The 144179-nt window shown below is 37.8% G+C and overlaps 6 protein-coding genes across 26 annotated transcripts; 4 read left to right on the top strand and 2 right to left on the bottom strand.

Annotated features, from left to right (window-relative positions):
• Positions 1 to 23844: 23844 nt before the first annotated feature.
• On the top strand, positions 23845 to 37733 carry LOC140850773 (pentatricopeptide repeat-containing protein ELI1, chloroplastic). Its single transcript, XM_019846670.3, has 2 exons — positions 23845 to 26478; positions 37675 to 37733. The coding sequence occupies exon 1, from the start codon at positions 23983 to 23985 to the stop codon at positions 25900 to 25902; it is 1920 nt and encodes a 639-aa protein (XP_019702229.1). The 5' UTR covers positions 23845 to 23982; the 3' UTR covers positions 25903 to 26478; positions 37675 to 37733.
• Positions 37734 to 38187: 454 nt separating this feature from the next.
• Positions 38188 to 40814, top strand: LOC105033507 (uncharacterized). Its single transcript, XM_073251865.1, has 7 exons — positions 38188 to 38541; positions 38638 to 38719; positions 39366 to 39437; positions 39510 to 39605; positions 39684 to 39773; positions 40100 to 40202; positions 40363 to 40814. Exons 2-6 carry the CDS (start codon positions 38717 to 38719, stop codon positions 40154 to 40156), a joined length of 318 nt encoding a protein of 105 aa, XP_073107966.1. The 5' UTR covers positions 38188 to 38541; positions 38638 to 38716; the 3' UTR covers positions 40157 to 40202; positions 40363 to 40814.
• A 471-nt stretch (positions 40815 to 41285) lies between these two features.
• Positions 41286 to 83313, top strand: LOC105033506 (uncharacterized). 11 transcript variants are annotated; one of them, XM_073251864.1, is made up of 11 exons: positions 43940 to 44254; positions 46373 to 47833; positions 47925 to 48288; positions 54766 to 54850; positions 58704 to 58760; positions 61256 to 61315; positions 61404 to 61622; positions 61706 to 61790; positions 61917 to 61984; positions 63116 to 63307; positions 82620 to 83313. In XM_073251864.1, the coding sequence occupies exons 2-11, from the start codon at positions 46462 to 46464 to the stop codon at positions 82980 to 82982; spliced, it is 2865 nt and encodes a 954-aa protein (XP_073107965.1). In that variant the 5' UTR covers positions 43940 to 44254; positions 46373 to 46461; the 3' UTR covers positions 82983 to 83313. The 11 variants fall into 11 exon arrangements, with proteins under 11 accessions (XP_073107962.1, XP_010906651.1, XP_010906653.1 ...); XM_073251862.1 differs by having other exon boundaries at positions 43942 to 44254; positions 62057 to 63307; XM_073251861.1 differs by lacking the exon at positions 43940 to 44254 and adding exons at positions 41286 to 41625; positions 42000 to 42108 and having other exon boundaries at positions 61706 to 63307.
• Positions 83314 to 86117: 2804 nt separating this feature from the next.
• On the bottom strand, positions 86118 to 110063 carry LOC105033505 (TIP41-like protein). Of its 11 annotated transcripts, XR_012138591.1 has the most exons (10): positions 109741 to 110062; positions 102314 to 102499; positions 102069 to 102159; positions 96579 to 96683; positions 96433 to 96492; positions 96291 to 96332; positions 95858 to 95992; positions 94900 to 95000; positions 87381 to 90651; positions 86118 to 86446 (listed from the first exon to the last, which is right to left on the bottom strand). XR_012138591.1 is itself a non-coding variant. In XM_010908341.4 (9 exons), exons 1-9 carry the CDS (start codon positions 109884 to 109886, stop codon positions 86410 to 86412), a joined length of 825 nt encoding a protein of 274 aa, XP_010906643.2. In that variant the 5' UTR covers positions 109887 to 110062; the 3' UTR covers positions 86118 to 86409. The 11 variants fall into 11 exon arrangements, 10 of the variants coding, with proteins under 10 accessions (XP_010906643.2, XP_010906640.2, XP_010906646.2 ...); XM_010908341.4 differs by lacking the exon at positions 87381 to 90651 and having other exon boundaries at positions 95936 to 95992; XM_010908338.4 differs by lacking the exon at positions 87381 to 90651 and having other exon boundaries at positions 109741 to 110061.
• Positions 87115 to 87936, top strand: LOC105033503 (zinc finger protein 2). The gene is made up of 2 exons (XM_010908337.4): positions 87115 to 87131; positions 87308 to 87936. Exon 2 carries the CDS (start codon positions 87325 to 87327, stop codon positions 87835 to 87837), a length of 513 nt encoding a protein of 170 aa, XP_010906639.1. The 5' UTR covers positions 87115 to 87131; positions 87308 to 87324; the 3' UTR covers positions 87838 to 87936.
• A 22147-nt stretch (positions 110064 to 132210) lies between the features above and the next one.
• Positions 132211 to 134818, bottom strand: LOC105033502 (cyclin-A3-1). The gene is made up of 8 exons (XM_010908335.3): positions 134187 to 134818; positions 133858 to 134090; positions 133685 to 133760; positions 133511 to 133587; positions 133273 to 133306; positions 133015 to 133164; positions 132770 to 132904; positions 132211 to 132662 (listed from the first exon to the last, which is right to left on the bottom strand). The coding sequence occupies exons 1-8, from the start codon at positions 134526 to 134528 to the stop codon at positions 132591 to 132593; spliced, it is 1119 nt and encodes a 372-aa protein (XP_010906637.1). The 5' UTR covers positions 134529 to 134818; the 3' UTR covers positions 132211 to 132590.
• Positions 134819 to 144179: the final 9361 nt, after the last annotated feature.

Genomic DNA, 144179 nt, shown 5'->3' with positions numbered 1-144179 from the left:
CATTGCCAAAGAATGTGAGGTGAAATGACTTAGGGCTTTCATCGAGTCCCAACTAGTCACTGGTCATGTTCAGGGGGAGTACAAAGCTCGAGAGCAAACAATGATTAGGTATCTATAGAGAGCAAACAATATCTCAATCCATCAGCCCCTTTGTGGGTTCTTCATCTTCTCCCCTTTCTCTTCCTCTTTCTCTCCCCATCAAAGCTCTTCTCTTTCTTTCTTCTCATGAAGCCAACGTCTAAGTTTCTCTCCAAGTTGCTACCCCCATCTCTCTTTCTTTCTTCTCCATAAGTCTAGAGAGATCCTAACCCTAGCACGCCTTCCATCAAATCTAGAGAGGTCCTAATCTAATGCCGCTATCCTTTCTCTTCTATATACCCTCTTCATCTATTTTTTTTCTTGGAGTTTTTAGAACAAGCCTTCTAGCCATTTGTCGCTGTCTGCACGGAAGAAGACGAAGGATTCAAGGAGACACATCAATTATCAGACACAGCGAGAAGATCAACTTGGTTTAGTTATCTTGTATCATAATTTTATTTCTTTTTCTTTATATATGCTTCTTCATTTAATTAATGAAAATAATTTTATTACAATTTCTATGCTTCTTTCTTACTTTCTTGCAATCTATTATTTTTTTTTATATTTTCGAAACAATCGACTAAGATTCCTGCGAATACGATCTCGACTCATCCTATCTACACAGTATGAGTAGGGTTATTTTTGATATGCTATAATATGCATCAAATTTTGGCACTGTTACGGAGATCTTAGCGTGATTATTTTAAAAAAATCAAAAAAAATCTATAAAAAAAATATTTTACTATTTTTTAAATTTTTATTTCTTATTTTAGATTGCTTAACTACCTTATGTGCTTTGCTGCTTTATATTTTTAGTTGATTATTTCTTCTCTTGCACCTTACTTTTCATACTTTACTTTGCTGATTAATAATTTACCTTGTATTATTAGTTAATTTACTTTAATTATTTAATTATCTTCTATTTATTTTTTTTTAATTTTTATCTCATATTGCTTTTCATATATGATAGATTTACTGCTCTCTAGCTAGATTACTTTATTTGTATGCCTAGAAAATTTTTTGATTCTATAGTCTAATGATTTACTACATTCCATAGCTTAGAATAATTTACTGCTTTATATAATTAGTAATTTTTTTTTAAATAGATTAGACTCCTTATCTTTTATTTAGATTACATAGTTACCTTATATTCTTAATTGTGAGATTACCTTATTTACATAGTTAAGTAGTTACCTTATTTATTATTGTCTATTATTCCTAGTGATTTACTATTTTTTATAGTTTAGAATAATTTATTTTTCTAAAAATAGATTTGATTTGTTACTTTATTTATAGTTACCTACTTATCTTTTAATCTTAACATTATTTACTTTCTATTTAGTTAGATTCACTAGATCTTCTAATACCTAATTAATCTAATTTAAAATTACCTTTTATTTCTTCTTGCTTAAAGATAACATAATATATAAAGAATACAAAGATGCCACATAATACTTGACTAATATAAATAAACTAATAAATCTTAAAAACTACTTAACATATTTGGACATCTTTTTTTTTTGCATTGCATATTTTCATAAAATACTTTAAGGATACTTAACCTAATTAAATGAGATAAGGTGGAGATTTGATCACCCTTTCTTGCCCACAAATCACAATTCTACATTTGCACTGACCTAAGCCTCTAACTTAAAATTATTAGATGTTAGCCCTTAAGGACTCTCGAGCTCAATAAAATAAGAAACCCTATGAGTTGGACCGAAGTAAGGTTGGTCAGATTAATTGGTGTCTAGAAAAATAGTTCAGAGATTACATCTCGAAGGAAGGTGGTTCATTAATTGGTTCTGTTCGCTGATCTGGCTAGCTTAGTTAGTGTCTAAGAAAAGTAACAGGAGATCCCCACCAATTTACACTTATCTGGCCAATTGAGTGGCTAGCTTTTTACTTGGAGTGCTCGAAGGTGACCTGACAGTTAGGAGCCATCTAGATCTAGGTTAATTCTAGGATAGAGTTGATTATATCACTTGTTTGAAAAATAAAAAAATAAAAAAATTAAAAATAATCTTCGCATCTATCTTCTCTAGATCTAGACTCTCTTAGGATTCTCATCTTTAGAACTTCTCTCTTTCTTCCTCTTCTCTTCTTCTTCTCTCCTCTTCCTTAAAAAAAATCAGAAGGAGATTGTTCTGATCTAAACCTCTTAAAATCAATCAAAACAATCCGATAAATTAGATCTGTGTTAGGAATATGGATTTTACAGTAGAGAGGATGAGCTATCTCATAAAGTAGATCACCTACCGCTATTAAACACTCTCTCTATATCTTTTTTTTCTGCACAACAAGTTGAATGCCCAACTGTGCATCAATTTTTTAAGTTTAGGTATGAGCAAGTTTATCAAGATCAAACCCAAATAGCCAACGAATCAGAAAACCCATTCTTTAACGACCACAATCCAAGTTGGGGGTTCAACCAAATTTTTCTTGAAACTCACACCTGGTAGGTACCTCGACAACACAAGGATCTACGTTTGTAGAAGCACCCTATTACGACTTACCTATTCACAATATCAACCTTCTCTAACTATCTATAGCTATCATTTGAAAAGAAGATTCTGCAAGCACTAGATAGATTGAAAGCACCAATCAGCTCCTTCACTCCTCTATGCAATCCTTAGCCAAAATAAAAATTTAAGTCGATCAATCAGTACTTACAATCAGTAGGAAGGAGGAAAGAAAGCTGCTTAGTCAACCTGAGAGTAACCCAAAGGGATAATATCTGGCTAAAATTTTGATGTCCTATAATTTTTTCTGAACAATCGATTATGACTTTCAAAATAAAATAGTCTTAGAACAACCTTGCACAACCAAAACAATCAATACAAATAATTTGACTAAGATAGAAACATTTAGAGAAAAATTCAAATGGTGGGATGAATAGATTCCATCATCCTACTTATCTATGGTCCTATTCTCAAGTGTCCTAGAATTATCCATTCCTTATAATGGAAAAGAGACAAATTGATGAAATGAATTAATTGAGACTTCCAAGGACCACAAATGAATAACATAATAGAGGAAGTTACACCCATAATTCTCTCTCAGGATTCTTTAGATCCCTGTTTAGCTCACTTCGAGGTGGACAATTTTGATGTTGATGAATATATCACAAAAATAAATGATCTAGTCGATATGCCCTATCCTAAAATCATTATATTTTGGATCAAAAATATGAACCATCACCTAACCCCCAATAGCTCTCTTGTTAGAATAACCACCTGCTCTAGAACTGAAGCCACTTCCTGACGCACCACTGATACTCTTTTAGTGATCCCTAATCAGGAAGTCTAACTTGTAGGTATTCTAAAAGCATATAAAAAAGCTGTTGGATGAGATATCTCTGAAATGAGAGATAATGATATTGAAATTTTTATGACTGATTTCTCTATTTTTGATACTATTTTCGAAGACTGTCTTCAAAATCTTTCTACGATATTAAAATGATGTATAGAGATAGATTTAGTGTTAATTTGAAAAGAGTGCCATGCTATATATTGGGAGAGATGATACCAAAAAATATCATATCCGAGATAGAAATTAGAGTAGATCAGATTATAATTGAAGAAACTCTTAAACTATCAATCCTAATCTCGGTTCAACAAGTATAATCCCTTCTTAATCATCAAAAAAATTATGAGAATATTGTTAGTCCTAGAATTGCATGCTTGTCCAGTATATTCTATTGGTCCGAACTAATCATCGTAGAATACTTTATAGATATTTTTTGACTATGATGATAAGGCCTCTTGATTGATCTTGTCCTTTTGAAACCTTGAGAGATATACCCAAATTGGTTATAGATGGGACTCCCTTATAGCGTCTGCCTGAAGACGTTAAACTTAACACTTTTTGAAAGGCAACCCAGCTTATGTAATATTTTTAGTTTCTTTTCATTTTGTAGGAATCTCTAGAAAGATAATTAGCCAAGTTGAATCTCTATAGTGGAGTGGATGAGTGATGCTATTAGCTAAGTTGGGGAGAGAGTCATGTTCACACCAGCTAAAATCAAAAACACACCACACCCAACAATGAAGGATCTCTCAACAATAAATGTACATATTAAACTCAGGTGGTATCTTTCTTTGTTATATTTTATTATGATTCTCTTTTTCATTGGGGATAATGAAAATTAAGTTAGGGAGAGAATAACTAATTTAATTAAGTCCTTGAATATGATCAAAAATAATTAGCTTTGTGTACATAATTAGCTTTGTGTACCTGAATTTTGTCTCGATTTGAAGTTAATCAGGCACCCTAATGAATGAGTGATTGATGGTCTAGATAATTTTAGAGATATCGAGGAGAAAATTATTAAGAACACCCAATAAATGGTAGGATTAGACCAAAATAAATTTTAAAGTAATTCTAAAATCCTCTTCTTGCCTATCTCGATGAAGGATCTGCTTCATGGGGGTATGGGTGTAAATATCAAAGTATGCAAAAAGTCTATCTTAATAAAATAAGTTTTTAGTATTTCTCACTGAGTAACCAGACCTCTTCGCCTAGTAAGCATTATTGTTCACGTCAAAAGATGAGAATGTGAAGAAACCTCTTATATAGTCAGTTTTAACTTGTAGCCTTTTTGACTCAAGTCAATAAGTCTAAGGGATGTTTTATATCTAATGCCCTAAAACCAACTGGTTTGAGAGTCGTTGGCCTAAGGCTTGCTACAAGAGTCAATTAGAAAGCTTAAGGGGTTAGGATATTGCACCGACTGTATATGAAAATATTTTTCCAAAAATAAGAAGAAAGAAAAAAAAGGAGAGAGAATAAAGGAATAAACTGCAAAAAGACTCTACACCAAACCCACAATAAGTTAGAGGACTTAAAGAGTAGAGTGGGAAGTTGGTGAAGAAGATCTCTAAAAATTTCTATGACTAATACTCAACCACTAATTGGATCAAATTGATAATCCAATGAAGTACCTCTTTAATAGTCTAGCCAGATATCAACTACCGTTAGGAATGCCTAAGATAACTTTTGATTCAAAGATAATTTGATGCACAATGCTAATGTATCTATTTTACTCGAGGACGAGTAAAATTCAAGTTGGAGGGTGTAATGAACACTTAAATTAAGTCATTAGAGATACATAATTCTATTTAATTGTACTTTATTTATTAAGAATTTGATGCTCTCTAGTTTATTTTGAAGGTAATTAAAAGTTTGGATTCAATACGATTCAAATTGGACTAAAATCGGATCAGATTTTGAGTGAACCAGACAACCAGCTCTCATTCTAGTGTGAATGCGACTTTTTGATCAATGAAAGAGAAGTAATATGAAGATCCAACGGTTCTTATTCATGCTCTCACCTCTCCTTTCATGAAACCCTAGCATTCTCTCTATAAATACACCCCAACCCTCCTTTCTTAATCCATCAGCCCTCTTGTGGGGTTCTTCATCTTCTCCCCTTTCTCTTCCTCCTTCTCTCCTCCATCAAAGCTCTTCCCTTTCTCTCTTCCCATGAAACTAATGCCTAAGTTTCTCTCCAAGTTGCTGCCCCCATCTCTCCTTCTTTCTTCTTCATAAGTCTAGGGGAGGTCCTAATCCTAGCATACCTTCATCAAATCTAGGAGAGATCCTAATCCTAGTGCCTCTATTCTTTCTCTTTCATATATCCTCTTCCATTTACCTTTCTTTCTTGAAGTTTTTAGATCAAACCTTCCAGCCATCTTGCCACTGTCTGCACGGAAGAAGATGAAGGATTCAAGGAGACACATCCACTATCGAGCGCAGCGAGAAGATCAACTTGATTTAGTTGTCTTGTATCATAATTTTATTTTTTTTCTTTATGTATGCTTCTTTATTTGATTAATAAAAAGTAATTTTATTGTAATTTCTATGCTTCTTTCTTAGTTTCTTGCAATCTATTATTCTTTTCTTTTACATTTTTGAAATAATCGATTAAGATCCGACTCACCTTATTTACACAGTAGTAAGTAGGATTATTTTTGGTGTGCTACGACATGCATCACTCGGATCCAAATTGAGGGTGCATCCTGATGCCATACCAACTTCAAGTCACCAGCCATCTCAATGGTGGGGTTAGGTCATTAGAATCTTTCAATAATTTTCGAAATGTGGATAACTAACACCCACGACTAACAATTATAATTTGCAGGTTAGTGGATAGATTTTCTATCCTAACAGCGCACCTGATTAAGGCCTAACAGTCTATCAAATTTAGGCATAACAGTCTACAGCTCTATTTCTATAAAAAGAGATAATTAAGAAACCTTAAAGCAAAAAAGCACCCCGATAGAGAACATATCCACACTCTCCCTATTTTTCTTTCTTTTTTCTTCTCTATTCTCAAATTTTGACTGACTTAAACATCGAAGAGTCTCTCACTAGAGCATCTCCAGTGCGAATGGACTTCCATTGTAGGTTTCTACGAGAGGAAGCATACCATCAACCGATCCAAGTTCCACGTTGGTAGGCGACCGACATCAATTTGGAGACTTGTAGCTATAGTATCCATGTTATCCCCTTGAGAAGAAGATATCAAGTCACTGACTTGTAAGCCAGCAATTTGGGATTCCATATTGATGAGAGTAGGCCATGCTATAATAGGTACATTGGACATCTTGGGGTCTTTAAGAACATTGACTGCCTGCCCATTCCCAACCAGCCCAATGAACTGATACTGGACAATAGTTCCATAGTCACATATTTTCCTCGAACTGAGAAAGCACTGTCGAGGTTTGAGTGGCTAACTTACATAAGAAGGCTTTCCTCCCAGTTTGAAGAGAAGAGATTCCTATCCCTCATTGATTTCTTGGCATGCAAATATTTTCCATGCTACAAGATGTAGGCCCTTCTGATCTACAGCATGCCCCCATAGGAAGGCCTGATAGTTTTCTTCTAACTTGTTAAGGATGCTCGTAGGCACATGGATATATGATAAACAATAAAGAGGAATAGATGATAACATGAACTTAAGCAAGATTGCTTTATTACCCGCTAGTGATAGAGTCTTCCATTGCCCATTTGTAAGCATAGTAGTTATCCTTTCCTCAAAGAAAGAAAAGGTTGAACTTAAGGATCTTCCAAACAATGGAACTCTGAGATATTTCCATACCCCACTGTTCTCATTCATTACAATAAGTCTCTAGATTTGAGCTTTGGTAGACCTTGAAGCGGCGGACTTATCATAATATGAGATTTGGCAACAATAATTGCTTGGTTTGAGATGGAATAGTAACCATCAACAATTGCTTTTAAGCATCCTATGTCCCTCATTGTGGCTTTAGCTACCAACAGATAATCATCGGCAAAAAGGATGTGCGACACTATTGGATCCTCTTTGGAAGGCCTATATGCTCTAATAACGTTATTCTTGCTGCATAAGTAAGAAATCTTAATAGAACCTTTGAGCCTAGAATAAATAAGTATGATGATAGTAGACATCACTGATGAAGCCCCCAAAATGATTGAAATCATTGAGTTGGAGACCCATTCACAAGCAATGCAAATTGAGGATCCAGAATGCATGCCTGCACCCAAGACATGCATGAATTTGGAACGAAAACCAAATTGGGTCAAGATTTGGAATAAAAATGGCCAATGAACCTGATCATATGTTTTTTCTATATCCAGCTTCATCAACACTAAACCTCTAATGGTGGGTGCCTTTTCTAGGGTGTGCATAAATTTTTGGACCAATATAATATTCTCTACAATGCTGTGGCCTTGTACAAAGGCTCCTTGCTTAGTTGAAATCTGAAGCGAAAATTTAGTGCAGGGGCAAAATGGTAATTTTAAAACTTTTTCAAAATTACTATTTTACAGCAGAATTATTAATTAATCTCATTAATTAATACTAATTAATCCTACACTAGGATCTAAATATGATACAACAGCATAAATTTAAATTTGAAATTCAAATTTGAATCAGTAAACGTTTTACAGTACTGTGTTCAGAACACATCACCTTTTGCGGGTAGTCGATCACCGCAATCTGATCACCGTCGGAGGGCTCTGATCATCACGTCACAGCCACACAAATGTCTGGCCTCTGCGGATCGTCCACATGAAGCTCCCATCTGATCAGCTCCTCACGAATGCTAGTTCGTGATTTCACCCTTTTGATGGCAGATGTTGATCGAACTCCTTCGATCGATGTGTGCCGACTTTTTGAATGCTCTGGATCATCTGCACAGTTGCTTGAGAGGCTGATGGATCTCTTCCTGAAATTTGGTGGACTCACGATACTCGTGGCACACCAATCTCACTTCCCGAACCCTAGGTAGAAACCCTAGGGTACACACCAAAAACCCTGTGCCCAATTTTCTCTCTTTTCTTTCTTTTTCTCTCGGAAGGTTTTGGACCTTCACCTTGTGCAGAAGCCTTCCTCATACCCCAAAGTTTCTCTCCTAAAATTTTTATGCACGTCCCACCTTTCTCCTCTTTTTAAAACAACGTCGAACGTGTCTTATCCGCGTGAGAGGATAAAGACAAGAGGTTACACATTTGAATTCAAATCAAATTTGAATTCAAATGAAAACCAACTTATCCCTATCCTTTTGGGCGTGAGAAGAGAAGGGGCGTGGTTCTTTGTGCGTGGAAAATGTTTCACGAGAAACCTTTTCTCGTATAAGTAATGTGGCGCACAAAATGGATAAGGATGAAAGGGCTAGTGATAAGTTATCCATTCAAATTCAAACATGCTTTGAATTTGAATGGCTAACTAATTATTTTATCCATCCATATGGTGCACAAATGAGGGCGTGGGGAAGGGTTTTGTGTGAGAAAAATTTCACGAGAAGTTTCTTCTCGTGAATTCAAATGGGTGCAAGGAAGTTGGGTGTCGCAGGGAATTTAAAACAAGATGGTTTGATTCAAATTGAGCCAACCTAGTTTAAAATAGGTCAAGCACAATTAGACCAGATTAAACCCAACATAATTAGGCTTAATTAGGCTCAATAAAATCCTAATCAAATCAGAAATTAACTAAACCTAACCCCTGATCAAATCAGGGACTAAACCACCTTAGCGATTAGGTCAACATTAACCTAATCGGGTCAATCCAAACTGAATCCAATTCAATTGGACTTGATCCAAAAATAATTACTCAATAAAATTGAGTTAATTAGTGATTAAATCACTAATTAAACCTCTCATAAATATTGAGTCCAAATCCGATGGGCAATCAGGCATCAGAGACCATCGATATGAAACCCTGATCAAAGAGTTCAAATTTCAAATTCAAAATTTGAAATTCAAAATTTTGACCCCGGTACCCAAAATGTGTGAAACTCATGATTAGAGAATCCTAATTCTCAATCATAGAGTCCCAGATAGATAAGACTCATAATCAGCCATCAGATCAGAAAAGAACCTCTAATGTGTGTGACCCCGCAGGTTCGAACCTAAACCGGTAGCACAGGAACCAATTCCTGTACTAATCGAAGTGATCATCTAGCAATGGTACCCGATGACCGGATAGGTCGAATAATCGCAATCGCAACATTCAGAACCTACGTGAATATGGTTACCGTATAATTCATCCCTTTTGACCCCTGTGTTTAGGACGACTCAGGGTTAAACTGTCAACCCTGATGATATCATCCGAATCGTGCTCAACTCAATTAGTCCTGTGACTCCTCACTAGGACTACCCTGGCCAAGGTTTTGCTAAATTGAAACACGACTGTACACAGCTCCTAAACTAGAGTGATCAATCCCATCTTGACACATGCACCGACAAGTCAAGTACTTGACTACACCCAGCAACCTTCCATCACTGAATTAGAAATTCAGGTAGTCCAGTGCCTAAGTGCAGTGAGTTGCTTGCAAGTCACCGTGGCGGTCTCAGGTCGGAGGGACATTTATACCCATATCCCATCGGAGCAAATCTTGACAGCAGAAATAGCTCCGGAGTTGGTCCCGTTCAGTGCAGATGTACCATTACATCTCACCTATATGCTATAGGAGTGTCTCCACACTCTTTGGTTATGAGGACAACCAACCCATATGGCACACAACGACCTATGCTCGATAAACGTTGTCGTCCTTGGTAACAACGTATCATTTGATCGCGAATATGTTTAAGGACTAAGCGACAAATCCTTCTTTGTCGAGTCTAAATAATTCTAAGGACTTCACCACAACACAGGAGTTCATTAGAAGATGAAACGTTTGTGATGAAAAAATAACAAAATAATTTTTATTTATTTATAATTCATGTACTAATACAAAAGGAGCACAACCGTCAACAGACTGACGATTGGCTTTGGGACACTATTCCCAACAATCTTCCACTTGGCCTAAAGCCTATCGGTGCAGTATCTAATACCCATCTTCGACTTATAGTCGTTGAACTCCTTCACCGCAATGGCTTTAGTGAATGGGTCGGCCAGGTTCTCCTTCCTGTCGATCTTCTGAAGGTCGATGTCACCTCGATCCACGATCTTCCGGATGAGATGGTAGTGGCGCAGAATATGCTTCGTCTGCTGGTGTGCCTTTGGTTCCTTCGCCTGAGCAATGGCTCCAGAGCTGTCGTAGTAGAGCAGAATTGGACCAACTAGGGAGGGTGCTACTCCGAGCTCGATGATGAATTTCCTCAGCCACACCACTTCTTTGGCAGCATCTGATGCAGCAATATACTCCACCTCGCATACTGAATCAGCCACAGTGTGCTGCTTGGAACTCTTCCAGCAGACAGCCCCACCATTAAGGGTAAAAATAAATCCTGACACACTCTTGCTATCATCGCGATCAGACTGGAAACTAGAGTCTGTAAACCCTATAAGTCTCAAGTCCGATTCACCATATATAAGCCACTAGTCCTTAGTATTTCTTAAATACTTCAGGATGGTTTTAACAACCTTCCAGTGATTCTCTCCTGGATCAGATTGGTATCTACTCACTACCCCTAGTGAGTATGCCACATCTGGTCGTGTACATGTCATGGCGTACATGATAGATCCCACTGCCGAAGCATATGGAATCCTACCCATACGCTCTCTCTCTTGAGGTGTTGTCGGACAATCCCTCTTCGAGAGAGAAATTCTATGGCCTATCGGTAGATAGCCTTTCTTGGAATTTTCTATGCTGAACCTTTTCAGCATAGTATCAATGTACATGGACTGGGATAAGCCAAGCAACTTTTTGGATCTATCCCTATAGATCCTCATCCCTAGGATGTAGGAAGCTTCTCCCAGATCCTTCATGGAGAACTGTGACGATAGCCAAATCTTTATTCCCTGTAATGCAGGGACATCATTCTCGATTAAGAGAATGTCATCCACATACAATACAAGAAATACTACTACTGGACCATTAGCCCACTTATAAATACAGGACTCTTCTCCGTTCTTAATGAAGCCATACGTTTTGATCGTCCTATCAAAATGTATGTTCCAACTCCGAGATGCCTGCTTAAGTCCATAAATGGACCTCTGTAGCTTGCACACCTTAGACTCATCTGTGGATGTGAACCCTTCAGGTTGTATCATATATACCTCTTCGTCCAGCTCTCCGTTTAGGAAAGCTGTCTTCACATCCATCTGTCAGATTTCATAGTCCAGATGGGCAGCTATCGCAAGCATAATCCGAATGGATTTGAGCATTGCCACAGGAGAAAACGTCTCGTCATAGTCTATACCATAACGTTGACGATATCCCTTGGCAACCAGATGGGCTTTATAGGTCTCCACCTTTCTGTCTGCGCCCCTCTTCCTTTTGAAGACCCACTTAGACCCATGAGTTTTACTCCTTCGGGTGGATCAACCAATGTCCACACATCGTTGACCTTCATGGACTCCATTTCGGATTTCATGGCCTCTAGCCATTTCTCAGAGTCAGGTCTCTGCATTGCATCCATGTAGGTGATCGGATCCTCATCATTTTCATCAAGTTCGACAGGATCACCATCCCGGACCAAGAAACCATAGTATCTGTCCGGTTGATGTGGTACTCTACCAGATCTCCTTAAGGGTGCATAATCAATGGGCTCTGGATCTGATCTAATCAAATCCGGTTCAGGTTCAGTAATATGTGTCGGTTTTTTCACCTGTCGAACTTCATCAAGTTCGACTTTAGAGGCAACAGTTCCTTCACTAAGGAACTCCTTTTCTAAAAAGATTGTCTTAAGGCTGACAAACACCTTTTGCTCATCAACAAGATAGAAATAATACCCTTTGGTCTCTTTTGGGTACCCTATAAAATTACACTTGTCAGACCTAGGTCCAAGCTTGTCTGTAATTAAACGTTTAACATAAGCCGGACACCCCCAAACCCTAAGGTGCGAGAGTACTGGCTTACATCCTATCCATATCTCATATGGCGTTTTGGCTACAGACTTACTCAGAACTCTATTTAGAAGGTAACAAGCCGATTCGAGCACATATCCCCAGAGGGAGATTGGCAGACCAGCAAACCCCATCATGGATTGAACCATGTCTAACAGGGTCCGATTCTTCCTTTCAGACACACCATTATGCTGTGGTGTTCCAGGAGAAGTCCACTGAGAGAGAATCCCATTCTTCCCTAGATACGTCAGAAACTCATTGGAAAGGTATTCACCTCCTCGATCAGATCGAAGAGTTTTAATACACTTCCCAGTTTATTTTTCTACCTCATTTCGGAATAGTTTGAACATTTCAAATGATTCCGACTTATGCTTCATTAAATAGACATACCCATACCTAGATAGGTCGTCTGTGAAGGTTATGAAGTAGAAAAATCCACCTCTTGCACTTGAGCTCATGGATCCACATACATCAGAATGTACCAGACCTAAAAGTTCACTGGCTCGCTCACCTTTTCCAGTAAAAGGTGACTTGGTTATCTTCCCAAGAAGACAGGACTCACAGGTTGGAAGTGATTCACAATCACTAACTTCAAGAATTTCTTCTTGAGCCAACCTGTTTATCCTGTTCTTATTGATATGACCTAGCCTACAGTGCCAAAGGTAGACTTCTGACACATTATCTATTCTAGAACGTTTATCAAATTTTTGAACCACATTAACAGGCTGTGATAGTAAGTAAATTCCATTATTTAATTATCCAACAAATATTGTAACACCATTCAAAATGATATTGCAAATATTTCTTTTTATTAAAAAATCATAACCGTACATGGCCAAAAGGCCTATAGAAATAATATTTAATAAAAAACTTGGACAATAGTGACATTCACTCAGAATTACATTACGAGAATTGATTACAAGACTCATGATTCCTAAAGCTAGAACTGGAACTTTGCTTCCATCTCCAACATTCAGGAACCTCTCGCCTTCATCAAATCTCCTACTGACCTACAGACCCTGCATCGAATTACAAATATGATAAGGGCTTCCGGTATCCAATACCCAGGCAGTAGTATCACAAATCGAAAAGTTGCAAGGAGTTATCATATAATTATCTTGCTTCTTCTTTGGCCTGTTCGGGTCCAGGGAGGCAATGTATTGAGGACAGTTCCTCTTCCAATGCCCGTGCTTCTTGCAAAAGAAGCACTCCGCCTGGCTCTGGTCATGCTTGCGCTTCTTGGTCTGACCCCGTGCTACTGTCCCAGCATGAGATTGCACCTTCTTATTTTTCTTCTTCTTGTTCTTCTTCCCCTTCCCAAAGGGTTGACGATGAGAAGAAGACCCTCCCACTATATTCACCGACTCCTTATGGAGTTGGTGATCCTTCTCAAAGTTCTGCAGCAACCCCAACAATCCGTGGTAGTTTACTGCAGGCTTTGTCATTCGAAAATGAGTAAAAATCGGAGGAAGGACTTAGGCAAGGAATTAAGGATCGCATCCTTACCGAGCTGCTCGTGCAGAGGAAAGCCCAATTTGCTTAGGTGCTCAATCATCTCGATCATGTACAGTACATGATCAGTAACTGAGGCCCCATCCCTCATTCGAGCATTGAAAATGACACAACTAGTTTTGTGCCTTTCAACGTCGTCAGGCGTGCCAAAGGAGTCGTTCAACATTTGAAGCATCTCCTGTGGCTGGGCGTTCTCAAACCTTCGGCTGAACTCGTCATTTATTGCTGCCAGCATAATACATCGAACGGTGGTGCGGTCATTGAGCCACTTCAAGTAAGTATCTCGAATCGCCTTACTAGCGTTCAGAGCTGGCTCCTCAGGTGCTGGATCCGTTACTACATAAAGGATCCGCTCATGCTCAAGGACGATTTTCAATTTTCGATACCAGCTATCGAAATTGGGTCCCATGAGCTTGTCATTATCTAATAATGACCGGAGCGACAGGGTAGTGGCCATAGCTGCTTAAAGAAAAATGAGACCTCTATTAGTACATAAATTAATACTAAAGACTTGGATTTTAGTCTAAAGTTTTTCCCAATATTTTTACGAACTGGTAGCCTCATCCTCCAATTCGAGGAATTACTTTAATTCCTTCATGGGTACTAGAATCCACACAGACTACACACGAGCCCAACTTTGGTTGGTCAACCCATGTGCATCTATGGGTAGGTTCTTAACCAGTTGTTTCTCTAAACAACTTCTAGTAATTGATTTTGCCCCAGAACCTAATCAGTAGGCTTTGGCCTCCACTGAAAAGATCTGGTTAGGTCCAACCATTAACATGACTTAATTTAGTGAATCGGACCAATAAATGATCAGGCCCGACTTTGGCCGGCCAACCTAACCACCATCAGAAAGACTCAATCAAATTATCATATTATGAATAATAATTCCATTAGCCAATGAGCACCAGGCCTTTGGGCCTCCAATGATCATTGAACTAATGGACTCATTATCACTCACTTAATGGGAGGCTATGACTTAGTTATCATTATAACTTAATCATTTTAGGGACCTAATAATTTTGAGGATTTTATTAAAGAATAGTAGAGAAGAAATCATCCAGCCAATTTCAATCCTCCCACTGACTTCACTAAGTCAGATTAAAAAAAGATTTAATTAAAGCTGGCATTAGGAGCACCTAAATCAGTCACACTGATTTACCTAATGACATGGGTGAGCTCTAATCACCAAGTGATCTAATCAAAATCTAACTTACCAGATTGGTCAGGTAAGTGAGATCAGTGGTGGGGATTTGCCATTAACTCGTCAATGATCGAATCAATGCGAGTAGCTCCCGCTTAAGAACCACTGGTCAAAACTGCCGAACTTACCTGAGACACCAACCGGTTCATTAGTTTTAATTTTGATCAACTTAGTAAATAGGGCTCCACCGCGTAGCCATGAATTAAGTCCATCTTGGTCTAGTTAAAGACATGGACCCATTCAACTACAACTATTGAAGTTGAGTCTAGAGTATCCTTGACCTAATCTAATTCAACTTTTGATTAGATTTGACCAATTACTCCATTTAGTCCATTTTTTAAACTAACCTTAGGTCTAACCCAATTATGGACCTAATTCATCTAACCCATTGATCCACAAGTTTATGCAATTGTCTTAGGTCTTAATTCACAATTCTAGACCTACTAGACAACACTTAATTCTTTTAATTAAGTACTTGGGCTGATGGGTCAGGGTTTGGCATTTTGAAAATAATTTTCAAATTTGAAAGATTTTATTTTCTGTTCACCAAATGTGTTAACTTATTTCACAAACGGGTCAGCATATTTCATAAACAACAATTTTATTGCTCATTTCATAACAGAAAATAACTCAAAATAAATCATAAATTTTTTTTAGATCTAATCTAACACATTCATGATAAATTTCTTAATTAAGTCCTTTCGCTGCTTCATCGACATGGGATATAATTGCATCGGTACCCCTACCGTCATAGGAGACCCCATCGAATGGGAAGAGAGGGCCTTTAAACCCTACTTTTCTCCTATGATCGAACGGCCATGGCAACCAACCCAATTAGATTACTTGCTACTTGGATCAAGTATATCTAAATATATCAATTTTAAAATTTAAATTTTGAATTTTAAATTTCAAATTTCAAATTTTAAATTTCAAATTTGAGATTTCAACCAAATTTTAAATTTCGAATTTCCAATCTTTGAATTTTAAATTTTGAATTTTGAATTTCAAATTTTAAATTTCAAATTTCAAATTTCAAATTTGAGATTTCAATCAAATTTTAAATTTCAAATTTTGAATTTTGAATTTCAAATTTCGAATTTCAAATTTTAAATTTTAAATTTTGAATTTCAAATTTGAAACTTCTAACAAATTTCAAATTTCAAATTTTAAATCTTTTTGAATTTTGAATTTTGAATTTTGAATTTCAAATTTAAACTTATAGATTACACCTTAATCTACGCATGCATATGTATATCATATTCTAGAACCATGCTCTGATACCATTTGAAGCGAAAATTTAGTGCAGGGGTAAAATGGTAATTTTAAAACTTTTTCAAAGTTATTATTTTACAGCAGAATTATTAATTAATCTCATTAATTAATACTAATTAACCCTACACTAGGATCTAAATATGATACAACAGCATACATTTAAATTTGAAATTCAAATTTGAATCAGTAAACGTTTTACAGTACTGTGTTCAGAACACATCACCTTTTGCGGGTAGTCGATCACCGTAATCTGATCACCGTCGGAGGGCTCTGATCGTCACATCGCAGCCACACAAATGTCTGGCCTCTGCGGATCGTCCACACGAAGCTTCCGTCTGATCAGCTCCTCACGAACGCTAGTTCGTGATTTCATCTTTTTGATGGCAGATGTTGATCGAACTCCTTCGATCGATGTGTGTCGACTTCTCGGATGCTCTGGATCATCTGCACAGTTGCTTGAGAGGCTGATGGATCTCTTCCTGAAATTTGGTGGACTCACGATACTCGTGGCACACCAATCTCACTTCCCGAACCCTAGGTAGAAACCCTAGGGTACACACCAAAAACCCTGTGCCCAATTTTTTCTCTTTTCTTTCTTTTTCTCTCGGAAGGTTTTGGACCTTCACCTTGCACAGAAGCCTTTCTCACACCCCAAAGTTTCTCTCCTAAAATTTCTACGCACGTCCCACCTTTCTCCTCTTTTTAAAACAACGTCGAACGTGTCTTATCCGCGTGAGAGGATAAAGACAAGAGGTTACACATTTGAATTCAAATCAAATTTGAATTCAAATGAAAACCAACTTATCCCTATCCTTTTGGGCATGAGAAGAGAAGGGGCGTGGTTCTTTGTGCATGGAAAATGTTTGATGAGAAACCTTTTCTCGTGTAAGTAATGTGCCGCACAAAATGGATAAGGATGAAAGGGCTAGTGATAAGTTATCCATTCAAATTCAAACATGCTTTGAATTTGAATGGCTAACTAATTATTTTATCCATCCATATGGTGCACAAATGAGGGCGTGGGGAAGGGTTTTGCGTGAGAAAAATTTCACGAGAAGTTTCTTCTCGTGAATTCAAATGGGTGCAAGGAAGTTGGGTATCGCAGGAAATTTAAAACAAGGTGGTTTGATTCAAATTGAGCCAACCTAGTTTAAAATAAGTCAAGCACAATTAGATCAGATTAAACCCAACATAATTAGGCTTAATTAGGCTCAATAAAATCCTAATCAAATCAAGAATTAACTAAACCTAACCCCTGATCAAATCAGGGACTAAACCATCTTAGTGATTAGGTCAACATTTAACCTAATCGGGTCAATCCAAACTGAATCCAATTTAATTGAACTTGATTCAAAAATAATTACTCAATCAAATTGAGTTAATTAGTGATTAAATCACTAATTAAACCTTTCATAAATATTGAGTCCAAATCCGATGGGCAATCAGGCATCAGAGACCATCGATATGAAACCCTGATCAAAGAGTTCAAATTTCAAATTCAAAATTTGAAATTCAAAATTTTGACCCCGGTACCCAAAATGTGTGGAACTCATGATTAGAGAATCCTAATTCTCAATCATAGAGTCTCAGATAGATAAGACTCATAATCAGCCATCAGATCAGAAAAGAACCTCTAATGTGTGTGACCCCGCGGTTCGAACCTAAACCGATAGCACAGGAACCAATTCCTGTACTAATCGAAGTGATCATCTAGCAATGATACCCGACGACCGGATAGGTCGAATAATCGCAATCGCAACATTCAGAACCTACGTGAATATGGTTACCGTATAATTCATCCTTTTTGACCCCTGTGTTTAGGACGACTCAGGGTTAAACTGTCAACCCTGATGATATCATCCGAATCGTGCTCAACTCAATTAGTCCTGTGACTCCTCACTAGGACTACCCTGGCCAAGGTTTTGCTAAATTGAAACACGACTGTACACAGCTCCTAAACTGGAGTGGTCAATCCCATCTTGACACACGCACCGACAAGTCAAGTACTTGACTACACCCAGCAACCTTCCGTCACTGAATTAAAAATTCAGGTAGTCCAGTGCCTAAGTGCAGTGAGTTGCTTGCAAGTCACCGTGGCGGTCTCAGGTCGGAGGGACATTTATACCCATATCCCATCGGAGCAAATCTTGACAGCAGAAATAGCTCCGGAGTTGGTCACGTTCAGTGCAGATGTACCATTACATCTCACCTGTATGCTATAGGAGTGTCTCCACACTCTTTGGTTATGAGGACAACCAACCCATATGGCACACAACGACCTATGCTCGATAAACGTTGTCGTCCTTGGTAACAACGTATCATTTGGTCGCGAACATGTTTAAGGACTAAGCGACAAATCCTCCTTTGTCGAGTCTAAATAGTTCTAAGGACTTCACCACAACACAGGAGTTCATTAGAAGATGAAACGTTTGTGATGAAAAAATACCAAAATAACTTTTATTTATTTATAATTCATGTACTAATACAAAAGGAGCACAACCGTCAACAGGCTGACGATTGGCTTTGGGACACTATTCCCAACAAAATCATGGTGGGAAGTAAAAGTTTTAGCCTGTTAACCAAGACCTTAGCCACAATTTTGTAGACTACCTTACAAAGGCTAATTGGTCGATAATCGATGACTTGTGCAGGATTGCTCTTCTTAGGAATAAGAGTAATATAAGTTCTTTTCCATGACTTGGGCATCATTGCATGTTCAAAGAGGTATTGAATAGCTTGCATTACTTCTTTTTTGATTAAATATCAGAAGTGTCAAAGGAAGAATTTTGGATAACCGTCTAGCCCCGAAAATTTATTTAGGTTTATACTATTAATGACCTCTTCAATTTCCTCCACTGACACATAGGTTTCATCATATTAACATTTTGATCATTTGAGACTATTGATGAGATCACACAAACATCCATTTCCTCTACATCCAGTTGACTAGCTCATCTTTGTTGAAACTGGTGAAGTAAAAAATAATCAATTTCATTTGGACCTTCTACCTTCTCTCCATGAGCATTCTATAACATTGATATTCTATTCCACTGATAGTTTTATATCCTAGTAGGATGGGGGTCATGTTGGTCGTCCCATTATGTTCTTATGAGAAAATGAGACTAGAATAGGTTTAGAACTCCAAAATCTATTCATGTAGAGAGAGAAGAAGAAAGGAAACAACAAAAGAAATGAAAGGTGAAGAAAAAAAAAAGTGAAAGAAAAGGAAAAATGGAAAAAGTAACGAAGGGAGAAGAAAAAGAAAAAAAATGAAAAGAAAGAAAGAGAGATAGAAGAAGATAAAGAAAGAAGGAAAGAAAGAAAAAAGAAAGAAAAAAAGGGAGATAGAGATGGAGATATTTACCAGGATGCATGATCGAGACTGCTACCAGGATGGAATGGAATAGCGAAACTTCCCCTTCTATAGAGAAACTGTAACACCATCGTCCCATGGGATTTAAAACATTGATTCTGTCTTCTCCGAAAGATAGTAGATCTATGGAAAAATTTTGTAATCGCATCCCTTCAACTAAATGGCTCGAGATTTTTACCTCCACGACACCTTTTGCAGGTAAAGGTAATGTTTATATAATGGTGCTTATGAGTCCATCTTGCTGTGCTTCCAACATTTGAAGTTGATAATTTTGATCATATAATTATTACACATTTGTAAATATATTTCCAATCTGGCTCTTCCATATCATGGTTGCTCTTAAAGTGTTGCATAAGAGCAAAGAGAGCTTAACACTCGAAGAGCAATTATCTTCACAATGCCATGCTTGTCAGAATTATGAATACCTTTATAATACAACCATATTTTCTCAAAATGAAAGGGTATCTCTTCGAGAGATGCTCTCTAATACTCTCCAATAAAGATAATAGAATGAGGCAATGGTCAAAAGTAAACATGACAAGATGGGATACTCTAGATTCTGAGAAAAGACTTAACCAATTATCTCAAGGAAAGGCAAAGTCAATTTTTTTCAGACTCTAGCCATACCTAATCTATTATCACACCAAATATGTTTGGCCCTTGAAATCCTTGAGCCCCGACCACCGAAGAAATAACCTAACCTCATAGATGTCATGATCTACATGAAAAGGCTTCTCCCTCATTTTTATCTTCTGTATTCACACTAGTTAAACTTTTATTATGATTTATTTTTGAAAATTTTACCTTTTAAACTCAGACAGTTCTAAGAAGCATATTAAAATGCTGCTATGTAGCCATTAATTGTTTTTTTTTTTGTTCTTTTTTTAAGATGATGAGAGTGATGGGAGAAACATAGGCTATTAATAAGTTGATATCAAGATTTAAAAAAAAAAATATTGGCTGTCGGAATGGGATTGTATCTTTCGCAAAGATATGCCTCCTTTTCAAGAATCCTTTGGATCACCCACCATACATATCTCAAAGCACTCAGAACTCATCATCCATCCACTTGCATAGATCTCAAAGCCAACAATTAATGATCCAATGGTAGATTTGCATGTGAAGGCAAATCATTCATTTGCACATCATAAATCCTATAACCTTTGTTGCATTAATTTAAATATTTTCATTCTGCTTGATATCAATTCAAAGAGCAACTTCTCGTAAATTATCCTCTATCTACAAGTATTTAACAGCTGTGTATATTATAATTATAATTATTTATTTTGACATCGAGATGTACTAGCATAGTGGTCAGGCGATGTCCGGACCTATTGATTTTATAAATATAGAAGAATAGCCACCACAATAATAAATTTCAATATAAAGTAAACTATAAATATAATACTTTAGTTTATAATTAAATTGAAATAAATAGAAAAATAAATCAAACATTCAAGGTAATTATTTAGATCCAAAAGAATTAGAACGGTGAAATTATTTAGAAATTAATAATTTATGATGTTTAAAATGTAGTAGGTATGGTATTTAGAATGAAAAAATAGAAAGAAAATACCCAACACAAAACCGCAGAAAAACAGAAAAAATATAGGAAAACTCAAAAAAAAAATCAAATAGTTGGTTGATTTGGTATGGAGGTGTTCTACGGATATGGACAAGCAAAGCTTTCCTCTTTATGTCAAATAACTGATATTTTATTTATGATGCTTATAGAATATATTTTACAAATCTATGTTATAGTATTCTTAATTTTTATATTTACTAACATTAATAGTAAAAAAAAAATATTATCATTATCATCAATTAAAAGATGTGATAGTTTTTATTGATTTTTCCTATGTTTTCTCCAAATTTTCCCTCCGATCTCCTTCAGGTACTCTCCTTACCTATGGAATCACTGCAACACAGCCAATTAAAACAAAAAATGGTTAATTCAAAATCACTCCAATGATGTATCTGTAGAGTAACTTTGGTCAAAAAGTAAAGCGCCGGTTTGGCTAACAAATCAAGCAATGGCTGATTCAATTCTATACAGACTCCATTATCTCCTCAATAAAGTAACTAAGATCCCATGACAACATTACACTTCAATAACGTACCAAATCTAAAAGGCCATTATGCAGGTAACTACTACACAACTCTATGTTTTCCTTGCCACCCATGATGCACAGAATATATAAACTTCCACGAGCGATGAATATGGGAAAATGTCAAATAGCCAGTCGACCAAATGCCAATAAAATAAACTCTAACCTCCGTAATTGAGCGGAATACAATCTATGCCCAGCTTGCTCTAGTGCAGTTGATAATAGCTAGAAATTAAAATAAATAAATAAAATATATTTTATTGTTTATTAATAAAATCATTTTGAAACTTACTTAATATTAATTTTATATAAAGAAGCATCTATATTAACTATAATCATAATATGATGGCTCCATACTCATGATAGCCATTTTAGCCATCAAATCAAAATCTAATAGTTTGAATGAAAAAAATCTTATTTGACAAATAAAAACACCAGCATACCTGAGTCACTCTACCAGGACCTCCGTCGTGACATAGATCTTCCTCAGCTGCTGCCCCTCCATGCACCAATCCACTAAAAATCCAAACTTGGGTGATAAAGCACAAAGGGAAGAAGGAATTTTATATTACATTAAAATCATGGGAAGGATGATTTCATCAAGTCCGAAGGAAAATTTACACTTGCCTCGAGAACAGCATAGAATTGCATCAGAATGGTTCAACAGAAGTTGCAGCAAGGAGTCACTACCTACCTGGGAGTCCGCTCGAAGGAGATCTACTCCAATATGAAACCTGAGATATTTTGAACATAACAATGGCACCACAACATGAATCAGATCAAAAATGATTTATCTTATACAAATGAGCAATCTTAAGCCTCAAAAATTAATTAGCGATTATCTACAACAATCATCAGTTTGAATTTCAAATAGAGAGGATTGAGAAGAATGGGAAAATTTGAGTTCCGTTCTCTATAAGAACAGAGCTTGCAAGTCGGCAGCCAGACCCTCTTTTTTGACCTTCAAGAGTCCGACCAAGCAGTTTACTTGGGGCTCCAAATTAAAAAATTCTCAATAAAACAGTGTTCCAGACTCTTTTCATGCTACAACTTCTCAAACTTTTTCCCAATAAAAAGGTCATCTTTTCTGGTCTTTTCTTCCATCTCCCTATGCCGTGTTTCCATGACCTTATTCTTCTTCAAAATAACACATATCATGATATCACGATCAACAACAGATATCACGATCAACAACAGATACCAAATGATAAACTACACTCTCTATGAAAAGTCATCCCAACATAATAAAATTCTAATGTGACCAGATCTAATACTTCAAAACACGTAAAGAACTATTTAAAGAATTTAATTGACAAAAAAACAAAGTTTTATTTGAACGATTGTAACATTTGATGCATAGAAAATTCACGTTCGAACAGAACCGAATTGCCCGAGAGATCCAGATGGATTGAGATCCTCCTTGCAGAATCTTTCTCCTCTTCAATTTTTTCCTGTCAATTGCCTGGCCAAAGAATAAGACCAATGGTTGGCCTGCTTAGCATAGAAGCAAGAAACGAAGGTATACTTATTTGGGAGAGTTCCTCTCTGGAGCATGTTGGGAAGTGCTGATGCTTGATAGGGTTTTGGGGGATTGGACGGGCGGGGTGAGGAGGTGAGTAGATGTGCTTGGAGACGAAAGAGGAAGAGGGCGGAAGAGAAAGAAGCGGAGGATTCCAGGTGGCCAGATTTCTTTATATTTTTTCGTCGTCGTCAACGTCCGGGGGTTGAAGGGACCCTTACAGATTTCTTTTTTGCTTTCTCCTTTCGGTGGATCTAAACTACAACTCCATCGTCTAAGCTTCCTTACGGCCGCTCTACGCCTCCCACATGATTGAGACTCCTCAAGCAAGTCGCCACATTATTATATAATTTTTTACTGAATGGGGCATATGAAAATGAGCAGTTGTAATTGGCGGCGTAACGGTCACGTGGTGCGGAGTGGTGTGATCTTTTTTTTTTTTTTTTTTTTCAGATAAGGGCGGTGTTATCTTTCAGTAGATTTTTCTGCCGTATGTCCTGGGCCTGTGGCTCAAACCAGTTCGGTTACCTCCCAGTGTCCCGCCCCAGCGCGGGCTTCCTCGGTCCCACGCTTTAGCGATGCTTTTGATTATTTATGATAAGAAGGTGATCAGAACTTCTGCACTGGCCTCCCCCAACCATGTCCTCCGCCACCTTCACCTCCTCCACCACCGCCGCCGCGGCCGCCTCCATCACAACCACTCACTTCTCTCCACCACCTCCGCCCACCTCTACACCCCACTTCCTCCTCCCTCCCGAGCACGCCGCCTCCCTGATCGACCGGTGCCGGACCGTCCGCCGCCTCCTCGAGATCCACGCCGCCGTCCTTCGCTCCAGCCTCCACCACCACCCGATCGTCAACTTCAAGCTTCAGCGCTCTTACTCCTCCCTCGGCCTCCTCGACCGCCACCTCGCCCTCCTCCGCCTCACTCCCGACCCTAACGTCTTCTTCTGGACCGCCGCCATCCACGCCCACGCTCTCCACGGCCTCCACCACGCCGCCCTCCTCCTCTTCTCCCAGATGCTCTCCGTCGCTGTCGTCCCTAATGCCTTCACCCTCTCCTCTACCCTCATATCCTGCCCCCTCCCCCAAGGCCGTGCCCTTCACGCCCACTCCCTCAAGCTCTCCCTTGCCGCCGACCCCTATGTCGCCACCGCCCTCCTCGACATGTACGCCCGCGCTGGCGACGTCGCCTCCGCCCGCCGCCTCTTCGAAGACATGCCTGAGCGGCGGCTTGTCTCTTCCACAGCTATGATGACTTGCTATGCTAAACTTGGTGACTTGCAGCAGGCCCGCCAGCTGTTCGACGAAATGGACCAGAGGGACTGCGTCTGCTGGAACACTATGATCGATGGGTACACCCAGCACGGCCGCCCCAACGAGTCTCTGGCCCTCTTTAGGCGGATGCTAAGGTCCTCGGCAAGGCCCAATGAAGTCACGGTGATCTCCGTGCTTTCTGCTGTCGCCCAGCTGGGCTCGCTGCCTTCAGGCAAATGGGTGCATTCTTACATAAAGAACATCAAAAACCGAATTGAATTCAATGCAAAAGTGGGGACTGCGTTGATCGACATGTATTGCAAATGTGGGAGCTTGGAGGATGCTTGCTTGGTATTCCATACCATCAAAGACAAAGATGTTGTTGTTTGGAATTCGATGATTGGTGGTTATGCAATGCACGGCAACAGCAAGGAAGCCCTCAAGCTGTTCTCCAAATTGCACGCCGAAGGTTTTCAACCGACCGACATCACCTTCATCGCAGTCTTGAATGCTTGTAGCCATTCAGGTCTAGTGAGTGAAGGAAGGGAGCTCTTCCACATGATGGAAAAGGAGTACAGAATTGAGCCTAAAGTTGAGCATTATGGATGCATGGTTGATCTCCTCGGGCGCGCAGGGTTGGTCGATGAAGCATACGAGCTTGTTCGGAGCCTGAAATTTGTGCCAGACACGGTAATGTGGGGTTCATTGCTGGCAGCTTGTAGGCTTCACAAAAACATGGCTTTGGGGGAGAAGATTGCGAATTATTTGGTCGGTACTGGCCTTGCAAACTCTGGGACTTATGTTCTTCTGTCCAATATTTATGCAGCAGTGGGGAATTGGGAGGAGGTGGCTAGAGTGAGGACCTTGATGAAGGGGAGTGGGGTTCAAAAGGAGCCTGGTTGTAGCTCGATTGAAGTCGACAACAAGGTGTATGAGTTTGTTGTGGGGGACTTGAGTCATGCCAAGAGCCAAGAGATGTATGCAATGCTGGAGGAGTTGAATGGCTTGCTCAAAGCTCATGGATATGTTCCCCAGATAGAGCTGGTGTTGCATGATTTAGAGGAGCTCGAGAAAGAGCGAGCTCTCAAGGTTCACAGCGAGAAATTAGCTATAGCTTTTGGGCTGATCAGCACTAAACCAGGGACGGCGATTAAGATTGTCAACAACCTTCGGGTTTGCACTGATTGTCATACTGTTATGAAACTGATCTCGAAGATAACTGGAAGGAAAATTATTGTAAGGGATAGGAATAGGTTCCACCATTTTGTTGATGGCTCATGCTCTTGTGGGGATTATTGGTGATTGTGATTTAATTGGTAAGATCGAGCTGTAAACTCAACTTCAATTGTAATTATAGTTGTAATTTGTAATGGATGGCAACCAGCATAAGCATATTCTTTCGTATTCTAGACGTTGTCATTTGCCTCCCATTAGATGCGTGGCTTTGGGCTGGACAAAATAATATCGGTCCATATTTGTCTTTCTTATACAAGTATATCAGGATATGGATGCATATTTCACCATCCAACTAATATTGTTTGCCACCATGTCAGTAAAGAAACAGATATATCCCGCATAAGAGAAAATATATCCTTCCTCAAAAAAAAAAAAAAAAAAAAAAAAGAAGGCAGGTATCTAATTTGTATCCAAACATGGGAATTTGATCTTCTATGGCTCATGCGAATCTTAAAGGGTTTCGGTGCCAGACTTTTATCGGCCCAATTGGGCCGCGTTCCCAATTTCTCAGACTTCTTCGTGCTGTCCCCCCACTTCGCCGAGGGACCGCCCGTCGCCGATTGTCGTCGCTGGAGCCGAGTCTCGAATCTCGATCCGCCCACTCTCCCTCGCCTCCCTCCTCCTCCTCCAATCTTCGCTCAGGTGAGATCTCTTGTTCTTTCCTCTTCTCTTCTTCTTTCTTAAATAGATTGGAAATTTGAAACCCTAGTTTCTGCTCATGGATTCTTGGAACTATGGACCCACACTGCTCCGCGGGCCTTCTTCCCACCATCATCTACGCCGTCGGCCCCTTCCCGGCCGCCGGCACAACCGCTATATAAAACCCTTCCCCTTCTTAGGAATCAGTTCTTGGACGAGGGCCTTCGGTCTCTCTTCATCTCTTCTCGTCATAAAGAGTATCTGTGGGGAGTGACTCGGGTTCTTCTTCTCCTCTTCATTTTCATGCATTTATTCTTTTCTCTGAGCCTTCGAACACTAGGTCTCTGGCTGGTTTTTTGTTTTGCGGTTGGCTGATGGCCTTCTTGTTGTTGGGTAATGGCTGTGAAGTGGTGCTTCTTTTTCTCATTCTTTTTTTTCTTTCTTCTCACTGGATTTTGTTCTTCTTGCTATCTTGTATGAGGAGGCTGTAGTGATTTTTTGGACGGTCTTTTGTTTTTCTTGTGGAGGCAAGACTTTGTAGCCGCTTCAATCTGATCCCTTGTTCCCGTTCTGTGCTTCTTTAGTTTCTGGGTTGGTAGAAACTTAGAAAAAATCTTGTCATGCATTCTCTTTTCTTTTCTCCAGCTAAGCACAGTAAGCACAACCTGCGAATGGAATAGCAATTCAAATAATTCATCAGATGTTTTCCTTTCGATATGAATGGATGGTTTAGAAATATGGTGCTGCTTTTGTGGTTGTGGATTAGAAATGTGCTACTGGTGTTTTTTCACGTGCCTTGACTCTCTTGGGTTGGTCCGGTGCAGGTTTTGTTTCATATACGTGGGCATTTTGTTTTTTGTTCTTTTTTTGTAGCAAGTTCTTGTGAAAAATAATTGTCTGTATTTGGCAAGTACTAAAAGTTTACCTTCTGATGAGAGCCTGCTCGTTGAAGTTTGATGCTATGACCTTTTGATAAATCATATTTAGTTTCAGATATTACAGAAACAACTTAAAATATGCAGGCTTGTAATTTGATAGAAGCGCATTTAGCCTAGCACATAGAAGCTAACTTAACCTGGCCCTATTCAACCCAATAAATAGAACTAAATCGAACTAAATTTCTAGGGTCGGTTTGAACCAGTTCTCGTAGTTGGTTTGGTTTCAGTTTATGTTTTAGGAAATTGATTTAGATTGGTTCACTTTCTGTTTAAAGAAACCGTTTTAAATTGGTTCGGTTTTAAGAATAACTCTAAACCATCCTGACTCAAACCCTGCACACCTCTAGGCCTCAATATGATCTTCCCAAAAAGAGTTTTAGTTTGAAATACATTGAAATTTTTGCAAGAGAAGAATTTTTTGAGGATCTTCTCCATTGTCTGCCAAATCGGGCAGTTCCACGTGTTCCGACCTGTACCGACCGCAAATCAAAACGGTTTGGCCGGCCAAATCGGAACATCGGATGAGGAAGAAAGAAAGAGAGAGAAAAAGGGGACAACACTTTCGGATCACATTTTTTTAAAACAAAGATAAATACTGAAACTGGGAATGGGTTTGCCGGCACACCCATTACCGGCTTCACTGTGGTTGAAATTCTTTTTTTAAAAAAAAAAATCATGAAATAGGGACGGAATCTCCTATTTTACTCTTGCGGAGCCGCAGACGGCGATTTCGCCGTCCGGCGCTATGGTAGTTAGTCGGAGGCCCTCCGACGGCCTCTTCGCCGCTTTTGCTCCCTCCTTTTCGTTCTCTCCCCTCCTCTCTCTCTATCCCTCTCTCTTGATCAAGATTTGGCTGTGAAGTGGAGGCCTTGGCATCCCTCTGAGTGCGGCCGCAGCCCGCTCGTGGCTACCACTGGTGTCTCCTCCGGGCACCTTCTCTCGCCCTCCCCTTCTCCCTCTCCCTCCCCTCTTTCTCTCTTTTCCTTCTCTCTAGTTCTTTTCTTCGCTTCTGTGTCGATTCATGCCGATCCAATCTGGTATGTACCTATACTGACTCACACCGCCAGCCAGCCAGCATGGGTCCAGGTTCTGGTTCTGCGGATCTTGATCTTATCACGACTAATCTCTTTTGTTTTAGGACGGTAGAATATGGTAAAGAAGTGATTTATTTTACCTCAAAAAAATAGGGATAAGTTGTGATCTAGTCATCTTCCTCATCCCTCTAGCTCCTTCTTCCACTATACTTTTAAATAGGAAGCTGATGCCTGGAAAATCTCATTCAGCTGATTTCTTGATATCCTTAGAAGAAAAACTAGAGACATATATGTGTAATGCACATAAAAAATAAATCAATAAAGATCAAAAAATTGGGAGGTAAGAGAGATAATGTACATGGATTAGGTAAATAGTATGCTTGTTTAAAGTTTAAAAAAGAGTCCAATAAGTTAGGATATCGATAAGAGATGAGCGGATATTTTTTTATAAAAATAGAATTCTACCGATTTAGTCTGTCTAGAAAAGGAAAACATGAGAAATAGAGACAACAATACAAAACTAGCAACATGCTTATGCAATTTACACAAGAAATAAATTAATAAAATTCAAAAAAAAAAAGATAAGAGGGATAAGATATGCGGATTAGTTAAGTAGAATGGTTTTTTTAATTTTTTTTTTAAAAGAGTCCACTTGGTTGGGATGTGAATAAGTGAAGAATATATATATTTTTTTTTCCAAAAAATGTAATCCAACTAGTTTAAGGTATTTATAAGAAACTTTGTAGATGGGAAATAGAGGTGGATAAATAAGTTTGTGAAGAGAGGAAGCAAGAATGTTCTAGTTGCAAAATTTGTGGCATATTTCTCTCATTCAAGAATATAGTATAGATATGTGACAATATTAACATGTCTTTAATTTATTTTTTATAGGTGATGTCTTTATCTTTAATTTGGTGGTTCATAAAGCTTAACTAATTGATTACGTCTCAATATTCAAATTATATTCATGTCATTAAAATAAATATATTAGAAACTTAAATATTTAATTAATATATATTGCTATATCCAAATTTGAAGAATAAAAAAATTATGAATATGAATATGTATTTGATTGATATCCAATTTGTTATGTAACATAAGGGCTAACGGCATCAATATCTAATGATGGGAAAACATATTAATTTATAAAAAACAAAAAAAAAAGTGTAAGACCAATTAAAGTTGCTGCTTTTAATACAATGCATCCCTCCTGGTTGTTCTTCCTCCCTCGTCTGCTTCTCTTTCTCTTCTGCTTTTTCTTCGGGTCATGATGATTGCCACTCTCTTAGCCTTCTAGTTCGAGACCTTTGATCTAGGATCTGCAATCAGTATCCCCTCCCAATGGCCACCAACGTCGCTAAGAAAAAAGTGTCCTCGAATCATGATTTCGATCTTTATCAGCTCGGTTTTGCCTCCCTGAAGCATACAGCTCCAAATTGAATGTGAAATTGGTGGTAAAGAACTGAATTTGCTATCTTTCACTGAAGATCTGCATGCTAATCCCTTTCCTTTTCTTTTCTTTATAGATTAAACCTAGTCTCAAAGTTGCAAGTGGATGCAGTTTTATTATTCTGAAAATTTGGTGTTCATGTCTAATGTCAAGACATTTTGCATAGTTTTTTGATAAATTCGACTTTGGCTTTGTTTTGGTAGCTTGGCTCATGGTTCATATATGGAGTTGTAATTGTATAAGCGGTTAGCACTAATGCTTTCTGAGCTCTCATGTCTCTGGTTTTTAAGCGCACATTTAGATTGTAGAGGTACTGCTTCTTAGCTTTAGTCCTTGGATCAAAAATTTTGATCTTGCTAGCTTGACACATCAGCTTTCCGAAATAGATTTGGAGTGTTTTTTTGGTTACAAGCGGGTGCTAACACCAATCTAGTATAGGTGCACCCCATAAGATTAGAAAATAAAATATCCTATGGCTTGTGGACATGCCTGACCCTGATGCCAAGTCCAATCGTTGGTATGCTCCGCCATGTAGGAAGCGATCTAATCGACAGCGTTGTTCGCCTCACGATAGACATGCTGAGCCGACGCCGCCATGCAATCACGAATGCACAGTCGGGTGTCTCGGAGGAGCGGATAGTTGTCCATGTGCATTGTCTTATCCTGGATCCAGCCAATCACAGTCGCAGAATCACCCTTGATGATGATTTGCTCTACCTACAACTCTTGCCGAGCACATATGATACCTGCCCAGGCGGCATAAAGCTCCACTCTCGGGATGGTGGGTCCAAAGAGATGCAAACCCCCTATCGCAAGCAGTCTGGCATCCGACCCTGGATAACAAATCCTGCGCCACCCTTGGTACATTAGTTTTCTGAAATAGATTTGGAGTATTTAACTAATCAGAATTTGGCTTAAGAATTGGCATGATTGGCTTTGTTGCATTTGCTTTGTAATCTTACCTATATATTAAAACGGAGTTCGGAGCTCTCCTAGCATGCCACGTGTCAAGCTCCAAACTCTCCACGGTGTTTTTTTCTTTCCCCATAGTATTTTTTTTTCTTTCCTTCGAACCGTCCCCGAGCCTTCTCGAACCTTCCCGAGCGCTTGTGGATGTCCGCCTCCTCCCCGGTCTCCTCGCCGCCACCTCCTACCAGTCTCCGCCGTCGCCTTCCTCCCCATTGTCATCGGCATCGACCCTCCCTTCCGATCTCCCTCAGGTGTTTTCCTTCTCATAGATCTTCGAAAAAGAGAAAGAAATGAAAAGAAAAAGAAGGAAAAAAAAATGAACAATCTATGTGGGAAAAGGTCTTCCCTTTTAATTTTTCCACCTTTCCTTTATTTTCATTGATTTTTTCTATATTTTCCTCTTTTTTTTTCATTCTCAAGAGTCTCAATTGGGTGGGAGGCTCCGAACTCTTCACCCCCTCCTCGATGCTGCCTCCCACTAGTCTCTGCCATCGCCTTCCTCCCCCATCACGACTGGCGTTGGCCCTTCCTTTCGATCTCCTTCAGGTGCTTTCCTTCCCATGGATCTCTGAAAAAGAGAGAGAAATGAAAAGAAAAAAAAGGAAAAAGGAAAAAAATTGAACAAGCTATGTGGGAAAATGCCTTCTTTTTTAATTTTTCCACCTTTCCTTTGTTTTTTTTGATTTTTTGTATGTTTTTCTCTGATTTTTCCTCTGTTTTTTTTCTATTCCCAGGAATCTCAATCGGGTGGGAGGCTCTAGACTCTTCACCTTGCTCTCCTCAACGCCACCTCTCGTCGGTCTCTGTCATTGTCTTCCTCCCCATCGTCACCAGCGTCGGCCCTCCCTTCCGATCTCTCTCAGGTGACCAAGATAATATTTTAGAGAAAAAAAAATTATATGATCTAAGAAAAGAATATTAATTTTTGATATTATTACATTTTATTAATTATTTTTTATCATCATTTGAGTAGAGCCCACGCTATGCAGTGCCGGTTACTGGCTAGTTTATTCACGAAGTTTATCCAAATTCAATGGTTCAACATTTCATCTTTAACTCTATATGGTTGTCTATAAGCACAATGAATACAAAGATGGAGATAGTACCTTAATGACTCCATCATAAACAATCGATGAGTTATAAGCTAAAGAAGCTTCCTTTGTTGGCAAGGGAAGAAGGGATGTCCCATAGACTTTGCATCAAATATTTCTGAGGGAATTCCAAAAGTAATCATCCGAGATTTCCCATATGTCACTAAACTTGTCCCGAAGTCATGGAGTTAACTGTTTGCTTAATTTACAACAATTAGTTTCCTTGAGCCTTTTTCCACACAATGTTCTCTATCAGCTGAAATTGATTTGCCTTGGGTCTCTACCACATGGATCTAAAGAGGTGAGGCTGCTGCTAAGATATTTGATCACAGTAGCTGCACTCTGGAATATTTGAAGTTAAGAGCAATGAGATAATTGTACCATTTTTATGTTATTCTAATTAGCTATTTTGATATCCCACCTGTTTTATGACCATCTTTGTTGTGCTACGCAAAGCTAGAGATTCTTCAAAACATTTCTAGAAGAAAGGAGAATTTTTGAAATCTTGAAATCATGTCTGATCAAACAAGCAAAGGCTTTGTAATGTGTTGGTCATCTTTCTCTTCCTGCGATCAAGAATCAGTTTCAAAGTACAATAGGGGAGGAGTGATGAGACTGACCTCAGATCTTGCTTTATGAAGCTTGCCTAGCAAAAGGTGAGTCTAAGCATGCTCATTACATGACCCTTTCAACATGTACAAAAGTTACACATCTGATTCTCAAGAAATCTGAAGGACAGCAGTAAGTTGGGTCTGGGATTGAGCCCTGGTGTCTGCAGTTATCCATTCTACTATAAAATCTGGACTTTTGGGGCCAGCCTGTGATTGTCTCCATCCCCATTATAAATGCTCCATATTAAATAGATTTACCCTTACATGATTCAATGCTTTCTCTTAAGAGAGAGAAACAATAGGAGTGAACCTTTCAAAACTAGGAGTGTTATAAAGTAAAATATATCAATTACAAAAAGTTTTAATCAGATTGGATGACTACAGTCATCCTTATTACCTCTCGCATGCCTCATATTAAGGATGTTCTTGCAATAATCATGAGCATAGCACTTGCTAGAATCTATGAAGGTATAATTCTAACCACTAAACTATGACGACTTATTGGAATGGCTATTGTTGTGTCATTTCATTGAAAAATACCACAAAAATTCACATTTGGTACGACATGACCCACACGATTGGAAATTTTTTGTTGGACAATTGATTGGTAGAAGGCTGTTGCTTGTTCTTCAAAAAGTTGTGCATGAGGCTAACCACATGACTGATGTGCGCATACCAGAATACAACCAAGTTACACTTCTTCATCTTTTTTCCGATGGCTTAGATGGTTTAGTTGGTTGATTAAAATTTGGAGTCTGTTTTTTGATAAACAAAGATTGGTTTATCCTAGGGCCATCGGTTACATGCTTTAGCCTCTTCTTTTAAGGATTTGTGTGGGGAGATGAAAAAGGATATACACAATCCAAGATCATATCCTTGTTCATTATTGCTAGTATTTAGAACCTTATCTCTGTGGCTGCTAGCTTTTAGTTTTAACAAGTCGCATGCATCCTTGTAAGCCAAAATTGTTGATTAAACTAATGCTGGTTTCATATCCTCTTTGACTTAATAGAACCAAGCTCGATCATGGTGGTTGTTCCTTGTCAAAAATGGACCCTTTTGTATTGAGGCCTGTTAGATACTGATATGATGACCATCATGTCCTCCACAGATTATCTACTTTTTTGAAGTTTAGAAGTCAAGGATCAATGGTTTTTTTCTTAAGAATGCACTGTTGTCTCCTTTATTATGCTGATATGGTGGCAACTTTTTATACTACCTACCGGACAGGGATGTTATGTTGTGGCTCCTTTTACCATATGATATTATGGACATGTGTTTTCCCCATTGTGCTATTTGGTTTTTGCATGTGTACAAGGATTGATGTCTTGAAGGTGGCACTGCTTTACTGCCTCTGTAAACACTCTTATCGGTCATCTTGCTCATCTGCAATGTATGAACTGTGGGAATGGAATAACCAAGAAACCAACTGAACAATGGATTGCTTCATACATTACAACCACTTAATTGTATTTTTTTCTCTCAAGACCTTCATGTAGCATAGCAATACAATTAAGTAGGCATATAACATGCAATCATGTTTTAGCATATTGAATTTTTAATCTAATTGAATGATGCAATTTTAGATGAAGTTGGTGAAGCCAATTGAGTTGTTTCAAAAGTTCCTCAAGTCGGGCTCTATGGAGAAAGGTCGGCTTCTTGGACTAGATGTTGGTCAAAAATATGTTGGTTTGGCTGTCTCAGATACTTGTAACAAAATTGCATCGCCTTTAAGGTATAGTGACTCTATTGTTTATTAACTGGTCTGCTAGTTGATATAAGTGGTTAAGCTAGTGAAAGGAAAAAGGAGATCTACAAGCTCAAGAAACTATTGACCTTTTCCCCTGATACTAATTTATGCAATTAGTAGATAATAATAAAAATTCTAAATTGATTGGCAAGGAAAGAAATTTTTTTTTTCTTAATTTAGATAACAAAATTGTTTTGCATTTTTTGTTGCTTCATGTGAATCAAGAAGCTTTATGCTGCTAAGCAACAAACATTTTGACGGTCAATGCTGAAGAATCATAAACATCCTTGTGAATTTTGTAATTTTTTTTCCTTCAATGGAAGCATTCGTCATACAAAGTTTCAAACTAACATCATTTCATCCCTTATTTCTATTATTTTACTGAAACTGCAAACATTTTGAAATTGGTCTGACTGCCTTATTAGTTGCTCTGGGGAAAGAATAAGTGATGCCAAGAATGTGTTATTTTGCTTAATCCTTGCAGTGCTATGTCATAGGATGAAACTTTAAAAAGATCTATATTGGGTGCAATATTTTGATTGTTGATAAGCCTTATTTTTGTGCTGTTCTTGCCACTTCCATTAACTTCTTTTCTTCATCTAGTATTTAAATTATTAAGTTGTTCTAGACATGCGGTATTTGGATTTTCCTTATAGCATCGATTTTATGAATTATGAGCTTTCAGTTTTGACTTTAGATAAAGTGACTGTCAGCATTTGCACCATGTGTTGTCTACCTCGTGTGGTAAGTCGAAGAAATATTTCTTTTTCTCTACAGTCTATCTCATCCCCCATTGTCATTCCTATTCTTTTTGCAAATTAAAAATGTGAAGATTCTGGTATTCAAGCATATGCCGGTCGGTCCCTAGGTGAGGGGGAGAGGTGGGTCATGTAACTGGATATCCTGCTATTCCATATTTGATGCAGAGAATTCAGGAGATGTTAAGCAGCTGTGGTGTGAAATGGCTGGAATACTGCAGTGTGCTGTGAAGGCAGGGAGGCATTAATCGGACTTATTATAACTAAACTAAGCCCATCATTTTCAAAACTTGATTGCTAGCTGCTATATAGTAAACAGCATTTCCCTAGACATGTTGGAATTTTTCAAAATTTCATAACATAGTTTTAGGAGGGCTAACCAGCCATCTATAGTTTTTCCCCCTGGTTTTTGAGAGGAATGATAAGAGTTCAGACCATAACAGTTCATTGTTGGATCCTCTTATTCTTCACTTCGTAATAATCATGTTGGGTGTTCGAGAGCTGTAAAATGCATAGAGCAGCTAATTTAAAGCTCTTACATCCTCCTTTCAAGATTGGGCTCCGTGTCATGTCTGAAATGTTTGTCTCAAGAATATGATCCACCTTAACTAATTTGTATGCATCACTGTTGTCCTAAAATTATTTCGGAATCCTAAGCTTGTCTGGTAAAATTTGGAATTTGGTGAAAATTGGATGTGGATTAGAGATAACTTCTTGTTTGATAAAATGTCCTTCATTCTTGTTTGGAAGATTTTTATGTGATGATATGAGTTCTCTTATAGCCTTTTAATTACAGTTGCCAAATTCTGTGTTAGGAAATGAGACAATCTCACGGAAGAATCAGCCGCTTGGTGCAGAATTCTTTACACATTCATCAGAAATATCAGAAAAAACTAATCCTATGATAATCAGGCTTTCTGACCCACCAACTTGGAAGCTTGATATCAACTGTTATGGCAAAATCATATTTTATAGTTGTACTTTTTTTTTTCTAGTTCTTACACATGTTATAAATTTTTAATCTAGGTCTTCCTCTCTGAGTTGAAAATGAATTATCTGATTGGCATTGGTAGCAACAATGATAATTCACTGAAGTATTCTAGCATTTTGTTCAGCTATGCATATCATATATCAGCACATATATACACATTGTTTAAGAAATGGAAACCTCTGTTCATGTTCTGAATTCTGGATACATCGAATCCTGCTGTCAAATCACCTATTGCATGCTCTACCTTGCTTATATATGTGAGGACTGAAGAATGTGAATTCAATTGCTTTGGGTGACTACATCTAACAACCGGACATGCAATACCTTTATGATCCAAGTCTTGATGATTCATGTGGATGATTACCTTGGCTGTTGTGACATTGCTAACTATCCTTGGATAATGGTAGCTTCATCATGATAAATCTAAAATTCACTACTGCAGAAGTTGTGCTTCTCTATCTTTGAGCATGGGGAAAATAGCTCGGTTACATTGATCTGATTGGTTACATCTTGTCATGCTAGCACAACTTCATTAGAACTTTATCTATAGGTTCATTTGATATTAGATGATTTCTGCTTGTTAATTAAATGCACTTTTACAATTATTGGTATTTATTCTAGTAGAAATGGTTAATAAGAAGACAAATAAAAGTACTAGAATCATGGTTCGCTGAACTACCACCAACTAGGCAATTTAGGGCATGTCAAACTGTACCAACGGCTAATCAGTGTGGCTCGGGTGTTCGATTCGAAATGTTGGCGAAAACAGAGCGAGGGAGAAGAAAAGAGAGGAAGAGAGAGAGAGAGGAGGGGAGAGAAGGAAATAGAAAGGCTGGCGATGGCCTGCTGAGGTTGTCGAGGCCTTCGGGGCTCTGCGAGAGAGATTAGAGAGAGAGAGATAGAGAGAGGGGGGAGGACGAGAAATGGAGTGAGGAGAAGAAGTGATGAGGCTGTCAGAGGGCCGTCGGGTTGCCGACGTGGCCACCAGACGGTGGAAATTCACCTCGCAGATGGTGTAGATTTGAAATAGAGGCAATCTGCCCCTGTTCATTGTTTTTTTTTTAAACAAAATACGATTCACAGTAAAGTCGGCAATGGATTTGCCGGATCTCCTATTTTGAACCTGTGGCATCCACGGGGTGGATTTTCACCATCCGATGGCCACCCAACGGCCCTCCAGTGGCCTCCCACCACCTTCCTATTCCTCTGTTTCTCTCCCTTCTGCCCTCTCTCTCTCTAATCACTCTCATGGAGGATCATGGAGCCTCGGAGGCCTTGGCGGCCCTCCGAGGCCCACCACTAGAATCTCCACCGGCCTTCCTCTCCCTCTCTTCCTCTCTCTCTCTCTCTATCTCTTTTCCTTGATTCTCCCTCGTTTCCATGTCGGTTTGGGCCCAATACGGGGGCATATGGACTCGTGCAAGCACAGGGTCTGGTTCCAAGTTGGCGAACCTTGACTAGAATCGGCATCACACATTTGTGTTAATGCGATATATATGATTTGCATCAAAAAAAAAATATACATATATATGATGTTATTGGTTTCATGCTCCGTTTAATGATTTACTTTCCTAAGTAGTTATGTGGTTCTCTGATGCATGATGCAGTGTCTTGGTCAGGAAGAAAACAAACATTGATTTGGTGGCAAGAGATCTTCAAACATTGGTATGTCTAATAGTTATCATGTTTTTTCATCTTTTCCTGGTCAAGATTGAATAATATGAGAATTATTGTTATTTTGCCGCTCGTAAAGCATGTACAAATAAAGCTATGATTGAAGGCCCTTGCTATACAAAGAGTGCCTATTGCTGTCTTTCCTCTAATGGCAATGCCCTTTTTTTCTGGTGATTGCAATCTATATGTATTGTGTATAAATACATCCATGATAATTAGCATACAAAATTTCTAGGAAAGAAGCTGGCAGAACAGAGTCAGAATCCCACAAGGTAACACCAGTGTGGTTGGCTACATAAGACATGCCCCAAACTATTGTGCTGTTCGCCTCTCTAAAGGTGTAAGCCACCATGAAGTAATCAAGGGAGTTCAACATCTGCCTATAGTCCAGGATGAGGGGGTGTGTACTATTATTCTCAGGGTTCATAGTTGACAGCAATTTAATAACAGTACTTCAGTTCCTCTCCAGGACAACTCTGGATTCTCTCAGGGTCACAATGGCATAGGTCAGTCCCTCCCATGCTCCACACAACTCGACCATTGGGACAGCAGTATTAGGTAACCGAGTTCCATCAGTTGCAAGGAAGGACCCTCTGTGGTCCTTAATAATGAAGGCCACTCCACTATAGGCCCCACTGTCATGTACATTGCTATCAAAGTTGATCTTGAGGAAGCAAGGAGATAGTGGCTCCCAAGAGAAGAATATTATCTGAAGGCATGCAAAATATGCGGTGAAAGAGCCACTGGTTCCTCTTGGTGTCAAAGAACCATCAGTAGCAGTGATTCTAAAAAATTCAGAGGTGTGGAGAGAAGCTTTCATCCAAATCGATATTTGGCATCTCGAGTTGCTCTAGGTGGCAGTGCTCACTCTAATAAATAAAGTTTTTAAAGTGCAGGAGGCTAAGTGATTTTAATGAAAAACTACATACACTATCAGAATATTGGCTGCTAATGATGTTGAGTTAGTTTTTGTGGATGGTGAGCCTTTTCCTTCCTAGTCCTTTTTTAATGGATTCTCTTCTTGGCATGTCCCTAGAGATCCGCCTATGTATATGTTTACATCGGGGTATGTCAACTCATTGTCAATGTTTTATTCGGTCATTATTTTTTGAGTCACAGAATACTTTGTTCATCCATTTTATTTGAAATATGCAACATCACTATGTTGCAGCTGCATATATGATGAAAAGAATAACCTTCACTTGCCTTGGCTCTGGCTAACTTTTTTTTGACTCCAAAGAGTTGTCATTTCATGTTTGTTTCTCAACCAAAAAAGTAAAATAAAAATAAAAGAAAAATTGTAATAAAAAATTGGGTTAATGATTAGGTTGTTTATGACTAGACCATTGGTTTCTTGGCCACCAATATGTTTTATGCCTTTCATATGTTTCAAATCCTTTTTTTTTTTTAATTCAAGCTGGTTGTCATTCACAAAATGGTGGTTATTTGGGAATGGTTAATGGGATTCAATCTTGATTTTGACAACATTTGTTTTGACAATCAGCTGTGAATATTTTTTACTTAGAAATGCTTGAAAACTTGGAGATGCTTGAAATTAAAATTTTTATTTTTTGGGTAAGAATTTATTCTTTATCTTTTGTTTGCATTGTATTTTTGTGCACAGGTTTCCCAACTGTCACTTGTTGGCTTTGTTGTTGGTTACCCTTTCAGTTTACAGGGTCAATCTAGTATAGAGGTACGTTATCTATTTTATGGCCATAGGGTTCCACTCATGTTCTTCTTATTACTATTTTCTGCTTTGCAATAGGCTGTGCAAGTGAAGCTTTTTGTGGAGGACCTTCGCAAAACAGGCAGACTGGATGGCTCGTATTTTACATACTGGAATGAAAATTATACCTCAAAGGTGACTTATGAAAATATTGTTTTTGTGGTGATTCTTCAAAGAAGGGAAGTTTTTTATATTGATGCTTGGTTGTTTCAGTGTGTACAAGCCCTGTTAGATCCTTTGAAACTACATCCAGTAGAGTCCAAGACAATCATAGACAAATTTGCTGCTGTTGGTATACTCCAGGTAATTTGTTCCTGCATGCAGTGTAGCTGTGCGGCCTGTGCCTCTTTGATTTTTTAATTGTAAATGCTTTAGTGATTGGCACTCCACTCAGTAGTATTTGTGGACCAGTACAGTCTAGCCTACTTGTGTGTCCTTGAATTATGTAATATTTGTTTGAGGTTTTCATTTTAGCTTGTTTTATTTTGACTCTTACCAAACTCTGCCAACACCACAGAGATAACCATATGCATTTATTAGACAAATATGCCGGATTTCTTTGAGACTGAATGGATAATTAAGCACAGTGGAGTATGATTGTAACCAGGATTTGGTTGGTGGATTGACAGGGATATCTTGACGACATGAATAGGAATTTGAAGTCAGAAGACATGCCTAAAGAATGATGCAATGGGTCAGAAGTGGATAGGAATGGTGGATGGAAAATTAGTAGTAAGTTGCATTAAAAACTTAGAATGTGTTGTAAGTTACATAAAGAACTTACAACATCTAATTTTAGTTCCGGCTGGACCTCTGCACATAACCCTATTTTGTTTGGTACAATTTACTAGATGGTTACGAATTCTGAACTTAACTGATTGCACCTATGCAGGGTCAGAATGGTCTTTGCGGCAAGACTTTTGAGATAACAGAAATCATCTTTCAGATGGATTTCATGTCCCAAAATTTTCAGAATAACAACCTTCGTGATCCCTTTATTTCTTGTTTCCACTGCCTTGTCTTCTATTAAGCTGATTTTTGCCCCTGTTTCAGATGGGAACGGATTTGGTGCCCTAGTGTCCCTCAAAGCTTTGAAGGATGTTGGTTTGTCAAAAGTCAATGCAGAGGAAAACCAGCGTTGCTGAATTTTCAAAACCCATGCTGAATGCCAAATGTGGCTCCAAATTTTGACCATCTGCTCATCGGCTATCGCATCTTCATTTTTCTTCTTTTCGTTTTTGGTTAAGCAATGGAGCACAATTTTTGGAAAGAAACATGACTAACGTATGATTGTTATGAAGGATTTGACAGGCTTCGTTGCAGGTTAATTATAAAGTTTGTGAATGCCTTCCGAGAAGCAAACCATGTTGATTGTAAACAACCCAAGGAAAACGCTTGATGCTCAGTTTCTTTCTGGAAGCCTGAGACCATTATTGGAATGCTCTCCCCCATGCAGAGGATATGCATAATATCTGTGGAATTCAATGTCAGAACTTGATGAAATTAAAACCGCTTATTTCCCCTATTGTGCCAGGTGTTTCTCTGAAATTGAGAGACCTACCACCGGATCATCTCTTCTCGGCTCCTTGTTGCTTTATTGTTCTCCCGAATCAAACTCCAAACTGGACATTTTATTTACCCAAACGTATCTAAGGGTATCGTATTTCATAAATATGTGTTCTGCAATTGAACGATCCCAATTCATCCTAAACTGTGTACTCCCTAGAGAATAAAGAACCAGGTTTAGCAACCAGAAGTGAGAAGTTTTTCTGTTTTATTTTGGACAGAAATATGGGATGTTGAATCAGGATATTACATCGGTCAACGTTCTCCCCCCCCCGCCCCTTTTTCATGTGGTTAAAAAATGTTCAACGCTAGCGCCTTTAAGGGCTTCCTTTTTCACACTGTTTTGCTTCTATTGCTTAGTTGTCCTTTGAAGTTTCATAAAGTAATCATGCATTATTCGGCATTGCTCCTAGGTTATCAAAAGCTTGATACCAATGCACAACCGCTCCCCATCTGCAAGCAAGATGAGCGGTAGGTTTTGTTGGTTTGAAGAAATTGTAAATTTCCATTGGCTTTGGATGTCATTTATCCAGCCTTGGAATTATGTAGATCAGTGATGAATTTAAAAGGAGCCAACATGCCTCTCAAGGTTAGTATCAACAACATTTTCATCTAAACTTAAATTTGTATTTCAAATACTGATTTTTTTTTTTTGTGAAAAGTTTATTTCAAATACTGATGACTTTTGTTGACAGCTAATATGACATTTCATTTTGCATTAGCATTACATTAATTGAGTTAAAAGATATAGTTTTAATAATATTGCAAGCCCCAGTTGATGTCATGTTGATAAAAAAGATATAACATTGGTCCAATTTAGGCTATTAAATAAAGTCGCCAATTAGAATCATCATAATGATTATCGTCATCATCAGTAAGTAGTGGAAGTTCTATTATTGCTGTACTATTACTACTATTATTAGATATTTGCGGAAAAAATCTAGTTACTTTTTCAATTTACAGATTCTTAGGGCCATGACAAAATTACTCTTGAGCCCTCTGCACAAAGTTCACCCTCTATGACATTGATTCAGATTGCACAAGCTCAGGAAGGAATTTGCTCAAATTTATGGTAAGCTGATTCTAGAATACATTTAGTATAATAAAAAAATTATATGGATTTTGCGTAAGTTTGTTGTCTTTACCGTTTTTATTTGCCGTACTCTAATAAGTCATAGCATTGATCGTTTGTTTTATATATTTATTATTGATAATTTTTTAATACATATTTTAACCTTTCTCGTTATGTAAATCTTGTCCAATGTTTGTGTAAAAGATACTATTATGAAATATACCAGCAAGATAGAAAATTCCAATCTGGAAGGGATAGGTGTATCTTTTCATTACTAACCCACTAATCCACAACACTGATCTAGGATGCACGAGTTTTTAGGGTTTATACGAAGTCGTGAATGATTGATTTTAAAATATAATTAATATAAGAGAAAACTTAGATGGTGATATGGTATTGTACGAACACAATGATATTGTACAATAAAATTCATTCAGCCCATGACTCTTATTAGATGTATCCATGAATTCTTCAAGATGTTCTAATGGGTTCCCCTCGAGCTAATCTAAAAGCCAAGCCAAGCAGGTTTGAAGTTGCCGACTTCCTAAATTGGCACCTTTCAATTCAGGTTAATCATTTCGGCTACTAATTAGAATTGAGTAACATCCTTTCTGTGAAAGAAGCAACTCAGTTCTTCCATCTCAAAGGTATGCATAATTATACCACATACTAGATTATTATAATACATCTGCAATTTGTTACAGCATAATTTCAAATTTATTAGGATACAATTCCAAAAGATTTAAGATCTAATTATAAATAGGTTTAAAAGCCCTTCGAAAAAGGGTAATAAAAAAATAGTCTTAAATAGGGGAGATCGTCTCTTTACTCTCTTTTTTTCCATTTTCACAAAAATTCCTCTATGACATAGGCATCACAAGGCTCGATGAAAGCTAATTTAGCGGGCTCTCAATTTTTTTTGCTATCTCATAGGTTCATAAAGATAGTCCTCCTTGACGTCTTAGAATCAGTGATAATAGATGGATCTTGTGCAAGTTTGTTAATATTGTTATACTCCAATAAATCATCATTGTTAATAATTTACCTGTATGTTTGCTATTGATCAATTTTATAAACTAGTTATCATATAAGGTATATTTTTTATTCTCATCTTTAATGAATTTTTGTATATCTTGTTCAAAAATTGCACAAATATTCGACATACTAACATGGTTAGGCAAAAATAATTAGGTGCTCCCATTAGCAAAGTGATGATAATTGAACCATCTATTTAATCTAAGGAAAAATGTTCAGATTCCTATAGAAAAAAAAAATAAAGAAAGAAAAAAATAGGAATGATAATTTTATCCATCCCATCACATATCTGATTCGATTTGATTCGAATGGAGTGGATTTTATTTGTCCTTAATGATTCTGAGATGGATATAAATATGGATAAAATCTGGATATAAAGGAAAAATAAATTATATATTAAAAAATTAATTTGATAATTTTATTTGACCCATTTCAAGACTCTATCCATCCTACCCCATCTCTCAAGCTAAATTCAAGATAGGGATGGCTAATGGCATACTTGATCCTACTTGATCCATATCCGAATCATTGTTATTTCTAGAAAGAATCAGTAGATTACTTTACAAAATAAGTTCATTAGAACAAATTCAGCTAATATTATCGAATAAAAATAATATCTCGCACATGATTCACCTCATAAATCGTCTTAATATAATACAACGAGATGCACGCAGCAGAGCGAAGGGACCTCACCTTTTGCAACCCGGCTCCCTTCTACTCCAATATGCAGCCGTTGGTTTAGATGAACCAGGAGTAGGACAAGCGCTGGACCGGAACCAATCCGAGCTAACCTAGACCTCCCGTTGCGCTCTGATTCTCTGAATTAACTCTGAACCCGTTGTCTGTCGCGTCTCTGAGCCAGACCGGAAGAGCTCATTCTCCTTCCCCACCCCCCACCCTCCCCTTCCCGGTCCCGCTCTTCCTCTTCTTTTCTCCTCGAAATTGAACTAAAAAACACCCTTCTTTGGCCCCCTTCTTTCCTCCTTGTCCGTCGTTCCCAACTCGTGATTCGGGAGAAACTCCACCTTCCTTTCCTTCTTTCTTCGAACCCTCGCTTTGGCTGTGTTCATCGAACCCGGGGCGGCCCTAACTGGGGGTTCCACCAATCCTGGTAAGTGTTTCTTGTATCTAGTTTTTAATTCTTGCTATTGTTCCTCTTCGGGTAAGATTTCCTCGGCAATACGGTTTCCAAGATTTAATTGGCCTAAGTGGTGGCTGAATTATTTCATTTAAATCCAGTGTTCTACTTTAAATTTCATTTCTTTGAATGTTTTTGGTCCAAGTCCCTTTTTTATGGATTAGAGCAAACGTATTAAGTGGTTTATGTTAATTTCGATAATAATTTAGAGCAATCGTTTGTTCTTTCTTATACTTTTAGGCGGGCAAGCTTCGAGGTTTTGCTATCTTTTTACCATTTTCTTTAAAAATTAGGGTCCAACATACTGAAGTGGGTTCGCTTCTTTCTTTTAGTTTTTGGTGCGGAAAGCTTCCATCACTCCCCCCCCTCCCTCCCTCGCTTTCGTTAGTACATTATTGTTTTTATTGAGGAATTTTTGCATTTCAGCTCTTTTTGGGGAGATGGTTAAAATTCCAAATAGAAGTGTCGCTGCACGAAGAATATTATGTTCTTAGTGGTGGCAGTTATTAATTGGATCAAACTGCATTTGGAGTCTTAAATTACATTTTTGATTTCCTCAGGTAAATTTGCTATTGTGCAGACGAGTACTATCTGTTCTCTCGGGGATTGATTATTCAATCCCATTGTGACTTGGTTCTATTCAGGCTTCTTCTTATCTGCTAATGGCAGCAATTGTCCTAATTTTGCCTTCGCAGTGTTTCAACAAGATCAAATTCCTTTCCAAAGATATCTACTATTTGCTAAAGAAATTTTAAAGAAATTTAGAAACTAATATAATTAGTTCTAGCACAGGTAATCATAATTTAAGCACAATCAGGTCCCTTTTTTTGGAATTTTTGCTTCATGTATAAAATCGTTCTAGATGCCACTGTGGAAATGATACATTCTTTCAAGTGCTAGATGTCACTGTCGAAGTATATCCCACTTATTAAGGTTATTTAAGCCATAAAACAGATGCCACTTCTGAGTTTATATTGATGCATTGGTCCATTTATTTTAATAACACCTGATCATAGTCAATTTGACTTGAGCTAACTTGTTTTTCCTAAATCATTGTCTTCCTTGGTGACTTGCCAATGCTTTTCTGAAGTGTGCTTGCTTACATGTTCAGAATGGAACACCCAAGAGTTGATCTTTCAAGAATTAAAGAGAAGAAATCTCCCTTTCTTTCTCTTTTATTCATGTTATCCTTGGTGCTTGAATATACATCATGTTATAGTCAATTTTCCTGGCATTTGTAGATTTTTCTAAACCAAATCCTTGTGTAGTCAATTTATGCTAAGGCTGAAGTAGGAATTCAATTTTCGTACAGTTTACAGATTTTTGAGATGATTATGCTATTAGTGAATAACTCATGAAAACATTTTTCTTCATGAATTTTAATTAACTGAAAAAGGGTCCTCTTATAGTTTAGGGGTCAATTTTCTGGTTTGGAATTTGTCATCCATTGATTGGGAGGAAAAAAATATATCTATATTTGCATGTATAAAAACTCGAATGTGTTTTGTGTAATGGTAATTCTTGATTGGTCTAGTGCTTATAACTTTATATCTTGAAACATGCTTACGTTGGAAGGTGGAGTAAAAGGGAAAAATAATCAAGATATCAATTTCCTTAGATTCTAGGAAGAATATAGCTGTAGGATTGGTATGTAATTCATTATCATTAGGCCGGGATGGGTATAGGTATAAATGAAGTTGTTGACAGATCTAGGAGGCAGAAAAGCTTTCTGTGATGCAGATTATGAACTTGAATAAAAAAATTGACGGGTTTAATGGAATTCACAACTTGAACTCGATTATTGGATGACAATTGCTAGAGCAATCATGGATATGGGAACAAAAAGAATTCAAGTTTCAGCAATATCAATTGATTTAGATGTTGCTGCTGGTTCCAGCTATTCTTCTCAAGTAGCTTCTTCTTCTTCTTCTGATTATTGCTGAACTCATTCAGAATTTAACATGTTTCATGGTATTCATTTTTGGTGCCCTATATTTTGCCAAGAAGACAACTATTACCTTCAAGGCTGTTTTGTAGCAACTGCGACAGCATTTCTGCATAGTTATTACCAATTTTCCCCTCTTTTTTCAGGATCCACTGAAAATGTAGAATTCAGTCTTTGTGAACATCGAAATATTACCACTCCTTTCAACAATTTATCTGCAAGCAGTGAGTTGAACATGGAAGTAGAGGATGATGAGGAAGAAGAGGATATAGACTTCAACCCCTTTCTGAAAGGGGAAACCCTGTCAGAAGCATCATCTGGTTTGAGTTCAGACAATGAAGGTCTAATTAGTAAGGTTGACAAAATTCTACAGAGGTCGCAACACAAGGATGCTACTACATCATCGAGGGCAAATATGGAGATAGTCTGTTGTAGCACAGATTCTGGAAATGAAGATGAGGAGACTGTGATGCAAACTAGACTTGCATCAGAAGATTCTTATGGAAAAGAGTCCATTTCAGAAAAACCAACCACAAGAGAACTAACTACTTCCACTGAGCAGGGAGGAGGTTTGACTTGTGATGGAGGATGCATTAAGGAACTGCTCTGTAGAGATGGAAGTGATGCTGCTGATTTGACAAAAGAAGAGTTTCTGGAGCAGACTACAGGTTCTTTAAATCCAAGAAATTTCCAGGATCCCATTGTCGAGATAGATGATGAGGATGCCATCTGCAAGCGCACGAGAGCTCACCATTCCCTTGCACATTATACACTTGAAGAACTTGAGGCATTCCTTCAGGAATCTGATGATGATGATGACATGCAAAATCCTGATGATGAAGAAGAATACCACAAGTTTCTTGCTGCTGTTCTGCTGGAAGGAGCTGATAATAAACAGACAGGACAGGAGCATGAAAATGTAGAGGAAGATGAAGAGAATGATGCTGACTTTGAGATTGAACTTGAGGAGGCACTAGAAAGTGATGTTGATGAAAGTACTGATAATAACAGAGGGTTGAGTGACAAGCAAGAAGAAGATAGACCAGAAACCAGACACAAGAAACGTCTAAGGGAGTCTGCCGAAAACAAAAACTATTCTTTGGGGCAGGCAAAGATGCCATTACGCACTATATTGCCATTTGTCTCAAATGCACAAGTAGCTCCTTTCCCACCCTCTGGGTGGCAGTTCTCCTCTCCTCAAAGCTTTACTCATTGCCCACCATCATTTTCTGGAGCTGACTTAGTTAATGGTTTTACATCTGAGCAAATAGGCCAGCTGTACTGCTTAATACATGAGCATGTTCAACTTCTTATTCAGGTCTTCTCTGTTTGTGTTCTTGATCCATCGCGTCAACAAGTTGCATTTCAGGTCCGAAAGATGATTATGGAGATGGTTGATAGACATGAAGAAGCATTAGCCTGTAGAAAAGTTCCTTATCCTCGCTCTTGCTTTCAGCCTTCAAATCTTTGTTCATCACTGCATGCTGATTTTCATCAAATTCCTGAATTTTCTAATTGGACACCTTTACTTGATAACCTGGTGCTATCAGTTCTTGATGTTGCTCCACTTCGGTTGGCTAAGAGTTACATGACTGATGTTTCAGAGGGTAAGTGATCAAATATACTTGTGTACATCTGTATAGCTTGTTCACAACTGGCATTTTAAATCTTTCATATAATTGATGATTGATTTGGCAGCTGTTCTGAGGTATAGACAAAATCATGTGCAAGATGCAACTGACAAAAGTCACTTGAAAAGAGTACCTCTTTTTCCACTGCCCATGTTTGCCTCTCATAGTGAAACAAATAATGATCACCTCGGGAGAGCTACTACCACGTCTTCAAAGACAGCTTCACCATCACCTGCTCAAGTACAGCCTAAAAAGTCATTGGCTGCTACACTTGTAGAAAGTACCATGAAGCAATCAGTTGCTCTTGTTCCACTGGATATTGCCAGATTAGCACAGAAGTTTTTTCCTCTGTTTAATTTAGCACTATTTCCTCATAAGCCTCCCATGCCGGCTGTTGCCAATCGTGTGCTTTTCACTGATGCTGAGGACAGGTGTGTTTGATTTCTTTCACTTGTGATGACATGTGTTAATGGAGTGGACTTTTCTTTTGCTTTCTATTTCTTTGCTGAAACTTTTATTTATATCATTATGCAGCTCCTGTGTAAGTTGTTTTTCATGTCTATGATAGTTTAAGAAACTATTAATTATTACTAATTACTTTGATAAGCTTAATATATTAAAATGTTTAGGTAGTTGTAGAAATGTTCAGATGCTTATCTACACTCTAGCTGCTAACTGAGGTATATCATGAAAGTTTGATTGCATTCTATGACCAAGAGAAGGGGTAAGTCGCAGTCCAATGTGAAATAGTAATGAAACAGTGATGGAGCTTCAACCTGTCTCACATAGTTGTTATCCATAAAGCTGCCAAATACCTGATGTATTGATTTGGAGGGGCAGTGTATGCATTGGATAAGCAGGGATTTTTTTTTTTTTGCTTTTCCTTTTCATATTGTCTTCATCCTTTTAATCAATGAGTTGTATGTAAGAACGATGTAGAACATGTAGAACACAATTCTAACCAAGAAGACATGCAGTAGATTTTGGAAACATCATGTGTTTATGCACGTGTTTGTTGGGGTGGTGAGGAATCATGGGTGAGAAATGGTAATCGTGTGCTAGCTAGGGTTTATGATGGGGACAAAGCCTAGACATGAACTAACTAATCCCCACCTTTTTTTTTGGTGGGGGGGGTGTGGGGGGGGGGGGTGCTGTGGGGATGCAATTTTGGCCGAAAATGGCATGTTTTCTAGTTTTGTTCTGCTAGTTTCATTTGAACCTGAGCAAATCTAGCATAGATGTTTTTCTTTAAAAAAATATTTGTTGTGTTGATGGGCTGACATCCTGCTTGGCCTGCTCAAGCCTGAAGCATTTTGGATGGGCCTAGGCCTAAATTTTAAGCCCAATGGGCTGGGCCAAGCTTGAAATATGAGCCTTCCTGTTACATGGACCAGACTCGAGTTTAGGTTAGCTCGGCTTGAGGGCAGCCCATCCTGGATTCTATATAAATATTTAGTCCATTCTCCGAACCCATAATCCCTTGTTTCAAATCCTTGACTTTTGCTCTCATAGGAGATGATGACGTCTAGGAAGTTGACTGATGGCAACCCCCTCGTCCCACCCGCCAACACACATATACAAAGAAAAAAAAGCTGCTGGTGGTGGAGGCGGCCTCAGCCATCGGTGGTGCAAAGCTCCCCTTCCACACTAGAAATTGGCCCCCACTGCTTTTGCCTGGACATGGTGGCAGAGATCTTGAAGTACAAGGGGAACATGGAGCTCCTCATCCACAAGCTCCCTTTCTAGTGCCGTACCCATGAGATCACCCCTCCACCTCCAAAGCTCTCTGCTGGCACCCTTTGAGAGGTCGATGAGGCCTACCTTGTTTTTCTTTTCGAGGACACCAACCTTTGCACCGTCCATGCCAAGCGTGTCACCATTATGCCCCAGGATATCCAACTTGGCCACCAGATCTATGTCGAGAGTCTTGATATCCTTCCCCAATTGATGCTGTGCCTCTTTCTATGTAATTTTCCCTTTTCTTTGCCTTCTGGGTTGCTTGGGATGTGAACTGGTGGTGATTTGTTTGTAGAAATGAAGCAAAGGAAGTGGATGTATGTTCTAAAATCTTAAAGAAATGGATGCTTTTTGTCAAAAAAAGAAAAGAAAAAAAACAAAAGAAAAGATAAATTCAGGAAGCCCGAGGCATAGCCTGAAGCTTGAAGCCCGAGTAAGTATCAAACTCGGGCCTTGAAAGTAGGGCTGAAGGCTAGGCCGTGCTAAGCCTGACCCTGGTAAATTTTAGTTATATCTTGGACTGAGCTGGGCAGGAACTCGGCCTAGCCTGCCTGTTGAACAGGTCTACTATCAATTGATGAGAGACCTAACAATTGATGGGCCGAGGCATCCAAAAGGACCCTTAATACACTACTTTAAAACTAAAGCATAAGTCACCATTATACATGGTAATGACTTTTTTCTTATATAAAATAAGATATGACATTCTGTAATTACATTCATTTAATTAAACAGTCAACAAGCTGTTTTTAAAAAAAAATGATAAAGAAATGTCTGAATTGAGCATGATGAAGTCAGTCACAACCAAGTATTCAAAAGCTTTAAAATTGTTGAATATTATAAATTATTGAACAGCTTACATTAAAGAAATAGATAATGTATATGTTTTTTGTAGAAAATATGGTGCAAAGTGTCGGTGCTTTAGGAAAAGACAGAGATATGAACCCGCCCATCACAAAACATCGAAATGTTATGTAGCAATTTTTTGTCCTTGTATTTCTCTTCATTCTTTCAAAATTTTAAATTCTTCTCCAGGTTTTATGATCCAAACTTTGAAACTTCAGTGAAATTGTTAGGACAGCCAAAACTTAAAACTGGACTTCAAAAGTCCCACCAAAACTGAAACTGAAACCATCTTCAAAGCTTGCTCCAAGGAGCTCTCTAAAGTTTATAGGGACTAGGAAGTGTGTTAGACCTGTAAAGTTCATGTGGACTTTGTAACGGTGGAAAGTGGATGATTTCATTAAGGGTGTTTTGGTCAGGCATGGCTTGCTGCATAGCAACTAGAAGGGAGTTGATATGCTAGAAGATATTTGGACAAATTTTGCTTCTTCTTTGTTTTTTTTTACAGGTGTTTCATTTGTGAAAAAGCAATATACAAATGAAACCAGTGCTTACAGCATGGGAATCCCATCATTCTTTTGACATGATGCTTTAAGAACAAGGGATGGGTGGCCCACTGCTTTTTAAGTGAGGTGACATGTTGGTCTACTAATTCTGACTTGATGACTGCCATCATGATGGTTTTTTGGAGGATGTGTGTTGGGTGGCCATTGGATGGAGCGATGCCCTTTCATAGGGTATGACTGTCAAGGGTGCTGCAGCATGATAATGAACTTGGTGGCAGAGATTTTCATGAGGATGTTCAGAATGATTATGCCTTTTTGCTGATGAAAGGAGAATGGGATTAGCTCTTATTGCCTGTATGTGCAGTTACTCCATTTCCCAGCACTATGAAGTGCTTTAATGTGGGTAGTAAGAGAGCTTTTAAAGAGACTGGATCTTAAAAACAACTATATGGTTAATCATGATGTTATCATGGAATGTTATTGGATTTGGGTAAGATGTTGGAGATTTTGCTATTTTGCATGAAACTGAGGGATAAGATCTACAACCAACAGCAAGATCAATAGGTGTTTCAGGTCAGTAATTATGCGAGTGTGTCGGGTTAGCTCAGTTGAGTGGTCATGCTATGGGTTGTTCATGAGTTTGAGATACTGGATCAGTGACATTGGTCTATTGGGACCTGCTTAGTGTTGGTAATCAATAACAGACCATAGCCAGCTCAAAGCACTAATGCCAGTAAGCTTGTTTATAGATATGAGCCTTTGAAAACAACTTATAACTAATTTATAGATGTTTATATAATTTAAACATTACTTATCCAAGAGGAGACCTATAAAAGAGTAAGCTTGTTATGTATGATATTAATTTACAGAGAAGAGGCTTAAGTTTTTACAGAAAACAGTACAATATGTCACTTGCCTCATTCGGTAAGGAATAAGTTAGTGGTTAAACCTTTACTGAAACATCTATCTGGATGTGCAAACCTGGTTTAATCATGTGAAAGATTAGGACATATAGATTCCATCTAGTTTCCTTCCCTACTTTGAAATGACCCACTTTCTTCACTTGCTTTTTTTTTTTGGTAAATTATAAGAATACTCTTTAAGTTTCGTCCAATTTCACTTACACCCCCTTGACTTTAAAAAGTATCCAACTAATCTTTCAGGTTTTTGAAATGTTCCAAAGTGGTTCTACCTTTTATCTGTGCTAACATAATGATATCACATGACCATCAAATGAAACCATCATTTTATAAAATGACCAAACAACCCTCATCCTTATCTCCCTCCTTTTTGATTTCTCCCCTTCTCTATCTCCATTGCCGACATCCCTCCTCCCTCCTTCTCCCTCCCTTTCCTCCTCATTTCCTTCTCCTCTGTGCTCCTCCAAGCCCATGATGAGCCTTTCCCCTCCACGGCGGTTCTCTTTACTTCCGTCCGTTTCTCGCCGGCGACCCCTCCTTTCTTTTTCTCTCCTTTCTTCTTACCCATTTCTCCTCCTCCAAGCCCATCCATAAGCCCTCCCTCTCTATAATGGCTCTCTCCACCTTCATCCATTCTTCATCAGTGACCCCTTCTTCCCCTTCCTCTTTCTCTTCATTCACTTCTCTTCCTCCTCCTCCAAGCTTGTACATGAGCCCTCTCCATCCATGGTGGCTCCCTCCACCTCTACCCCTTCTTCATCGACGATCCCTCCTTCCCCTCCTCTCCTTTTACACCCACTTTTCTTCCTCGTCCTCCTCCTCCAAGCTCGCCCACGAGCTCTTCTCCTCTACCTCCGTCCATTTATCTTTGGCGAGTCTTTCTCTCTCCCCCTTCTCCTCACCTACTTTTTCTCTTCCTCCAAGCCCGGCCATAACCCCTTCTCCTCTGTGGTGGCTCCCTCCACCTCCGCCTTTTCCTTGCCAAGGACCCCTCCTCCCTCCTTCCCGTCCTCCTTGTTCCTTTCTCCTCCTTCTCGTCTTCCTTCAAGTCCACCCATGAGCCCTCTCTCTCCACCTCTGCCTCTTCCTCGTTGGTGACCCCTCCTTCCCCGTCCCCTTCCTCCTCACTCCTCTTCCACCTCCTCCAATCCTGCATATGAGGCCTTCGACACTGCCCTCCCCTCTATACCGACCTCCGTGACGCCACCTCCCCCCTCCACGGTGGCTCTCTCCATCTCCACCCCTTCCTTTCCAGTGATCCCTTCTATATGAGCAAGGGCTATTTTCATCCATTGAAATAGAAAACCAATATCGTTTGTTGGTAAGTGAATAGCAGGACCACTTTGGAACATGTTGAAAACTTGAAGAACTAGTTTGACATTTTTTAAATTCGAGAGGCCATAAATAAAATTGGGCTAAAGTTGAGGGGATGTTCCTATAATTTTTCTTTTTTTTTTTTTTTGGAGGGGGAGGAGGGGGTGTGGCTAAACTTCACTTGCTTTGTTGGCAAAATGTAGCAGAAGATGGTCAGCAGAGCGGTAGTTTGCATGGTTTTAAATTCTAGTGGAACATCCCATGGGATGGGGGTATCATCCTAGGTGCCAGGATGGTGGCTCATCCTGTTCCATAGGAAAACCGAGACGTCGAGTTAAAACCTTGATAGATTGTTGGTTTGTACTGCACTAATTGAGATTATCTTCATGCAAAAAGTTAATACTACTAAAACCTTATTGTGATTTTGTAATGATCAAGTTGATTTAAAACAACAGTATTTTTTTCAGTCTACTCTTGAATTAGTGTAATGTCAATTCTTTCATAAGAAGGTTGACAGTAAATAAACAGATCATTGCATGAAGTGGTAGATTTCCAACCTGCAGTTTCATTTTCCCTTGGAAAGATGCCTGCTCAAGTCAAAAGGTTGCATGCAAGACTTAAAAAAAGTAGGGAAAGAAACTGCTAAAATACTACAGACAGAAATCTGTGCAGAATCTGATCCTCTCTTTGCACCATATTTTGATACCTAACCCAAATTTTAAATCTAGGCTGGCTCTTGAGGTCTTTTCAAATACCAGGGACTCCACTCACACGTCCTACATTGCTATAAAACTAATGTTCGAATTATTTCTAAGGAAAAATTTCGTGAACATTTAATGTTATCTTGGACTGGTCGTACGGGAACTTCCTAATCAAGTGACCTGATGCTTTAAGGGTATCTTTGGTTGCAAGGAAATCTGTGGAAAAGAAGAAAGGAAAATAGAATTTTCCCATGGAAAGGAAAACTGGAAGTATAGTAATAAGCTTGCCAAATCTGTCAATTTTCTATGGGAAACAAATAAATGGAAAACTAATTTTCCCAAGAAAATCATCTTTCCTTTTAATCAACCATACCCTAAATTGAAATAGATTTTTCCCCTTCTGGAAGAAATGCTAACATTACCTGTATCTGTAAGAGGGTGACATTTAAGTGGTATATAAATATCACATGCAAATCTGAGCCAGACAAAAATTAGATATGACTATATTTCTTTGGAGGAACTCTAAATATTCCTTAGTTATGTGCACCTTTGTTCTTTCTTTCATAAAACCTTCATCTAATCAACAAATTGTGATCTCATGTTCTCAGATATTCAATGTTTTAAAGCCTAGGTTCTCAAGGTTTTCCTAAGGAAAAGTTGCAGAATCATCTCTGGCTTACCAGTTTCAGAAAACTAACACAACACTGCTTAAATAAGTGAATCCTTTAGAGATATGAAATCTTCCAGCATTTTATTGCCTTTTCTTGTGGAATATCCTTCTCCATGCATACAATGCTGTATGCTTCTGCATAATCTTGATAGTAGTATTTTTCATTAAGTTGAATTGGACAATTGGAATGTCAACTTTGGCTTCTGATCTCATGCAGATTACTAGCAATGGGATTGATGGAGTACAATAACGACTGGGGGGCAATACACCAACATTTTCTTCCTTGTAAAACGAAGCATCAGGTTATTTTCATTCCTAGGCTTGCCAGCGCCAGATAAAAAGGAAATTTCATATATATATATATATATATATATAAACACATTTACTTTGCTTTAGTTTTTTGCTCCATTGTGATCATAACAAGAGCAGTTATATATCAACTAGCAATTTTTGTTGGATTTGTTATCTTTTTCATTTATTAGCCTTTATTGTGATTATTTGTTCAACTGAAAGTTATTTTTTTGATTTTTTAGTTAAGCATCTTTCTTTGTTTCTACAATTGGTATTGGAAGTGAAGAAAATAGGTACCAAGAGTTTGTAGGACAATATTATTTAGATATATGAAGTATAAAAGATGTTAATATCCACTTCCATAGGGCTATGGAAAGAATGAAATACTGAAGTTCTTGGAGAAAATGTCCTGCTTGGTGGATCATGCTGAGGCATCAACATGGGGATAAATTGTTAGTGAACATTCTTTTGCTGTGGGGATGATAAAATACCTTCCTTGTATGGATGGGAAATGATTGATGAGAAGAGTAGCTGGTGTTCTGACAGTATGAATTTATTGCTCATTATGTGATAGGCAAATGTGAAATATCCTACTATATGTGTGACCATGAAGTTGCCGATTACGCTTAATTTATCTTGTTCATATCTGGAGGTCCAATTTATGTTACCTCCTGGGTTAGGTGCCTGCCTTGGAGATGTAGCCACAAGATGTGGAGAGAGGGTCTCCACTGAAAGTAACTCATAGTCACAAGATGCCAATTCAGTATATCGTTAGATACAAGTTTTTCCCCTGCAGTTGTCTTTCTGACCTCTTCTTCTCTTGTTGGGTTTGAAATTTACTTTAGGGGCCTAGTGAAATTTCTTTATCTCATCTTTTAAAATTTTTTGTGTTGATATTGGATAACTTTTGCCTTGTAGAGATTCTAACTTTATTGCATGAAGGTGGATAAATATTTTTAGTTTTACAGTCTTGTGGAGTGTTCTTGAGGGCTCAAACTTTATAACTGACTCAACATATTGCTGGAACGGTTGGCAATTAATAAGAGAAGATCAAAATTTAGGTCTAAAATGATGCAGACTTTAAGGTGAAGAGGAGTTAATGAATCATCAATCGGCAGTGTAATTGCTTTTTAAAGAGGTTAAGTGCTTTCCATAATCGCTTTTCTTTAAGGGTGTATCACTTATGGAATCTCTCTTTTGACCTAGTAACAAGATGGATTTTAGAGTCATTTTTTTTCCTTTTCTTTTTCTTCTTTCTTTCACGTTTATGCAATTTTTTTGTTTAAGACCATCATTAAAAGGCAGTCATACTAATAGGCATAAGCTTCATGGATTTTCTTTTATATAGTAGAAATATTAAATTGGATTGTGCTACTTTACTGAATAATGACAGGATTTTTGAATGTTGGGCAATCCAAAGGGGCACAAAAGTATTGAGAACATGAGGAAATGTGATCAAAGTTGGCTTGAAATCTTCAGAATGTCCGTGCAAAGCTCAAGGTGTTCAATGACACTTTACTAGATGTAAATTTAGCATCTGAATTTATAAACAACAACATTAGAAAAAACATTTACCATGCCTCACCTCATCCTATTAATAGTGGAACCAAAGCCTAATATTTATGTGCCAATGAAAGGCACAGGATAAGGCATAAAATATCTGCCTTCCATCAGCCTATTTGTGCATGTGCATCATTTTGCATAGCTTTGCTTCTGAGCCTCAAGACATTTTTGGAGAAAAAGGGTGAGCCACAAGTTTCCAGACAATGTTTGAGAAACCTAACGCTCTTAGGTCAGTGTTTACTGTATATAGACAGACTATGGGCTCTGTAGTCACTGATTGATAAATGAAAACTTTTAAATATTAGTGTGATGGGAGAAGCTCCAAACATCTAGGTAGTCTTATGATGCCTTGATCAGGAGTCCAACAAGACATTTTGCTCTTCTTCAAATGCAAGGCTTGGTCCTCCAATTACATCTTCACTTTGCTTACAAGAGGGAGTGGGAAAGAGAAGGACAAGCTCCAAGTTATCCATAATTTAATTCTTTGCAATTAGGCTTTTTTGAATAATATGACCAGTATCTGAGTTTCATTAATTTTTGAGATGGCACATGTTTTGTTTCAGTGGTGTCTAGCTCCTGACATGTGACTTTTTATTGAGCATGATCCTCTCTCTACTTTTAATTCTGGGCGATTTTTAGGGCATGGTTATTGTCTATAATGGTTGAAATCTGCATTATTGTTTTTTTATTTTCATATTGGACATTTCTTAGGATTTAGGAATGGATTCTTTGGATATAATTAGAAGATGCAAATTTCTTTATGGGTTTATTGTTTTGTTTCATGGTTGTTGTGCTAGTCCTAGTTGTCATGTGGTATTGACAGGACAAGAATCCTTCTTTGTAATGTTATATATTGCTTAGTGAAATGATTTTCACCCTTTACCAACTATAATAACAACTCATGTAATTCCAATGCATGTTGTGATTGCAGGCTGGTTTAGAAATCTTTCTTTCTTAAATCTTTTTTTTACCATTGCTCTTCTGCAAATAGTATTTACCCTTAGTTAGCTGAAGCAGGAGCCAGTTCATGTAAAGTTGCACAGCAGCAAATCTCTTAAAAATGTTTGAAAATAAGAAAATGCATAGGAAACAGGTTCAGGAATGAGTTATCAAATAGATTCCAGACTGTGCGGCACCTTATTAGAAGTTTCCTGCTACTAGACTCCACTGTTGCAGGAAATAACTTTTAGATCACAATGTCTACTTTTGGTGGAAATCGCAACATTGATCCGTTTGCTGACTGATTTTAAGATATACAAGTATTGCAGCTCTCATAGAAAGACAATTGTTCATTTGATAATCTAGATCAACTATCTTAAGAACCCCTAATCATGGAGTTTTTAGGAGGAAGTGGCCAAATAAATTACCAATTTCCAAATTAACATACTTAATACAAAATATAATAACCTAATCAACTTTGGTAATGTCACTGCATGGTTGGAGTAATCAGGTTCCTTATCGAATTCTAATCAAAATATAAGCTATTGCTACTTAAAACATGTGAGGAGATTGATTTCCATGGGTACTTAACAAATTTAATTCTCAAAAATTATATTATTCTCACAACGAATTTAGAACTAAAATTTGGAAAATGGACATTTGAGTCCAGTCCAACCTTTTGAACTCAAAAATCATGGGTTCTGCTACTTTTTGAGTGATCCTCAGCCCACATTCTTGTTATAAAACAGTTTCCAAAATGTGGTAATGAAACTTTCAGCATGGAGGATTACAAAATTTCAGGCATGCATTTGGGGAAAAGAGTTATTGTTTATGATTTATTATGATCTTTGCTCATTATTGCCAACTAAAAATTAGCTTGAGTTCTTTGTGGGGATAGAAGTATGATATGTTGCTATTAGTTTGTTTGATGTGGCACTGATATCTTAAATGTGACTCTTACCTTGTGCATTGAACTATATCTTTGGTGGTTGTAGAGTACTTTGTGATTCACTGTGTTTATAGATCATTGACATAAGTTTAGCTGATTAAAGAACTATTTTCAAGTGGACTTTTACCATGGTTGCTTACCCAACATGGCCTTTGCAATCAGTTGCCATGATATTGACATCATGGGTTTTGTGTGTGTTGTATTGTGCATCTTTCACTTTATGAGTTACTGGCGCTTATATATCTGAATATTTGGAGCTGTCCGTGTTCTTCAACTAAAGCCTGATAATTCTTATAAACTCCCATATATCCAAAATATGTGGTTGAGGGTCATCTCTGTTACTTGAGTAATCGCAATTATTCTATTTTTTTTGCTGTAATCTAAATTTTTAACATGTCTTTTCCATGGCATAGATTTTTGTGAGACAGAAAAATCGCAGCTCCTCCAAAGCACCTGAGAATCCAATCAAAGTAAGTATCTAAAAGCTTCCGACAAGGGAATGTAATGGCACATAATTTATCTTTGTTCCTTCTTTAGTTATAGTCCTCTTTTTCTTTGGACACCATATTTATCCTTATATTCTTTTCACCAGTATTTGTATAGTGCAGCTGGTTTGGAAGTTAAACAATTGATAAATACAAGTTGATTCTTTATGTATATGTCTATAAATCTTAATTTTTCCCTTCATGTTGGCTATTTTCAGATATCTTTCAAACTGTGTTCTCATGTCAATATGCTAGAGGCTTTTGACCCCTGTGTCTTCCCAGAAGGCATTTAGTTCAGTATTTGCTGAGCAATATGACCATTTGATCTTTGTCTTCCCAGTAGAGATTTTATTTGTCTTAAAATTTCCATTTGGAGACTGCTTATTAAATTTTGCTTGAGTTGGTCCGAGGTAATTTTTCTAGAAACTGGTCCTTAGTATACTTCAACAGAGCTGAATATAACCATTTTGTTTAGTTATTCTAAGGCATATCCCAACAGAATGTGATTAAAAGAGTGCTTGGTCTTGAGACTTTTGAGAATTTCATTTTATATTTTATCAATGTCATAGTGGATGCTCCTATTGTGCAAATGACATGAACGACCAAGATGTAAATTGCAAGACATACGGAGCATTCCGAAGGCAAGGTGTGCCATCTCGGCATCGGACCCTGTATTGGTACCATTCTATTACAGTGTCAATATGCGATTCAGTATGGTATGAGACAGCGAACCGAGTGTTGGTACGGTATGAGACAGCATATAAGTACGAGACCAATATGATATGGTACGTTTTGTACCGGACGGTATGGGGTTATACAGCAGACCAGGCCCAAGATAATTGGATAGTCTTAGCTTATTTGTTTTAAATCCCAATAAATGACATATGGTGCTGGTGTATGAGTTGTTATAGTGCTTGTGTCTTAATTACTACAAACCATTTCCTTGCTCAATATTTGTGGACTGCTGTTTTACGAAATTCTCTCATGTGGATTTAGGGCCCTTCTTTGGTCCTGGTTTCTTTTGTTAAGCCACCTCCTTTTTCAGTGATTATACAGAACTTTGGTGTCTTAGCTTGCCCTTGATAGATGAAGAATTTTGAAAAAGCAAAAGATGGTACTCTTTGTTGGCTCGGTTAAGCCTTTCTATTAAATCAGTTTCAGTTAAAACTTGGCTTTCTTTTGGCAATTAAGCTTTGGTTATTTTCCTCTGTCTATGCTCTTTCCATGTTAACTGTTAAGGACATCCTAAATGGTTGCTCCTTGGCTTCATGACTTAAACTTTGCATCACCATTATGGGTAGGTTTTGCTAGTAATTTACATTCTAGATTTCACAAAAGCCTCCTCTCCTTGCCGAATTTATCTTATCTTGAAGTTCCATATTATTGAGGAAATCGATGTTAGGTTGAGGTTAGTCTCAAAATATTCTTGAAGTTTGACATAACATATTAAAAACCACATAGATCCCAGGTAATTGGGTACAACGCTTCCCGACAAAGTTTAAGGTTGCCAATGCATGGTGGAAAAAGATGTAGCTTCTTTACTTCCCTTGATCATAGGAAAATGTAGTGTAGGTCTAGCAAATATATTGGAAGATTTGAAGGCTGAAAAGTTTAAATTTCATTTTATTAGCTATTTCTCATCCTTGTTTTCACCTAGTTAGGCCTGGAAACTGAAGTGCAATTGGCAATATTTGCAGATTTTTGAGGAGAATGAAAAAAATGGGTGGAACTTAATGCCTTTGCAATATTGTTTAATGAAACTCTTAATAGTTTATCATTAATGATTGCATAGCTGTCTCCTTAGAGTTTTAAACAGGGGAGTATTTTCACACTATGGGAGCGTTATGCTCAAGAAAAATGGAGCCAAAACTGCATTAGGTTTCCTTCTGGCTGGATAATGGGTACAGTTCTGTTGCTTGACTTTTGAATGGTGATGGAAGAATTACTGAAGTTACACGATGTCTAGCTTCAATACCACATATTGGTTTTGATGGGATTGGATAAAGGCAGGCATCTTTAAACCTTGGTTTAGGTTTTTCATTAATACTTTAATTTATATCATGATTTTTAGGTTGCATTTGGATGTAATACGGAATTATGATATTTATGATTTATGTTTTTCTGAAATTACATATTATGCCGTTGATGGGATGTTCAGTTGTATAATGAAACTTCATGAAATTTCTATTATCATGAAATATCTACTTTCATAGAATTTTCCAGGTTCTTGAGCTTTTCTTGTTTATGTTATGTTTTTCTATATATGGACTTTCTTGCTTTAATGATCAAACAGCTCACAAAATATATTTAATCTTAAAACTAAAACTGAATTAGTTGAAAGTATAGAATCATAAACTTGTAATTGGAAGCCTCCCAAAAATGGCATTTCTATTTGTTACCAACACTTGATTTCTTATGCTTTTGGTTTATTGTATTTTAGTTTTGTTTGGTGTCTTGTTTCATATATTAACTTGATGCAGGCTGTACGACGCATGAAGACCTCTCCATTAACTACAGATGAAAAGTCACAGATCAATGAGGTGACTTAATTGGATTATACTGCCCCTTTAACTTCTGATCAGTTTTGCTGTTATATCTCATCATATTGTTTTTTGCTGACTAAAACAGGGACTCAAACTCTTTAAACATGACTGGTTGTCCATTTGGAAATTCTTTGTTCCCCATAGAGATCCATCCTTGCTACCCCGCCAGTGGAGAATTGCAACTGGAACACAGAAGTCTTATAAGAAAAGTGAAGATGATAAAGAGAAAAGGCGATTATATGAAGCAAAGCGAAGAAAAATCAAAGCTTCAATGACTGATAAGGAAGTTACATCAGAATTGGAGGTTAGTGTATTGAAGTTGGTAGCAAAGAAATTGTGTATCCTTGCGCATTCCTTCACTATTTTTGTTGGCTTCGTTACTACCAGGTTGACAATGGAGCGAACAGTGCAGATGACATGGACAATGAAGATGAAGCTTTTGTTCATGAAGCATTCTTGGCAGACTCAGAACGTGGGAGCTTCAATTGCATATCAAATGATATTTCTTTTCCAAATACTAACAAAAATAACGTGCAGCCTATTAATATGGTGCTGGACGAGGGTACTAAATCTTGTGAAAATTCTGCTGGTGGTACAGATAAATTTGAGGCATCAAGGCAGGAAAGTGAAGCTGGGCATGAACTTGTTACATCTTCAAAGCCCTCAGTGAGTATGCTTCCTTTATCTAATTGCTCCGGCAGCAAATTCAGTGCATCTTATCGGATTTCTTCCAAGCAGTTGTCTTCCACTTCAAAATCAAGGGCTAGAAGTCATTTAGGTTCGCTGCCTTACCAAAGGCGTCGAAGGAAAGGTGTTCGGATTGTCAAGTTGGCTCCAGATTTGCCTCCTGTAAACCTTCCCCCATCTGTTCGTGTGATCTCTCAGTCAGCTTTCCAAAGTTATCACAGTGGACCATCATGTTTTGATTTTGTTAATAATGAAAGAAAAAAGCTTCTTTCAAGTTTCCTGCAAGCTGCTAAACCGGATGCTACTGTGTCAAATCCCAGTAAGCAGTTACATATGTCCTCTGATAATTGTCTTGAAGTTAGCTGTCAGCAAGATGGTGGGACCTCTGGGAATCAGTTGGCTGAAGAAAATACTTTTGAATCAGATCTCCAGATGCACCCTTTACTATTTCAGGCTCCTGAAGATCAATTTTCATCGTATTATTCAATGAACTGTTATAACACTACTACAAGCACTTACAATTTCTTCCCAAGGAGTCAACTTCAAACTGATCCCAATTTCTTTAAGTCTCAAAAGTTAGTTAGGACAACTAATTATGTTGATGCGACACAAAATCCAAAAGGACCTCCATCAGATTTATGTACCATCGACTTTCATCCACTATTGCAGAGAACTGATAATGTAAGTGGTGACTCTGCTACTATATCTTCCATTAATCCACTATCAGGTGGTTCGGGAGCACAAAATAATTGTGGCAGATTTGTCCCATCTGATTGTCTCTTGAGAGAACCCCTGGTTGAGGATGGTGAGGTAGCAAACAATAGAGCAGCTCCATGCCATTATGGAAAGGAAAATAAACTTGATCTGGACATTCACCTAGGTTCTATGATGGACAAGGAAAATACAATCGGAGGTGGAGTTATGAATGAGCATCAGCATGTTGAGTCAGACAGTCCTACTTTGGAGCAAAGAATGACAGTGAGTGGCGTGAATGCTGATTTATCAATCAGCCACTGTAAAGATAGATGTCCTGATGTTTTAGTTTCTTCAGGTTCAATCATAAGTGAACAAGCATGCTCTAAAATGTATTTTGATTCCGTGGCAGTACAGTCTAGCAAAGGTGGTGCGTGTGAATGCCGAGGAGATTTTCATGATGAGTCTCTTCCAGAAATTGTAATGGAACAGGAAGAATTAAGTGATTCTGATGAAGAAAGTGAACAAGTGGAGTTTGAATGTGAAGAGATGGATGACTCAGAAGAAGACGAGTTGGATGCCACACAACCTTCTGAGACTCCTAATAAGGTAATCCTCCTCCTTGTACCTATCTGCTGTGCCTACTTGCTAAGAATATTTCAAAATTTTTATGCTTGATGCTGGAACAGAGTTATTGCCACCGAATAAGATGGAACATTGCCTCATGTGAATTTACAATTGGCTACTTAGACACAAGAACTTGATAATAATTGATTGTTCTATTTAAGTTTTTATGGTATTCTCCGGTTGCTTCTCATGTTGGAGACATCAAAATGACTATTTTAACTTATAAGTAACACGTGCTGAAATTAGATTTATTACACGAGATAAAACCATTCTAATGTCATGTCACATATCAAGATTGAAAAAGACTGAGCACATGTTTGCTTTTCTCTTGTGAATTGGAGGCATTGGAGAGATGCCTAGAAGTTGGGCTTATTTGTCGCTAGTGGTATTGGATGCTCTTTCATGCCTGAGGGGGTCCTATGAACTACTTCTTGATGTTATAAGGGCAAAGGAGGTGACTGCCAAAAAAAAAAAAAAAAAAAAAAGGATGTTGGTGGTTGTTGCAGCATGGTGAAGTAGTAATCAGATGCCAAAGTTGGTTTTTTTTTTTTTTGCTTCAAAACAAATCAAGGATTTGGCTAAGCTAGTTCACATTATGATTTGCCTTATTGGACCATATAGCCTGGTACAGGGCATATCATATCATACTGGGACTCAGTATGCCTCCCATAACAAGTGTTGGTACCAAAGTATGTACTGACACTTGTTATTGGTGTGTACCAGTTGGGTATTGGTACAGAGTCCATTATCAAGACTGCAAACCATGATTCGCAGGATGAGGCTTAAGCAGATTGTTGAAATATGTAGTCATTATCCAAGGAACCAAAATAGATGCATAGAAGAGGGTGGTAGGAAACTGTGTCACAGTAATGCAAGGGCTGTGAGTTTCAAATTTTCATGATTGGCTTTGAGAAGGAAATAGATAATTATGAGAGGTTTCAGGATCCATGAGGTAAGAATCTTGTAGGAATTTAGTAAGTTCTTGAAAGGTGGACTAATACTAGAAATCGGTTAGGACATTAGGTTAAAGAAGCAAGAGAAGAAGGTTTTAAATGCTTCAAGGATATAATAAGTAGCTTTTAATAACCAAAGAAAAAAAATGAAATTTAGGTGGAAAGAAAAGGAAGCGAGATCGGTAACTTGATCTCCTAAGATCTGGTATTGATTATCAAACTTCCAGGGTTTTGAGGAGGAAATTCCAGAGAAAAAGGAGGTTTCTGATTAGAAGATATCTAATTTCAGTTCAGATATGTTTTACTGTGAAGTAGAGCTGATCGTGGCTGGGCTTGGGGCACAGAAAATATCAAATTTTAAATAGGCTTGACCCGAAGCTTGACTAAAAATGAATATAGTTTAGGCCTGAGGCCTGGCCCATGATCAGCTCTAATGTGAAGATGTCCAGTAGTTATGGAAGAAGAAAAGCAGCGGGTTGATAGAAAGGGGGAGAAAAGGATATTCAAATAGATTTGATCTCATTTTCTATCTATTGTGCAGAGAACCAGTCGTTAATGAGAGTGGCAAGGCAATGAGAAACCGAAAAAGAGAAAAAAGCATAAAGGGGGAAGGAGAGATTAAAAAAAGGATTATAGAGAAGAGTTTATGGCCAAATCAGTTTTTGCACTGGCGTTCTTCAAATATAACTCAAAAGGGACTTCTGAATAGCCAGTTGTAGTCCTCCATCTACTAACCTAATCAGCCAATTATTTGCTAATATATTACTTTTTGCATTCTAATGTAAAAAGCAACAATAACAACAGTTAACCAGCTGGTTTGTAACCTTAATAAACTAGTTCACTAGTGCCTGGACCTTGCAAGTAAAAGTGCAAATAAAATAGAATGAAGTTGAGAAACTATGATCTGGCTGACAAAAGATTCTCCAAGTTGTTCCTGATAATTTATAGTACTGCCAGAAAATGAATCCAGAAATTAACAAATGTTACAAGGGAAAGGTCTTCCGTCTGCATCAGAGGAGAGGAGGATCATGATTCATGAAAATACTGCAAATGATGATGGGTAAATATTGGTTATGGTAATGGTGATGCTCCAAAGGATAATCAACTCTTACGTGAGCTATTGGGCATTTGAAATTTGATTGACTGATGTTGATAATATACTGGATGCTTTTAATCTTTGACATAAAGAGTAGAAAATGGAATGTGAGAAGTGGTTCACTGTTTAAGCTCGGAGTCCATTGGTAAGTTAGAAGCAGGTGGAACTGAACATATTTTGTATGTTAACAAGGAGCCTTTTAGCAAGCCTGATGCGTCATTATCTCCTTCACAATGAGGCAAGTGAAAACTTGTCTGAGCATCTTTTTTTGAACCTATGACTTTGGTGGTTGTTCCAAGTGTGAAAGACTAAGCTTGTTAGGATTGTAGGTTTGATGGCTGTTGTTTGCTCCGCAATACCTCACTGCTCCTTAGTTGTTTCTCCTCTCCTCTTTCTTTTCCTTTTCTTTTTTTCTTTTTCTTTTTCTTTTTTTTTTTGCAGCAATGGTCCTCTCCTCCCCTGTGCCTCCCCCCCTCTTCATCCTTTTCCTTCATATTTTGAACTGGGATAAACAGGACTGCTCCTTAGTTGTTTCTCCTCTTTCTTTTTCCTTTTCTTTTTTTCTTTTTCTTTTTCTTTTTTTTTGCAGCAATAGTCCTCTCCTCCCCTGTGCCTCCCCCCCTCTTCATCCTTTTCCTTCATATTTTGAACTGGGATAAACAGGATGGTAGAAAAGGGCATCTTTTGGGAGAGTGCAATCTATATTATGATTGGAGATTTGCTGCAAGCATGAGGAGGTGGTTAATTTGAAGATTTCACTGAGATTCTGATTAAATCATCACACAGGAATAGGATTGCTTCCATGAAAGATTCTGTGGCTGGAACCATGGAAGGGATGTTAGTTATCCCTGAAGAGGTGACTTCAACTTTAAATAAAGATGTAAAGTCATGCTCACATACTGTATGTAATTAGTTTAAGGATGAGGCCACAAAACTGTTGTGGTCTGAGTGTGCGAAGAAAATAGATGTAAAAAGGGCTAGGAAAAGGATGATAAATTCTTGAGGAGAAAAAAGAAGGAAATGACTTCTGCTCTTTCCTTGATCCCTCTGGATCAGATTTAACATTATATGATCCTCAAAGAAAATAAAACAAGATTAATTAGAAAATTGTTAAAAGCGTAGGGATATATGAAGTGGAAAGTTATAGTTGATTAAAAGAAGCTCTCATGCGAAAGCAACAAGCTTGGCAAAATCCCAATTTTTGGAATTGCTGATCAGTGTGAACTTTAAAAGAACGTACAAGAGGTTATTATGTTTGTGAAACTCTAGGTGGTACATAATAGTATTCCTCGAAAATGCTAGTACGAACTTGAAGCAGCAATTATATATGGAGGAATGGGAGTTTTGAGTTTGATTTACTATCAAAGAAGTCTTGCTTGACTTGGTGTTGCAAGAATTAGTTGAGGGCCTGATGGTTGAATTATTGGCATGTTTCATTATGAGTGGTTTACAATTTGATATGAGAGAATCAAGTAGACTCTTCTAGACCACCGCTTTAGAGTTATGTAGTGGATTGTGAAAGTTGATGTGCTTATACAACCTTATTAAGTTGCCCTATTGGATTTGTATGGTCTATTAATGTTTTAAATCCTGTAAATCCTGTACGAAAAGGCATCTTGGTTTTTCCATGGAATTTGATGCCTCGCATCCTGCACTGTTCTGGTGACCATCTAGATCGAGCATCCCATTACTTTCTTGGGATGCCCTTTTCATTTTTTTTTATTTTTTCTTAATTTATCTTAAATTTTAAAAAAAAACATTGGGAGGGCTTTTGATCATTGATGGGCATTGGTCTATCCCAATCCTATTTCAAAACCCAAAAGGGGGAAGTAGACACCTTGGGGTCTTGGGTCCCACTTTTTCCAAAAAATACATAAGGACGGATGGCATGCCCTTAGTTGACAGAAGCAAGCAAAGTGGGTACCTCTATCTCTCTCCTCTTCTATCCTTTCCTTTCTTCCAAGGTTTGCCCAGCAATGCGGTTTGGGCATTTGATTCAGAATGTCGGTGAAAATGGAGCAACAGGGAACGAAAGGGAGGAAGAGAGAGGGGGGAGGAAAGGTCAGTGGTGGCTCACTAAGGCCGTCGGAGGGTTGTCGAGGCCTCTCGGACTCCGTGGTCCTTCACAAGATGTGAAAAGAGAGAAAGAGAGAGGGGAAGGGAGAGAAGAGGAGTGAGAAGAAGGTGGCGGGGAGGCCGTCATGTGGCTCCCATGGCCGTCAGATGGCCCAAATCCACCTCGCGGTTGTTATGGGTTCGAAATACAGGCAACACCCCTATTTCGTCGTATTTTTTTAAAGACATGATAAATACTTCACTATTATTGTATTTTTCAAAAGACACGATCTTGTTTCGAATCCATTGCAACCGTGGGGTGGATATGGTTCATCCAGCGGCCTTCTAGCAGCCTCCCCGCCATCTTTTCCTCAGTCCTCTTTTCTGCCTTCCCCTCTCCATCTCTCTCTTCTCACATCTTGCGGAGGATCATGAAGTTCGGGAGGCCTTAGCAGCCCTTCAAGGGCACCACCGGCATCTCCGTCGGTCTCCTTTTCTTTCCCTCCCTCTCCCCTCTCTCTCTCTTTTTTTCCTCTCCGGTTCATCTCTTATTTCCGTGATGGTTTGGCTCGATATGGGGGCGTACCCCGACTTGTACCATCGGCCGACCGACATGAGTCTAGTTTCGAGTCGGGGAACCTTGCCATGCTTTCTTCGTTCTTTTCTTTCATTCGTTTTTTCTTCATTGCTTTCTTTCTTTTTTTCTCCACTTTGTTGATTTGAATGTCAGATCCAACCGGTCCATAAGAGAGTTCTATCCATAGATCAAAGAAGGTGGGGAACCACGGGAACTCCATCCATCTAGTTTCACTGGTGGTTTGGGAGTCTGAGCCCTTATCGACCACAAGATGGATTGGAATGAAGGTGGGATAAGTGAGACACCCCATGTGCATGGGTTTTAGGGTTCCACCCTTGCCCTAATTCTTGTTACCTTATAGGAATGGGATGGGATGGCCGAGCCTTCTCCAATTGCACCAATTCTTCAAACCATGATTGTTAGAATATAAGTACTTGTCTAGCTCAACTTGCTTACCTTCTAAGTTTGTTCAATTGATTATGAGACAGAACGATTTGTACATTTGTTATTATTGGTAAGTCTACATGTAAATGCACAACGTGGAAAGGGAAATATAAATGAAAGTTATAAATGATTATAATTAAATTATTCATCAAAAATTTTAGTATATTCTTGATATGTTTATGTTTGAATTTTGTTTTGTTTTGTTGAAATGTTAGAATCATGGAATGTCATATCGAGCCGAACCATCCGGTACATCCCATACTATACCGTACCAATCTCGTATCATATCGACACCCAGTACGCCATCTCGTATTGTAATGAACCTTGTATCGACACTGTAATAGGATGGTATTAATATGGAGTCCGGTACAAAGATGGCAAACCTTGATTAGAATTGTAGTTTTGTAAATAAAAATGTTTAACATACAATTATTACATTATTGCATATAAGGTTGGGCCATTCCAATTTGACTGTTTGATCAATATCATAGAAAATCATGACCTATAACCGTAAGATTTACACATGCTAGTTTAATTAATTTAAATTTGAATTTTTAAATAGGGGGTAACATATTGACATTAATCCTAGAAAGAAGGAACTCTGTTTATGATACATGCTTTGCTTCTAGGATGGTCTATGTGTATTGAGAATCTTATTTTCTCTCACATGCCACTTAGAAGAGGTTCTTGTAACAGCTTGGAGTGAAGCTATGAAGTGCAAGTAGGGGGGCCATGCACTATATATCTGACATACTAACATATTTTATTTTCTAGAGAGGTGACATGGCCCCTTTCTAGCCCTCTAGATTTGGCATGCCTAGTGATGTGGGATGGATTTGGAGATCTGTTATATCAAAGATTGTTGAAGTTTGCTGACATCTACATGTCATGAACAATCTTTCAAAAGGTATAATTTGTCACAGAAATATTGCGTTTTGATGATATTGGACTCATTGAAAATGTCTCTAAGAAATTTACAATTGATACCTTATGGCTCTGGGTGAAATTCCATTGTTTTCTGGGTCAAAAAAGTGGCCAAAGGCTATGTCTATGATTTAGTGACTATTTTCTTCCGATTTTTTGAGTCTAAGTGATATTAGGAGTCCAGAGAGTTGTTTAGAGGGCCAAGATATCTTAAATTAGATTCAAAGGCCATGATTGCTTCTAGTAGAAATTTTATTCAGTTTTTTATATATAGTAATAATATTGATATTATGATCTGTATGATGTAAATGTATTAGGCTCATGCCATATGCATGATCAATGAAACACTTTTGAATTATAGTGATCCAATCATATTTCAGATTGAGGTAGCACTTGATGTTATAGACAAGTTTGGATGTAAAGGGTAATTTATACATTTTTGGAACCTTTAAGTGCTATTGTTGGCAACTTTCCGAAAACCAGTGCATCCTGGGAAGTGGGAATTATGTCATGCAACATGTTCAAACTTGTTGCATCATCATTATTCCTACAAAAAAATTGTTGCATACTTGCATCATTCATCTGATTCATTTAAAACTTTGTGAGAGTCCAGCCAATGGGAAAAAAATGTGTCCACATCGTCAATCGAGGCTCATGATTTAAAGTTTCACCTAAACTTCAAAACCAAAATTGAAACTTTTAAGATTTAGATGGAATTGATTTTAATCAAGTTTCAATTTTAGAGTATTGATCAAAACTGATTTCCGGAGCCAAAATAAGTCTACATATGAGTACTATATGCTAGTTTATTACCATTTTTTCTTTCTATATATGTCAAGAGTGGGGGTATCAATGGGCTGGGTCGGGCCAAGGCCTAAAGCAGGCCCGGCACTAAACCCTTATGTCCGAGCCCAGCCTACCCAAGTTTCTCAGGCCCAAGCCCAGCCTGGAATGGAATGTTTCAAAATTGGCCTGATTTTCACCCAGATCAATTTATGAGGTCCGACCTAATATATACAATTTTTTTGGCCCAGCTTATGGGAGAGCATATATAACCTGTGATTATCTAACTGATGTACAGCAATTTCTAGCAAAATCATTCATGGCTTAGTTTATGGACATCTAACAGAAACATACATAACCTGTGATTGTTCAATATGCAAAAACATACAACAATAACAACAAAAGGGAGATGAACCACAACAATAAAAATAGAAACATGCTGAATACATACATACATAAGCAACAACTAAGTGGGATGCTTTTGTGTTGCTAATCCAAGGTACAATCGTTCCCATCTAAAATTAACAAGTAGTTCATACTTGCCCAACTTTAACAAAATAAATACAAAACCTCTTGGCTGCAAAAATAGAAAGTAAAATTAATCAATGAAAAAGCAGTAGCTAATGCATCAATCAAAGTAGTTGTTGCGGTGGCTCTCAAGTGGAAAGACTCCAAACTTTCATTTGCATCCTACTAAAATTAACCAAAGAAGTAAGAGAGTTTGCAATAACAGTTATATCTAGGTTTAAAAGAGGACATGAAATTAAAATTTACCATTATCTGTCATATATACAGATCAGCAAAGCTATTGCCAAAGCCATTGATAGATCCCACTCCATTGGTAGAAGATGCCCTATAGCAGAAAAATTATTAATCAATGCAAATGAAAAACTAACAGAAACCATCAATGGGATTATGGGAGAATTGATACATTGTTACATACCTCCAGCTCTAATGCAATCTTGACAAAAATGAGGGCTTCAGCTGTTTTACTATTCAATGAGCTTCTAAATTGACTAGTCACTCATCCTCCGATACTAAATGCTGATTTAGATGCAACAGTTGAAGCGGGCCTGACTAGCAAATCATGTACCATATATGGGTATTTTGGTGTGTTCGTCATCCACAAATTAAAAATATTGAAATCATCTTTTCGAGGAAAGACACATTTTTTCAAGTATTTATCAAGTTTTGTGACATGTTGATTACTTGATTATATATTTACATGTTGGTCCCAAACCGTCGGTGGTTTGAAATCATCATTTAGATTCTTACTGCTATCATCTCTAGTGAAAATAGAAGTCATCACATGCTCAACACTTGTGTTAGCATGTCCATGAAAACCCTCGTAAAACTTCTTAAACTTCACAATGTATTTTTGTGCTTCAGTACCAAATGCTTGGTTGAAACGAAACTACACAAAAGTTATCTTGAATTGAGGATCTAATATAACTGGAATTACTAGATACAAGTACGAAGCCTTTTGACATTTGTTAAATTTTCTTTGCATTTCATCATGCCTCTATTTGTAAAAGTCTTCTCACTTTCAACATGTCTTGAAAGCATTAGGTTTGAGATCAGATAATTGGAACTGAAGACCATGGCATGATAAAGGATCTTAAGCTTGCAAATAGTTTCAGCCATTTTCCAATCTTGAAGAGAGGGTGCATATTTATAGTTAAGAGTCCAATAAAGCCAAAGAAGATAATGCTTTTTTGAAAGTCATAGCACTCTCCAACATACTATATGTCGGGTTCTAACATGTTGGCTTATGCCAATGAGGGCATTTGTCGTATGGCATTTCTAGTTGTTGAACAACTTCAAACTGTTGCTTTTGTGAAGCTAAGCCCTTTATATACTTATAACTCTCTCTTGCATTGTGAATGATATCATGGATATGTTTTAGTCCATCTTGAACAAAGAGATTAAGTATATTAGCTGCACAATGAATATGGAACAATTTCCCCTTGGCTGAAGCAATTTTTTCCAAAAAAATTTCCTTGAGGAACAAAGCAAGTGAATCGTTTACTGAAGCACTATCCAAGATTATACTTAAAACCTTGCCATTAAGATTTCAACCTCTGATTGCCTTTAAAATCACACTGGTTAAAGCAATCACGATGTGATGAGATTCTGCCTTACAAAAGTTTATGATTCTCTTTTGAAGCTTCCATTCTTTATCAATAAAATAAGCCGTTGAGGACAAATATCCTTTTGTTTGATTAGGACTCCACACATAAGCTGTCAAGGAAACCTGCTCACATCACATGAACTCATAATTTTTTTCAGAAGGCTTGCTTGATCATCATCAGCAAACTTGATATGATCACCTTTAGAAGTATTACATTATACCATCTTAAATTGTGGATTAAGACTCGCAACAAATCTTCTAAAATCATCATGCTCTACAATTGAAAGGGTATTCATGTAAATAATCATCCTAGCAAGTTCTTTTCGAGTGACTTCTTGATCAAATTTCCAATTTTTTAATGTAGCCTGGTCACTGGATGTTGATTGCCAAAATGGCAATATACTCTTTCTTTTTCTTTTTTGGTGACCTTCACATTTTTAGAACTACCCAAGGGTGCCTCTTTAGATGGCTTGTCCCTCCACTAGTTTTTGCAGAATATTCATTAAATAGTGTTTACATTTAGCATTACAAAGCTTTCCACCAACAAAGATTTTTTTTGAAAATCATCCCAAACTTTAGACTTCCCTTTTCTTTGCTTTTTACATGGTCTACGCAAAATTTTCAATGGAATCATCCTCTCCCTCTTCTTCCATAATTTGATTAACAAGTTCATTTTCATTTGACATACTAAAACAAAGGTTGAAGCAAATGCACCAGCTACTACTAAAACAAAATTAATAAGAGTGTGAAGAACCAGGGACATTATTTAAAACTAAAAATTGTAATGCAAAAATAATATAAAAAAGTAGTATTAAGATTTTTGAAAATATATATGTGATGGTTTTACGTTCCGATGGGATGCTGGGGCTGTCCCATTCTGTTCTTGTGAGAAAACAGGATCCGAATGGGGTTGGGACTTCAAAATCCATCCATGCGGGGAGAGAAGATGATAGAGAAAAGAAAGAAAGGAAGAAAATATTAAGGAAAAGAAAAGATGAAAGGAAAGAAGAAGAAGAAAAATGAAAAAGGGAGAAGAAAATAAATGGAAGGAAAGAAGGAAGAAAAGAAAGACGAAGAAGAAGAAAAAGGGAAAAAAAGAAAGGAAGGGATAAGAAAAGAAAGAAGAAGGAAAGGAAAGAAAGAAAGATAGAAAAAAAAAAAGAAAAGAAAGGAAGGAAGAAGGGGAAAGAGATGGAGGATATCAATTGGGATGCATGACCGAAACTGTTGTTGATATGGGACGGGAGAGCAGGGCGCTCCGTTCTATGGAGAAATTAGGACACCTTTGTCCTATGGGATTTAAAATCTTGATATATGCTATCATATACACTATTCAAAAAAGAAAAATATATTCAAAAACCTATTTTCATCTATGGACTCCCCCATTACCTTATGAGACTCCCTTAGAATCCAATATGCTCTTTAAAAACTAAAGGCATAACTTAATCAAACCTAAATGATAAAAAAAAAACTGTTGTCCTATGAAAGTATAATATTACATACTTGCTCAGAGAGGCTGCCTAGAGATATTCTAATGTATAAAAACAAATAAAAAAAGAGGAAAAACTGAAGAAAGATTTAGGAAGCAGATCTATGCTTGCCAATCAGTTGATGTAGCCAGATCAAAGAGGATCCATGGATAAGGGTTAAGACTGCTACATCTACATGAAGATGTCTCAAACTAGTCTCTCGATATCCTGAGAACTATCAGGAGGAGGAAATAGGCAAGATACTTTACAAATCTGTAGGAATCAACCATGGGAGGGAAGGAGAAAAGAGGACTAAGGAGAGGGACAGAAAAAGGAGATGAAGAGAGTGGAGAGGGTTAGGGTTTTCTTCGTATTAGGTTTAGATGTTAATGAGATGTTAAATATATTCCTAAGTTTTGAAGTCCACTCTCAATATAAAATATAACTTGGATTGTATGTTCAAAGCAAGTGACTTTAGTATAAGATACTCTGGCCTGAATTTCTTTAAAAATCTAAGCCCGAGCTTTGCTTGAAATTTATTTTGGCCTCATGTTTCAAGCCCAAGCTCGGTCTACATCCCTAAACCTGAGTCAGTGCCTGGTTTTGTCTAGGTTGGGTCTTCAGGCCACTCAGGCTAGCCAGGCTAATTGTCACCTCTAGTCAAGAATCAATAGATTAAAGATAAATTTGGAGGAGAAGATTCTAAAACATTGTAGTGTTAAGTTCCAAAGGGATTTAGTTTTTAGCATGAGTTGCTATCCAAGAACTAAATCTCACATGCACTTGCGGTGTCCTGAAATTTCTACGTGTTTCAGCAGAACCATTGAAATGATTCATCTAAATTCTAAAGTTTTCTAGTTAAATTTAATATATTGTGTATCTGCTGTATTTTCTTTACTTTGTAGTATTTCTTTTTTCTCAAATCGTAATTGATATTTTTTTTAATAATTTCAATTGACATTGCAGAAATCAAAGCCAGAACCATGACAAATCAAGACTTCATTGCACTAGCTAAGACAAGTTTTGAATTTTTTTCTCTGACTGCACTCAACTTCTATTAGAAATGTAGAGACACTTCCCTATCTTAAACTTTTGTATTTTTAATGAAAAAAATATGGACATTATCACATGGTTCCAAGAGACCATAAGAATTATGAGAAGGAAATTTTGGAAAATACATCTTATCTCACTGTAACACTTGGGACAAATGAGTTCACACTTGTTAGGATCATAAAGATTGAGAGAGGAGGCACTACCTTATGAAGCTGCTTCGTGGGAGTCCATCAATAACATTGTCTAAAAGCGTGAAATAGAATCAAAATGGAAGTAGGATAGAGAAAAGAATTAGAATCGCTGTTCCTATTTTATTCTTCATTTGTTTAGGCAGGAAATGAATTGCATGAGAAATAAAAGACAATTCCATTCTACTATTTAATTTAGCTAATCTTATTTTAAAATTAAAATGTTCCGCATTAATTTTTTGATAAGATCTTTGACATAGTAATAGAATTGACTTTTAGAACAATGACTACTTTAATTGTTTTGGAGGCATTCGTGATATTATATATACACATAATGGACTTCGATTAGTGGTCATTGTAGTGTTATAGCTATTATTTTACTTTTCATGATTTGTCTTAATAATACAATTTTTAAAATTCTAATATTAATTTAATCATATTCATTTCCATTTTCTACAATAAATGTTGCTAAGCGATTCATACCAAATATGTCATTTATTTTTATTTTATACCGTAAATGTTGGTAACTAGTTCAGTCCACAAATACCATTCATTTCCATTCCTATAGGAATGACCATTCCTCCCATGTACGAGTGCTGTCATAATTGCCCTATTTGAGCGAATGATGACTTCAGAGGAGTTGTGTTTCCTTGTTCCATAAACCAAACATGGCAATGGGGCCAAACTTAGAATTCCTGTTCCATTTTATCTCTAATTATGCAAGCCAAATGTTGGATAAGATAAACAAGTTCTTGAAGGTATTACCCATTCCAAACCTAAGAAACAAAATGAATAACCAACAAGATGAATTTGTTACCTCTACCACCCGAACAATGTTTGATGAATTAGGATGCACATAAGAGAGCTATGATTTGATTTGATGTTAAGCCATTAAAGACATATCTGGCAGTTTAAGGGGAAAATTAATAAACTTTGGAGGACCAAAACTCTTCAATTTGATTACAGTCCAACATGAAGATTCATGCTCTTTAGACCAATAAAGCCAACATCTGGTGTCATTTATGCCTAACATCATATGTACGAGGTCAATTTTTTTTTTGATACGTGCGGACAAGATCAATTGACAAACATTTAATAACATTGTATTCATCATTTTGCAATCACACCCCATCACCTTCTTATGAGAATTAAGTTTGATGTAACTCAAAAACTTTGGTTTGTACCAAAGTCAGCCTAATTTTTAGGAATCTCAAGTCTCGAATAAAACCAGCCTAGTTTAAAAAAGCACCCCAAGTCGGGTTTGACTCGAGCTCGGTCTAGGCTAGCATTTTAAAATGTGGTGCACATTGCTGCATGTGCACCTGTATATGTGCATGTGGTTCCTTGCCTGTGCCACGTTGCTTAAATGCAATACTATATGTGGCAAATATTGCTGTCTTGGAATCGAGCACCGTGCTGGTCGGCCCGTGGTACGAGTTGATACACCTCCATACTGGACCGTACTAGGCTCGAACCGATATAGAAATGAGGGATGAACTAGGGAAGAAAAGTGAGAGAGGGAGAGGGAGGGAGGGGATGGAAGGCTAGTGGAGATGCCTGCGGTAGCCACCAAAGGGCCGCAGAGGTTGCAGAAGGGCTACCGAGGCCTCCCGAGCTCCGCAATCCGCGAGGAAAACTGAGAAGAGAGAGATAGAGAGGGGAAGGGAGGGGAGAGGAGGAAGGAGAAGGTGGTGGGGAGGCTGTGAGACTGACAGGTGGTCCAAAACCTCCCGCAGTTGCCGCACGTTCGAAACAGGGGCAAAGCCCATATTTTGTCTGGTTTTATTTAAAAACCCGACGCATAGTGAAGACGGCAAGTTTTTTAAAAATCCAATGAAATAGGATTTTGGACTGCCCGAGGGCCTCCCTATTGGCTTCTCTTCCCTCCTCTCCTCTCCATTTCCCTCTCTCTTCTCAATTTCTAACCTCTCGCGAAGGACTGCAGAGACCCGAAGTCTCGACAGCCCTCTGGTGGCCTCGGTGGGCCACCGTTGGCTACCGCCAACCTTCCCCTCTCCTCTTTTTTCCTCTCTCTCTTCTTCTCTTTCTTTCTCTATTGCTTTGTTTTTGCTGGTGTTTCGAATCAGACATCCGAACCGCACCAATTCGCCATTGGTACAGTTTGGCATGCTCCGAATCGTTCGTTTCAGCGAACCATAATTATGTGGTTATACTACCTATGGACCAAAAAGATGGTCAACTTAGTATATGCATGGCTGCATGTGTAGTCTGCTTAGTATCGTATGTCCACTTACCAATCCGAAGCTATATATACAGCCTCTTATGTTGGCCCATGTAGGTGGAGTTCGACCTGATGGTTAGGTTTGATATGGGTTGTAGGTGGACCTGATACTGGTATTAAATTATTCATAGTGCTAAAATGTTTATTATGTTATAATTATTGCTTTGAGTGTTAGATACTGATTGTTAGTTGTTGTTATTAATATTTTTGTTATCCATCAGGAAAGTTTGCTATCATTTTTGTTGTTCTATTGTACTTAATATGATATAACTATTTTAAATAGTTAAAAAATAGCAGTTAGATAAGTCTGCATATGCAGCCCGCGTACTGCATATGTACTATGCTGTCTCTTAGCCATCTGCATATTGCTGCCGGTTTTTAAAACACTGGTCCAAGCAATATCAAGCTTAGGTTCAAGGTAAACTGTTGGCATGTTTTAGGCAACGCCTGACCTTGCCCAACCAAGCCCGTTGATAATATCTACTGCATTTTGGGATACCTTTGCAAAAAGGCATCAAAAGGAAAAAAAAAAAATGAAAAGAAGACGACATTATAGTAATCGAAGTTCCACACACACCTATCCTCTTTGACTAGAAGGGTAAAAGATCAATTTAAAGTTTTAATAGATTTTGATATTCATTATCTTACACATGATAAAACTTCTTCGCAATATTGCGTTCCAAATAGTTACCCATGATTCTCTCCAAGAAAACCACGAGTATCAGCTCACCAACAAAAGTCCTTGAAAACATGGTAAAGGTCCGTAAAAGGCACTTCAAGCATGAATATTTCATGTTTTGGGGATGACAATTTTCATTTGAAACTAGTTAGTTTTGGAAACTCCATGAACTTTTAGCTAGAAGGATGATGTTTCAAGTTCCAAGGCACTTCGAATTAATTGCAGTGACTATTCAATGCTTCACAATAGTGAAAAATGTATTTATAGTTTTTATTTGTAGTCATGTTATTGTGCATAGTTCTTTTTGAAAACTCCATGAACTTCTAGTTTGAAGAATGATGCTTCAAGTTCCAAGTCACTTCAAATTGATTGTAATGAGCATTCAATGCTTCACAATAAGAGCAAAAAATCTATCTATAGTTATTATTTGTGGTCATGCTATTATATGTGCAATATACAGAAGTTTAACAGCATATGCATCAATAATTATTTAGGATACTAAGAAAGGAAACTTATTCTTGTTATATGGAAAGTTGTAGTTAGTTATCATGGAAATAATCAATATTTGGTTTTATGCATTTTAGATCTGATAAAGTATTTTTTAAGGAAGTTATATAGTCCATCAACGGATCTTGTGTAAAGTGGACGTACATCTGCATGATGAAACCAAGCTTATTCCAATAGTGGATTTGATGGTCATCTTAAAGGAGGGTTTTCCAACACAACTAAAAGGCTCACAACTACATACACTGATATGAGATAATTAATAGAATTTGGGGCGGGAGGGTTGAGAAATGTTTCACGTATTTGTGCTTGTTACAAGTAATAATTACTTATACATCAATGCAGGTGGGGTTGCACAAGAAAGGGATATGAGGGTGGTCCATAATGTGATGTTTTTGCTTTACATGTGCATATGCCTCATAAAAGTTTCAAAGTGGGAAAGCATCAGAACTTTTTACTATCTATATTTTGAGAAAAGAATCTCTCCTTAAAAAAGGGGTCGAGTTAGGGTGAGTTCTTGGGATACATGCATGAATATTCATTAGGATTTTGCTATCTTTATTTTTATCTTTCTTTAAGGATTTTGATTATATAATCCCTAATTTGAACTTGATGAGAAGTTAATTGCTCTCTTGTTTAGGAATTGAGATGGTATTGGTAACTTTGTGTGTGTGAGAGGGATTAATGACCTTGTGAGCATGAGAGAGAATTTTAGGGCGGAAGCAGGATGTTAAGGGTCAGTAAGTGCTTCACAGAGCTAATGTGCTAAGTTTGAGTGCGATAAATGTTGTAGTCTCCCTAGTCATGCTAAAATGGAAAACTACACAGAGATGAGTGTGATTCATTTTGAATCGTATACAAGGGTGGAGCCAGGATTTTCCCTTGAGGGATGAACATTAGTAAATCATAAAAGGCTATGACTCAGTCACCAATTTATTCCAAACATTGACCGAGATTGATTATGATTCACATTGAACTATATCCACGGGCGAAGCCAAGTTCTTTTCCCTTGGGTCTCAAAACATGTTTTTGAGTGACTAAGCAATCTATTTTAAATATTCGCGTAACTTAACTAAAAATATATATATCATTTTTGTTTCAAGATATCTTAATTAGATATAATAGTAGTACTCAAATTTGGTAAGGGAAAATTAAACAAATAACTAAATAATTAACCTTCCCATTGCAAAGAATCCATTATGTTCATCTGTAGAAAAGATACAACTGTAACTTCATTGATTGTTTATTGATATGAAATTGTCCTAGAATAATATGATACCAACACAATCAATATGTAGCTTGTACCAAGACTCTCATAATCAATAAAAATGAATAGCAAAGGTGTCGGTGCAAACCAATACTATAGTACATACTAGCAATGTTTGCCATACTGGTCGGTACCGTATTGTATTGGTACCAAACCAGTAGGCAGTTTCATACTGTACCAACACTTAGTATGCCTTCTATTTTATATTGTATTGCATATCGATCCTATAATATGATGGTACTCCGGTGCCAACACGGTGAACCTTGCATACTAGTCAATTCGATTTCGGCATTCTGAGTGTGGTTCAAGTGCTGATTTTCTATGGAAGCAAGATGGTACCAATGATACCATCCTTATTTCAATGGTATTTGTTTCCTTGCTCCATAGCATAACTTATATTGGGGCTATGACTGTGGAAACAATATTATGAAATTGTGTCGGCAAATGCAGAAGTTCACTCAAAGATATCAAAATATGTATTTAATAGGGTGTGGAACCAAATAGAGCCGCTGGGGGGTAGAGAAATCATGCCAAGGGATCATGGGATAGTCTACTTTTCTTTCTTTTTCTTTTGGGAAGGAGAGGGGAAGGGGAGGCTATTAACGTGTAACTAAGTGGTCTAAAGCTAGATCTAGGAAGCGGGCCTAACATTGATCCCCTTTGGTTGTACCCATATAGTCATGTATATAGAGTGCAAGGACAATTCAACTTGGGCATAGATTCAAATTTCGACAAAGATGGATAATTCGCCATATTTTGCTAATAGATTTAATTAACTATAAATTATAAAAAAATTAACACGGATAAAAATAATGTAAGATAAATGAAGTAAATGGATGTATATTTATTTATCTAAAAAGAATCATATAGGGGGACCAAAATAACAAATAATAGCAAAAGATGATTGTTGCAAGCAGCAAAGCATCATTAGTTTCCAATAAATGAGAGTTGCCTAAGCTAGCTGTATATAAGCCACAAAGTTGCATATCTTTGATTAATTAAACAATTCTTAATAAAGCCAGTTTATTATGTTTTGGAGTAATATTTGATAAAGAAAAGGACTTGTGAGTAATTCAAGATTTTTCTCAATAGTTTGGAGACTATTGTTACTGTGATATGCTTTCATACTAAGATGGAAACATATTGAATCAGCTTTCAGTATGACCTATTCATATTGAAATAGAAACATATCATTAATAAGGATTCCTCCTTGTTGGGGATATCTTAGTTTTCTCGTAGTACACATTAATTTTGAGGTGGAGAACATGACTAACAGAAGGATTCCACAGAACTAGCAATACCATGGGTTTCGATGAAGTCAAGGATTATGACCGGAAAAGACAGCACAATAGACCTTGGTTTGGTGTGGCACCAGTAAGGGTTATCCACCTCAAACTACATGAAGTTTCCAATTGGTTAGAAGTTGAGCTTTTTTATACAATAGAATAAAGTCAACTTGAAAAATATGAGTTTGCTGAACATTTGTAATCATCACATCCAATGAGCGAATGAATTTAGTGGACATAACCTTGGAGGATTGAGTAAATGAAAGAAAAGAGGGTATGGTAGCAACTAGCAACAATATAAAATAGATGGAAGCAAAATATAGGGGCAAAGATGTAAAAAGGAAAAGGATTTGTAGAAGCATGAATAACTGGAAGAAAAAAAAAAGGGAAAAAGAGGGGACAACTAGATGATGATGTAGGAGAGTTAGCACCCCACGGCCGTGACAACACTGATACATCTTCAATATTTTGGGCATAAATCTCTGACCTATGAATGAGGTGCTTCAAGATGTGTTGGAAAGTTAGCTGGATACTGAATTTAACAGAAGTGGTTCCATTCAAAAATTCCAGATGTGTTGATGTTGTTAAAGTCGTATTACATGAATGTAGAATATTTAAAGGAAACTTGATCTTCAACACATTCTCCTATGCTAAGACTACAGAACTCGAGCTTGAGGAAACCTTTAGGTGAGGTGTCTGATGTGCGAGACTTCATGGCTTGCAGGCAAACAGATTCAATGTTGTCTGGATCTTCTCACCAACTTCATCATTTAGACCTCTTTGACTTCCAAGACCTTCTGTGTTCGGGCTTTGACATAGGGGATCTATCACCTGTATGAGGGGATCAACATGTAAAGGGCTTCAAGGGTGGGGGGAAGAGGGGTGGCTACTTTTGCATGTGTAAGTGTGCACGTGCATGAGCACATCTTTATGCATGTGAATGAGAGAGAAGGGAGGGGGACTGGCTTTCAGCACATCTAGAATGATATGAAAAGAATGGTGATGAGGAGTAATATAAATTCTCATTCTCTTTTTTAGTTTCCTGGAGCTAGAGCTCAATGTTTCACTCTTCAACAAGGGTTTGTAACCTCCTGGCTTAACAATGCAGAGGTCCAGAAAAACTTTAGCTGTGGCTGGACAATCCATTGCAATATGAAGTAAGGGTAACTTGTACAAAATGTGGTGGTCATATATTGTTCAGCTAGCACTAGATGTCCTCAATTGATCTTCTTGAGTCAATTTCCTCGCTTCTTCACAAGGTCGGTCTTAGTCCTGTGCTAAGAACTTTCCTGTAGTATAAACTTAGTAAGAATTAGCACAAGTCTTAATCATGACCCCAATATGAAATTTAGTAATTAATACAGGTATGGGGACAAAGCAAGTCTTGGATTATAACTGGATCAGGTATCATGTTTTTTGGTTTTTCTGTGGCCAGTTTGTTTATTTTGAAACTGAATGCAGTTAAACAGATCATTGCTGGTATATTCTTCTTCACTAAGTTTGCTTGTGGCTTAGGAAGCACTTGGCTTTTAGTCATCTTTGCTTTAGATGCTTTGCATGTGCTACTGATTAGTGCAATATTGAAAAATCAAGTTCTAAACATTTCTTACTTTCATCTTGTGGGAACTTATTCTTGTGAACAGGGGATTCGAGCCTTTGCTCCTGTAGGTGAGAAAATTCAAGCCGATCACAAATTTAACCAGTGTCAGTCAAGATCTCTGACACAAGGATCAGTTGATAAGGGCAAGAATTATGCTAGTCCCGTGCAGACATGCCCAGGTTCATGCCATGATAAATTATCACGGTTAAAGCCCAAAGATGGAAGTGCAAAAAGAGAGAGATCTTGTAGAAGTTCTCCAAATGTGTCTCACTCACATCTTGGACGAACCAGCAAGGCACGAAACTCTAAGAACTCCAAGACCACTCAACGTCCCCACTCACAAGCAGTTAATGAACACGAGACTGTTGCTTCCAGAAAACCTAGAAAACGTTCTGTTTTGAATTAACCCCTGCAGGTCGGGCTATCTATGACTGCATGCACAGCCATTTTCACCTTGCTGTTCTTGATATCTGTTGAATACTCAATGATTCAGTGGAACATATGCTGTTTGGTTGGTGCACCTTTTTAAGAACATCAAACAGTAGCAGCAGCCATTACGGCAAGGCATTTGTAGTGATTTTTATGATGTAATATGTAAGTGTATCAGCAAGGTAACCAAAGGAATGGTAAAGATTAGATCTGTTCCTTGCACGTGCTCTGCATGGAGCCTGCTTGCTAATTTACTTGATCATGTACAGGCCTTGAACATTATTAAATTCATTCTTTTTCACTGTAAATGTGAGTAGCCAAGCTATGACTTGTGTCCATTGGTGAAAATAGAGGACTGTAGGACTTTGTGGTTTTCATGTAAATATTAAAAAAGATGAATGCTGCCATTTAAGTCTGTCACTGACTGGACTCATTTGTTTTTGTTGAAGCTCAATGGGGATATCAATCATATCTATAGTTTGGAGAAAAAAGGGTCTTGTCAATGAGTCATTGCTATTCCTTTTGGTCTTAAAATCGTATGAAAATTTTGGTTCTTTAATATGGATTACTACTATCATGCTGCAGTGAATGTCAACGCTTTTTTTTTTTTTTTTTTGTAGTAAAAATGTCAAAGCTGTTTTAATGGCAACCGGAAGGTATGTGCCAAACAGGCCTTGACTCTGGTAGTACAGTAGTGTTTGGATGCCCGTAAGTGAACCCCAGTTTCGGGAGGTGGTCTTTTTTTAATGTTTGGATTACTGTAAGTTAACCGGAACCCCTTTGAAGGTTTTTTGTCAGCATTGTGTGACGGCCTAGCTTGCTGTAACACAGCTGTTGCAACTAGAAAAGGCTTTAGGGGCATTTTGTGAAGGGTTGAAAGCCCGGCAGGGGCAATGATTGGTTGAGACATAATTAATAACCAATTACACTTACGTTTCTCATTGGTGGGCAGACAAACATGAATTCTATTTTACTATGATTGAAAACTGATGGAACCAAATACTAGAAATGCGGTTATAGAAGCAAGGACAGCAACCACTATAATTCTAACTACTTGCTTTTCTCAACCACAGATATCCAAACACTTCCCATACGTTCTTGCCGCACAAATCCAGCGGTTGCTTTTCATGATGAGTGATAATCTGACTGATGCATAGTTCTCAGTTGCTTCAAAGTAGTAAAACATGAGAATACATGTATAAGCATGCTAATGGACCATTCTATTTAGTTTTATATTCTTGGGCATTAATTGAACTATGCTTCCACAAATCGAGCCGCAGTTCGTGACATGCTGATTTGTGCCATCGGTTAATAGATGCGGTTTGGACGTTTAATTTAGAACATCGGCAAAAATAGAACGTAGAGGAAAAAAACATGACAATGGTTTGAATGACTTTTTATCAATTTTCTTGTTGGTTAGAAATTGTCGACAGACCACTGATCTATGTATAAAATTTACCATGTGTCAGGCAGAAACTCCCAATTGTTTAGTAATGCAGCATCTAGCATTATAATAATCCGAGGGCTGTGGCCCTCGGTTTCGTTTGTCAGACCACGTTGCAAGCCTATAGCTAGGGAACGACCATACAAGAAACAATTTTGTTGGTTCTATCCCGTGGAAAAATCATTCCAAAAACTTCTCGCGTAGAGAATCTAGATCTGGTCCCCTCACCTTCACCTTCAGGAAACAACGCTCAAGTCCGTGACGTGTAGGATACATGACCAACAATTAAGGGCAGAGCAAACTGGTGGTCTATTTCATGACAATTGTCTCCAATTTGATCGTCTGGACTAACGGCATAGAGTGGTCCCTAACAAGTGGCTTTCTCTGGAAAAGCCAAAAGACAGCACTAGCCTCTTCCATTGCTGTTACTGGCCGCTCGTTTGTGTCTAGGCTTATTTCCCTGCTCGATTGGGAGGATAAAAGATGGGGGAAAGGGTCCACACCCATCAGAAAAACATATCAGGTCTCGTCAACGCCGTGTCCCATGGGCTTCTTTCGACGACACGCCCTGAGAAATAGGTTTCTGGGCAGTGGCAGAATATTCGCTCCCTGCCCTTCAAGTTAAACATCCAATGTTAATGCCAGCATTGCACATGAAGTGGACCCAACAACAGTTGCCTCTACTTGTCCGGAGGAGGTAGGTTTTTCTTCATCATTTCACCTATTCTCGGCTGTCATGGTCTTGGTGTTGGAACTCGGAAGGATACGTATGAGCAGTTGTCCAGCTGACAGAGAGACTTTGGAACCACGCAATTTGATTGACGAGGACAGCAACCCACCCGTCCTGATGTTGGGAGATGAACCTTCCCTAATGTCACCTGGCAAGCAATTTTTTGGCTCCTCCAATGCTCTCTCGTGTCACAGTGACGCACACAAAAAAGCCCCAAAGCATAATACTACAGGAGGAGCCAAACAAATATCATTGTTTACTTCGGAGATTCCTGGCTGCTGCTGCTATAATTTCCTACTTCTGTTTGAGAGGAGCCATTTTCATGTAACCCAGGTCCCCAGAAAAACTGGGCCTCACGCTCACGAAACCATGGTACCGATGGCGAGGATGGCACCACCATCTGAGAAGAGCTTCACCCAAAAGCTATCAGGCATCATTTGGTTGCTTGTCTCTCTTTTGGCGGAGGCAAGCATATCTTCCTCCATTTGAATGGCCCTTAATGTTCATGGCATGAAAAGAAATTTACAGCTTGAAATGGAGAAGGCACAGGGTAACAGCGCATCCCCTAAATGACACTTTATTCTGAAACAAAATTCTAAATTAGAGATTGGGAACAAGTAGTGAGACACAGTGGAAACCGACAAGGCGTGTAGCTCAATGTTTAATCTTCCAATGTCAAGATCGGATGGATGATATGCATGGTGGGACAATGGCAACCAGGTCGCCATAGGACCACAATGCACTCACAACTTGGATGATCCGATATCTTAAAAAAATGACATGCTACTTGATGCTGTTTGCAAATAAGGTAGATATTATCTGGTGGGGAAGCTGGAGACCTCTCCAATCTCAATCAAAGTCTCCCTTTCGATCCCATTACTGTAAGAATATTCTCTATGAAGCTATGGGTTTACGTCGTTCAGCATAAAAGAGACAAGTACTGGGAAACTGAGCTCCTCATTATCTTCTGTCATATTTATGTGGGAACAAGATTCTACCAGCACAGTGCAAGTGGTTCTTAAAGCACTACTCAAACATCAATCCACAAGAAGATGTTAGATACTACACACACACACACACACCCAAAAAAAAAAAAAAAGTTAAAGCAGCATCCACTGCAAGGAAACCTTTATCAACATTATCAGTACTCAGGCGGGGACCTAACATGAAAAAATAACATTAATAACGTCATGGCATCTCCACTCAGTTTGATGTCTGTGCACGAGCCTATCATGCAGCACGGTGAAATGGGCTTTTCTCGGGACACCTACAGGGCCACACAAATCATTTATCAGAGTTTTGTTAACTTCAATACAAAAGTAGGCAACCATAGTTTGAAGTGCTCCAGATGCCCCACCGTAACTCCTATATTACTAATTGATCCAACTGCACATATATCAGAGAAATAACAGGATAAGTGAAACAAGCATATGCATTCCTAAGCATCAGATGGTCCCCAAGGGAAGGCAAAAAAAATAAAAAGGGGAAAAAAAATTCAAATGGATGGTCATAAGAAGTGAACTTATGGTCGGATGATCTTAGTATATGTGCCCAGGACAGCGGCAGAGAAACAATACACTCTTACATTACTTTAAAGATTTTTTTCTATTTTCTCGCACATTGATTGGTGGAGAACACCATTTCATGTAACAAACTTCCACCCACTTCTCGTGATGAAGACTTCTAGATATAGTGACAGCGGTTGGTAAAATAGCTTTCTCAACATAGAAGAAAGGCCAACGACGTGAAGCTTGATGGAATCATTGCTCCATCGTCAACCCTGTATTATGGTTCAAAGAAGAGAACCATGTAAAGTGGATTGACCCGATGAGGAAAAAGATAGTAGGAATCTAAAGATTGATATGGGCAAGAATGAAGATGAGAGGAGCACCGCGCCTGGAATGACAAGCACCACAATGTGGGCCACATAGAAAAGAGATAAACAGCCACAGGTATCCACTGACATTTCCTTTCCATCCCGTTCCTCTTCTCCCTTGACATTTATTCCAACTCCTACCATGTTCTTATTAAATGAGATCAGCAACATCGCACAAAACCCCAATGAATTCTAGCCCTTCTCTTCTAATTACTCTTTTCTGAGACAGCTTCAGTGCTTTTTCCTTCACAGAGACTGCAAGTTTCCAAATGGAACAGGAAAAAGTAAGAGCACAATCAGCAAACCCTAGATCAAAGCCACATACCAGCAACAACGACGAGGAAGTTGGTGACAACTCCGGAACATGGTTGAACCTGACTCTGGGTAGGAGCGTCTCTTCAGCAGCCACAAACTCAGATTCCCAGTCTAAACATGCTCCTCTCAAGGTGTTTTCATGCAACTTCTGCATGAGGAAGTTTTTCAGCTCACAAGCATTAGGGGGTCATCAGAATGCTCACAAAAGAGAGAGAGGTGCTGCTAGAAGGTTCCGTCACTCCCAACGAATGATGATGGATTTGCCCCTCAACACTGCTATCCTACACTCCTGGCGAGTCCAGCCTCACTCAACAGTGGCCAGGTTTGACAATGTCAGCATGAGTTGGCCACCCTATGCACTGGAGGAAGCAACAAATTTGCGGCGGGCTGGAAGCTATCAAATAAATCTGCAGCCACCCAAGCAACCATCGGAGCTAAAAAAGCTTGATTTGAGTCTCCGGCTTTGATCTATCTATGAATTCGGTACAATTGCATGCTGCCTATCAACTGTTCAGCTCATATTTTTGAATAAATCAGTTGAAGAAACTAGCTACATTAAGCTTCAATCTGCCATTGAATGCTTAATTGCTTCTAAACACCAAGATTAGTTGTCACGAACACAACAAAAAATAAGTAGAGCTTTAGAGGATTCATGCAGAAAAATCTAGCATAGCTGACTACACGACCATTAGGCTTTTTCTCAGACACTAATGGAAAATGGTTTTGAGAAAATGTATCCATCATTTTGTAGTTCACTTTTAACCGCAATGCACTTTCTCCAGTTTGCTTTGATTGAAAGGTTATGTCATAGTTATATAAATATAATAATTGCTATAGTGATCATGCAGGGGGAGGTTAAATTATGAAAATTATATTTACTCTAATTTCCTTAACACAAAACAGATGAGTGATAGACGATAAATTGAAGGGACAACTAATGGATTGCCAAAATTGACAGAAGTAACAACAGTCTAAAAGATTCATTGATTTCGTATGATTTGCTCAAATATCCACATATTTAAACAGGCAGCAAAGGAATAATTATAATACATTAGCAGTCATCATGTTGCTAATAAGCTGTGTGGTTATGTTTCTGAACAACTCGTGATCTGAATATGGTCCATAATCAGCAATTGTAATCTCCATGATTGGAAGAACAGATGCTAAATTGCATAGCAGCACAATAACTGGACAATGTTTGTCCTGGTTAACCAGTGAAGAGAAATGGAGATCCCTCTATTGTCAGTTGTCATTTTGATCAACACTATTATGATAATGTATCTTTAGAGAGGAGTCATGTTTCACATGGCGATGGTGCAAATGGGTTTTTCATATAATCAGTTCGACCAATATAGCAGCTGGCTATTTTTGGTATATTTCTCAGTCTAATTTATTGCAAAGGCAACCAAATGTGTAAAACTAATGCCTGCTAGTGGCTAAGTTGAACAACATGCAAATGTTCACCTTTCCTTGGCTGGCTCGATTTGTCCGTTCTTCTTTCCAGTGAATACCTTATTTTCTTAGACACTAACAGTAGACAGTTGTCTACTTCTAGGACAGATCTTTCTAATCAAAATAAAATGCTCCAAAATAAAAGTAGAATATTCGCACTCACCAATTCCAGTCCAAGAAAAATTGTAACCTTCAGTCTGCACTCAAGTCAACGTAAAGAATCAAGATAACTGCAGCAAAACTCTTGAGGAGTAAGAGTTTACTGATCTTAAAAGTTGGCTGACTATCTAGGAGAATCCACCATTGCAATGTGAGCCTAGCTCGGAAGTCCTACAGTCACTAAACAAGTGTTTTTCTAGAATATTCCTTCGATAAGACACCTTAATTGCCATGCTAATCAAAATTTACTAACCCATTATTTATCAAAATATCCAGAGCATTCAAATAAGGCAATTGCATATGTTTCCATTTGTAGAATAGTGAAAGTATACTACAGCCACAGAGTTGCAGACTGTTTAGCATCTATTTGTTTAGCAGTTCACCTTTTTCCAAGAGCCAACTAAATATTCTTCATTTAATAAGAAAAGCAACATTAACTCAGAGGGAAAGGCATGCTTAGGAAAGGAACTATAACCAGTCTCTTCAAAATGTCATCAACAAAGATCATTATTTCATGTACATTGCCTTTAACTACCTGCATGGGACATACTAATTACTCTGGATAGGAACTTACTTTTATATCATATAAAATAATATTCACACAAAAATACCCCAAACATCATCTTTTTTAATTGTGTGAAATGTCAATTTATATGGATCAGGATTTTTTTTCTTGAGATAGTATATGGATCAAGAATTTTGCAAATGGTAAATCAGACATCTTTGAGCACTTCCACCACTAGTGCTGGCAACATGTCTGATCTTACATGTCCAAACCCAAGTTTAAATGAGTTTCCTAGAATCCAAATCCTGTATGGTGCGAAATAGATCTGCATCCAGGCTATCTTACAAACATACCAAATTTGCTTTCCTGGTTTTTGGTCCCCCAGGGTAACAGAAGCATACAAAGCTCATATTGGTCAAGCCAACAAGATGAAGTTGGGCAAAAGGATGGGATTGGGCATGCTGTATTAAGATGATATAAAGAGCTCACAAATTGGTGGCCTGAGGTTCAGGTGCATAGAGGCAGGCAAAGCCCTCATAACCCCTGGGATGCATACGTTGGAAAGAGAGGGCACCAACTCAATGTTAGTAGAGACTAGAGAGGGATAAATTTTCCAGTGATTGCCTGCCAGTGTTGCATGAACATGAATATGAGATTCGGATTCGGACATATATCTGAGAGTTTGTCTAGGCATGATGGGGAAAAGAGAGATTCAGGGCTATGCAGGATAACATATAAATTTAACTACTTTATAAATTTATACCTTTAAATATTATCTGTTTAAAGTTAAAGTATTCAACAAGAAATGTTAAAGATATTGTTTATTAAGATCTTTCAATATACATGTTTCTCACCCAAAACTTACCAATTAACTTAAGGATATTAGCAAAATAATATTTTATATAGTTGTTTCAATACCTACATCCTTAGCAAATCTCCATGAAAACACCTACTCAACGAATATCAAATTAGAGAATCAAAGCCCTTGATGAAAGAGTTCCAACTCATTAAATGTTGGAAGAGTTCAGCTCCCTAAAAGTGGCTACCAAAGAGCTTCATAAACATCCAAGTATTTGATACGTATCAGACTTGGTTGGCAAAATTCTTTCATCTTCAATCACTGAAGAATGAAAATCAATCATGGGGGTGTTTGATGTTGAAATTTCTGTTTCAATGATAAAAATATGACCAACTCAGATAGTTTAAAGAGGAGATTGAAGCATTTATTAAACGATCGAATATGTCTACTACTCGTTATACAATATATATATATACATATATATATATATATATATATATATATATGTGTGTGTGTGTGTGTGTGTGTGTATATATATGTATATATCTGTATATATATATATATGTATATATGTGTATATGTATATATGTGTATATAATATATGTATATATATATATGTATGTATGTATATGTATGTATATATATGTATGTATGTATATGTATGTATGTATGTATATGTATATATCAGCCAAACAATCTGGTCCTTGAGTTACTGTCATGCAGAAAACCCAGAACAATAATCTTTTCCAACTCCAAATTGAGATGTGAACCTAATAAAATAGTTCTAATAGATATCATTTCAAGTATGATACATCATACCATTCAGTACTGATATGTATGTGAGTGTGTCAAACCGTACCGACGGCCAACTGGTGCAGTTCGGATGTTTGATTCGGAACGCCGGAAAAAATAAAGTGAGGAAGAAGGAAAGAAAGAAAGAGAGAAAGGAGGAGAGGAAAGGAGATGGAAAGACTAATAGTGGCCCGTCGAGGCCTCTGGAGCTCCACGGTCCTCCGTGAGATATTATAGAGAGAGATAGAGGGGAGAGGGAGAGGAGAGGAAGGTGGTGAGGAGGCTGCTGAAGGACCAATGGATGACCGCCATAGCCGCTGGATGGTGGAAATCCATCCATGGCTGCCGCAAGTTCAAAACAAGGGAGGATCCCCTGTTCATCGTATTTTTTTAAAAAAATACGATTCATAGTGAAGCCAGCAATGGATTTGCTGACTTTCCCTCCCCCCTCTCTCTCTAATCTATCTCGCGGACTACGGAGACCTCGATGGCCCTCTGCTGGCCACAGCTGATGTCTCTATTAGCCTCCCTCTTCCTCCCTCCCCCCTCTCTCTTCCTTCCTCTCCGGTTCTCCTCATTTTCGTGTCACAGTTTAGGCCCAGTACGATCCGGTATGAGGGCGTACCGACTTATATCATTGGGCGGCCGGCATAGGATCCGGTTCCAAGTTGGGAACCTTGGTACAAACCATACCATACCATATCGATATCAAACTAATAATGGCATGGAGGGCATACCAAGTGTGGGTACACTAAATTGACTCCCCACACCAGGCATACACTGAACATTGCACCAGGATGGTACCTATACAGATCCTAATATCGAGACGATGAAACTTGATTTCAAGAGATTCTAAGGTAAATATATGAGGTGAACTTGAATCAGGTTCTTGAGTTATTTACTTTCATTGTCATCCAGCCAATTTCAAGCTTGATCAATGTGTTCATCCATGTCTATGGAGATGAGAAAGTATTAGAAGGAATGCACATACCAACCATCATCCACTGACGAGGCAACAAACTAATATGTGAACAAGAACTATAGTGTGGATAAAAGTCATCGGCACCATTTTGAAAAATAGTCTGTGATCCAATACACATATGCAGCCCCAATATCACCTTGCATAGGCACAGGTGGTCCAGATTTACAACTAGAATGCAAACTAGTTGTCTAAGTACCTAGGTGGCTGCAATTGTGAGACAAGAAATATATGAACCGAGAAAAGATATGCATATCAATAGGAAAATGCAAGTTAGGCATTATGTCATACCCCACTTCCTCCCTTTACCCCCTCTCTCGTATTATACCTCCTTCCTTTCCGTTTTTCTCAATCTCCTTTTGCTCCCCCCTCATCATCTCCTCTTACTGTCCATGTTGTCTCCTCCACCTTCTCCTTGCCACCTCTTTCTCTACCTCCCCTCCTCATCTTCCTCTTCCAAGTGCCCACCTAAGTGCCTGCATGTTGCCCAAGCATCATGCAATGCCCATCCACTCGCATACTACTAGTGCATTTTAGCATCTTGGTCATAATGTGCAATAATGCTTGAACACAAATTAAAGAACAATACAAAGCCCATGGATGACACTTCCTTTGAGATTTCACTTCAGCTTCTCCTGGTTTAAATGGGAACAAAGCTGTGTCTACACCTCACTCAACATGTGGTGGCATCCAAAAAGTTTTTCATTACCATTAAGTTTGTGTCTCATGACCATGCCAAGCACACATACTGAGCACCACTTTGACGTCATTCTTTTACTAGGGTATTAGTGTAAGTCCAATTTATATATTGCAGCCTGAAAAATTCTTCTCACATGATTCTGCCTCATCTCCAAACTAATTATGATCCAATGCAAGTTTAAGGCCAAGATGGTAGTGTTAGAATATAAACTACTATATCATTTATGAATATACAGATAATTCATTGTATTCCATGAAATAATCTATCTCAGTCCACAGGAATAAATTACAACTTACTTCTTGGCCTCCTTAATTACAAAAATACCCAAGGAAATTTGAACGTTGAGCACCATAATGTGAAATTGCCCCTCCAATCAGCATATCAATAGGCTTGAAATAAGAGCCATGGCAAGGAAGACAAGACAGTGAGGGTAATAATGCTAGCGGTTGTATTAGAGAAAATGAAAGACAATCTTATTGAGCAGTCTGAAGCAAGGGAAGGAATACAGACACATACGTATGAATGTATGCATGGATGGATGTATGCATACAGACCATAGAGACAAAAAATACTAAAATTCATGCTGATATATGGTTAAAACAAACCAAACTCAACAAGACAGTAGTGTTAATAAGATACTAATGATTGTTCAGCAAAAGCTCGAAAGGAAGCTTTATAAGAGTAAGTGTTGTCCGTAGGTTAGCCAATTTAGCAAGAGAAATATTTCCAGCAATGCTAACACAGATGGGAAGCAAGTGTCCCAACATAATAGGGAACCCTAAGAAGAGAAAATAGTGAAGCCAAGGTCCTACTCTAAGTGATATTGGACTTGGAAGTGCTTCTTGACTTAAATAAGCATAACTAGTATCATCCTTTCCAATATTTGTTGTGTTAGAAAACTGTCATAACAAGCTCTGAAAACAAAGAGCATGCTGTTTACAGATAGGATTTGCAGAATTAGGAATGCACTGTTGTAGCAGGACATTTACAAAGTCAACACAAGTAAGATTTGTGATGAATAAGATATAACAAACAAGAGCACATAGTGACACCCAAACATGAATGTATTAAGGTTGTAAAAGGTTAAAAAAAAAAAAGAGGAGATATTTACATCATGAAGAGTTGACTAGTTTTAGCAAGTTATAGCATGCATATGCAGTCAATGCAGATACAAATACTAGATAATGAAATTTTCATTCAATCATTCATCTGCGACAGAAATTAGGAACAGTGATGCAGAGAACACTCAGATGTTGCGGAAGTATAGATATAAGTAGTATATGCAGAAAAGCCATCAAAATCTATGAATGGTCTCATCAACTTCCTTCTGTGATAGACCTGCCCAAAACATAAGCGAAATGATAGTGTAGTGGCCATCATTTGACTATTCATGGAAAAAAAGGGGAAAATGCTATCCAAGAAGGGAATAAAAATATTCATGCCAGAGTTGGAAATATAGAAAAGAGAAAGCATGATGAAAAGACCAAAAATATCGATCATAAGGATATCACTTCCCCCAAAACATGTCAAGGAGCAGTATCAACATTACCATTTGTAAATGCAAACATGGTAAACAAGTCAGCATGGGGTTTTCAGGTTTCATATGATGAGAGCTCCAAAATATAAAATCTATCTTAAAAAGGCAAGCATGGTGGAGGCACTATAAACTTAGGCTCATAACCAAAAATATGTCATCATGTGGTATAAACAGGGCATGACTTATTGGAGAAAGGAGGGAAAACAACTGCGATGGTAGAAAAATATTGCAAAAATTGCTCCTGCCAAGCTTGGTACAATATTCAATGGCACACCCTGAGGCTCCTAATAAAGGTCCATGAGCAAAAGAGGGTTGGAGTGTCACAAGGACAGACTTGACAAACTAAAGGGGGCATGCCAGGACTTTCATCCAACGAGCAAAAGATCAATGACAGACCATCCATAAACTTCGATCCAAAAAGCATCACAAGCTAGACTAAGAAATTTAGATCTCAAAAAGCTAGACTAGTGGTTCAGTTGTCACCACTAGTCCATAATCAGAACATTAAACTCCTAAATGATATGATCTGCTTGATGTGTGATCTACAACTCAATTAGTTTGTGGTATATGTAAGGCTTGACTGGCCATAGAAGGAATTCAGAATACCTGGAAACTTTCAGCCTTTGAGTCTTATGTGCAATGACAGGGAGCCTCTGACTGATAAGATTTGGATCTCCATATGATGCGGAATCAGAAGGAAAACCTTTCTGCGTAATTCAGAAGACAAGTCAAAACAATTAATCATGTAAACATAATTTACAATTTAAAATTGATAAGGGTAAAGAAAAGCGGAGAAGAAATCCAAAGACAGAGAAAGGCATGCAACAGAATTATGCCATTGAAACAAAAAAACATAAACAGCATGAATAAATGGGTTTAAATACCAGTACCAGTTCTGTCCTAGAACCCCCGATCAATTCTTTTTCTCAACCCAATCAGGGTTATCCTAGTCTAGCAAATCAAGAGCCTTCTTCCCATGTTCCTGGTATATCTATCCAGCCTAAGTCAGGCTACCCTTCACAACCCAATGTAGGACCCTATGACCAACCCCTAGACCAAAGAGTCTCCTTGTACTGGTACAATCCAGACGAGCCGAGACAATAGGTATCAACAAGAATAAAAAGCAACTTGTGTGGTTGATATGGACTGTCACTATGCAAGCAGTATGGACCAGTACGGTCAGTATAGATCGGTTCAAGAGAGAACTGATGTCCCATGCCCATACTGGTACCATTCTGTTGCAATGCCATGCTACTAGTGATGCTGTACCAAACCAGCAGTATTTAAATCTTTGGCATGAATTAAAAACTTAAAATTGAGCCACATAATGCAGTGATCAAACATATGACCTAGTGAGCAAATAGGAGGTTTCATGACATGATGAAACTAGAGAATACAAGATAATCTAGTCAATAAAGTGTAATCACATGTGCAGCAACAGAAAATGTACAGAAAAGTAACAGTCATTGTTTTGAATATTCATGAATACCAGCTCAACCACTTGTTAAATTGAGAAAATATGTATGATTGTATGTGACGGTTCATCAAAAGTGCATCTACATACAGCTGACAAACTCTGGATTGTTGCTTCTCTCCAGCAGCTCTCACGAAGAATGACAGGTATGGCTTTATGGTCACTTACAAATGCACAATAAACTCGAGTATCCCTCAATCTCATTAGTACTCCATCAACTCTGAGCTGAAATAAGAACATGCTCAGTGGATAGAAAGAGCAACTAAGTGAAAATTCTTGCAATATCATGTCTCTACCATAAGAAAAACTACAGACAAAATTAACATAAAAATGGAATACATTAGATCATCATGATAATTTAATATTTATACAAGTATAATTTTGTAATATTATTTCTTGTTACAATGAAATTTCTCCTCACTACGCCACATTTCATAGTCTACATGACAGAACTTCGCAGATATTTGATAGAAAAATTTATTGTATGGGCCTGTACATAGTGAAGCAAGCTAGATGCACTTACCCAGAACCGAAGTAGAAGAAACCAGCAACTTGGCATCACCCTCTACAAGATTAAGACACAAGGTGAAATCAACCGTAAACTCTAAAGTTTTTAACAACATAAAAGCAACTGTAATCTAATGATTCATAAGCACAGAGTTTACCACTTTGACAGTTAAGAGTGATACTCCATTGTCAGCCAACTCATCTTCATATAGAACGACCTATAACTATATACTTGTTAAAAATAGGACCAAATCAACACGAAAGAAAAAGCACATGCAACTTTTTCTATATTGAAGTTAGCAACCTCATCATAGAAGAGAATTGGTTCTTTTGAGGACAGTGCAGCCAGATCAATTCGTTCATCACAGTCCTCCCAGCACAGGCTACAGCACCCATCTTCTGAAATTGCCTTTGTTCCAGGATATTCATGTAAAATAGCACCAATGTGGTTCAGTCACATATATGTACTAAAACTAAATGAGTCAAGTTGCTTTAAGCATATGAGATGATTATTGTTTCATCAAACAATATTTGCACTCTTTGGAGCGATGAATCTCTTCTGTACCATTTGTGGAGCAACATCTAGTGTATCCACTGTTATGATACAAGAAAAAGATTGAGGGTTGGAACTAAAAAGTCATGGCTGTTTGAGAGGCAGCATCCTGAAAAATCATTAGATATAACTACAAGCGAGCACCAAGCATTTCATCCTTTTCTACAATAAATAGTATTTAGGAGTAAATCGAGATCTATCCATGGAAAATACTGTTGTTTAAAAGTATCAAAGTTTTGACAATTGTGAGTTGCTTGATATACACATGTTCTTGTCATGGCAGTATTCCTTGACACTTAATTGTTGTAAGTTGTAACTCTCAAACAAGATCCTACATGAGCTGTATCACATGTTCTGAACAAATCAAGCCACTCACATACTTTGAGTTCTCAAAACTTTGTCACTTTATTTAGCAATATTATTAACGGGCAACATGCCTACATGTAAGAAACAAATGACCTTGCCATAAAATACCAGACTACCAGTTATAGGTTGCTAAAACATTTAGGGCCATACAATGAAAAGATTTAGGGTGTTTAATAAAAAAAGTTTTAACCTTCAAATTTAGGTCAAGCACTTTTAGGGTAAGATTTAACTCAAATAAAGTGTACTCCAAATTCTCAAACCTCTGTTAAGGATATATTCTGCCAATAGCTATAAGAGAAGGGCAACAACTCTACATTCTCACTAAGAGCAATACTAGCAAAACAACAAAAGTCTACTATATTGGAAGGCAAGGTTCGCCAGACCATACACCGGCCATGAATACGATATGGTATTAACCAGCCATAGGTACCATATCGATCCAACACATACCAAGATAGGGAGAGGGAGAGGAAATGGGGAGAAGAGGAACAAGAGGGCCCATGGAGAAAGGGAAATGGAGGAGGGAGCGAGAGAGCAAGGGGGGGGGGGGGTTGATGGGAAACGAAGGCAATGATCGCTGCTATAGAGGGGGGTGGGCAATCGAGGACGGATGAAGAGAGGGAGGGAGGGAGAGAGATAGAGAAAGAGAAAGAGAGAGAATGAGGGTCGAAGGGGTCAAAGGTGACGATCGCTGCCAGAGATGGGTGAGAGAGAGAGAGAGAGAAAGAGAAGTGGGCTAGGGCACGATTGGGACAACCCACCCACAACACCAGTGGGGTGGGGGGGCGAACCGACCAACATTGCCAAATCGTCCTGACTTGGGACCAGTTCAATTTGGTATGGACAATGTAATTTCTATGATCCATGTTGGAAGGTATTATAATTTGCTAGTTAGTGGGTCAAAGCAATCCTTCAGTAGCCAGTCCAAAAACCAACCTTAGTCATCTGGCCATCAATCCTAACCAACTTAAGAAAAGAGGGTTATCTGGTATCTCAGGCCAAGCATCCTGCCTTCCCATTTATTGCTTATTCCCCCTTCTTCCCCTCTTCTCTCTTCTTTCCACTCTCATGTTCTCTTACATCGTCTGTCATGCACTGAAATAGAGACACATACAGGTGTGTTTCTATAAAACTTAGCAGCCCATCAGTCTTCTTATTACCTTGCAAATGGACCCTTGCTTATTCTTACATTGATCTCTTTGCAAGAATGTATTATATGATTGGATTTCTACTAGATGCACCGTCACATCAAATTTGTCATCTCTTTTAGAAAATAACAAGAACAAAGGCACAAAACCCTTCAAAAAGACCTAGAACCCTTTTTGTTTGGAGAGGATACCTAGAACCATTTGATGGTTCTTCATCCTACAAAGTAGCATTTTCTAAACAGATATTTCCAGTTCTTTCATACCAAATAAAGAAGATCCTACCTTCCCTAACTCCACAAATCTGACATGGCATTCCTCGATCATGTTTCGCATTGCTCTTCTCTGTCAAAACTAATTTAGATAAATCCACTTAAGACTGTCCCTAAGCAAGGCCATGTTGCTCCCTGAATAGTGCTGGCACCTTCTATAAAATGAAAAAAAAAAAACTAAAAAAAAAAACTCGGGCACTATCAAGCACATATCGATGTGTAGAACAAATATGGAAAGTGACATGCTTAACCTCCAATAACTTTAGAGAATCTAAAGATTTTATTGTGCTTCTAGCACAAAGAAGAGGCATGCAAATCTCACCTATATCCAGTTCAGTTTTATTTTACGGATCATGGTTCAAGCATTGTCAGTTCACTGGCTATTGGGCAGCAACATTGCCATGTCCTTATTGGAGGATGCTTCTCATGTCACCTAGCAGATGCCGCATAAGAAGAAATAAGGCACTCAAATATAGTGATGAAGGGGAATAGGTTCTTTTCTTAAAGTAAGTACAATGTGGTGTTTTTCTTTTATACCATGAAGTACCCAAACCACATTATGTTATGAGAGATTAGAATCCAAAACTGTTGTCAAGGATATGGATAGACCTAATGAATGTGGATCAAATTTAAACATTTTCACTATTTACCAACAATTCAATTTGCATCATCATCTAAATGTAGCAACTGATCTAAATTAGCTGTTGTATTGGTGAGTCATGACAAATAAATCAACCCATGGAGATTTACAAGAGTTCCAACTCCAGCTTCCTTAAGTATACTGCTTGAAGGGAGGAGAATAAGTGTACAGGCTGAAAAGGTCAACCACTCGAATAGAAGGGATCTCTTAAACACAAAGGCAAAGAACTTAGGGTAATCAACCTCTAGCAATCATTCAAAGAGCAGAAGTATTGATAATTTCTCTTGGACACAAACTGCAAAAGTTTAAAGCAGGGTTTGCTGTACCAGGCCGAACCGCCTGGTACGGGGCGTACCGAGCCAAACCGATCCCTTACCGATCCGGTTCGGGTCTGTTTTTCGGAAAACGACCCCGAACCGCACCGAACCACCGGTTCGGGCCCATACTGCTCGGAACCGAGCAGTATAGCTCGGTTCGTCGCCGGTTCGGGATGAACCGAACCGTACCACCCGGAAGACCATTTCACATGGGGAGGGGGGAAGATGGGGGCCTTTTCATGTGGTGGGGGGAGGAGGGAGAGAAATGGGCGTGGCCCACTTCACATGGGAGGGGGAAGGCCTGGTGCTTTAATAAGCACCAGGCCTTCGGTGTTCTTTGAGAGTTCTCAGAGAACAATCTTGGTCTCAACAGTTTCGTTGAGACATCCAAAAATTAGAAAAAGAAGGCAAAATTCCGTGAAATTAGAGTGATTTGAGAAGAGGCTGATCTTTGGCCGGAAATAAGATAATCTGTTATTTTGTTAGTAAATATTTTTATTTTTATTTTGTTGTTAGAAATAGAATAAAAATGAGGTAAAATAAAAATAGGAGAAAATCATGCCAAATCTTATGATTTTGGTATGATTTAATTATATGTGATAGATCTTTGGATCTGATGATCAGGGAGGAACTGGAGGACAGGAGACCACCGTTTATGAGACACAACCACAGGGTGGTATTCGATTCACCGATGAGTCTCAGTTTACACATGTCACACAGGATAGGGATCATGGTGGATGAGTTGGTAGAGACCGTGGGGAGCCGATTTCATATAGACGACGGGCTCCTAGAGGTCGTCCAGCATATAATGCAGCTGCGGACGATTTTGCACGTGGAGTAAGATCCATGGATGTATCTGCATCATCCTCGCATTATGGATCCTATTATCCGCAGCCACCTTATGATCCATATGCATATGGTGCATCCGAGGCATCGTCTTCTAATGGTTACTATCCTATGCAGTCTAGAGCATCTTACGGATCAGATTTTGCTACTGACATATTTGGATGGACTCCTCCACAGCCGTACCATCATTCCGAGGATACTTCTCAGAGCCAGAGTTATGGTGAGAGGTCTGAGATGTCTTACAATCCAGAGAGGATATCTTATGGATGAATTTCGAGAGTACGGTACAGCTTGACTAGAGGGTTGGACTGATGTCCCTCCATACTATATTAATGATCCAGACATCTACGAGCATCACAGACACTCGACAAGAAATTAAATGCAGAGTACATCTTGAGGTTCGTATATCAGTTATTGCGCTTTGTACTTAAATATTTAGATACATTTTAATGCATATTTTATATATTTTTTCTTTAGTTTTAAGATGACATACTTGAAATATAATGTAAATAAATATATGTTTGAAATTTTGGATCAAGAGTCTTTGTACCGCTACTAACTCCAAATTGAATCCAAATATGTCAATAATATGCAATATAATACCATTTTGAGATTGTATTTATCAATTATTAACTTCAACATCCAAAAAAATAAAAATAAAAATCGAAAAAAAAAATTGTGTACCGGTACCGAACTGGTACGCTTTGGTGTACCGTGTGTCGGTATGGTATGGTACCGATACCATACCATACGGCAGGCACGGCACGCCGTCCGGTACCGGTACAGGGAACCTTGGTTTAAAGTGATCAACTTTAAAAATAGAAGTGAAATATCTCAAACACCAAACAACCTCCATTTTTTACAGACAATATAAAGGGGGATCCTAACAAAACATATCATCTCCAGACCACTACAAATATGATCCTCAAAATCCCAATTTACATAAAGAGGACTCAGTACCCCTAAATAAAAAGGAAAAAGGAAAGGAAAGAATCTCACCCTCCTAATTCACTTAATGTTGAGAGCAAGCTACATTTCTCCAACTAGTCTGGTTCTTCCCATCAGACCCTAAGATCTTCCACCTCAAGAGATTATATCCTCCTCTAACTCCTCTCTGCAAAATCTTCTCCAATATCTTTTTTAAATTATTGCCACATTCACAGTGCTTCTGAACAAAGACAAGTAATTACTGAGGATGTATAAAATATAACAAATTCAATGACAAGCAACATTCCTCTCAAGCTGTTACCCTCTTGACCCCACAAGCCACCCATCTAGCAACCATTGGATTATAATCATTTTCTTCATTCTACCAATGCTGGAAAAATCCCAAGTATATCTAATACGAATCCTCTCTGTCCAAGAAATGAAATGCCTAGCACCAATCTCCTAGCAAAAAATTCTCAATCTTGGTACCCAAGATGATGTTATTATTTTTTACTTGAAGCCATGTGACCAATTCAAAATAACTTGAAACAATTTTACATTCAACAATTGAAGCAACATTAATTTTGCATGGCACACTTATAGAAATTATTTTCAGAAATGACATAAAAATACTACAGAGCACAAGCAATAATTCAGGAAAAAACATACATAAATACTATTAATAAAGATAGAAATTATTTTAGAATATAGTGCAAAAAAATTCAAACCTTTTCTGGATTTGGTTCTATTGCCTCACTGCCACAATATGGTGTTGTGAATGTATAGTCATAATCAAGTATCACTTGCTGAAAAGGTTTACTGCAACACAACAACAAAAAGTATGGCAGAGTAACAAAATGTTATCATCCAGCATTAAACTTATGTCCAAAGCACATTTAGTCAAAAATGCTGAGATTTTCTCCATATAAGAGAAACTTCTGATGAGTATTTATTAACATGAAAATTTAAGGACCTCCTAAATTTCCATTTTGCTGCTGCAGGAACTTCAACTGGTGGCAATGGTTCCCGTTTCCAACCCTTCAGAGCATCAAATGCATTGAAGTGCAACTTAAGACCGCTATCCTCATGTAAAAGATATAAAGAACTCTCCCCAAAAACCATCTCAGGCAAGTGTGATGTCCCAAGTTTTTCTTCCCACCTGCAGGAAATAAAAAAGAACAAAATTAAAGCAGCAGGCATACATCTGAAACAACTCAAATTTTTACATCTTGGTCATATAACATGGGAAGGGTCTTCAGCTTGAACATGATATGATAGGTTTTGTTATTTGTATAATTATTAAATATACAGAGTCTTTATTTCCTTAAATTTCAGATATTCCAACTTCGATTTTTTTTTCAAAAGTATAAGAAATAATTGATGATTTGATGCATGGAAAACATACCCATGTTCAAAGGACTCAAGGATCATATGCTCATAAGAGAAACTATGAGAGTTCTAACAAGAAAAGAATTGAACATTAGCAAGCTTTAGGAAAAGTTCTCTCTTGGTCCTGATGCATATGTAAAAAACACCCAAAGCATAGCAAAGAAAAGAAAAATCCAAGCGGTAAAGATCATTTGCTAGTTAATCTCTAGTCTAATGACAATAATACATACTCAATAACTCCCACATTACAAGTATAATTGTGCTCTATATTTCAGTCCAGCTAATTGTCAAAATATTATCATCTAAAAGCTACTTCCATCAATCCATCATCTACAACTAAAATACACACCAAACCATAGTTTTAGTTAGTACTGTGGATTGATCAGGATTAACCTCAAGTCTGGGCATCAACCTTGCAAGATCACATGTCATCATTCTATAAATACATTTGAGAGAAGAAGATTAAGTTTGAGAACATGGTGTAAAAAGAAAATTGTGGTGATATGGGTGAGAAAAAGAAAGAAGATAGATAGATAGATAGACAGACAGACAGAGAGAGAGAGAGAAAGAGAGAGAGAGAGAGAGCATACTTTTATTAAAGAAATTCTTCACAAGGGACTCGTAGTAATTCTCTCAACTCAAGCATTTGCTCTCTTTAAGACCACTGCCTCTGTAGCTGAAACCCATTGTTCTATTGGGTTCACAATGATGTCCAGGTCATGGGTTTACATAAGAATCAAACCTACTTCTATCCTCATCAAAACCTCATCCTCCAAATCATTTTCCCAGCCATATAAGATTTTGATATGAAAAATAAAAACTACCCACTAAATACATGCATGCTTCCCTTCCGAAGCAAGACATGTGAGCTTCGTATCAACTAAGACTTCTCCTTTTTCCTCTTAAATTCAGTTATGAATCCTGCTCAGACTGAAAACATGACTAGCATAGTGCCAACTACAAATCTCAAGGCTCTGACTCTAAGTTAAACACAAAGTTTTAGCTTGTGGACTCCAAATGATAAAATTTATCCAATTCTTGTGAAAATTCTAGTGAGGCTTTGCCCCCCCTTTAGCCCAATAAATTAACACATGCATGTGCATCTATCACACAATCATTCTTGGTATCACATAATAAAAGCACTCTTGTACCACATCATGCATACATCACACAATACCAGCACTTTTGGGAGCATAAGTTTCTTTCAAAACCATGGGGAGCTTGTGTATGTCCCCTTCTGATTTTGAAATTTAGTCATTAGTTGAATTAGTGAAATAGTTAATGGATCAAGAAGTTTAAAATATCGGAAATTGATTCCAAAATTATTTGTGCAATTAAACAAATATCCTTTAATGTTGTAAGCTAGCTTACTACATTTACTCTTTTCAATTCCTTTGGCACTTGCATATCCTTAAGGCCCTTGTTTGGATACACAAGGGAGAAGATAAAAGAAAAGAAAGGAAAAGAGAGAAAAGAAGAGAAAGGAAAGGAAAGGAAAGGAATTCTAAGCTCAAGATAATAGAAAAGCAAAGAAATGAACTTGGGATACGATAGAAACTAAGAGAAGAGAGGAGATTTTCTTTTCTCTCGAATCTCTTTGCTTTTAGAATGATAAAAAATGGGCAAGGTACACCCTACCATACTGAATTGAGCTATATGGGGCATATTGTGTTGGGAATAGTGTCCCAAAGCCAATCGTCAGTCTGTTGACGGTTGTGCTCCTTTTGTATTAATACATGAATTATAAATAAATAAAAGTTATTTTGGCATTTTTTTTCATCACAAATGTTTCATCTTCTAATGAACTCCTGTGTTGTGGTGAAGTCCTTAGGACTATTTAGACTCGACAAAGGAGGATTTGTCGCTTAGTCCTTAAACCTGTTCGCGACCAAATGATATGTTGTTACCAAGGACGACAACGTTTATCGAGCATAGGTCGTTGTGTGCCATATGGGTTGGTTGTCCTCATAACCAAAGAGTGTGGAGACACTGGTATGGCATACAGATGAGATGTAATGGTACATCTGCACTGAACGTGACTGACTCCGGAGCTATTTCTGCTATCAAGATTTGCTCCGATGGGATATGGATATAAATGTCCCTCCGACCTGAGACCGCCACGGTGACTTGCAAGCAACTCACTGCACTTAGGCACTGGACTACCTGAATTTCTAATTCAGTGACGGAAGGCTGCTAGGTGTAGTCAAGTACTTGACTTGTCGGTGAGTGTGTCAAGATGGGATTGACCACTCCAGTTTAGGAGCTGTGTACAGTCGTGTTTTAATTTAGCAAAACCTTGGCCAGGGTAGTCCTAGTGAGGAGTCACAGGACTAATTGAGTTGAGCACGATTCGGATGATCTCATCAGGGTTGACAGTTTAACCCTGAGTCGTCCTAAACACAGGGGTCAAAAGGGATGAATTATACGGTAACCATATTCACGTAGGTTCTGAATGTTGCGATTGCGACTATTCAACCTATCCGATTGTCGGATACCATTGCTAGATGGTCACTTCGATTAGTACAGGAATTGGTTCCTGTGCTACCGGCTTAGGTTCGAACCTGCGGGATCACACACATTAGAGGTTCCTTTCTGATCTGATGGCTGATTATGAGTCTATGTGTCTGGGACTCTATGATTGAGAATTAGGATTCTCTGATCATGAGTTCCACACATTTTGGGTACCGGGGTCAAAATTTTGAATTTCAAATTTTGAATTTGAAATTTAAACTCTTTGATCAGGGTTTCATATCGATGGTCTCTGATGCCTAATTGCCCATCGGATTTGGACTCAATATTTATGAGAGGTTTAATTAGTGATTTGATCGCTAATTAACTCAATTTGATTGAGTAATTATTTTTAGATCAAGTCCAATTGAATTGGATTCAGTTTGGATTGACCCGATTAGGTTAAGTGTTGATCTAATCGCTAAGGTGGTTTAGTCCCTGATTTGATCAGGGGTTAGGCTTAGTTAATTCCTGATTTGATTAGGATTTTATTGAGTCTAATTAAGCCTAATTGTATTGGGTTTAATCTGGTCTAATTGTGCTTAACCTATTTTAATTAGGTTGGCTCAATTTGAATTAAACCACCTTGTTTTAAATTCCCTGCGCCACCCAACTTCCTTGCGCCCATTTGAATTTGCGAGAAGAAATTTTCTCGTGAATTTTCTCCCACGCTAAGCTCTCTCACACCCACTTTTGTGCACCATATGGATGGATAAAGCTGATTAGTTAACCATTCAAATTCAAAGCGTGTTTGATTTGAATGGATAACTTATCTCTTTTGCCTTCAAGCTTATCCATCTTGTGCGCCACATAATTCACACGAGAAAGAGTTTCTCGTGAAACCTTTCCACGCACAAAGAGTCCACGCCCTTCTCTTCTCACGCCACAAGTGGATAGGGATGAGTTGGTTTTCATTTGAATTCAAATTTGATTTGAATTCAAATGTGTAACCACTTGTCTTTATCCTCTCACGCGGATAAGACACGTTTTGAACTGTTTTAAAAGAGATAGGGAGGTGGGGCGTGCGTAGAAAAATTCTGAGAAAGAGAGTGGGGCGTGAGGAAGTCTTATACGTGAGGTGAAGGTGTAAAACCTTCCGAGAGAAAAAGAAAGAAAAGAAAGAAAATTGGGCGCAGGGTTTTCAGTGTAATCCCTAGGGTTTCAGCCAGGGGTTCGGGAAGTGAGATTGGTGTGCCACGAGTGTTGTGAGTCTACCAAATTTCAGAGAGAGATCCATCAGCCTCTCAACCAACCGTGCAGACGATCCGGAGCGTCCGAGGAGTCGGCATACATCGATCGAAGGAGTTCGATCAACATCAGCCATCAAAAGGGTGAAATCACGAACTAGCATTCGTGAGGAACCAATCAGACGGGAGCTTCGTGTGGACGATCCGCAGAGGCCAGACACTAGTATGGCTGCGACGTGACGATCAGAGCTCCCTGACGGTGATCAGATTGCGGTGATCGACTACCGCAAAAGGTGATGTGTTCTGAACACAGTACAGTAAAAAGTTTACTGTTTCAAATTTGAATTTCAAATTTAAATGCATGCTGTTGTATCATATTTAATTATGTATTATTTATTAATGAGATTATTATATTGTATAAATATTTTTTTTTTATATTTTGCCTGACTGAATTTCGCTTCATATTGTACTAATTACTGATATACGGTAAGGGAGGGTGTACCAACACTTAGTATGCCAAACCGACCCCCGAACTGGGCGTACCAACACAATGACGAAGTGGCACCAGTACATGTCCCATTATTGAGACAACATACCTTGAAAATGGGGTATAAAGAAAAATTATCTCTCTATTTCTCCTTTCCTGATTTGCTATCCAAATGAGCAATTTTAATTTTTTTTCTTCTCCTCTCGCATTTCTAACCAAATAGAGAAATGGGTTTCTCTTCTCTTCTCTTTTAACCAGACAGGAGAATTGTATTCTTCTCTCCCCTTTTTCTTCTCTCTTCTCTCCAATTCTTTCAATCCAAATAAGGCCTAAATATCTACAACTAGATTCTTTAATTATACTATACAACTTTTTTTTGCATTCTTTCCATTCTTCAATAAGCATCTCTTCTAATTTAAGGGGTTTGATTTTTAAAAAAAATTACAAGAACACCCTCTCAACTTTAGCTCATTTTACTTACTCTCTGTGTTTTAAAAAGTGTCAAACTAGCATTTCTAGTTATTGATATATTCCAATATGATCCAACCGTCTATCTCTATTAAGGGAATGATATTACGTGATCATCACATGATATCATTATTTTATAAAATGACGAAAATGCCCTTATCTCCACTTCTCATTCCTCTCTCCGCTCCAATTGATCCCCTCCCCGTCGCCACTATCCCTCTTCTCTCTCATCCCTCACCATTTCTCCTCCATGGCGGCTTCCTCCATCTCCACCTTCTTCCTCCTCTCCGACTGATCCCCTCTTCCTCTATCACCAGTGTCCCTCTTTCTCCCTCCTCCCTCCTCTCTTTCCTCCTCATCCATTTCTCCTCCATGATGGCTTCCTCCATCTCCTCCCTTTCTCCTCGTCCATTTCTCCTTATTCTCCTTCTCCAAGCTGTCCATAAGCCATCCCTCTCCACGATGGCCCCCTCTATCTCTGCCCTTTTCGTTGGCAACCTATCCTCCCCCTCCCTTTCCTCCCCATTCTCCCCATGTTCTTCTCCTCCTTATCCTCCTCCTCCAACCCATTTCTTGCCAGCGGCCCCTCTCGCTCCTTCCTTTTTTCTCATCCAATGTTTCTCTGCATCCTCTTCCTCTTTAAACCCATCCACGAGCCCTACCCTCTATGACGTTCCCTCCACATCAGCCTCTTCTCATCGGCAACCTATCCTTCCCCTTCCCTTCCTCCTCATCCGTTTCTTCTCCTTCATGGCAACTTCCTCCACCTCCTCCCTTCTTTCTCATCCTTCTCCTACTCCTCTAAGCCACCGATAAGCCATCCCCCTCCATAATGGCCCCTTCCACCTTAGTCCGTTCTCCTTGCAATCCATCCTTCCCCATCCCCTTCCTCCCCATCCCTTTCCTCATCCCCCTTCTCCAACCCATTCCTCATGATGGCCCCTCTCCCCTCTTCTTCCTCATCCACTTCTCCTTCTCATCCTCTTCCTCCTCCAAGCCCATCCATGATAAGTGAGGGGCATTTTCATCCATTGAAAGAAAAAGCTAACACCATTTATTGCTAAGTGAACGGTTGACCTATTAAAACATATCGATAATTAGAAGGATCAATTTGATACTTTTTAAAAATAAAAAATGTAAGTAAAATTAAATTAAAGTTGGGGGTGTTCCTATAATTTTTTATAATTTTTAAGTATTCTTTCTAAAATCATCTCCAAGATTTTAAATCCCGTGGGATGGGACTGTCCGATTTTTTTATGGAACAGGATGCGTCACCATCCTCCCCCATCCCGACACTTGGAACAGAAATATCCCAAGACATTCCGATCGGGATACTGGGATGTTAGTGGGACAGTCCTGTCCCAACACATGGGATGGTATCCCATCCTAGTGTTCCACGGAGCGTCCCACTAGGATCTGAATCCCTGATCATCTCTCCTATGTCTACCTTATCAAAATGAAGCTATCAATTATCGATGATCTCTTTTTTTTGACTTACGATACTAGCATTTATCTTCTCTCTTAAATATTATTTCCATCACCCTGTAACTTCATTGGTTTTTACTCTATCATCCTAATTCTTTATGCATCAAAGACCTATTTGACACCCAACCATCCTATCCCTAGATCTGATATTCCAGGCAGGAATTGCTACAAAGACAAAAGGTGAGGATGAGAATAGATGAAGTAATCAATGTAGCCCATTGTCCCCCAATCACGAGTTTCTCATATAACAGAATCCATGTATACAAGTAACTTCTGCCAGTTCCTGAAAATCATTGGATTATGTTCATCCTTCCACCTTGCCTCTAAACACCTCCCCGTTCCCATGGGAGATATCAAGTGAATGAATTGGTTCGCAATCCAGACAGATCCCTAATCTCATCCAGGTTCTTATTTGCCCATTTTCCTTATCCACCCTTCTAATAAGCTCTCAGATTTTTTTCCCTTTCTTTTTTTTTTTGTATTTTTCTGAATACTAGCAAGTTGTTCCCAGCAACTCCACCCCGCCTACGGGAGCATGGAAGTTCTCGGCTTTTATTAAAAAAATAAAAACATCCATAGAGTTATTTATTTTTAGCAATTTCTCGAAGAACAACTTCTTATGGCGAAATTGTGAACACTTCATGACATTTTATCGATCACTTTGTGTGCATACAACTAAAAGTTTCAGCTCTGCCATTTCCCGTACGATCACTACAATACTCCTACATAAGGATTTGCCTAGAATTTCGACACCGTCTTTATACAAACCAAGAGTTTTTGGAGTAAAATTTCGAATTTGTTCGATATGAAGAAGAAATTTTAGAGAAAGGGATCGATGGGCAATCCGCAAGAGATGGGAGATAAAGAGTCGCATACTCTTGGAGGGCGAGGGAGTTAAGAATGGGCCGCCTGGAGGACTCGATGTGCCAGCCTCTGAGACGAACGCCGCTCGGCCCATCCGGAAGCGCTTCCGCCCCCGCCGCCTTGAGATCGCTCTCCGACGCGCCGCCCCACACCGCCATCACCCGCTACCGCACGAAGCGATCTACGAGGGCTCGTTAAAGACCCGAGAGTGATCCTCTCTACCAACCACCCTCCGTAGGTTTTTCGGCTTACGTTACAATATGAGCATCAAGAAGTGCCTTCGCGGTGCCGCCGCTTCTTGAAGCAGTCCTCGTTCCGGCTGGAAGAATCTGTATGATTTGCTGGAGGTACACGTTATTGTTTTATTTTTTCCAAAAAAGAAAAATAGTTAAGTGTTACTGTCATCACCGAAATTATACATTAAATAAATAAGTCAATATTAGATTAAAAATACAAAATTAAAATATAATATAAACTTGATAAAGATATATTGAACTATTAATATATAACAAATATTAGTGAACAAAAAAAAGTATAATAATAATAGAAGTATTAATTATTTTAGTAGTTCAAAATTAAATTTTGAAATGCAAATAAATGGTATAAAGAAAGAAGTCAGTTCATATTTTTATCATTTTAAAAAATTTGATATTATATAAGAAACTAAGATGTGATAATGTGATAATTATTAAAAACAACAAATACTAAGTTGATTAAAAAAAAAAAAAGCTTAATATGATATCTATCCTACTGTGTAATGCTAAATTCTATTATATACCTTTCTGTAGTATATGTATGGCCATCCGTGCTCTCATATCCTACTTTTTCCATCCTATATGCTTTCTAAGACCCAGCCTCTTTTTATTCCACATTTTGTCCACATATTTTTCCTTTCTACATGTGATTATTAACCACAAGATCCAATGGAATCCTTCTTCTAGCATTTCATTCACATAGATATTATTTTAAACAAGTTACTTGCTTCACCCATGCAACATTAGAAAGTGGAGGTAGGGAGCCTGCAACTTCCATAGGTAGACATATGTTTGCTTCTGTATTTCTACTTTTAAGATTTCAAAAAGTATATTGTTATAAAATAGAATAATATTTATAGCACCTATCTCTATGCTTGCTAAACATATTTGGTAATTTATTTCTCAAATTTTAAGAACTTTACAAGCATTATATACATGCATTGCACTTTTTTAAATAAAAAATATTAAATGAGTCGAATTACGATGATGAAGTTAAGAGGGTCGAAATCCTATGGATAATAACATATCAAGACTGAAACATTAGATATTCTATTTGGAAGCAGAGAAGTATGATCATTAATATAGGACTCAAAGTTATTAATATATATTGGTCATTATCAAGGAAGTTCAGTCATGACTTGATGGTCAAGGAGATTCAACCCATCCATCCCACCACGAGATAATTAGGGGGTCAAATAACAACATGAGAGAAGAAATCCAGCTCAACCTAGTACATCACAAAACATTTCTCAAACTTTTAATAGTCCATCATAGCATTCATATCAAAGTTTTAAGGGCGTAGTAGACTTCTTCTTCTTTTTTTTTTTTTTTTTATGATTTCTAATTAAAGGTAAGAGACCGTTGGACTTTTATTTATTTTCTAGGTCCTAATTGAGGAAGCTAAAATATAGTGTACAAATAATATATTTATATGAGTAATGTACTTCTTTTATATAAATATTTGAGTTTGCTAACTAAGGATGTCAAACAACAGCATGAGCGAAAGTCAATCAAACTTCTTCTTTTTTTACTTGGATCTTAGCTAGATTTTTTTTTTCAATTTTTAAATTCCTTATCAAGGAAGCCAAAAATTGAGGTAAGTGAAGAGGATTTGCTTAATCTAATTCATCGGATATTTTTTCTAACAAAAAAAGTAATAGATTCCAACAAATCAATTATACTATGAACATCATCGAGTTGCCAAGAATTGATGGCATATGTCTGGTAATACATTTTTTAGATTTCTAGAAGTCTCCTGTATTCTTTTCTTTCCTTTTCTTTAACTGTCTTCTTGCATTTTCTATTTAACAAAGCAAAAGAGATATCTCTCAATGAGATAAACAGCACTTGGAATTAAACTTCTAAATAGGGCCATAAGTTTTTCATATAGCTAATATATCTAAATAAGGATAAATATCAGCTTGGGTTGTTACATTTAAGAATATATTAAAATAACAGATGATGCGGGCTACTAATTTTTTCTGATTTTCTGATTTTTGGAAAGGAGATAGTTTTCTCTCGCTCATTCATTTAATATATACCTAGTACTATAGTATCATTACTTAATTAATGGAGAACACGAAAGTCTTGTACTCTCTCTCTATCTCTCCCCCTTTTTTGGCTCCATCACTAATTTATTTCTATCGACTAGAGGCATCAAGGCCATCTCAATGATGAATTCTCTGTGCGATGGTTATTTCACCAGCCACTATGGATGATCTTGCCTTTCTTCACTATCACAGTACAGGCCCTCTAAATTCTCCTCCCCCCTATTATTCATACAATCCCAACCTCCTCATCATCGCATACTTGCCTGTATCTTTGTCACCATTATTGCCATCTATCCTCTCCTTGACTTTCTCTCCGGTTCATCCTTCTCAATGGTAATTGCTCATTTCCTTGTGTCTTCCAATCTTGAGAAGGGGCTCTAATCAACTCCCTTCCATCATCATTGCTCCAAAAACCTCCTTATTTTCGCTAGACCAAATGCTGGGTATAGGACATAAATTCCAATGAATAACATGGAATGTAAGTCAACAATGGTCAAGCTGCTTCTTAATATGATTATGCAATTAGGGAGGATATAGGTGGTGGCAAAAACAACAAACGTGAATTTGGTTACAGAAGAAAAGAAATTTGTACAAAAAAACAAAAATGGCATGAGAGAGAGAGAGGAGACAAAAGTGGATAGTTGCCATCTCTCGATTCTTAATGATTGCCCAAGTGGCGAATATATTGAAAAATATATCCTAAAATCAATCATCTAGGTTGTAGATGATTGTGCTCCATATAAGTATATGAATTATAAAATGATAAATGTTATCTGGTAGATTCATCATAAGGAATACATCTTCCAAAATAGAACTCATATGTTATGATGAAGTCCTTAGAGCTACTTCCAAAATGATAAAGAGGATTTATCATGTAGTTCTTAAATCCTGCTGGCGACCAAATGATACAATTGTTACAAGGACGATAATTATATCGAGTGTAGGTCGTTGTATGCCATATTGGTTGGTTGTCCTCTTAACCAAAGCGTATAATGAACGAGTATGCATATGGATATTTGTAGGAGTATATTTTACTGAGCGTGACTACTTTCGGAGCACTCTACTATCAAAGATTGCTTTGATGGGATATGGATATATATATCCCTCTGACCTAAGACTGTCTTGGTGACTTGCAAGCAACTCACTGTGTTTTGATGTCGGACTATCCAAATTTTTAATTCGATGACGGAAGATTTCTGGATACAGTCAAGTATTTGTGAAGTCTGAGTGCGAGTCAAGATGAAATTGACCGCTCCAAATAAAATTGAAGATGATGCATCACTGTATTTCAATTCAGCAAAATTTTGGCCAAAGTAATCCTAGTGAGAAGTCATAGGATTTTAAAGGTTGAGACACAATATGGATCACTCTTCCTGGGTTGACAGTTTAACTCTTAGTCATCCTTGAGCATCAAGTGTAAAGAGATAAATTATACGGTAACTATATCCACATGGGTTCTAGAGTGTTGTTGGATATATATTCGGCCTATCCGGACATCAGGTCCTATTGCTAGATGGTTACATTGATTAGTACAGAAATTATTCTTATGCTACCGACTTAGGTTTGAACCTATGGGGTCATATATATAGAAGTACCTGTCTGATCAAATGGCTGATCGATGATTATAAATCGTTGAAGGGTTTAATTATCAATTTGATTGATGATTAATCCTATGCAAAGATTGCAATAAATTATTTACTAATGATTGATAAATTAGAAGAATAATTAATTAATAATATGATTGTTAATTGGCTCAATTTGATTGAGCAATGGAGATTGGATCAGATCTAATTGAATTAGATTCAATTAGATTGACTTTGGATTGATTGGATGCATCCCTATTGAGTAACAGGGTTTGTTCCAATTGATCTTAGGGATACAAATCAAATTCTAAATTGAATATGATTTAATTAATTTTATATAAGCTTGGATTGGATCTAACCCTATTAGATAATAGGCTTGATTGGATCAAGCCCTATTATCAAATGACTTTCCTAATATCCATTAAGAATCAATCTTTGGATCAATGAGATTTTCATCTAACTAATTCTCAATTGGATTAGGATCTAATTGGTTTCATAATTGGGCTACGATTCAATTAGTTAGTTTGTTATAATTAATTCTTAAATTAGTTAGGATTAGATCCAAGAATTAGTGAGAGTTTGATCAAGATTCTTGAGTCCTATTTGAAATAGGACTTAACCAACTTGAAACCCCATATGCCTATTTAATCCTCCATGCCTCCACACCTCTCTTCATGTGGAAATTCCTCAGGCCCCATCAAGAAGTGCTGCATCCCCTTTCTTTCTTTTGTGAGATGAGAGGCATCCTCTTCTCTCTTGTCGCAAAAGAAAAAAAGGGTTGGGGCATCCAAGAGTTGGATGCCCCAAACTCCACATGCCTACCCCTCCTCCCCTTCCCATCTTGGAGTATTTTTATGGGAGTTTCATTGCTGATTTTTGGGTATCAAAGAGAGGCTCCTCTGCTGATTATACAGCAAAAAATTGAAAAAGAAAAGTTCTTCCCAATGAGAGAAAGAGAAGGAAGAAGATGGGTCTTCTTTCTTCAGCACAGTCTTGAAGGAGTTCTTCTTCCAGATTTTTTTTTCTATTTTTTTCTAAAATAAAAATTAGATTGGATTTAATTTTTAATATGAGAATTTAGAGAAGAAATACTAAAAAAATTTGGTTGAATGTTTGGGGCTTCCTAGAGTTCTAGATCAAAGAAAAAAAAAGAGAAAAAGAGAGAAGAACGGTTCTTCTCTTGGGTCTCTCTTTTGGATTTTTCTAGGACTCAGGAATCTATATAATTTTTAGCATGAGAAATCAGATTATATCTGATTTTCATCATGAAAAATTAGAGAAGAAAAGTTCTTCTTAAAGGCATGAAAAGAAGAGAGAAAGGTTCTCTCTTATACATAAAAAAATTGAGAAGAAAGGATTCTTCTCTTGATCTCTATTGTAGAGATCTGATGCGTGGATCTAGGAAGAAAAGAAGAAAGTCTCCTTATTTTTCATCTTCTTCATGTTTCTCTTAGATTAGCCAAAGCATGGTGTCTTCGTGAGCTAGTACTCTCCGAGAGATCGATCAGCACAAGGGCTTCATGTAGATACTCGTAGAGGCCGGACGCATATACGACTATCAAGCATCATAAAAAATTAAGTATCATGAATTTCAGATGCAGTGATCTATTATCCGCACTCAGATATGAGATTTTGATCTCAATTAATATTTAGATATGATCTAAATATAAATTAAAATGATCTAATTACACATAGATATGATCTATACTTGTTGAATTTTAGATTTCAGTTTTAGATACATGCATATAAGTTCATGTCATAGATCCTGTTTGATGATTTTAAATTTGATCTATGCATGCATTGTAGATAAATTATTTAATCTATGTATATTTTGCTGTAAATTTTTAAAAATACATGCATCAAAATCCATCATGCTTCCCTGCAAATGGTATCAGAGCGAAAGTTCATTATGACATGAATATATATGCATATAGAGTTGAAATCTAAATTTAGCAATGCATGAAATATGTTATGATCTAATGTAAAATTAGATCTAATATAATTTAGATTAGATCTAAATTTTTGCATATATGATATGTGAATTAAATTAGAGCAAAGTACTCAGATTGGGTAATCACTAGGCCGTTCGGTCATAGGAGCAAATAGGGTTACATGACCTTCTCTTCCCATTCAATGTGGTACTCTTCATGGCATGTAAGGGTGTCACTATGAGGTCTCATGAAGAAGAATGCGAAAAGAAAAATTTACTTTTCTGTAAAACCCTAGATGTTGAAACTCTAAGATTTATTATATGTGATACAAAGCATGAATTGTATGAAAAATAAAATATTTAATCTATACGATTAAAATTATTTTAATCATAAAAATAAAATTTAAAATTATAAAATATTTAGATATGATCTAAAGTTTGTTATGATTGATTTTATTTCAGTTTATGCGAGAATTTTCAAATCTGAAACTATGTGATACCTATTGGCATGCCAACTAAGCCGACTAGTTTTAAACTGAGTCGATCCAGTCTCCTATTTTAATCGGTTCAGTGTTGACTGATCCGACCTAATTGTCTCTGATCAAGCAGTAATAGTTACTATTCATGATCAGTTAGTCGATCAAGTATCAGACTTAATCGATCCACTGAAGTGAGCCAACTCAGTTCAGGGATGAGTCGATATAGTTTTCGAAACAAAAAATTTTGCATAAAAATGATGTAAAATTATTTTACAAAATTGAAATAATTTTAATTAATAATCTTAATCCATGTTAATGATATACTTAATTAAAAATTAAAAAATATATTTTAGATTTAAAATTGTGATTAAAGATCTAATGACATTGCATAAAACATGAGGCATGGGTTAGCTCAAATCAGGCCCTTTTAATTGGATTAGACCAAAGGTTAGAATCAAAGACTTAATGGGCTAAAAAGAGTAGTTGATCCAATCTAATCAATAGTTGATTTAGATTAGATCAAGGATACTCCAGATCCAAAATAATAATTGTAAATGATCGAGTCCATATCTTTGATTAAACCAAATGGATCTTGATTGAGGCTCAAAGGTTGAGTCCGAGTCATTAGGCTGATTAGATCGCTAGGTGACTCAAGTTGACCCATGTTGTTAAGGTTAATCAGTATGACTGATTTAGGTGCCTTGGAATGATTTATCGATTGGATTGATTTGTCTCTAGTCCTTCTTATAACTTGATGAAGTCAGTGGGAGGATTTACAATGTATCGGTTGGACCAGCTAGTCTCTAGTCCTTTACATGACTTGGTGAAATCAGTGAGAGAATTTATGACTTGTAGGTCGACTGATATCTTCTAAAAAATTTAATCAAATCTTTTAAATTATTAGGTTCATAAAATGAGCTAGTTATGAGGATAACTAGATCATAGCCTCCCATTAAGGTGAGTGGTAATGGGTCCATTACTTCATAATGATATAGCAGGCACCATCCGTCTGATGTTCTTTCTGAATGATTGAATTATCATTCATCATATAATGACTCTGTTGAACTATCTGATGGTGATCAGGTTGATCGAGCCATCCTTGGGCCTGATCATTCTTTGGCTAGATCACTGAGTAGGTTCATGTTAATGGTTGGACTTATCGAAACTTTCAGTGGAAGCCCATGGCCTACTGAAATGAAACCTAAGGTAAAATTAAATATTAAAAGTTATTTGGAGAAATAATTGATTGAGAACCTACCCATGGATGCATATGGGTTGACCAAACCATCCTCAGGCTTATATGCAGCCTGTGTGGATTTTAGTATTTGCTAAAAAATTAAGATAATTTCTTGAATTGGAGGTAGAGACTATCAATTCGTATAAAATAGTAAAAGAATCTTTAGACTAAAGTCTAAGTCTTTAGGCTTAAAGTAGTTCATATACTGATAGGTCAATTATTCTCTTTTCAGAAATGACTAAAAAATTATCGCTCTCTTCACTGTTAGATAGTGAAAATATTATCAGATCTAACTTCGATAGTCAGTATCAGAAGTTGAGTATTTTTTTTGAGCTAATTAATTAAGAAGTCTTAGGCTAATCCAAACAGACTTAAAAGAGAAATCAGTAAATGGTTGCTGGTCAAGATAGTCATATGATAACTCCTTGAAGTTTCTCTATTGGTAATACTACTATCTAGGTATATGATACTAACAGTATAAGTCACATTTACAAATAGTTGTAAAAGACTTCAAGATAGTAGAAGATTTGAAAACGGTAAAAGACTCCTGAATGTAAGATATGGAAGTCTGTTCCAGTCTTATCATTAGGAATCATCAAATTTATCTTCAACCTTGACCATGTCATTTAAGTGATTGTCACTATTGTCCAATCTTATTAATAGTGTCAATAAGTATGATTGTTGTAATATCATTGTGAATGATACAATAATAATGAGTGGACAATTAAAAATGACATAAACTCAATACCTTAGTCTATTAGTATAATATACACATTTGACTAGCACCTTAGATTAGATAATGTCACTAAAATCTGCCTTTGGCATAGTTGACTTACTCACCTTTTATTGAAAAGGATGAATGAGCCAGCAATGTTCTGAGTTTGGTACATATTGATGTATTTACACTCATGAACATTAGTGCCAAAAGAGAGCTTGCTACTTCATTAAAATCCCTGATGACCTATCTTGACATGGGTGCATCTTGCTTGTGAAGCACAAATCTGAATCAATTAAGATATTCAAATAATTTCATAATAAGGTAGAAAAATAAACTGCAAAGAGTATTAGAATTTATCAGTTTGACTGATGAAGTGAATATCTTTACAGTAAATTTTTGACATAACTTGAAGAGAATTGGATTCTCTCTCAATGGACCTCTCTTGGATACCACTATTTAAAAGGATGTCTAAAAGGAGGAATTGAACTTTGTTAGACATGGTTCAGTTCACTGTGGATTTGCTGGTCTGTCTGAGGTTATGTTTTAGAGACTACTTGATATGTGCTCGAGAACATTCTGAGCAAATCGATCACCAAAACTCCATATGGGATATGCACTTGCGTAATTCGATACTCTCTTACTTTAATGTTTGAGGTGTCGAGCTTATGTGAAATATTCACAAACTGACTAGCTTGGATTTTGGTCTGATAAATATTATTTTAGAGATATTTCTTCTACCTTCCTGATGAACATGAGATGTTCATGAATCTTAAGGCATTCTTTTTGAAAATGAAGTTTCTTGATGAAAGAACTGATGCCATTAAGACCAAGCTTGGTGAAACTTGATAGGTAGAGAAACTGATTCTGACACAAATCAATAAAATCGGAGTTGATTAGATCAAATTCAGAGCTCGATGTAAAGGCATCCTTGAGTAGATACGGTAGAGTACCGTATCAACCGAATAGATATTTTGATTTCTAGATTCGAAATAAAGATTTGATCTTTCATACGGATGCAATATAGAGATCTAACCTTGAGAAGTGGCTTGGAGCCATTAAATCTGAAATGAAATCCATGAAGATCGATGATGTATGGACATTCGTTGATTTACCTGAATGGGTGAGACCCATAGGGTGTAAGTAGATTTTAAAATGGATAAGAGGCACTGACAAAAAGGTGGAGATCTATTAATTCTGTCCGATTGCTAAAAAATTTTATCAAAGTTATAGTGTTGACTATGATGAGAAGTTTTTTTTATGGCAATCCTCAAATCCATTCAGATTGAATCAAACTTTTCGCAGTTAGAATATACGTTTTGAATGTATGGTTTCGTTGAGAATAAAGCAGAATCCTGCATGTACAAATAGGCTAATAGTTCTGTAAAAATATTCTTTATATTATTTGGATAAAATTTTCTTAATCAGGAATGACATCCTTATATTACAGGGAATAAAAGTTTGGTTGTCATCTCCATTCTCCAAAAAGGTTTGGAAGGTTATTAGAACCATCCTTAAGTATTTATAAATACTAAGGACCAATGACTTGTTTATGGAGAGTCTGACTTAAAGCTTATGGAATATTGATTTCAGTTTCTAGTCGATCGAAATGATAAAATTGTGTCAGATTGTATTTTTATCCTAAAAAGAGGAGCGACATGCTGGAAAGATTTCATGCAATAGTCAGTGATCAATTTTATTTGCGATACGGAGTTCTTTGCGACATTTGATGCTGGTAAAGAAGTTGTTTGGTTATAAAAATTTATTAGTGAGCATGGAGTGGCATCCTCATTGATTGTTCAGTCCTTCTGTATTGACAGCAGCACTGGAGTCTTAGCTCAAGCTGAAGAATCAATTTCCATCTGAGAACTAGACACTTTTTGCATCACTATCACTTGTTCGATAAGATCGAAATAAAGTCGACCTTAAGAAGATCGACTGAAAGGAGAACTTGACCGATCGATTGACTAGAGCAATCGGATCTAAAGAGTTCAATGATCTAAAATGAAAGATGGTATTTGATACCGATCTGATTGACTTTAGTCCAAGTGGGAGTTGTTGAAAAATATGTCCTAAAGCCAATCATCTAGATTGTAGATGATTGTGCTCCATATAAGTATATGAATTATAAAATGATAAATATTATCTGACAGATTCATCATCAGAATACATCTTCCAAAATAGAACTCATATGTTTTGATGAAGTCCTTAGAGGTACTTCCAAAATGATAAAGGAGATTTATCGTGTGGTTCTTGAATCCTGCTCACGACCAAATGATACAATTATTACAAGGACGATAATTATATCGAGTGTAGGTCATTGTATGCCATATTAGTTGATTATCCTCTTAACCAAGGTATGTGATGACACGGGTATAGCATATGGATGATTTAGAAGTATTTCACTAAGCTAACCACTTTCGGAGTACTCTGCTGTAAAGATTACTCTGATGGGATATGGATATATGTGTCTCTCTGACTTAAGACTACCTTAGTGACTTGTAAGCAACTCACTGTGCTTTAGTGTCGGTCTATCTGAATTTTAATTTGGTTTGAAATATTTTTGGATACAGTTAAGTACTTATAAAGTCTAAGTGCGAGTCAAGATGAGATTGACTACTCCAAGTAAAATTAGAGATGATGCATCACTGTATTTCAATTCAGCAAAATTTTAGCCAAAGTAATCTAGTGAAGAGTCACAGAATTTTAAAGGTTGAGACACAATGTGAACCACTCTTCTGGGTTGACAGTTTAACCCTTAGTCTCCTTGAGTATCAAGTGTCAAAGGGATAATTATACAGTAACTATATACACATGGGTTCTAAAGTATTGCTGGGCATACATTCGATCTATCCGGACATCGGATCTCATTGCTAGATGGTTACATCGATTAGTACAAAAATTATTCTTATGCTATCAGCTTAGTTTGAACCTATGGGTCATACACATAGAAGTACCTGTCTGATCAAATGGCTGATCGACGATTATGAATCGTTGAAGGTTTAATTATCAATTTAATTGATGATTAATCCTATACAAAGTTTAATAAATTATTTACTAATGATTGATAAATTAGAAGAATAATTAATTAATAATATGATTGTCAATTGGCTCAATTTGATTGAGCAATGGAGATTGGATCAGATCTAATTGAATTGGATTCAATTGATTGACTTTGGATTGATTGGATGCATCCCTATTAAGTAACAGGCTTGTTCCAATTGATCTCAGAGATGCAAATCAAATTCTAAATTGAATATGATTCAATTAGTTTTATATAGGCTTGGATTGGATCAACTTTATTGGATAATAGGCTTGATTGGATCAAGCCCTATTATCAAATGACTTCCCTGATATCCATTAAGAATAAATCCCTGGATCAATGGGGATTTCATCTACTAATTTTCAATTAGATTGGGGCCTAATTGGTTTCATAATTGGCTAAACTCAATTAGTTAGTTTGTTATAACTAATTCTTAAATTGGTTAGGATTAGATCTAAGAATTAGTTAGAGTTTGATCAAGATTCTTGAGTCCTATTTAGAATAGGTCTTAACCAACTTAAAACCCCATGTGCCTATTTAATCCTCCATGCCTCCACACCTCTCTTCATGTGAAATTCCTCACGCCCTATCAAAAAGTGCCGCACCCCCTTACTATCTTTCATGAGATGAGAGGCGTCCTCTTCTCTCTTGTCACAAAAGAAAAAAAGGGTTGGGGCGTCCAAGAGTTGGACCCCCAAACTCCACCACCCACCCCTCCTCTCCTTCCCATCTTGAAGTATTTTTGTGGGAGTTTATTGTTGATTTTTGGGCATCAAAGAGAGACTCCTCTACTAGTTATACAGTAAAAAATTGAGAAGAAAAGTTCTTTCCAATGAGAGAAAGAGAAGAAGAAGATGGGTCTTCTTTCTTGAGTGCAGCCTTGAAGAAAAAGAATTTTTCTTTCAATTTTTTTTTATTTTTTTTAAGATAAAAATTAGATTAGATTAGATTTTTAATATAAATATTTAGAGGAGAAATATCAAAAAAATCTGGTTGGACATTTGGGGCTTCCTAGAGTTCTAGATCAAAAAAAAAAGAGAGAAGAAGAGAGAAAACGATTCTTCTCTTGGGTCTCTGTTTTGGGTTTTTTAGGGCTCAAAAATTTATATGATTTTCAGTATGAAAATTAGATTAGATTTAATTTTATCATGAAAAATCAAGAGAAAAATTCTTCTCAAAGGTATGAAAGGAAGAGAGAAAGTTCTCCTTGTGTGTGAAAAAATTGAGGAGAAAGGGTTCTTTTCTTGATCGCTATTATAGAGATTTAATGCGTGGATTTAGAAAAAAAAGGAGAGATCTCTTCATCTTCATCTTCTTCGTATTTTTCTTAGATCAGCCAAAGCATGGTGTCTTCACGAGCTAGCACTCCTGGAGAGATCGATCACACAAGAGCTTCGTGTGGATATTCATAGAGATCGGATGTGTGTGGACTGCCAAGCATCATGAAAATTAAGTACTATGAATTTAGATGCGGTGATCTACTATCCCACTCGATATGAGATTTTGATCTCAATTAATATTTAGATGTGATCTAAATATAAATTAGATTTGATCTAATTATACATAGATATGATCTATACTTGCTGAATTTTAGATTTCAGTTTTGGATACATGATATTAGTTCATGTTATAGATCCTGTATGGTGATTTTAGATTTGATCTATGCATATATTGTAGATTAAATTATTTAATCTATGTATGTTTGTAGTAAATTTTTAAAAATGCATGTACAAAAACCCACCATGCTTCCTTGCAAAATAAGCAGGCCACATTTCAATACTACATAATGGTTACATATATAAATTTAACACTGCTTACAAGTTGATTTGTAGCATTTGATTTATTATAATTTGCTCATTGAAACACATACCTCATTAAATCAAATATCTTTAAAAAGTTGGCTCGGTGCATAAGACTTCCACTACTAGGGATTTAAGGAGGGTTAAATGTGTGATATGTTATCCGTATATGAAGAAGCTAGTTCCATGCTTTGGACCTAGGTTGTAATAGTTATCATTACACGAAAGTTCACCCTCATTAAATTAAGTATTATTACAAATGTTACATAATTATTGCATCTTGTTTGACAAATGAAAAGGCCATCGATGGAGGATAGAAATGCCTCAACCAACCATACATTGTGACAATAATAGAAGATAATGATTGATAGGGTGCTTGCATTCTGCTATTACAGGATCTAGGAAGGCTAGATGTATGATGCCTTGTTCCCATGTATGGAGAGGCTAGTTCTATATTTCAAACCTGTGACAGCTCTATCATAATAGTTATTATTGAACCAAGGTTCATCTTATTAAATCAAATATCATTATAGATATCATTAGTACACAACTTAATTATTGCATCCTGTTTGATAAGTGAATGGCCGTAGATAGAGGATGGAGATGCCTTGGTCAACTACACATTGTGACAATAATAGAAGAGTTAATGATTGATAGGGTGTTTTCTCCTCGTCATTGTGAGATCAAGAAAAAGTTAGATGAATGATACCCTATTCCCACATATAGAGGGGTCAGTTTTATATTTCAAACTTGTGATATCTAGATCATAATAGTTATTATTGCACCAAGGTTCACCCTTATTAAATCAAGTATCATTATAGATGTTATTATTATGCTAGGCTTCATTTATCGCACCAATTTTCTAATCATGCTCGAGGAACAAGGTAATTCATAGGGGCATCAATTCTCTTTCCATGCCATTTCATAAACTATTAATTCGCATATCAGTAATGTAACATGTAATAATATAATTTGGTTCATTTATATGTGGTAATGCTTGTGAAGATTTGTATTGGATCCAAATTCACTTGGTACAGCTGCCAAGGACTTAATTAGGTATGCTGGCACCTTCAAACTAGCTTCTACTGATTAACACCATAGGGAGCATTTGGTGATCTAGATAGGATCACCATGGTGATTTAAGATCATTAATGATCTGAATCTTATGATGACTTGATCATCAGTGATCTAAGATCACGATGTTTGGTAGTCCATATTTTGATGGTTAAAAATTCTTAGATATCCATGAGTAATCTTTTTGATATTCTAAAAAATTCCAAGATTACTGATTATATAACACCAAAACTATCCATAATATATTCAATAAAATATATTTATTAATCGTATATAATATACTATAAATCAAATATTACTATGTTTATTAATATATTAATAATTAATAGATTCTATAAAAATATATCTATTAATCCTATAAATTATTAACTCTATAAAAATATATTAATTGTTAATATGAAATTAATATTTTTATTTATACTTATAATATATGAATTATTAATATGAATATTTACTTTTATTAAAAAAATAAGAAAATATAAGTAATATATTAAATATTTTTATTATATAAATATGAAGTACAATAAGATATTTTTACTCTAATTTAAAATTATCATTGAATCATAATATGATAATAATATGATTAATAATATATTGTAATATCATATATATTATAAATATAATATATAATATATATACAAATATTGATATAATATATTTATGATATATTGATATACTAATTTTTATTAGACTGAGAGATATTTTTGTTCTTATATTTCAGCCCAAGATCACTGCTTAGGGGTGATCTTGGATTCCCAACCTTGAGGATGGGTATCCTATCACTGAATTAGGGAGAGATTTGAGAAGTGGAGGTGATTTAAGATCATTGTTATGTAGAATCACAATGATACAAACAAATATGGTGATCTCATCATCTCCACCCACATCATTCTTGATCTTGAGTGGATCATTCCGTACCAAATGCCCCCATAAAGTTTGCAAAGTTAGCATGCAAAGAAACTATAAAATTATATATGAGCTTATTGTGGATATCCCAAGTCTTAGAGGTCTGGGAGGGAGCTCTAACCTCCTGTGCTAAGCGAATTCAGGTTAACACATCCAATCATCGTCATCATCACCGCATTATCCAGGCACTAAGATCTCATATAGGGCTCTGCAGAGTATATTAAAAGTTTTCAACAAGGTTGATCTGAAAGTCCAGCCAAAGCACTATGCAGTCAATCCGAAGGAAGCTCTATACAACTCCATTTGCATTGCTGTAGAATAAAGGGTTCACTGTGCTTTGCATCTGAAACATTCGTAGGTTGAATATTCTTATCACGGCTACTTTTTGTTTTTGGCACATATATCACAACTACTTACTGCAGTTGTATTGGAACACCTAAGCATCAGTCCAGTTCAGCAGAGTCCTCAAACTTTCAGCAAAACCACTGTAGAGTCTATGATGAAACTGTAGAATATGTCATAGGCTAGCTGGACATAATTTAACCATGCTCACCATCAACAATCAAAAGCCTTAGCTTCCCTGTGTCAGTAGCATGCAAGCTTGCCCTTCAAGCCTTGAACTTTCAGTCCAAACTAAAATATGCTAGTTCTCTGATAGTTCGACTAGGCTAGAAATTTTCACTTTGACCTTCCTGGTTCATAATTGTCTTCAGGGATATAGACTGCCAAAACAGTGCAGCTGAAAGTACACTTAGACCATCAATAACCTAGGCTAAATATAACTTCTGTGTCTATTTGTTTAATGGGTTTCGGCAACTAACACACAATCTCAAAGACCCTTTGTTTCTTCTCATAATGCTTAGCACCCCACAAGGAGCACCATTTGCTGGGAATTAAGAAACAAGTAGGATAAATTACAAAAATTCTCCTAAAATTTGTGTTTATTACAGTTATATCCATTATTTTTCAAAATCCACACTTACACTCTTAAAATGTAACGGCATTATTCAAACCATTTTAGAAATATGAAATGATCAAATTATCATTCATAATAAATCAATAAAAAATCCATCTGAATCCCTTTTCACCGTCTTCTCCCCCCTTCCCTATTTCCATCCTTCGCCGCCGCTGCCGCCCTCCATTTCTATCCCTACCATTACCCTCTGCCACCTCCTCTCAGCCTCTCTCCCTTCCAAAACTGTCCAACTATGGAGGAGGAGATGAAGAGGGAAGAGACAGACAGGAAGGAGCCACAGTAACGGTAGGGACCGTGGCACCACTAGCAGATGGGGTAGGCCAAGAGTGGGGGATCCTCCATTGGTTCCTCCAATGGCAGGCCCTCTTTCAGTCGGTGGAGTCGCTTCCTTTCTAGGTCAGCAATGGCCTAGCCGATCGTATCCAACAGCTGAATCGTGAATAACTCCTCCTTGAGGGGCTCCTCCCTCCACCCAGATCCCCGCCAATGGTGACTCAGCAAGAGGAGGAACGGATCTCACTGGAGGAGGCCTGAAAGGTGCTGCAGGCGGCACAGATGGAGGTGGCGCGGGCGTGGTTGCAGGGAATCTAGAGGAGCTATGTGGCGTATGCAGAGTTCACCCAGATCTACTGTGAGGTCATCGACGTCGATCAGGGGCTCAGCATTGCCCGTGCGCTTGATGAGTCTGGGCCCGTCATCATCCTCAGCGACATCGTCTTCCTCCATCCCGACCTCGTGAGCCCCCCTCCATTTTTTCTTGTACTTAGTGAGTAAATTTCCTCCCTCTAGGCCCTCCTCCACAGCAACCACTTCTCCGACATCCCCCCATCGAACTTTTTCTCTAGGTTCTCCTCCCTCCAGTCCGCCTACCTCAACCCCTGGCCCATTCTGGCCAACCTCAGGGACGTCGCCACCCTTGTCAACTTCTCCGCCAACTCCACGAATATTTTTGGCCAGCTCCCAGACTTCCTCTCCACTGCCTTCCCCTCCCTTGACCACCTCACCTTCAACTTTCTGTCTAGTCCTGTCCCCACCTCCTTCGCCACCGCCCTGCTCTGCTTCCTCTAGCTCAATAACCAGCTCGGAAGCTCTCGCCTTTCTGATGGCAATGCCTTTATCGCCAACATGACCTCTCTCGAAGAGATTTGGCTCAACTCCAACGACTTCTCTGACCCCCTCCCGAACTTTTGCCCTCCAACGACTCTAGCTCATTCCCACATCTTTTTTTTTAAATCTTTTATTTGAGGTTATTTTCATCACTTCAAAAATTTATAATGATGTGACAATAAGATCCTCATTAATACTAACAGACTATCTAACGACGTGGGTTAAACTATAGGGTTGACCAAAATGTTAAGAGTGTAATCATAGATTTTGAAAACTACTGAGTGTATCTATAATTTCGACCTATTCTTAAGGAGATTTTTGTAATTTACCCCAAGAAGAATGTGTTCTAGAACTTCAAGTTGCATTACTAAATTATGGTATTGGGAGAAACAGACATTGTTTCCAACCTTTAGACACTAGCACAGTAGCACATACAAATAGAAACTAAGCTATAGTGAAAATATAAAACCACACATCCTCAGTACTCATAAAAGAGTATCGCAAAACAAACCCTTGAAAAAGAGAGTTATCTTCTAAGCTGGCTTAGCTATCACACACCTTAGCCATTCAATGCCTTCTTCAACTCAATTTTAATAGACAATTTTGAAACATCTATAATGATTTTCGGAACCATCCCAAACCGTCCGATTCGGGGTGTTTCGAACTGAACCAACGGCCAAACGACCCGATTTGACCATGAAATCTGGCGCAGAAAAAAAATAAAAAAATTAGTAAACCATCCGATTTGGATCCGAATCAAGCGGTATGGTGATCGAACTGGGTGGTTCGGCCTTACTTCAGACCGAACTGACCGATTCGGCTATTTTAAGAGGGGAAAAGGCCTGGGAGGAAGTCGATAGGCTTTCTCTCTATTATTTCGATGCAGTAGAGGCATCTTTTGCCTCTTTTTCATTTCAAAAACGGTCTGAAAATATGCGATCAAGCTTGATTAGAGGTACGTATTCAATTCTAGCTCCCATTCTTCACCTTCTCCTCTTTTTTTTTAAATTCATGAAAAATAAAAAAATAAGGAGAAACTATGTCAAAATTTTATTTTTTTGTTTGATTTTAATATATATTGTAGATCTATGGAAGATTTACATAATGACACTAAAATCATTAATTTTTGTTAAGTATATAAATTTTAAAATTAAAAATATATTTTTAAAATAAAAAATTATTTAAAAAAATAAAATTTGAAAAAGAACTGTCAAATCAGATTATGAATGAAAATCTTACAAGCTACTTTTAACATAAATTTGACGTCGATTGATCAACATTTTGATGCATCTTGCGCATAATATTCTAAACCTAAATTTCGAAAAAAAAATATTTTATTGCTCTCCTCAGACTAAGAAATTTATATGTAGCATAAATGATGGATCCTACATGAGTCTAGGATCAATTTTTTTTCATAAATTTTTATTTTTTTATTATAATTTTTTAAAAAAATAATAATAAATAATTAAATAATTCAAAAAATATTTAAAAATTAGGTAAATGAAATCTATCATTTTTACATAGTTATTAAAATAATGTGCTTGTCAATTCTCAGAAATGGATCCATCACAGAAGAAGAAGGATCCCGAGCGTGATATTGATTGAGAGTATGGGGAGATGCTCTCAGATAGGTATCATTGGAGATATAAATAGTATAACATAGAATTCAAAGGAGGAGGGATTACACGGTTGAAGCAACATTTGACTAGCGGCTATTTGGATGTAGCTATATACCGTAAGTATCCACCGGAGGTCCGTCAGCTTATGAAGAAATATTTCACTAATTTTAAAGCGACAAAAGAAAAAATTTGAAGAAGAAGACAGAGGTGGACCGTCGAGTAGCCAAGCTACCTTCTTATCACTCTAGGAAGTCAGAGAAAGGACAAGGATCTGTTCCATCAGATGATCAGGTACAGATTGATGCTGCCATTCGGATGAGTTTGAATGATCAGTGGTAGCTAGAGGAGCTGGCCAAATATAGAGCTTGATTTGGACCGTCAGTTTATGAGAGCGGCTCAGGCTCAGAGAGCTGTGTAGCTAAGTCTGAGTCAGCACAGATTAGGAGAATATTTTCAGTTAGAAAGTCCGTCAGTAGAGGCACCAACCGTCTTGCATCTATACTGGGAGGATTTAATAGTAGAAAGAAATCCTCCAAGAAGATTCCAGAAGAAGCTACTATTCATGATTTGGATCCACATACCTTTCCTAGTAGAGACTCCAAGCAATAGAGGATTAATACTATATTGAGAAAAGATAAGAAGAGGGATATGTAGAAAGCTATTGGATTGTAGTTTTACTTCAGTCACATCGCAGCGAATGCAGCAGACAATCTGTATTATCGCACTACCATTTCATTTATACAGGCTGTCGGTCCAAATGTTAAACCTCCAGGATCAAGGGATATCCATGGTGAGCTTCTTGATAGCAATAAGAAGGATTTAAAGAAGTGGATTGCTTCCTTTCAGAGCAAGTGACTTGTGTATGGATTGACTATGATGTATGATGGTTGGACTGATCCTACTTGATGAAGCATTATCAACTTCTTGACATATTGTGATGGAAGAAATTTTTTCACAAGTCTATTGATGCTTCAGCTGAGGTGCACGATGCTAGATACATCCTTAGATTGATGGAGGAGATAATTGATCAGATAGGAGAGCGGAATGTCGTGCCGGTTGTCACAGATAATAGACCATAGTATAAGGCTGTAGGAGAGTTGTTGATGGAGCAGCGACCATATATTTTCTGAACCTCACGTGCTGCACATTGTATTGATCTGATGTTAATGGATATTGAAAAGATTTGTAGCATGCAGAAGGCAGTAGAGTCAACATGGAGCATCACCAGATTCATTTATAACCATACATGGGTCCTATCATTGATGCGGTAGTATATTGAAGGCGATATATTGAGATCAGACGTCACACGATTTGCTACGAAGTATATAGCACTTGGTAGCCTCATTGATAAAAAAGTATAGTTACGTCAGGTGTTTGTTAGTATTGATTGGCAAGAGAGCAAATATGCTAGGACAGGCACTGAAAGGAGCATTATGGAGAGCCTGATGATGAGACAGTCATTCTGGCAGCAAGCTGAGAGGATAGTGGCGACTATCAAGCTGCTATATGAAGTGCTCCAGGTTGTGGATGGTGAGTGATACCCTCAGATGGGCTTACTATATTATATAATAGAGAGGACGAAGGAACAAATCAAGGTGGCAAATCCAAAATATGCAAATGAGTACATCAGGATCGTGGATGACTGATGGGGCTATCAGATGGGTAGGGAGTTGCACTTTGCAGGTAAGCAGCAAATCAAAAACTTTTTGAAAATTTATATAAATAAACTTAATCAATTATAACAATCTATATGCAGCTTACTACCTAAACCTGAGGTTCTAGTACTCCATACCTGGGATTGGCATGAATGAAGAGCTTTTGTCCGTCTTATGAAATGTCATAGACAAGATGGAGCCCAATGCAGATATCGCAGCTATATGTCTTGAGCAAGTAAGTTAAGTTCAATGACGTTTATTAGCTTAGCGATATCTTCAACAAATAAGACATTATAACAAATGATTATTTTACGGGTGAAAATATTTAAGGAGGGCACAGATTCATTTGGAACTAATGTAATGGTCAGGAGCAAATCAAAGATGAATCCAGATATATATCAATGTTTACTTTTATATTCAATCTTATTTTTGATTTCGTTGATTTTTAATGATTTTGTAGTTGAATAATGGATGCATTTTGGTGGATTTGCATGACATCTGAAGGATCTTGCTATCAAAATCCTATCCCAAATGGTTTCATCGAGTGGATGTGAACACAACTGATAGATCTTTGCCCTTATCTACAGCAAGCAAAGGAACCGTTTAAAATAGAAACACCTCAACGATCTTGTGTATGTGCACTACAATTTAAGGTTGAGGCTCAAATTCATTCCAGTGGAAGTTCAGCTGAAATACTGTAATCCGACTTGTAATGATTTTGTTGTTGAAGATAAAGCTGAAGATCCGATGACCGAATAGGTTATGAGTTAGCAACAGGATCCAGAGCTTGATCAACTAGGATCACCTCCATGACTAGTCAATTTTGTTGCTAGCGAGGTTGGGGTGGACATCGAGAGGTGGGCAAGCAGAAACATTCCATCTAGACTTCCAATTGATTCGCCGCAGCATTGGATTTACTCAGAGTCAAAGATCAGATGAAGCAATGATGGTAGTTCTTCGACTGATCATGGATTTGATGATGGTGGAAGGATCGGAGGACAAGAAATGCAGCCAGTTGATGATGTTCGATTCATTGATGAGTCTCAATTCATGCATGCGCTAGTAGAGCCCATATTGATATGATTTCATACAGATAATGAGCTCCTAATGCAACTGCAGATAATCTTGCACGTGAAGTAAGATTCATAAATATATCAAGTTCATCTTCATATTCTAAATCTTCCTATCCACAGCCACAACCACCCTATGATCCTTATAGATATGGATATGGTGCATCACAAACATCCTCTAATGGCTACTATCTTATACAATCCAAAATATTTTATAGATCAAATTTTGCTGTCAATATATTTAAATGGATCCCTTCACAACCATACTATCAATCTAAAAATATCGCTAGTGATACTTTAAAATTGAGTTATGATCCAGCACGCCTACCTCCTGAAAGCTATGTGACTAAAAAGATGGTTTGATATTCCTTCTAAATAAATAAATGATTATGATATTTATGTACATCGATGATCAACCAAATTCTAATGATCGATATCTATTTAATATTTTTATTTTTTTAATTAATTTAAATATTTTAAAATCCAATGATATCTAATTTATGTATTGATTTAAATATTTTTTTAATGATACAAACATTAATTTGAATACAAACATCAAAATTATAAAAGTACCTCAAACTTTGTAGTTAGGCTATTTATAGTTAGAATATCACTAGTTAAAAATGATCAAAAAATTGCAAGATAATAGATATACTTAATAAATTTAAAAGAAAAAAAAAACTACCAACTTGTCAGAGCTATCAATTTAAACATTTGACTTCTCTTTTGAATTATTTATTACTTCATAAAAAGATGATATTTTTTTTGGATACTCATTCTTTCTAAAAACACAATTCGAAATTAAAAAATAATTTTATTAATCAAAATTTCTCAAAAAATAAAAAAAAAATTCATTAAATATTTCTAAAAAAAATAACATACCGATATGCCTGCTATATCATATATCGATACGATACCAAACCGATACCATACCATAACGGCCAACATCGAAACGGCATCCAACATCAGTTCAAAAAACCTTGATCTATATTGACAATGAAATGGATTAACTTATTGTTATACTTCAATAAGAAAGGATGTTAGCTGGGTACAGTTTCATATGGAAAAATAGAGTGAAAGATTCTAAACCGTACAAAAATGATGCGTCAAAGACCTGATTATGAGACTTATGTTACACAACACAAGGTGGTCTTTTCCTTTCTAATCAAGTGCTATCAATGCTAATGCTTGATTACTTCTAAGTTAGAATGAGAATTGCCCAGTAAGTTTTGATGGCTTCTGACTCATCTGTATGTCTCATCTGTTTCCTCAACTATCTCCTGTGGATCATCCTTTTCCCCAGCCCCAGGTATTTGATCTTGGAGCATCAATTCTTGTGGTAATTCATCATTATACTCTGAGATCTATTCTTTGAGGTCTTCGAAATATGATGTAGGAATCTTTGAAGGAGGAAGCAATGCAGATACACACTTGAACTGTTCAAGAAAAATGACTGCAGGTCAGCCCCATGCAATTGAACTTAAGATTTCGAACCTTACGCTACTATGTAAAGCAAAGGGTTTGTAAGAAGACAAGAACCTACCCTGTGCTGCTTGTACTTATCTTTGATAGCTACCAAAGCAGAACCCTTCTTGTTCAATTGTAAAGCATGTATAGCATGGACGCACTCCTTTAGCTCAGACGGCCGATAACCAGTGTTGTTTTGAAGTGTTTCATTCTGGAAAATTGCATCAAGATGATTTAGCACATCCGACAAAGGCAGAGGCAGTATATAATTAAGAAGCCCCACAACTGGAACCATAAACATTTGGAGCAACATGCTCTTACCCAAGGGTGTGATGCTGGATTAATGGTCAATCTTGCAAGAAAAACAGCTGAAGCAGCAACTACTGATGGCAAGAACCGGACACAGCCATAGTCTAGTAAGCTCAACTCTGCCAGGTAACTGCCTAAGAACTCCAGTAGCAGAGCAGGATACTGTAACACGGCAAAAACCACTATGAGTAAGCGAGCCAGAACAAATGCAACCTCCAAGGCTCACATGCTATCAATAATCCAAATCCATGGAGGCATAAAAACACTCACTTTGCCTTCCTCTTGTCCAGCCTTTGTGAATCGCCTGGACAGGACAAAATAAAACCTCAATCAGCCTAAGCGAATGCTAAAGAGCACAATTATGACATGAACCTATGAACCTAACAATGCTGCATCCAAGACATCGTGAACTATGCGTCAATAAACAAGTAATTTGGAAGAAAATTCACAGGGAAACAAGGCAGAAAAAAACGCTATCAAGTTCCTCAAACAATGTCAAAGCCCATACCTGAGAAAAGTTTTAGTAGTAGGATTTCCCACCTCAAACTTGAGAAATTTTAGTATGTCACTCTCCATCTTCACCACCTAAAATCAAAAACAAGACAAATGCACAAATTTACTAACTCCTCGAAGCAAGCACATAGAAATGGAGAAGGCAAGAGAAAAAACTCAAAATGATTACCTCTTGCTTTGTGTAAGTGTTATCAGTAATATAACAGAAGTCTTCCACATGAGGAGGGCTAATTTCTTCATATTTCCTATTTTCATTGAACGCGCAAAGCAATCAGATGGAGAGAGAGAGAGAGTAAAAATAATTGTTACCGAAGAAGAAGAACAAAGAAGAACAGATCATACGAGGCAATGAGCATCGAAGACACCCCGAGAAGCTGCAACTTCTGCCTACTGAGGGCATTGAACGAAAGAAATCTATCGATATACGAAACAGTGAGATAAAGGGTATCCGAGACAAGTTTGTACTCCTCCGCAACCTCGACAAGCCAATCCACCAAAACCCCTCTCATATTCGCCGTCACATCGGTCTGGATCGTCTCAATATAATTCACCAGCGGCCTTCTCTTCTGCTCCACCTGCATCCATCAAACCAACATAACTGCAAATCAAATCAGACATTCCAACTGAAAAATAGTATCCCAACTTTGTGAAACCCCAGCTTGAGAACAAACCTCCATGGATCGAAGGTACTGGTATATATCCTTCGCGTAGTGCCCGCACATTTGCGGATCCTCCACATCGGAATCAATGTCGGTGGCGGCGGCGGGGACATCCACCGGTGGTATCTTCGAGACCTTGGCATCTTCCTGCCTGGGCTTGGATGGGGTGGCACGGAGATCGGGGGAGGGGCGGATGATGGCGTTGGATAGGGTCGGGAGCTCGCTCAGGGCCACACGCTTCCTCTTAGCCGGGGGCTGGTCCTTGGGTTGGGACTTGGCGGTGGAGCCGGAGGCCGCCGCCCTCTTGGCCAACGCGCGGGTGAGGCGGGGGACGATGTTCTCCTTGTCCGCCATGACTCCCTCTCTCTTCTCCTAATCCTTCGCTATGGCGACAGAAAGAGAGCGAGAGCGAGAGAGAGAGAGAGAGAGAGGTCGGGGGCGAGGAGAAGGGAGGGGGAGGGGGGGGGTTTGTAGAGAGAGTCTGGGAGGGGAGGGAGGCCGCCATTTCCATTTGCCGAAGCGGTTCGAAAAAAGAGGGGGGAAAAATGGGTTGCGCGCTCGGAGAGGCCGGTTTCGTTTTTTTTTCCGAGTTTGAAATGGGAAGAGAAGGGAAAGCTCGGAATTCGGAATTTTGGGGCTTTTGGAGCCCCGGAAGAAACGACGCCTTTGGCGCTTCCCGTGGGGGTGGTGGTGCCAGGGTGTTTAAAAAGTGGCAGCTTTGAGAAACGGCTGAAGGGTTGACTTCGGTCTTAGTCGGGCACTGGATTCGCTTGACATATGGTGAGGGAATGCTTTCCAAACAAATGTCCATCAGCCAGTGTATTTTACCACATTTGAGAGCTGAGGATAGATGTGGAGGCAGCGTTCGCCTCATTAGAGATTTTTTACACATAAACATAGAAGGAGCAGGGGATAGAGAAATAAGAGGGGTGGTGCCTAATATTACATGACTCTAATTAGAAATTGACATCATGAGTTTGGATTGACCAAAAAAAAAAACCTAGTTATAGACAATACTTCACCATTTCAAATCATACGTGTCCTTGTTGGCATGAAAAAGAAAATATGCATAAAGAAGCATGAGAATTGTTATGGCTTCCGTCAGTCTACGATCGATGATATATTTAGTTGGTAGATCAAGTTTTAGATCTTTTCAAGAGAAGCTGTTTCTATGGGTTGATTACAAAATAAGTAGTCTTTTGATTCCAATATGAACTGCCTAGTTTGATTGTTCTATGACAATATCCAATTTTATTGATGTGGTTGTCCTTGTTATGGATTATTGCTTGTTATTAAGTGAAGAATTATCTTATTTTTATTAAAAAATATGAAATTATAAATCTGTGTAGTTTTTCAAGTTATATCATTCTAGAATCTCTAATAATTTTCTACTCGTAAATGCTAGTTGGACCATGTAATTGCACTCTTCACCCTTGTCATGTTTCTAGAAGATGAGATTTAATCCAACAAATTATAGATGTCAAATTTGAAGTAATTTGAGTGTTAAGCCAATAGACACATGCAATTGGAGGCTCTTTGTATACAATATTGCCGCTTCGATCTTCCAAAAAAAGTTTTTGGCTGATATAGAGTAAGGATACCCACAAATCTACATTCTTTAAAATAAAATACCATGCATATCAACATAAACTAGGAGGTGAACATCTAGAGGAATTGACATAAGGGAGTACAAATCTTCATTAGATTCCGTTCGCGCAAGTTTATCTTCCAAATGATTGGCCTCTCTATAAGCATGGCTACATGGAAGAATGAAAATGATTGTTGAAATTGCCCTATGCCAGTGAAAAGAGGATATTTTGGAGATGATCCGCTACTATATTTGTTGTGTACACGTGTTAAGGTTACGAAATCTTTCCTCCTCTATCGCACGCAAGGTATTGTTCGCTCTCCCTAGAGGTACTGTCATTTTGGACGCACGCGCACCCGGAGTCACGATTTTGCCCCTCGGCCCTTCTGGGCAAAAGGCACCTCACGTGGGCAAGAAGAAGCCCGCACTACTTAAACACATAAACACACCAGAGTTGCTCGATGTGGGACTATTAAGGAGGTCCCCCCACGACCTGCCCACAACACAGCCCCCCACTCTGGAGGGTGAGTGCATGTGTTGAACGACAGGGGACGGGTCCCCTACCTGGCGCGCCACTGTTGTGTACACGTGTTAAGGTTACGGAACCTTTCCCCCTCCACCGCATCAAGGTATTGTCCGCTCTCTCCAGGGCACCGCCACTTTGGACGCACGTGCATCCGGAGTCACGATTTTGTTTCTCGGTCCCTCTGGGCAAAAGGCGCCTCACGTGGGCAAGAGGGAGCCCGCACTACTTAAGCACATGCACACACCAGAATTGTCCAATGTGGACTATTAAGGAGGCCCTCCGCGACCTGCCCATAATAATATTAATCACCTTTTATCCAATTAATGACTATAAATAAGTCACCTTCAAGCCAAATTCTTGTAGCTCCAAGTTTTAAAACTACTACTGTCAATCCGTCCCATGTCGCTTTTAGTTCTACTTTAGGCATTGTGGATGTTATGATGTTCCAGTCGAAAGGATATTGCCACAATGATCTTGGATTATAAAACCTACACCAGCCTTCCCTTCTTTCCATGATGCATCACCTTCATTGAACCATAGGATGGTATCCAAGAGATAACAGTTTGGTTGGAGTTAGTGATTAAAATTTACATAGAATAATTCATTAGCAACACATAGTTTCCAGTCAAATATTGGTATGACTTTCAAGACATCTGTAAGAAGTTATGGTAATATATAAATCATATAAGATATGTGGACTTTGCATTAATATAGCCCACAATGCCATATTGGTGCGTAGGTTATATGATTTATTTTGTCCAAATGGCCCCAAATGGTTGGAAATTGATGGTTGACACAATCATATTACCAGCAAACTAAGTTATAGGTTAATAAACCTAGTTTTTTTTTTAAATTATTTTTAAATAAAATCTTATCACTCCAAAAACAAATTGAAGCATCAACTGCTAGATGTGGCAACAAATATCGCTACATTGGAGATAATAAATGAGCCATAGCTTGTATTACAAGATGGGGGTACAACATCTTAATAATGCACTGTTTTACTAACCAAGCATATAATCTTGATGTCGGGAATGAAGTATGTACTAAATATCAAAAGTGATAAATGAGGCCATGCTTGTATCAATTTCTAGTGCCATTAAGCAAGAAGATACCAAAATCATAAGTCTAAGGCCATCAAGAACTTGAACTCCAGGCATTGCAACATGGAAAGAGATGATTCGAAAATAACACATGACAGCTGATTAGATATCAAGGAAATGTTGGAAACTACTAAAAAATACGAATATGAGGTCCCTCATTAATGACAGAATAATAAACTGAATGTAGGGATGACAATTGAGTCGGGTCAGATTTGGTCAAATATGAGTTGGATAAATATTTGTCAATCTAAACCTAACCTATTTTCAAGTCAAACATCCTGATCCAAATCCAACTTTTCTATTTAACAAGTAATCCACTCCGATCTGCATGATGCATTTACTAAATAGTATAAATGAGGTTAAATAGGTTCAAACATATTAAATAGGTTAAGCATGCCGTGCTAATTGGTTTGAAATAAGTTAGGTAGGTTTTGAATGGATTAAACATATCTTAAATAGGTTAAAGGTGTAAATTAATCAATCTAGTTATTAAATAAGTTAAAAGTCTATATGCAAGTTGATACCCATTAATGACCTATACCAAACTTGAACATGCTTAAAGCATGTCGATCACGGATGTTGGGTCATTAATTGCCACCTCTAATGCAATGTGTTTCTCCGACTTAAGAGATGGAGTACTAGAAGAGGGTATAACTGACATCTTAGTGGAGAGATCCAAAGTTGCAAATAGATGATACAGAAGAGTTGAATCAAAAAGTTTGAAATCATTATTATATATGAGGATCTTCACATTTAATTCATGAAATTTTATGACTCAATGAAGAAATCACCTAGGATAGGATGGCAAGAGGCCACCTTTTCAATATAGCACCTATTAACAACTATCAACACTAACTAATGGATGTTGTGTGGTGGGTGTGTCTAGTGCTTTAATTTTCATGAGCATTTGGGGCATTTCTTCAAGCGGGTGATAGTCTGTTGCTATGTTGGACTTCGATGCTCCAACAATGATGGGGAACCTATAAGGCAACATTAGTTGTTCCTCCCTTCCAATGGGAGATTAGGAGTGGTGAAGGAGGAGAGGTGCCTAAGGGTTTCGGACTCAATGGTAGCAGCACAAGATCTCAAAGGAAGAGATTGCAACTTTACAGAGCCACTTCACTAAAGTCTTGGTCTTGCCAAAGAAGGATATCCAAGAGGAGTGGGAGAGGTGGGTGAAGCTGGTGGTGGTTGTTCAGAGTCTTAGGAGGAGGGTCTTGATGGAGCTAATTGTGAAGGAGTTCAAAGACAAGGGACGTCTTCAAGGGAAGGTTGAGTCCTTGCCTTGGAAAACAATCATCTTTCCTTCTGCTTTCGAGATGAAGGTGAGTGGGACTCTATTTTGGCGAGCAGACCTTGGGTCATCACTGTCTAACTTTTGGTAATCAAGTCATGGAGATCTGGGTTTTTCTCCCTAAGGAGAGGGTTGTAAAGTCGGCTCTGGTTTGGATTTGGATACCCTTCCTTCCGCTTGAGTTTTGGGGGAGATTATCAATTCTTTGGATCGCAAGAATGCGGGGAGCAATTTTCATGATGAATGCATTGATCAACGTCGGACGGTCGAGTTTGCTCGAGTGTGCATCAAGATTGACACCACTCAATGTTGAAACCAAGGGTCTCAATCCAAGGGTCAGACTCAGTGTTTTTGCAACGGTTCATCTATGAGAACATCTCAGTGGTCTGTTTTTGATGTGGTTGAATCAGACATCTTACCACTGATTACCTGATTGAAAAAGGGAAGGCCGCTTGGATGGATCAAAAGGAATTATGCCAGAAAACTTTGATGCGGAAGGGGGGACATCGGAGGTGGTGACCGTTTCATTATTGATCAGTGCTTGTGGTCCAGAGTATGAGCCTTGGTTGGTGATGGTGAAGCAGAGGGTGCAATGGAATAGGGGGGAGGGTCCTGAGGCAAGAAAGAAGGGTGAGTCAACTCAGCTCTCAAATGCTAACTGGGTGGTGACTCATCTTGACTCGATAGGTAGCTTGGATCCCAACTTAGATGGCTAGATCAAGCCTAGCAAAATTGCATGGTAGGGATCTCCCGATCACCTAGCCATTAGACCAATGACCAAATGGAACTGTGGTTCCCATAGGCAGGCTAGGGTGGAGATGACAGATTGAGCGGATGGAGCGAACCGATTTGAGCGACTCACAAAAGATCCATTGGCCAGGGCCTCGGTGGAGGAAGGCCAACTAAACTTGGCACTATGGGCCGCCCAAGTGCGGGCCCATTCCAATACAAATGGCCAGTCACCTGATAAGGAGGCAGAAGCATAGTGGGCTGGGCTGTTTGGGGGCCCTGTTAGTGGCCCATTATTTACTAAGAGCGGGCTCTAGTTGCGGTGGAGGGCCCCACCTCCAATTTTGAAGGTCATGGCTCTAGGGGCTTCTTTCTCATTCTTCAATGAGGCTGAGCGGGGTCTCTTTGTGTTATCCTCCATCGGCCTGTCAAAGTCCAAGAGGTGGGGGGTGGTGCCATCAACAGGCCGTGAAGTGGCATTGATGAGGCAACATGGCTTAATGGAGGGGACATTGGTGGAGGCCAGGCCTAGACCACACAGGGGCTAGATGGGATGACACTAGGGCTGAAATCAGATTGGATACAAATCGATACCACTATATCTATATCCATATTTTTTTTATCTAATGAATGCAAATATGGATACAGATATTATTCAAATACAAAAATTCATATCCATATTTGTTTTAAATGGATATGGATACAAATCGAATACAGAAAGTATGGATACATTTCAAATATAAATTGGATAATTAAATTTTATGACTATAGAATCATAGATATTACTAAATAGATGATAAATAAAATTAATAATATATTTATATGATTGTATATTTCTCTTAAAAATTAATAAGTGCTATATAAAATTATATAGAGTTACAGATAGATTAATTCAGATATTTAGATACGGATTGGATAGTTGATGAGCAGTGAATTAAAGATACAGTGGAGATAATAAGAAGGGCGAAACAAATACAATCACAAATATAGTAGTTTATAGTAATTCGATGCTAAATTCAGCACCTACATTCACTCTCCAAGCAAATCCACTTAAGAATTCTACCTATAACCTCTTTAAGATTATAATTTGATTATTTTTATGGATTCATAATCTAATTTAATTATTTTTACTGGCTCACCAATCAAAATCTTATAACTGATTATTTTCTTTTGGACTCACAATCAACTCCGATTGATTTTTTCAGAGATATTAATCAAAACCAAACCAACATCTAATTTTTTAGGCTTGAACCAATCCTAAGTTTCTATACCCAAGAAATTTATTATAAATTAATAACAAAAGAATACAAGAAATAGAGTTGAGAACAATAAAAATTCTTTTTTAGATCTGAAGAAGTCGAGGTAGTTGAGCTTTTAATGCTTGAACTTCTTCTTTAAATGTTTGGGAGGTTGAGGCAGCCTTTAATGCTTCTTCTCAATAGTAGCTGGCTGAAATTGAATCACTCTTTCTCACTTTCAATCTGATTTAATATAGGAAGGCTTGGATTTATGACACTCTTAAATCTGTTCCTGATTTTCTTTTGGTTCCTCACATTATTCTCTTAAATGTTTACTCAATGAATTTCTTGTTTCTACCAAAGTTAGTTTTCTCCATAAATTCCTCATATTTATTAGTTCAAAAATACCTTCATTTAATGCTTTAGCTATTTGGAATAAGAAAATAGCCATTTTGATTGATTTAGCCATATTTTAGAATTTTTAAAAAACTAGCCGTTATTTTATCAAGATTCTCTGAGTCGACTCACCCAAACACTAAGTTGATTCATCTTTAGCATTGAGTCGACTAAGTGAAACTCTAAGTCGGCTCTATAGTAGATGCTAAAATTCCAACATTCTATCTTACTCTGTTCGTTTGAGATTGAATTGGTTCAGATCCTATCTTGATCAACTCATTTTAAAGCTGGGTCGGCTCACTAATTTTCTAAGTTGGTTCAAAAGATTTATTGATTTATAAAACTTTCTGTATTCATTCTTCTCTGAGATTGAGTCGGCTCTCTTTTTCACTGAGTTGGTTAAGCTCCAGAATGGGTTGGTTAAGTTGATTACTAGATCGGCTTTGAAAATTGTTCAATGTTATCAAGATTTCTATCTTTTTTGTCTATCGATACTAGGTCGGCTCAGATTCATGCCAAGCATACCACAAGAAATTTCAGATAGCTTTTCTCGATTCAATTTGTTTCTAGACTGACTTGCCTTCCTAAACATAATTTGTACTCATTAAGAAGAGCATCTAGACTAAATTTTTTCTTTCAAATCTTAAACTTCTTTGCTTCCAATCTGAAGTGTCTTAAGCTAGAAATTTGAATTTTCTTGAGAATATGGCTTTTGAATTTTCTTGAGAATATAGCCTTTTTGAGTAAAATGAATAAGAATTTTGAAGAAACCTACAAACACTCCCAAGCACATCATTAGTAAATATAATTTATACTCAAATATCTTTTGACATTATCAAAATCAATTCTAGGGCTAATAAAGATATTGATGTGGAATACTAGGGGGGTAGGAAAGACTTCCTTCGACTTGACCTTTCGAAGAATTATGCAACAACACAATCTGGATCTGTGTGTCCCTCTAGAGATGCGATTGTCCGATTCTAGCCTAACTCGGGCTCGGCACTGCTTCCCAGCTTTGTGGGTTTCTATGTTATTGAGTCCTGAGGATTGGCTGATGGCATCGTTGTAATTTGGAGTGGGGTGGCCAATGTGAATGTTTTCCACAAGTGTGCCCTACAAGTTGTTATAGTGATATTTGAAATCAATGGAAACCCATGGATTTTATCCTGTGTTTATGCTAGTATGGATTATAGGGAGCGGAGACTCTTATGGTAGGAGGTAGGAGGTCGCTACACCGATCAAGCAGAGCATCCCTTATTTAGAATTTTTTTTGGTAGAAAGCATCCCTATTTAGTTGCCGATGACCTCAATTGCATTTCTAGGCCTGAGGAGAAGAGAGAAGGCAGGCCCTTTACTAACAACATTGAGTCTAGGGAGTTCCAGGAATTCATAAGGATGAATGGCTTAGTAGATTTGGGTTTCATCAATCCTAAATTTATTTGGTGCAACAATAGACAGGGTGGAACTCAAGTCTGGGAGAGGATCGACAAGGCTTTTGCTACGGCCAACTAGATTCACATGTTTCCTAGCCACTAGATGTGCCACCTCTCGAGGATTACATTACATCACTGTCCTCTGTTGATTACAACAGATGTTGCTCTCTTCTACTGGAGCCATTTCTGGTTCAAGAAATTTTGGCTTTCCTACTCTCACCCATGAGATATAGTGTAGGAAGTCTGGAGGTTACTGATGCAAGGCAATACCATGTATTGGTGGAAAATCTGCACAGCCCATAGATGTGAAGAGGCGTAAGACCCAGAATGGCCAGACCCAATTTTAGAGAGCATAGACTCAGGCCCAGCTCATGATCGGTCCCTAATGTCCACGCCTGACTCCCGGATGGCCAGGTCTGGGGGGAGGCGGACATCGAGGACCCATCGGTAGAACTTGATGGATCCTCTTTGGAGTCATGGTAGTTTGGGCATCTGATTCGTCGTATCTGACTTCCAGGGATGCTTGCCAAAGCATAGACTGACGAAGCATTCCTTCCTAAGCTGAAGTTCCTTACCGAGCAGTCTTCGATGGCAACCAGATCCCACACCTTGTGTCCTTCTTTCTGGGAGAATACCTACGAACCATCCCTAATGGCCCCTCTGACACCACCGACACAATCTCGGACTCATCTCAATGACCCAAGCATATGGATCACCTGCACACGATCTGACAGAATTCCAACAAACTCTCAGAATGTGGCGGATAGGACCCCTTGACGGAATCCCAAAAAAATCTCGAAATATGACGGACAGGATACCCTGATGGACCACTAGTATGTGGCCATGTATCATGGTAGATGCCCATGACTAACAATCTGAACGATGGACAAGCGATAGAAGGCCTAGCTTGTCAGCTTATGGATTGAAACCGAACAACCTTCGGGCCCTAGCTATAAGGGGAGGCGAAAAAGTGGATCCTAAGATAAGCCATTACTCTACCTCTCACACTCCTTCTATTGAATGAGATACTGATTTGAGCATTGGAGGATCCCCATTGGAGCCACCTCTGATTGGAGCTTTTTCTTATAGGTTTTCTCTATTAGATGTGTGCCCTAGATGCCAGATTGGTGGACACATTCCTATACAAATGTAAGGGCAAATTTATAATTTTGACTATAAATGAATAAAAGGGTTATTCTACTATCACATTGTATACATTATGTCTGTGATACATCTTTTGAGTTAGTAAGAATATTAATTCATATTTTAAAGAGTTGAAAATTTAAGGTATGAATTTACATAACTAACTCATAAACAGCTCCTGACCATAGGATCATCACAAGGATGGTGATCGATCTGGAAGGTTGGTGTACGATCGCTTCCTTAGGGTAGATGTATCTTGAGTCTATGGTATGGAGATACCGAACGAGAGTACAGATATTCATTGAGAATGAGAGTACTAAGCGTGACCACTTCGAGCAGTCATAAGGAGGTCTACCTTCTCATCGATGACTAGCTCAATGCTGCAGCTGTGTGCCTAGTTCTTTGACTTGAGGTACATCGACAATTCACCTTTAGCGTGTTATAGTTTGACTATACCATAACTCGGTCTCCTAGCCATTCGAAATACTGAGATATATGTTGGCTATAGCATATTCATTGTAGGAACCAAATTACACCAAGATGGGATCTACCAAC

This window comes from Elaeis guineensis, chromosome 2 (assembly GCF_000442705.2).
Source record: "Elaeis guineensis isolate ETL-2024a chromosome 2, EG11, whole genome shotgun sequence".
Taxonomy (NCBI): Eukaryota; Viridiplantae; Streptophyta; class Magnoliopsida; order Arecales; family Arecaceae; genus Elaeis; species Elaeis guineensis.
Note: the sequence above shows the minus strand (reverse complement) of the source record. Positions and strands in the feature narration are given on the sequence as shown.

Coding starts and splice junctions, on each gene's coding strand:
- LOC140850773 (XM_019846670.3), top strand. CDS start 23,983: ATGTCCTCCGCCACCTTCACCTCCTCCACCACCGCCGCCGCGGCCGCC.
- LOC105033507 (XM_073251865.1), top strand. Junction 39,438..39,509: donor AGGGTCAATCTAGTATAGAG/GTACGTTATCTA, acceptor GCTTTGCAATAG/GCTGTGCAAGTGAAGCTTTT. Junction 39,774..40,099: donor CTGCTGTTGGTATACTCCAG/GTAATTTGTTCC, acceptor GTGGATTGACAG/GGATATCTTGACGACATGAA.
- LOC105033506 (XM_073251861.1), top strand. CDS start 46,462: ATGGAAGTAGAGGATGATGAGGAAGAAGAGGATATAGACTTCAACCCC. Junction 48,289..54,765: donor TTCACTGATGCTGAGGACAG/GTGTGTTTGATT, acceptor GATCTCATGCAG/ATTACTAGCAATGGGATTGA. Junction 54,851..58,703: donor CTTGTAAAACGAAGCATCAG/GTTATTTTCATT, acceptor TCCATGGCATAG/ATTTTTGTGAGACAGAAAAA.
- LOC105033503 (XM_010908337.4), top strand. CDS start 87,325: ATGGAACAGGAAAAAGTAAGAGCACAATCAGCAAACCCTAGATCAAAG.
- LOC105033505 (XM_010908338.4), bottom strand. CDS start 109,886: ATGGCGGTGTGGGGCGGCGCGTCGGAGAGCGATCTCAAGGCGGCGGGG. Junction 102,500..109,740: donor AACTCCCTCGCCCTCCAAGA/GTATGCGACTCT, acceptor TATTTCCTGCAG/GTGGGAAGAAAAACTTGGGA. Junction 95,001..95,857: donor CAATCCAGAGTTTGTCAGCT/GTATGTAGATGC, acceptor TGAATTACGCAG/AAAGGTTTTCCTTCTGATTC.
- LOC105033502 (XM_010908335.3), bottom strand. CDS start 134,528: ATGGCGGACAAGGAGAACATCGTCCCCCGCCTCACCCGCGCGTTGGCC. Junction 133,588..133,684: donor ACACTTACACAAAGCAAGAG/GTAATCATTTTG, acceptor TTTTGATTTTAG/GTGGTGAAGATGGAGAGTGA. Junction 132,905..133,014: donor ATCCAGCATCACACCCTTGG/GTAAGAGCATGT, acceptor GCAATTTTCCAG/AATGAAACACTTCAAAACAA.